The 144,179-nt window shown below is 34.4% G+C and overlaps 1 protein-coding gene across 1 annotated transcript; it reads right to left on the reverse strand.

Annotated features, from left to right (window-relative positions):
• Window positions 1-28,411: 28,411 nt before the first annotated feature.
• On the reverse strand, window positions 28,412-107,122 carry LOC150105746 (relaxin receptor 1-like). Its single transcript, XM_090395054.1, has 18 exons — window positions 107,010-107,122; window positions 106,749-106,835; window positions 101,720-101,828; window positions 101,483-101,554; window positions 100,418-100,489; window positions 97,386-97,457; window positions 92,941-93,012; window positions 90,325-90,393; window positions 89,072-89,143; window positions 85,774-85,845; window positions 81,938-82,009; window positions 81,410-81,481; window positions 69,051-69,122; window positions 63,203-63,432; window positions 62,597-63,015; window positions 47,663-47,864; window positions 39,311-39,475; window positions 28,412-28,822 (listed from the first exon to the last, which is right to left on the reverse strand). The coding sequence occupies exons 5-18, from the start codon at window positions 100,435-100,437 to the stop codon at window positions 28,635-28,637; spliced, it is 1,797 nt and encodes a 598-aa protein (XP_090251180.1). The 5' UTR covers window positions 100,438-100,489; window positions 101,483-101,554; window positions 101,720-101,828; window positions 106,749-106,835; window positions 107,010-107,122; the 3' UTR covers window positions 28,412-28,634.
• Between the last annotated feature and the right edge of the window lie 37,057 nt (window positions 107,123-144,179).

Below are 144,179 nucleotides of genomic sequence, written 5' to 3' on the forward strand. Positions count from 1 at the left end.
TATTGCTTCATATATTAAAAACACGTTTCACACATTTGTTTCTGTGATTAAAAAAAAAATTGTATATACCTTGAAGATCATGATTTGGATTATTTATCTTTTTACAAACATTCCCACTGAAGAAGTATGACACACTCAAAGCATTATATAAATTCAGGTGACTATGTATATAAGACAATCTACAAACAAAACTCTGGCAATAGGGAACACTATCTTGTGCTGTGAGCAGTTACCCATTATGAACAAGATTCTAGAAAAGTTTTTTGTTTTTTTTTTGTATGGAAATAATACTCACTATCTTATAATAATACACTGTCTTACAAGACTTCTTCAAAGACTTATGTCCCTCATGTGTAACTTATTCCTTAAATCTGTCCTTGTGGTCAACATTTTATAGCCTTTATTATTTTTGTTTTCTCTGTATCCCTGTGGAAATTTGCTTCTATAGTATTAGACTGCTCAAAGAAAGATTGTTATAGGTTCAATTCTGGTTGCCAACATAGGCCTTTCCTTGGTTGGCTCCTGAGTTAGTCTATATCTTTTGACGTAGTAGGGTTCCCCCTCCCCCCATCCGAAACTGATTTTTAAATCTCGCATCTCAAAAAATCAAGCAGAAAATTTGCACTATTACGAGTGTTAGTCTTTAGGGTGATGAGTGCTAAAATTTCTATTTTACTCTCTCTCTCTCTCTTCCTCCCTCCTTGAAAGCCTTGGTTCATTGATAGCTTGAGCTTGCTGTCAGTGAAGGCTGAAGAGCTCTGCCTCCTTCCTTTTTGGCAATAAAAGGGAGATGGATATTATTCTTGTTATGCCTTTAATCATAATTTTTCTTAATACACATAGATTCAATATCAGTAGAAATAGCCTGCCTCATTAGCTGAGTTGGTAAAAACCACTGCTTGTTTACTACAGGGGCTGTGGATTGGAATCTTACTACACAGATTTAGATGTTTGTAAAAGCCTGTGCAGATGAGCTTATATAACTCATTAAGGTTACAAGACTTTTTTAAATATCACTTTCTTATAAAGCCTTCATTTCTAAATTGCTGAATTGTAATTCAGACTTAAATTGAACTTATATTAATTTTAAAATAAACACTGTGCATGTCACAGTGCATACAGTGATGTAGAAGATATACAGGGCTTGTATATATTACATGGTATAATTTGTTTTTCAGAAAAACAATAGAAAAAAATTGTGGCAGTCAAATTTATATAACTTCTTAAAGCACTGATGTTATCCATTAAGGCCAGTGTTTCCCAAAAGTGTGATATGCATACCCTCAGGGGGGGTATCTGAAAGGTCTTTGGAAGGAGGGGAATACAGGACACTTTTTTTAAAATTGATTATCCCTAATATCCACGTTTTTAATATGATATTGCCATTGATCACGCCTCTAATCTTTCTCAGGACTCTCATATCTGCAGTCTCTAATCTTTGGTCAAGTGTTTTACTTCTGACCCAGCTCTCAGATCCATAAGTTAAAACTGGTTTGAACACTGTCTTGTATAGCTAATTTAGTGTTCTGATTAATTTCTCTCTTATTCCATATGAATTTATTCAATTGACCTCCTACAATACCAGCTTTGTTGATTCTGTTATCTATTTCCATATTTAATTTACCATCTTCATTAAAAATTGTGCCTAAGTAGCTGAAATGTTTTACATGTTCCACAGGTTCCCCATTCAAAACACAGTTGACATTTTCAACAATTCTACCTATTTTCATTGTCACTGTCTTTTTATTGCTGATTCATACCATATCTATTACAACAGTTATTCAATTTGGTCAGGGTGTCTTGCAAACTTGTAGCGGATTTATTTAGAAATATAGCATTGTCCGCATAAAGCAAAGAGGTGACATTAATATCTCCAATTCTGATATCATGTTTAATACCACTTTCCTTCATAATGTGATCCATATAGATAATGAATAACAGAGGGGATAATGTACATCCTTGTCTCACCAGATTTAACATTAAACCATCTTTCTGTACTTCCTTCAATTTTAACTGCTGACTTGCAACTCAAATAAAGATTAAGTATTGCTTGATATAATGCCCCACTGACACCATATAACTGTAGTGTATTGAATAGCTTCTCTCTTGGCGCCTTGTCGTATGCCTTTTCCAGATCGACAAAACTTAAATACTGATTTTTGTTATGTTCCCATGCTTTCTCAACTAATTGTCGTAAAGTGAAGATCTGATCCTGACAGCCTCTGTTTGACCTGAATCCAGCTTGTTCTTCACCAAGATTTTCTTCCACAATTCTTCTCAACCAGTTTCTCAAGTATACTGGTATAAATCTTGTCTGGAACACTCAGTAGGGAAATAACTCTGTAATTCTCAGATTCAGTTTTATTTCCCTTTTTATATATGGGCACTATTAGAGCTCTGTTTGTGTTACAAGTTGTGACACATTCGTATAACTTGAGTCTCAGCTCAGGAATGATACCACAGGAATGGAATCAATGTATGATAGTTCCATTGCACAAGGGTAGTGCAAAAACTGATGTGTCTAACTACCGACCTATTAGTATCTCTGGTGTGGTAGTGAAGATTTTAGAGAAGTTGGTAAGAACTCGCATACAGAAATGGGTAGACAAGCATTGTGTACTCTGCAGGGAACAGCATGGGTTTACTAAAGGAAGGTCATGTTTTAGCAATTTGCTCATATTTTATAACATTGTTATGGCCAAGTTGGATAAAGGGAATGGATACACTATGATAATGTTGGATTTTTCTAAGACATTTGATAGGATACCACATGATAGGCTGTTGTGTAAACTGGAGAACATGGGATCGGAATATAATCTCTTGACTTGGATCAGGGGATAGTTGAAACAGATATCAAAAAGTGGTATACAGTGGGTGTGAATCTGCCAGATTTAAGGTAACCATTAGTGTGCCTCAGGGTTCAGTCCTTGGGCCGTTATTGTTCAATTTATACATTATTAATGATATCAAGCAGGGTCTGTTATCAGATTTGCAATTGTTTGCTGATGATGCGAAGATAGGCAGAGCAATCAGGGATGCTACTGATATTCAGCAATTACAAAATGATTTGAATAGACTGGAAATCTGGGCAAACGAAAATGGCTGTCAGTTTAATGTTAGTAAGTGTAAATTTATGCACTTTAGTGTGATTAGAGTCCTAGCAGCATATTATATTAGCAGGGTTATGCTACAAGAAACTGAAGAGGCAAGAAATCTTGGTGTATTTGTGGATAAGAATTTAAAGTTCAAAAGGTCACATAGCAAAAGTTGCAAATACAACTCAGAGGATAATTGCTATGTTGAAGCAAACCTTGACATGTAAGGATGAGGAAGTAATTTTGCTTCTTTATAAGGCTTTGATAAGACCACACCTGGATTACTGTGCGCAGATCTGGTCTCCTGGGTTCCAAGGGGATAAAGAAGCTGTGGAAAGGGTGCAAAGAAGAGTTACAATATCCGGATTTAGATTATGAGGACAGATTGCGAGTATGTGGATTGCAGACTGGTTAACAGGAGAAAGAGGGGTCATATGATAGAGGTCTATAAACTTTTGAATGAGTGTTATAGCATTTCAAATGATAAAATTTTTCATTATATGGAAGGTGGGGAGAGAACATGGGAGGAGGTGGCATCCATGGAAGTTAAGGTTCTCAGTCAAGGGTTAAGAGCTAGGTTTTTCTCCCAGAGAGCAGTGAGTGAGTGGAATAATTTGCCCATGGGGGTAGTGAGTGCATCTAGTGTAAATGAATTTAAGGGAAGGTATGATAGCTGGGTTGGGTAATTTACAGCCTCCCTCGATGAGTCCTTGACTCCCTGGAGGTCTCGGATAATAATAATAATAAAAAGCATGTGAATAATACTATTACTTTTTTAATAGTTGTGTTGTTGGTTATTAACAAATCTTGGAAGTGCAGCCTAATAATAATTAATATTAAAATATTTAATATTTTTTATTTCTTAAATCCTTAAATAAATAATTATAAATATGAAACTATTTATTTAACATTTGCATTATAATAGGTCATAGGTTAAAAAAATTGTTTATAATTATGCATGTTTGAATGAAATATAACTTCTCCCATATTGGCTTTGTCTGAGAGGGGATATGCCAGTGTTACTAAAATTTTAAAAGGGGTAGTGGGTACTGAAAGTTTTAGGAACACTGTACTAGGCTAAACATTTCCTTTAATTAGATGAAACACTGGATGTGTAGTTTTAATCTTGTAAGGCAATAAACTGTATTTTATCTTTTTTATAAGTGTCAGGCCTCCCAAAGAAAGGCCTATGTTCAATTCTAGTTTCTGACTAGAGGAGCTTTTTATAAACCTTTCTTTGACTGGTTCCCAAGTTAGGCGATCTCTGGCATGGACAGGCTGTTTTTTTTTTTTTTTTCTTGGAAACTTGGAAAAATCGACATTAGAACCAGCACTATTTTCAGATAATAAATATATTGTGTTAGGGTTCAATTTCAATGGCACTGTCTGCCATTGAAATTGAACCCCCCCCCCTTCAGTCTCTAAAAGTCAAAAGGCCTTGCCTACTCTGTATAAAAGAATAAAAGGTGTTTATTTTTTTGATTGGCAATATCTTCAAAGTTTGAGTGAAGTCATTGTCTTATGAAGAATTTGTTTAACTGAGTTCTGTTATGTTCTGATCTGTTAAATGATCTTTGATTTAAAAATCTATTGAATCTATCAGAGTTAATCGTCAGTTCAACAAATAATTTATCAATCAGATACCATCCAAAAACAAACTTAATCTCAGTATTAAGGTGTTGACTTAAAGTTGTCAGCCATTTGCAGTTGTAAAATTTGCACATCATTTTCAACATATTGTTATATACTTGGAATTGACAATTCTAGGTTTTTCTGAGGTTGGGGATCTATAGAATTTGATTATCTTAAGCAAGAGAGGTCTGGGCTCTGATTTTCCTATGTAAGGGATAAGACCTTCTCTTTCTACTGTTTACCAATATGCTATAAATTAGTAATAAAAATTTTCTACAAGAAATCTGCAAAATGATTGATAAATGAGTGCATTGTCTGTTGTTTGTCCATGGAGGGATTCGGCATCTCTCCTAATGCATCAGAATCTTTACACCATAATTGGAACAAAAAAAAAAAAAAAATCATAAGTGAATTTCAGTTACCAATGGGACCTATTTTAATTTATTTTAACATAAAGGATCTAAATTATAGCTTTGTTGCTATTATAATGATATATAGATGGTGCTTTGACCTCTCCTTTTTTTAAAAAAAATGTTTGTTAAAATACACATCTGTAAATTACACTTTAATAAAATGAATTAATTAAAAAAATTTAAGAAATTTAACAACTTTAAATGAATAATGTTTTTGGGAAACCTGTTCAAACAAAATAACATTCAAACATAGCAACAGTTCATTGCATTTTAATAAAAATAAATAAATAAAAAATAATAATAATGTAAAAATGTTAAATCAGCATGCAGAACAGCCACACATCTTTGTCTTATTCACTCTAAGCAGATTTGTTTGAATGATAATACATCTGATATAAAAAATTAAAAAATGTATAAGATTTCAAACCAGATATTTATCATTTAAGCCACACATCTGTCTCAGCTTGTTCAGTGATATGAAGTTTTGTATTCAAAACCATAAATTACGTGCTAGTTTTTCTGTTGTTTTAAAATAAATTGCTACCAGCACCTTTCCATTTTGTGGACATAGCAAAACTAGGTAAATGATTCACCAATTCAGAAAATTAATAATGAATTGTTAGTCTACTAGATCCCTTTTATTAATAAAAGTATCAAGCTTTCCCAATATCATCTCTAATGCTCTTCTGTTTATCCTCTCCACTCTGCATAACCTGGAAATGGGAGACTAGATCTGTGCACAAGTCAGAGGTTATATCAAGGTCTTACAAAGAGATAAAATGACTTCCTTATCTTTACATGTTAGTTCATTTTAGCATTGCAATTATCCTTATTTGCAATCTATGCAAAATCACATATTTTCTATATATAAGTAATAGTAATATAATAGTAATAATAGTTATTAATAATAAAATAATAGAACAGATAAATACTTTCAGTTATCTTGGATGTGAAATATCATATGAAGGAGAAAAAGACATGAAATTCAAAACTTCAAAATTATTACAGATTATAGGCCTGATAAATAGAACACTCAACCCAAATATAGTACAAAAAGAAGCATGCTTGAAAATATACAATACTTTAGTAGTGCTCACATTATTATATGGCAGTGAAATTTGGGCAATAAACAAAGAATAAAAACAAGTGAAATGAGATTTATGAGAAGAACTGCAAAAAACACATTATTAGATCAAAAAAGGAAGGAAGACATTTTAAAAGAACTAAAAACAAAATCAATAGAAGAAAAACTAAACCATTATAAACAAAAATGGATTGAACATGTAATCCGAATGGCCAACACCCGACCAATTGGAAAGAGAAGGCAGGGTAGACCTCAAAAAAGGATATTGGATGGATAATGAGACCAGAACAGACCAATATGGTCTATACCCGTAATTAGTGTTATGATGATGAAGTAATACTCATAAATTGTCCTAACATCATGTTATTAACATACTTTGTAATCAGAGAAAATTGTAGAAAGTTTTTCCATTTGGTTTCAAAGTAAATTATAACAGACAAGAAAATATATTTTTGTTTTAATAACCAAAGCATAAGCAAAATTTCTATGTGAAGTATGTTCACAACCGATCTACTTATATACACTATCTACCAATAATTGTCTCGCCACTTTAGCAATTTACAATTGATACCAGCAGGCGAACCCTAATATCAGGTATGTCCACCTTTTGGCTTTGATCACCTCAACAACAGATCAAGGATGTGCTGCTCTGGACCTCAATCGTGGCTCCAATTCGTCCCAGTATTCGATTGGGTTGAAGTCAGGACTCTGTGCAGGTCAGGGCAGTTGTTTAATACCCATCTCTTCATACTATTCCATAACAGCTGCAGTTTTGTGGCATGGGGCATTGTTGTCTTGGTAGTAATATGGGTCTGTTCCATTAAAAACTCCATAGTGTAGGCAGCAACTGATTATCCAGAATATCAAGGTACTGAGCTGCCTTCATGGAACCATGGACAATGACCAGTGGTGTCCCACTCCAAACCAGCTGAATGCACCCCCACACCATTACTCCTCCACCACCAAATTTTACTGTGGGTACAACAAGCGTTCACCAGATCCACACCCTTCCATCAGACTGGAAACAAGTGAACCTTGATTTGTCACTCCAGAGTACCCATTTTCCACTGGTTAATTGTCCAGTTCGCATGCTCTTTGCATCAGGCCAGATGAGCCTCCTTGTTCATTGTTGTTATATAGATAATAGGAGACAGTATTTCATCTTACAGTATTAGTACTCCCCATGGTGTTACTTGCGCTCTGGAACTCATCACGGATGGTCTGTACCGATTGTAGCCAGTTTTTGCGTGCCACCCATTTTAACACCTTCCTCTCCCTGTGTCATTTTTGGTGGCCACCCTGTGTGTTTTCCTGCACTAGTACTGCCAGAACGTCTCCATTTGTTGATCACATTGCCAACCGTTGATTTTGGATGCTTCAGTTGAGCGGCAATGGCATGTATGGACATGCTACCAATGTGACAGCCCACAATGACCCCTCTTTCAAATTCATTGAGTTCACGTCTTGTTGCCATACCACCTGTATTCAACTGCTACGATGAAATACTGTCTCGCTATCTATACACTGGTTTTATATTATTAACAAACCTGGATTGTTCCATAACTTCAAATAACAGGGGTGTCCAGACAATTATTGGTAGATAGTGTATATAGAGGCTGTTAGCTTCAAATGATATCTGTTATAATTGACTTTATAACAAAATGGAAGACTTGCTACAAGTGTCTCTGATTTAGAGTATGTTAATATGATGCCACATCATTTTGCTATTTGTACATGGAAAACAATTTCTGAATTCATCTAACTTCAGTATCTTCCTCAGTGTAGCTCTCACTGATGGAGACATCAATGAAAGTTAAAACCAGTCTGGGTAGTGACTCTTCCATAATGCATATCAGTATATATGTCCAAAAAGGTGTGTTTTGCATTATAGGATACTAGGGTAATCTGATGTGAATTAGTCTGCCTCTGTATACAAGTAGATCACTTTCAATGACACTTCGCACGCTTTTTTTTTTTTTTTTGCTTCTGCTTGGGTAAAGGTTTAAAATAAGAAATTGTAAAACACACATGCACGCACAAAACTTCCAGTATCTCAAAGCATGTGCATCTGTATATACTCATGAATGCGACTTCTTAATGCATGACCACAGAATGTTTTCTTGCATCTCTTTTTTGTCTAGTGCAACCCACATGGTATCTATAGTTCAGTCAGTATCAATGGTGCCCTTGGGTTGGAAAGACCATAGATTTAATTCCTATCTAGGATATGAAGGACTTTTATCAGGGCTTCTCAACTGATGCTAGATTAGCTAATCTCATATAGAGATGGCAGGGTTTTTTCCCTAATGGAAACTCGGATTTTTTTCATTCTGCAAACTGGCCAGAAAAGCAGTTCAATTTATAGGCATAATATACTATTGGTTATTTCTGCCATAAAACAAACACTTCCTCCACAATATATTTTGCTATCTAATATGAGATGAGATGAAAAAAACTACATATATTGCAAATATATGTACTGTATCTTCCAAAGATGGATCAAAATTTGGTAGACTTGGGGGGGGGGGGGGAGCACATTCTGTTTAACATCCTCAATGGTGTGACATCTTGTGGATTCAATATTTATTTTCAAGTGTGTTCTTGTCTTAAAGAGGCTGTATTGTCAAATTTCACATGGTTGAACTGGGAAATAATTTTTCCCATGCCTCAGACAAATCATGGTTAAGATGATATGTCTGGGATATTTTTTTAAAGTATTCCAAAAGGAAAATCCCAGTATTGTAGACTATTATGCTAAGTAAACGAACTGATTTCTGTAGTATAATAATATTTTTAAAACTGGTCTTGTATCATGAATGCACTAATTGTGTCTTATTAAAGACTGCTGAAGTTTGCAAATGATGCATTCTAATTTTCATCTTTGGCTTTTTCCATTTTTTACTTTTTAACATTTTATAAACCTATTTTGTGAAAATTTAGGACATTCAGAGGTTGCTAAAGGATCAAAACTAGATAACTGGCAGGAGACCTTCATATAGCCTTTTAAGGAATGTGGAGAACAGATATAACTTCTGACTTAACATCTAATCTTTACCTTCTCGTGGTACGTTCCATTAGTAGGTGTCTAACTGGACACTGAATAAATGAGGATGGCCTGGCAGCTGGGGATTTAGTCAAACAAATTGTACTATAATTGACTGACTGAAAATAAAATAATGGTATAGTATGAAGGAATATCATGCTGGATGGGATGTCGCTTGGTAAGAATGCCCTTGCTGTTTTCATCAGGAAGCTCAATCAGGTATTGTAACAAACTCCAACCAAACATCAGCAGAATTCAAGAAAAGCACCATCAACATAAGTATCTGCAAAAATGAACTGGCAGAAGAATTAGAACTGGTTGACATTATTGACATGATCAAGCAATAATAATCAGAGAAAGGAAAGTAAGTACAGTATTCAAAACAAATAATATTCTTGAATGGTAGGTAATATCGAATGGTAATAATCTTGAATGGTAGGCAAGTGTCACAACATGGGGAATTGGATAATGAGCCTGTGATCCTACAGAAGCCTCGACTAAGAAGTGCTTAATAAACATCAGCTGTGCACCGTATTTAAGGCGGATGTTCACAGTTCTTCCTGTCTATCCATAGTAAGCTTGATCACACGAACAGGGCACTTTATAGACTCTGGGATGTGATAAAGAAGAGATTCTGTCCTTGGGTGAATGGATGAGAGTTGCCAATTTGACATACGGTTTAAATACGGTGCACAGCTGATGTTTATTAAGGCATTTCTTAGTAGAAGCTTCTGTAGGACCACAGGCTCATTATCTGCTAATGGAATGTACCACGAGAAGGTGAAGATCAGATGTTAAGTCAGAAGTTATATCTGTTCTCCACATTCCTTAAAAGGCTATATTAAGGTCTCCTGCCAGTTATCTAGTTCTGATCCTTTAGCAACCTCTGAATGTCCTAAATTTTCACAAAATAGGTTTATAAATCCTGCACCATCACTATGGCAAGTCAGGTCTAGCAGACCATGCCTTGGATACCCCTGCACACAGAATCAATTGGAAAAAAAACAAAAGTTCTGCATAGAAGTTGTTATAAGTCAGAGAAATTGTTCTTGGAATCAACAGAAGCCTTGAAACATACTCCAAACCTCAACAAGTATGGCTGTATAAATTTTCCAAAGATCTGGGAGACAGTCATATTAAGACCCAATTAATACCTGCTTTCTCTCTGTTTTTTCAATGTAGATGGCACCTAATTAGGACTTTAGTCTTTGTGTTATATGTTACAGTTGTTCAAACTAGTCCCCTTGTTATACCGGATTGTTGTTGTTTCGCATACTGTAACAAATTGTTTTTGTGTTAAGATGCTGGATAGAATACCAGCGAAATATCAGCAGTAAGTTAATAAATAGTTATTTTCTTATCAGTCTGTATTCTCATCTATACCATTAAAATTAATCGACATCTACTAAGACATGAAGGAATTTTTCAAATCATTAGAGAAGGCAGCCGACAAAGAAAAAGATGGTCCTTGTTGGAGTTATAAACAGCAGAGTAGGCAATGAGTATCAGACATATAGAAATATGGGAAATTGGGAGAAAAGAACAAAACTAATAATGGAATAAAGAAAGGGCAAATTTTAAATTAGCTGAGTTAATCCTAGATGTAAGAACATATTGAGGCTGATCATTATATTGGCAGAAATTCAATTTAAACCAAAATGGCATAAAATAAAGTGGAAAATAACTAGGTTACCTGCTGGATTTTTGCTTGGGAAGTTGACTAGTTATTACTGACACCATGTTTCAACAAGATGTGCACAAATTCAAATGGAGAGAAGACACAAAAAATAGGAAAAGTCTCATTGAGTATGTTATTGTTGTTATTGAGTATGTTAGTGAATTTTATGCTGGTTCTAGAAACAAAAGTATACTAGGGATTTGAAATAGGAAGTGATCACTTTGAATATTATATCAAAAAGAAAATTGTGTAAGAAAGTTTTTGAGAAAAAAAATCCATGTTGAGCACTTTGGAGATGAACTGTAAACTAAAAAGTATAAATATTATTCAAGAAAAAAAGTTTAAAAATGATAATGAAACTTTGAAAAGCTCATTGACAGACTGAAGAAAATATTGATTCAGCCAGAGAGTCAGGTAGTAAATTCTGCAAAGATAGCAAAATCAGAACTCCATGGTGGAATGGACACAAGGGGTTAAAGAAGTAGTCCTGGAAAAGAAGAAAGCATATTGAAAGTTCTTAGCAAGTAAGTCAGTATGTGCTCTGGAAGAGTAGAGGAGAAAATGTAGCACAGCAAAGCAATATGTAAAATAGCCAACAAAAACAATAAGAAGACTTTGCTTAGAATATGGAAGATAATTATCAGAAAGGTGGCAAAATGCTCTCGAGACTATTGAAAAAGCTTCAAAATGGAGAAAAGAATACCTGTAAAAAAGAATCGGATGATAAAGCGACATAAAAACTGAAGATATATTTTGGATATCTGGGGTAATTACTTTGAAGCTTTTTGTGGCTTCAAATTTTGGAAAAGAAATCTGGAGAGAGAACAGTCTGGATTCAGGTGAAGTTAGTTGTTGGGATCAGGTTTTCACTTTAAAACAAATGGTGAAGAAACCATGGGAATATGATGAGCATTTTGTTTTTTACATGTAGAAAAGCCATAACTGGAAGAAGGAACATATTATGAAAATTGCAACTTGGAATGTAAGGAACATCACACACACAAAAGAGGAATTTGATGAACAACTTAACCAGGGTAAAGATGTATAGTAACCAAACCAAAGAAAAAGCAAAAAGGTACCAAAGAAACAAATAACTATACAAATCTATAGCAGAGTAAAAAAAAAAAAAAGAGCAAAAGCAGGTATAACAATACACAAATTATGAAGAAAAATATTGTATGTTATAACTACTCGACTTATAGACTAATAGAAATTAGGCTCAGAACATTAAGCGATCACATAATAATAATCGGGGCATATGCATCAGAAGAGGAGAAAGGAGACAGTAAAACCTTTTACAAAGAACTGCAAAAAGTCATAGATAAAACAGACTAGTTACTACTAGCAGGGGATTTAAATGCCATAATAGGAAACAAGAAATACAATATTTTGTCATGTATAATAATACATGAATAATGAACTTGGCATTTAAACATAAAGAAATACATAAACATACATGATCAGCCAGAGGATACAAGTCAGTTATTGACTATGTTATTGCAAATTTTAAATTAGCCGAGTCATTCCTAGATGTAAAAATGTATCGAGGCTTTGAATTAAACTCTGATCATTGTATTGGCAAAAATTCGATTTTAAACCAAATGGCTAAAAATAAATAAAGTGGAAAATAACTTTCAACAAAGTTACAGAATTTTTTCATTAAAAAATCCTCATACTAGGCAACAATATCAGAAATGTACTGTTTTAAAAAAAGAAACCATATATGAATTAAATGACATAGAAGATAATGAAAAAATCTGAAACATCTTGACAAAAGCAGCAGCAACAGAGAGTTAGAAATAAAGGCTAAAAAGGATAGAAAATGAGGACTACAAAACAAATTAATAGAAAAAAAAATAATTACGAGTTGACAGAAATGGCTAAATACCAAGACAGTAGAAGCAAAAATAGAATACAAAAGAAACAGTGCAATTGCAAAATGAGAAGTAAGAAAAAATAGAGAGAGAGAGAGAGAGAGAGATGGAACAATTTTATAACAGAATGAGATGAGATATCTATGCAACAACCCAAAACCTATAAAATAATAAAATACACAGAGCAATAAAAGAAAAGGTAAAAATTCAAACAATAAATTTAGAAAATGGGCAACTTATTTTCGGAATCTGAGGACTAATGAAAAAGAATAGAGTATGTACTTTGCAGTTTTTCTCATCAACTTCATTTCGGCTGTTATTAACCACCTTACTGGTCATTATGGATCAAATACCCATCCTCATACACTTCGTATCCATCATATATTTCAATATAATATGAATGGCATTACAATTTTAATATGCACTTTGCATCCATAGTAACTTGGACATATATATACGTCTTGTCTGGTAGCATGGTTAATTTTTTTTTTGTTTTATTGTTCAGATTTCACTTCGATAAATACTATACATACAAAGGTGGTCTGAAAAGTTCTCGGCCTGAAAGAGTTTTTTTCCTAAAGTTGGTAAATCTGTCATAAGTATCCATGTGAAATTGCGAGTCATTCTATCAAGTAGTTTGTTTGATTGAGTATCGTGCGATTATAAAATTCTTTGTAAAAGAAGGTTTAACACCAAAAGAAATTCATTCAAAGTTCATAAAAGTTTATGGGCACCCGTCTCCTTCATTTTCGACAATTAAGAAATGGACTGCCTAGTTTAAACGTGGCCACACCAGCCTTGAAGATGATCCACGTGAAGGGCATCCAAAAAGTGTAACAACACCAGAAATCATTGAAGTGCACGATATGGTATTAGATGACCTGCGAGTCAAAGTGCATGAAATTGCTGAGACGATAGGCATTTCAAAAGAACTTGTAGGGTATGAATGAAAGACTAACCAACAATATGAAGTGTTGGTTAGTCTATCTTCATACAGGATAATGCACTTAGTTTTTATGCAGACTTATTAAAAAAAAAAAAGGGTAAATGGAAATGCTTGTGATGTTGGTATGTTTATGGTAAGTCATGGGTGACTCGATGTGTTTAATAGTGCTAATATGTATAACATTAAAGTGTCTGGGTGAATCTGTTTTTATCTAGTTTTAAAGTAACAAAGGATCATTTAACCCTCTGTCTACGGTGGTTCTCAAACTGGGTGCCGTGAAATTTTGAATCATTTATTTGAAAAAAGCAAAATATTCAATTGCCACAAATAACTAAATCAAAAACAAAAAAATTATATATTTTGATTTTAATGGATGAAGCGTATATAAAAATTATCATTTTTTTTGTATCACTCGTATATTATATCCTGGGATTTCATTAGATCACCGCGTGTCGTAGTAACTAGATATGTGACGGCACATAAATACTGGGGAAAATGAACTAATGAATGGTTAGTTGTCCTACTGTCTGTTTTAGTATTTCTCTGTTCAGTGTGACAAGTATTATACATGATCATTTCCCCTAAACAAAAATCATGAGTCTTTTGTCATCGGTGAGAATAAACGAAGTACGATATTAAAGTCGTTAAATTCAGCGAGTAGAGGTTTTTCTTATTGTTATATATTCCAACTATAACGAGAGACATCATAAACAAATGTTTTTGCTTTTTCCATCCGGAAAAAAAATTATTTACTTGAAATAAATTTTAAAATAAAATATTAAAGTTACATATGCCCTTCAAAATCATGAATAATTTTTTCCTTAAAAAAAGAAGTGAAGATTCTGACAATCAAGAAATGTCTACTTGTAGCAAAGCTAACGAACCAATTCACACTAATAAATTATCAAAAACTGATACTTGCATTAATGAAGATTTGACTATTTTTAACGTTCAACAACAAAAAAGCACTAATGAAACAACAGAAAGAATAAGTTCATGTAAAAAGGGAACAATGAAAAAGAATGTAAAAACTCGTTTATATCAAGAGAGCTATCTAAAAATGGGATTTACGTGGTGTGGTGATAAATTAATTCCCAGACCTAAGTGTATTTTGTGTGGTTTGGTTCTATCAAATGAGGCTATGGTTCCTAGCAAATTATTGCGACATTTCTCCACAAAACATGACAACTTGTCGAATAAAAATCCTGAATATTTCAAAGAGTTAATAAGATTACAAGAAAAACAAAGTAAAAATTTTGTAAGAAAGTTTACAATTTCCAACAGAGTTCAAGAAGCGAGTTATTTAGTCGCTGAAATAATTCTCGTAGACTGGCTTATACGTTGGTTATGCATTATTTCTACAAACAAATAGAGGGGACAGCCATGGGTTCACCACTCTCCCCACCCTTGGCCAATTTCTTTATGGAGACCTTTGAAGAAAAAGCCTTAGCCTCTGCCCCACAAAAACCAACCATATGGCTTCGCTACGTTGATGATGTGTTCGCTATTTGGCCACATGGCTCTGAAACACTTCTCTCCTTCTTAACACACTTAAACAACCAACACCCCAGAATCAAATTCACTCTGGAAAAAGAGGAAAACAACAACCTCCCTTTCCTAGACACACTAGTCACCCGCCAGCCTAATGGATCTTTGGTTTTCTCAGTTTACAGAAAACCCACCCATACAGGCAGATACGTTCACCAACAATTCCCCCCCCCCCTCTCACAACAATATGGAGTAGTGAAAACACTATACAACAGGGCTAAACTAATCTGTTCAAACGACTTGGCCCTAAACACTGAACTAAATCACATCCTCAACACTTTCTCAACCAATGGCTACCCCCCCCCCCCAAAAAAATCCAAAAAATATTAGAACCTACAAACCACAGATCCCCTCCCACCCCCCATTACTCTAAATCCATCACCATTCCCTACATCCGAGGCACCTCGGAAAAGATTACCAAAATCTTAAAAAAACATGACCTGACCTCCTGTTACAAACCTTACAGAAAATTGGCATCCCTTATCCGCTCCACTAAAGACCAACCACTTCCCCTAGACCTACCTGGTGTTTACCAGGTCTCTTGCAGTTGTAAACTGTCTTACTTTTGCCAAACAGGCAGGACAGCGAATATCAGAATTTCGGAACACAAGGACTACATCCGTTTTTACAAATACAGTCATTCTGGGCTTGCGGACCATGCTCTGGATACACGCCACAGAATATGGAAGAAAGCTACAGTGACACACCATAGCAAATACAAATTTGAAACTCTTTATGGAATCAGCCTCAGCCCTAAGAAATTCTCCAAACCTCAACAAATTTGGTTGTATGCGACTGCCCCAAATTTGGGAGGCCTACATCAGCAGACCTTCAGCCCAACGGCCAAGAACACCTACTTAGCCTGCTAGAGGGCACCATCAGGACTGTTAGGAGAACAATAGCTTCATCTCTTCATTCCCAGTTTCTGTGTTGTAGTGCCTACGTGCACGTAACTTTTTTGTAAGTTCCTTTAGAAGATGGCAACGTGACGTTGCCGAAATCCTTAACTACGTTGTTCTATTCCTTAACTGTTTTAATAATGCTGAAATAATTGCGAAGGAAATGAAGCCTCATGCTATTGGCGAAACCTTGATTCGTCCAACCTGTTCAGCAATTGTGAGAACAATTTTTGGTACACTGAGGCAGAAGAAGAAATAAAAAAAATATCAAAGAAATATGCAAACAACACCAGGCACATATTTCACATCAAGTTCATATTTTATTATCTGAACCTTTATAATAGCTTTTGTTTTGTATGTTTTTTGGGTTGTTTGAAAATAAACCAATTTAGTTTAAATAAAATATGTTTTCTTTTAAACACGCTTTCCTTCATATCTTTAGTATCTGTAATATCAATTTATTTATGGGTTATATATGCGAGTCTTTCAGAATCAATTAATCGGCACTTTACTCTCTATAAAAAGCAAATGATGCTAGGGGTGCCATGAAATTTATTTATTGATTTTAGTGTGCTGCCAGACAAAAAAGTTTGAGAACTGCTGGTCTAGATGAATGATACTATTGACTTTAAGGCTTAAGTCACTCCTTGTATATTGCACTAACAACTTCAGAGCTCTGAAAAGTGTTATAAAAGAATTTCTACAAATAATTGCTACTGCTAGTAATATTTGAAGCCTTTTTTTTTGCCAAAAAATGCACCTCAGCACACCCGGTTTACTTTTCCATCTAAATATTGAGGTATTCTTGCTTCTTAACACAATCACCTTGGTCCCAAAATTTGGAGAAGAGAGTTAAATAATCATTCAAGGCTTATAACATCTGTAAACGTTTTCACAGTCACTGAAATCAATAGATGAGACAAACATTACTCTTAAGGACTATTGAAAAGGTAGTGAAATTTATGTCACAATAGAGAGCATTGGAGAATAATGGAATGAACTAAAAAAGTACTAACATGAATAGTCTATATGGAAAACACCTTGCCTACTTTGAGAGCCATGTGAAAGTCAGTGAGAATATAGTTAAGCTTTGAGAGTTTAATTTTGATATTGATTCAGTAGACGTGAAGAAATTGTTGGTATGAAGGAACTGTGTATAGAGAACTTTGTCATTCTACTAAGAACTAATTAAAATAAATAGGATAGCTCTCTGATCAGTGATATAGTAATGATCCACCACCATTCTTAAATATATAAATCAGCAATAAAAAGACCAAAACTGAAAATAGGCAGAAACATTGAACACATCACTTGCATTTTGAATGGAGAGCCTATACAAGTAAGTAATTCTAGGTATTTGGGCATAGTTTTTAGTGAAGATGGCGAGTTAAATCTAGAAATAGACAACAGAATAAGCATAGCTGGTAGTATGATGGTAGCCAGTTGAATAAATTTATATGGAATAAGAGGGAAATTAGCCTAAGCACTAAACTAGCAATGTACAAGATGATGTTCAAACCAGTTTTAACTTATGGAGCTGAGAGTTGAGTTAGAAATAAGTGCTTGATCAAAGACTAGAGACCACAGATATGAGGGTTCTGAGAAAAATTAGGGGAGCGAACAAATGGTTTCAGTGGCAGAATTATATTAAAAATGAAGACATTACAAAGGAACTTGACATTGTTAGTATTCAGGAGTGTGTAAGCAGAGCTAATTTAAGACAGCATGGCCACTTAAATAGAATGGGAAAGGAAAGGTTAGCAAAACTTTTTTGATGCCAAGATGTCAGGAAAGAGACCTAGAAGATGACCAAGGGCTAGATGGATTGATTGCCAGAAATACTTACACCATTACTAACTTCCTATTTACAATTTTCCTCCAAATCAATCTGTTACCTGTCAAGACTTCAATATTATCAGATTTTATATTTCTATCTTCTAAGGCACTTTTTACTGTATCAGTCCGCCTATATCTTGGTCTTACTCTGGGTCTTTTTCCTGCCAACCTGGCAAAGGATGCTTGTTTTGCTAATCTTTCCTCTCCCATTCTCTTTAAGTGACCATACCACCCGAGATTCGCTCTGCTAACGCATTCCTGGATGCTAACAATATTAAGTTCTTTCCTAATATCCTCATTTTCAATATGACATTGCCACTGATGCCATCTGTTCACTCCTCTAATCTTTCTCAGGACTCTCATATCTGTGGTCTCTAGTCTTTGGTCAAGTGTTTTTTTTCTAACCCAATTCTCAGATCCATAGGTTAAAATTGGTTTGAACACTGTCTTGTATACAGCTAATTTAGTGTTTTAACTAATTTCTCTTATTCCATATAAATTTATTCAGTTGACTTCCTACCATACCAGCTTTGTTGATTATGTTGTCTATTTCCATATTTAATTTACCATCTTCACTAAAAATCGTGCCTAAGTAGCTGAAATGTTTTACTTGTTCTATAGGTTCTCCATTCAAAATGCAGTTGATATTTTCAATGATTCTGCCTATTTTCATTGTCTTTTGTTTTGTTATTGCTGACTTCATACCAAATCTATTACAAGAATTACTCAATGTAGTCAGGGAATCTTGCAGACTTGAGGCAGATTTATTTAGAAGTATAACATCATCTGCTTATAATAAAGAGCTGAGATTAACATCTCCAATTTTAATATCAGGTTAACACCCCAACCGGCCATGATGTCTATAGATTTCAAGCAAAATCTGGATGTGATTCTAAAACACCTATTGAATAATATGGATAAGAAGTGCAATTAGGTCTCACTGTTTCATCCACCACAGATGGTAGGGAGGTTAATACCACTTTCCTTCATAATGTGATCCATATAGATAATAAATAACAGAGGGGATAATATACAACCTTGTCTGACACTGGATTTAACATAAAACCATCTTCCTGTACTTCAATTCTAACTGCTGACTTACAACTTAAATAAAGACGAAGTATTGCTTGATATAATGCTCCATCGACACTATACAACTGTAGCACTTTGAACAGCTTCTCTCTTGGCACCCTGTCATATGCCTTTTTTCCAGATCTACAAAACTTAAATACAGATCTTTGTTATATTTGCACGATTTCTCAACTATTTGTCATAATGTGAAAATTTGATCCTGACAAGCCTCTATTTGGCCTGAATCCAGCTTGTTCTTAACCCTTCCACAATCCTTCTCAACCTTTCTCAAGTATACTTGAATAAATCTTTCCAGGAACACTCAGTAGAGAAATACCTCTAATTCTCATATTCAGTTTTATTTCCCTTTTTATATATGGGTACTATGAAACCTCTACTCCAATCATCTGGAATTCGTCCCTTTGTTCAGGCCTTCTGAACTATAGAGTGCAAACACTAAGACTTTTATACCTTCATACTTGAGCATTTCTGGCAATTTAGCAACTTTTCGAAGTAATTACTCCATACATCAAGGATATCTTTTTCTCCAGTTTTCATGTCACCTTTATCATTTCTAATTCCTTTTACAGCACTCTTTCCTCCATTTCTGAGCTTTTTCAACAGCCTCCAGAATATTTTGACACCTTCTTGATATTTATTTTGTATGTTCTTACCAAAGTCCTCCCATGATTTTTGTTTAGCTAGTTTTACACAGCGTTTAGCTTTCTTACATTTGTCTCTGTATTCTCGAAGAGCACAAGCTGACTTATTTGACAGGAACTTTTGATATGCTTTCTTCTTTTCCTGCTTCTTTAACTTCCTGTGTCCACCATGGGGTTCTGATTTTTCTATCCCTGCAGACAACCTCACTACATACCTCTCTGGCTGAATCACTCAATCAATGTTTTCTTCCGGACTTGCCACTGAATCTTCAAGGTTTGGTTTTTGTTTTCAATTTCTTTCATTTTTTCTTGAATGATGTTTGTGTATTTTAGTCTATAGTTTACATCTGAGAGGTGCTCAACTTTTATTTGCTTTAAAACTTACATGTTCTTCTTTTCAATATGAAATTCAGTTTTATCCTGCTCAAGACTAAATGGTGATCACTTCCAATTTCAAATCCTCTGTACACGCTCGTGTCCTGCACCAGAGAGAAAACATCACTATCAACAATAACATAGTCAATGAGACTTTTCTTATTCCTTGCGTCTTCTCTCCATGTGAATTTGTGCACATTTTTATGTTGGAACATGGTGTTAGTTATAACCAGTCCATGTCCTGAGCAGAAATCCAACAAGTATTTGTCATTGTTATTTGCTTTGCTCTTTTCTCTAAATTTTCCCAAAATATTTTTGTATGTCTGACCATCATTTCCTACTCTGCTATTTAGATCCTCAACAAGGACCAACTTTTCATTTTTCATTGTGTCAGTTGCTTTTTCTAAAAGCCTCAAAAAAATTCCTCTAACTCTACCTTAGCAGAACCTTTTGTGGGACCATAGGCACAAATAAGTCTCATTGTCTAGTTTCCCATTCTGATATTTGTCCACATCACTCTACTTGATAATGCTTACCATTCAAGATTAGCCTTATATTTTGTGTTCAGTACTATAGCTACACCTTCTTTCCCTGATTGTCATTGCCTGAATATAACATTTTGTATTTATTGCTCAGAAAAATCTCAGAGATTTTGTCTTTTTTGTTTCAGTCACCCCTATTATGTTAATCTGTTACTTATCCAATTCCTCAGCTAGCTCTATGTCTTTGCCATTCAGACTTCTTATGTTGATAGTACCAATCTTAAACTCTGGTGACGAGCTGCGGTATCTTTTAGGATCTGTCCAGTAGCTTGCTTTTTGTTGTTTGCTCTGGTTTCCTGGCAAAAACAAAGGGGGCCCTTGTTTAACTGGCGACGCACCAGCTGGTATGAAACTCTTTCATGTTGTACCATCATTTTTATATTTTGGTTTAAGCCAATAAGAATATAATTTGGTCAGCTAAATCCCAAATTGCCAGCCCATCCTCGTTCTTTCAGTATCCAGATAGATACCTAACAGGGTGTACCAAAAGAAGGTGAGGATTGGACATTAGGTCAAAAGCCCTTGTTGTGTCGATTCTACGCATTCCTTTAAAGGCGATGTGGAGGTCTCCTCTCAGTTATACAGCTTTTACCCTTTAGCACCCAAAATGTTAGATATGACAATATTGGATTGCTGACATGTAATAGACTGATTTGGAGGAAATTTACGGAAGTTAATGATACTGTAAACTTAATCATGTAGTGCTGTCATAGTAGCCTGAACATCCTTTAAGGGTACATATCAGAAAGTTAATGATGTTACACACACACGCACACACACGAGGGTACACCAAAATAACTGGAATCTTAACATGACAAGCTTGCATTTTCTAGTTACAGATGATGGCACTAGGCATTGTGAGTGAGTGCAGTTTTCTGCAGCAATCTAGCAAGTGGTGTCATCCTGTGTGAACTGCTTTGTTGTTTTGGCTGTTTTTTTTGTTAGTACTTGCCATCAAGTTTGATGGTTTATGATGGCTGACCATAAGGAACAGAGTGTGTGTGTGTGCGTGAAATTTTGTTTTCTTTTGGGTAAAACCACAGTTGAAACTATTGTTATTATTAGATCTCGAATGAGGACTTCCAAGAAAAGAATCGTTCATTCAAGATTTAACTAAAACACAATACTAAGTAAGAAAATACTTGCACTGTTGGCAAAGTAAGCATATTATATGAAAAAACATGTCACATTTTCTTTAGAAAATGAAAAATAGAAAAATTTCATATCTAAACATAAATGTATTGTTTAAAGCTTTAATGTTAAATTATGCTCTATACAAGAACGTGTAAGTGCTAACAAAAGTCCAAAGGTTGCTTGCTGACCTCCGCCGATGACGTAAACTCCGAGGCAAAGGTGTTCGTGGAAAGCGAATGGAATTCGCATTCCACGAAAAGCGCGCTCATCGATGAGCAGAAATGTGATGCCACTTCATAAGAGCAAATAGGGAGGCTCCGTGAATAAGATTTGAAGGCAGAAAGAGGGTGCTATGAAGGATGATAAAATCGAGTTCAGGTGTGTTTGAAGCTCTCTCTCTCTCTCTCTCTTTTTTTTTTTTTTTTTTTTTTTGCCTTGTTGTTGCCTGTCCTGTGTTCTCGTGTGGACTAGTGATGCCGATGATCGGAAGGAAGCTTGACAATGACAAGCTGCAACCTTTCCCCGTTGCTGACTGACGCGAGTCGGACAAGCCTACATGCGAGATGACGGCAGTTTTCCAGTTCGGGCCATCAGCAAAGGTTTTACCGATGTGAGATAGCAAAGGATTCCCCTTGATGGCGGTCGAGCTAACGACAACAAACCATGAGATGAGCATGTGTCCAGCAAAGCAAAATGCCCAATTTGCGATTAGCACATGACTGCCACGTGGAGGCAACCTACCATAGCAGAAAGATATCCCCCAAACAAAGGACGGACGAAAGAATCACGATATCATCACGTCAAGGTGGTAAAGTACTAAAACCTTTCTTTTACTTATGTAATAATTAGTTTTAGATGAAAGAAGGAACAAGAATTTTGACTAGGAGGAAAGAGAACTTTATAGTGACCATGTGCAGTGATTTATTGACTGTGTTGGACTGGTAGTCTGAGAACTTATGATTGTGCGGTTCCTAATCTAATGTGAAGGAGTAAAATGACAGAAAATTTAGTTTAGAAGTTGACTTATGTCTTGTGCTATGTGTGGATTTAATTTACCCATGGAATGTGAATAGCATACTTGTCAGTTTGAACATTTCTTATTTGCTTAACTAGTGATTTAGTAATGATAAAAATGTGATTAGCCTTTGACATGTTAACTTATATGTAATCTCTTTGTCGACTTAATAAACATGTTTTTTTATGTAAGCCTGAGTTTTATCTGAGTATGAGACCTGATTTTACCACTCATAAAACCACAGACTTATGCATAAGGGGAATACACAGGAAGCTAAGAGCATTTAGGCCATGACTGTATGTTAAGATAACTTTAAGCTACTTAATTCTTTTAATAAGGTTAGGTAACTTGACCTCCAGGAAGGTTTCTTTGGACAAGAATTTTCTGTCCTAAAGCTCTGACTGGCGCAGCTAAAAACAAACAAATATCGTCAGAGCTTGAAAAGGGAAACAGGTCCCAGAGAGATAGTTTAGAGATTTATTCTTAGTGCACCAGAAAGATAATAGTAGCGAATTTACAGAAAACCAATGACGTAACATTATGCTTTGGCAAACTTTTAAAGATGATGCTTTCAGTAAAATGCAGGTCTACAAGTGGTCTTCCCATTTCAAAAATGGGGACATGCCAGTCGAAGACCAACCACAAGCTGGCTTACCTTCGACAAACAGAAATGATGAAAAGATCAAAAAGGTTTGCCAGTAATCAATGAAGACTGTCAAAAGATCATTGAGCAAGTTTTCGAAGAGATGAATTTGTGTAGTTTGGGTCAGTGAATTATCACAGAAGATTTGCAAATGAAATGTGTCTGCTAAATTTGTGCCTCGTTTGCTGCGATTTGAAGGAGCAAGTTCTTAATGACCAGAAATGTTTTTCAAAATTTGACTGGGGATGAGTCTTGGTGCTACGGTTATGATCCAGAAATAAAAGCATCAAGCCAATAGAAACATGCAAATTCGCCAAGACCCAAGAAGGCACATCAAGTTTGATCAAATGGCAAGACAACGTTGATTTGTTTTTTGATGTGAATGGAATTGTACACAAAAAATTTGCTCCTCTTGGACAGAGTGAACCAACATTTTTATCTCAACGTTTTGAGAAGACTGTGTGATAGACAAAAACGGCCAGAAATGTGGAGTAGCAGAGATTGGCTGCTGCACCATGACAATGCCACAGCCTTCACAGTCTTGTCTAACAGTTCTTGACAAAAAACAACATGGCGATTGTTTCTTACCCTCTCTACTCGCCTGATCTCTCTCTCTCCATGTGACTTTTTTTTTATTCCCAGAGATAAAGAAAACCACGAAAGGGCAGCGATTTGTTGATGTGGACAAAGTGAAAGAAAAGTCACTGTTGGCCATAAACAGTATTCCAGTTGAACAGTTCCAGAACTGTTTCCAGCAGTGGAAAAAATGTTGGGACAAGTGCATTGACTCACATGGAGAGTACTTTGAAGGACTTAGAATATAGGATTATAAACCTGTTATTTTTGGGTGCCCCCTTGTATAGTTTATATGTAACTTTTCATAATTCATAAGTATTTCTTAGATTTATGTAGTTGAAAATTTGCTAGAGATGATGCAAACTTTTTTTTTTAATCAACGTTTCAGCTACATAAATCTAATTTTAAATCTACACAAATTTCCAACTCTACATCACCAGAGCTCAAAATTGGCACCATAAATATAAGAAGCATCAATGAAAAAGAAATGGAACTAGCAGAAGAATTGGATAAGTACCAGATCAACATACGAGGGTGGTCTGAAAAGTTCTCAGCCTCGACCATAGATGGCGACACTATCAGCAAGGCTTTTTTTCTTTCTAAGTTGGTACATCTGTCATAAGCATCCATGTGAAATTGCAAGTCATTCTATCAAGTAGTTTGTTTTATACAGCTGTATGAAGCAAAAGTGTTGTCTGTATCCCATGAAATGGATAAAATTGAGTATCATGCATTTATAAAATTCTTTGAAAAAGAAGGTTTAACCTCCAAAAGAAATTCATTCCAAGTTCATAAAAGTTTATGGGCACTCTTCTCCTTTTTTTTGACAATTAAGAAATGAGATGGTGAGTTTAAACATGGCCGTACCAGCCTTGAAGATGAACCATGTGAAGGACGTCCAAAAAGTGTAACAACACCAGAAATCATTGATCAAGTACACAATATGGTATTGGATGACCGGCGAGTCAAAGTGCATGAAATCTGATTAGATTTTGCATGAAGAATTGCATATGAAAAAGCTTTGCGCAAGATGGGTTTACCCGCGCTTGCTCACAGCAGATCAAAAATGCACTCGCATGAAAATTTCTGAACAGTACTTAGAGCGTTTTAACAAGAATAAAACTGATTTTGTGTGTTGATTTATTACTATGGATGAAACTTGGATTCACCATTACACACCAGAATCCAAACAGCAGTAAAAACAGTGCACAGAAGCTGGTTGTTCCACGCCAAAGAAGACAAAGTCAGTTCCATCAGCAGGAAAGGTCATGACATTGGTGTTTTGGGATGCTGAAGGCATTTGGTTTATTAATTATCTTGAAAAGGGTAAAACAATAACCGGGGAATATTATTCAGATCTTTTAATCAGACTAGATGAAAAAATTCGTGAGAAAAGACCCGGTTTGTAGAAGAAAAAAAATCATCTTTTATCAGGACAATGCACCTGCTGACAAAAGTGTTTTGGCAATGGGAAAATTAAGGGATCTGCACTATGAATTGTTGGAACATCCACCCTATTCCCCCAGATTTGGCTCCCTTTTGACTTCTATCTCTTCTCAAAACTAAAACTCTTCCTCAATGGTCAGCATTTTTCTTCAAATCAACAGGTGATTGCAGCTGTAGTGGGGGTATTTTGCAGATCTTACTGAGAACCATTACAGGGAGATGGGATAATGGTGCTGGAGTAAAGCTGGAATAAATGTATTAGTCTTAAGGGAGATTATGTTGAAAAATAAAAATAATTTTGAAATTATAAATTCGTTTTTTCATTGTTAGGCTGAGAACTTTTCAGACTACCCTGGTAATCAGTGTTCTGAAACAAAGAAGACAAAAGCAGGTAAGATTTTTTTTTCTGATCAACATATACAAGGTGTTATATTCAGGCAATAATAATCAGGAAAAAGGAGTAGCCATAGTATTCAAAGCAAAATATGAGGGTAATCTTCTTGAACAGTAGGCAATATCAAGTAGAGTGATGTGGGCAAATACCAGAATGAGGTATTTGCCCACATCACTCTACTAGAGCAGCATTTCCCAAACTGTGTTCCGTGAAAAATTATCAAAATTAATATGAGCCTGGAATGGTTTTAAATGCTGCAACAAGTTTAAACATGTTTGAAAATCAGATGCTCCTCACTTTGCATGTGGATTCTGCTATTAAGGCCAGTGCATGCTAACTTTGACTCAGCTGCCCGTGGTTGTCGACGCATCCGAGCACGAGTGAAGTATGGAGGTATCTATTCTAGGAAATGTACGGTCACAAGCAAGGTCGATGTGATGTCTGCAGCCTGGCACGCCTGTAGTGTGTGCTGTCGCATTTTTGTGATGCGATACAGCCTGCTGTGGCGATTGTGTGCGCTGAGCTTTACATTGAATATGAGACCAATGATACGCGACTCTAACCAAGGTGTTCAGTTAAAATTTCAGGATTTGTGAAGTGTTCCATCATAGGAAAAGTTTGGGAAAAACCATGAACTAGACAGCGAAACTTATTTGCATCTTTGGTCTCATAGAAGGTTCTCCTAAGTAAGAAGTGGAGGAATTTTTCTAGGTATTACAGACTGCAGCTGACACAAAGAAAAAGGAAAGTCAATCCTTGTTAGAGATCTAAATAGCAGAACAGAAAATGATTATCAGGCATAAAATTGTTAGGGAAAAATTTGTAGAAAAGAGCCAGGCTAATAGTAATTTTAAGTAACTGCTGGATTTCTGTTCAGGACATGGACAAATTATTACTAACACCATGTTCCAACATGAAAATGTGCACAAATTCACATGGGGAGAAGATGCAAGGAATATGAAAAGTCTTATCGACATGATGGTTCTGAGAAAACTTACAGAAGTGAAAAGAAGCTTGATATTGTTAGCATTTAGGAATGTGTGAGCAGACCTACTCTCAGGTGGTATGGTCACTTAAAATAAGAGAGGAAAGGTTACCAAAAAAACGTTTTTTTTTTTTTTTTGCTAGGATGGTGGGAAAAAGATCCAGAAGAAAGCCAAGATCTAGGAGGTAGATCGATACAGTAAAAAAATGGCTTAGAAGACAGAAATATAAGATCTTATGATGGCAGAGTCTAAACAGAAAACAGATTAATTTGGAGGAAAAATGTCGATAGGAAATTAGTAACAATGTAACTTTTTCATGCAGTACTGTCATAATATGCTGTATACCCACCAAGGATAGATATCAGGAATTTGATGATGATAAATCTACTAAATACAGATTTCAAGAGTTGTAAATGCTGTATGACAGTTCTCAGGGTTCAAATTTTTAACAGTTTATAATATCATAGAGCTTTTCCAATAAAATAAAAATGCCATCATTGCAAAACCATGCATAATAGATAGTGGTAATACTATGAGAATTTTTGTTTTTTGTTCTTTGCAAGTAGTTTGTTTTTATTCTTACTGTCATAGATGCCACATATATTTATATCAGTACTTGATTGAAAGATTTCCACTGTAATAGTTCCTTCCCTTTTTGTAATTCTGATAATCATGAAGTATAAACCTAGTAAACATGATCTTATGTATTGCTTTTGCGTATTCTCCTTACGCTTTTTATTAAAACACTATTGGAACTCTTCTACTTGTTCAGTGGTGGTTTGTAAAACCTATAGCACATCAGTGCTTTACGTAGGCAAGAATAATGTTAAGTGCCAGTAGGATACTTACCGAAGTAGAAAAATACATGGTTCACTGGATTCATGGATGGCAATTACACAATATTTATTTGTATGTAAGTAGGGGATCAATTAACAAAATAATGCCGACATAAAATAATGACATTTGTTATCAGTATTAAATAGCCTTTTCTGGTTATAAAATCCACAAGTTTTGCAGCTACTTATATGCCAGGAAGTGGTTTCTGTCACATTACCTGCCACAGCTTTTTTTAGCACAAAAATTTTCTCTACATTCTCAGCAATGCAATGTAAGCAACAGTACTTTAGTGACCATATGATTGAAATTGTATGTTTTTTATGTTTGATGTTTGAAAGTAGAAAGTTAAAAGGCTTTAGTCTGTTTCAAAATAAGAATAAAAGTTTATGAATTTTAACCTCTAATTGCAGCTGTAATTGTAATATCTATTACTCCAAAGGTTAAAAAAAAAAAAAAGTAAATTCAGTCTCATAATTAAATAAATCTGTGCCTGAGTGTTTCTTATATATTTTATTTCTTTTAAGAAAGAAATGTTATTGTGTGTGTGTGAGTGAGTGATAAGTTTTTCTGCAATTCATATTGAATTCATAGATCTAATTTGAGGGTTTAATTTAATTTTACTCTCATAAAACCCATATATGTACAAGACAGTTAATTATATACATCTAGAATTCTTTCTGTACATCATTGAATAATTAGAATGGAAACATATTTCTGGAAAATAATTCAAACATTCTTCATGATAAATTTATATGTGAAGCTTTATGTACATTAAATGATGAATATTTATGAGATTCTTTTGTCAGAAGCAATGTCTTACAGAAAATCTTTTTAGATGCCATTATACCCATTGAGCTGATCTGAGATTATCATATACCTTGGAATAACTAATTGAAAATGCTTATTTATATAGATGATTCAGAAACATCAGTGAGATGATAGAAATTTGTGGCCAAACAGCTGTCATTCTCAGCTCCTATGGAGGCAGAAGGTCGTTGTGTGCCATTTAACAATATGGAACTGCTACTAATTGATTGTGCTTCTGTAGTTGTCAAGCTTTGGGTGAGTGATGAGGAGCCAGCTGTTCTAGAATCTGATAAAAGAAAAGTATTTAAATATTATATAAAGCTTGATAATTCATATGTGATTTTTCTGTCATGAGATATGATACAGTTGATTTTCACTATTGCAAATTCATAAAGACCAGACCACAGGAGTAGTTTGTTATAGTTAATAGTTTACTATAATATTCTAATACTATATTATTGTTATTTTCTTTAGAACAGCATTATGGCTATAGGAATTGACAGATTTTTAGTAGATTGTTATAGGGTTATGATGCTGTTTGCTATAATCATGCGGTACGTGACTATGATGTGGCAATCTGTCAAAGGCCTTTTCAGAATCTAAATAGACTGTTATTTACTTCTCCTTTGTCCAGTTTGCCTTCTTATTGTAATACTAAGTAGATTGCTAAACAGTGCTTTTCTTTAACCTCATTTATCAGAATCCTATAGTTATCATTCCAATTCTGATCTTCATCTTCGCCACTCTGTCACCTTAACCACAACTCTAGATTATGTGGAATGACTGGTTTTTTATTTGAAATGTAGCATAGTTATGGTCAGCAAACTAAAAGGTTTAGTAATTGCACACATTTTGTATTATAACAAGTTCTATATGTAAATACTATACTTTTGGGGATTTTGTAATTGCCACTTTAGGGAGAAGGAAGTGATAATTTAATATCAGGTGCATAACTTTTCACTGTGTGATATTATGTTGAGAGCAGTTTTTCACATAACATGTGAATATAACTAATAGTTGTAAAACAAAAATCTAATTTGTCTTCATGATATCTACTTTTTTTTTGTAATGTAACTCCCATGAAAGGTTGTAAACCTATAGCAAATTTGTACTATAGTTCGCCCACCACTTCTAGGTCCCTTCTTGGCTTTGTGCCAAGAATAGTCGATTCATGCTGAAGGGGAGAAAGAAATGAAAGATGTGCGAAATCACGTGCTTTCTTGTCTGTCGCTGTACTAGTACTAGCTTGATTTTTGTTGTTCTCTTTTTGCATTTTTTTTTATTATTAATTTGTATGATGGATCCAGTACAGTCAACAAGTTCTGTTGTTAAACGTTTCAGTAGCTCTTGCAAAAGAATATTGAATAATGTGCTGACATTCTGCGAAAAAGAATCGTCAGAAGGCCTTCTTTTTGTTCCCCTTTCTCAAGTCATAAAATGTGCAAGTGCAATTGCGGGTATCGGGGTCGACTGTTAAAAGAATTCGTAGGGAATCAAAAGGTGAAGGTAAGCCAAAATTTAAATCTCCTAAAAAAAAAAGCGCCAGAGAAAGAAAACCATCGAAACCGTAGCTTTGAATGATTTTGATGTAGACGTTTTAAGAAGAGCTATTATCGAATTTTACGTATTCGAGAAAAGAGTGCCAACTGTTCCGAAATTGATTCCTGTGCTTAAAGAAAAAATTAATTTTCCTTGGAAAAGAGAAACTTTAAGGAAAATACTTCACGAAATCGGATTTTGTTTTAAATAGTCCCGGAATAAAAGGAAACTTATCATGGAGCGAAGTGACATTGTTTTATGTAGAACGCAGTATTTGCACGTATTAACACTCTACGTACATTTTTCCAACTGTTATACAAGCAAAATAGTTGCACTTTAAAAACAGCAATGTTCGTAAAAGAAAAGCTAAATTTTCCGACCTGTAATAATAAACAAACTCAGTTTGTTTATTATTACATCCCAGAAGACAGACTGATTACCCTATTATCGGAATGGATTCTCCTTTTTCTGACATGCGCAGTAGTTTCGAGGGACCTCAAATCGGTGGGCGAACTATACACAGGAGCTGAGAATCCCCCCCCCCTCCTATTTTCTTGAAAACTCTACTCTAGGGATCAAATTTGAACTCACTGCCTTGTTGGTTGGAGAGTGGATAGATATGCTAACCATTCAGCCAACCAGACCAGCAGTTAGATGTTTAGGAGAAACGTTGGTTATTATAAAGATGAATTTGCTTTCCCAAAAATATCAGTCATAATTAGGCTACATAGAAATAGAGAGAAATATAAGTTGAAAACTGATTACACTTATACCTCCACTTCCTTCAAAAAAAAAAATAAATAAATAAAAATAAGTAAATGAAATTCAAATCTTTCACACTTATTAAAAAAGTATCAATAATTAAGTTTATTTGGTGTACAAGCAATATAGTGAATGAATGTATTTTTCCTACAAAAGAGACAAATAGATTCATCATCATCATCAAATTCCTGCCATGTACCCTCAAGGGGTGTACAGGATATGACAGTACTACATGAAAAAATTACATCATTACTAACTTCCTATCTACAATTTTCCTCCAAATCAGTCTGTTACTTGTCAAGACTCCAACATTATCAGATCTTATATTTCTATCGTCTAAGGCACTTTGTACCGTATCAATCCACCTATATCTTGGTCTTCCTCTGGGTCGTTTTCCTGCCAACCTGGCAGAGAACACTTGTTTTGCTAATCTTTCCTCTCCCATTCTATTTAAGTGACCATACCATCTGAGATTAGCTCTGCTAACGCATTCCTGGATGCTGACAATGTCAAGTTCTTTCCTAATATCCTCATTTTTAATATGATATTGCCATTGATGCCATCTGTTCACGCCTCTAATCTTTCTCAGGACTCTCATATCTGCGGTCTCTAGTCTTTGGTCAAGTGTTTTACTTCTGACCCAGCTCTCAGATCCATAAGTTAAAATTGGTTTGAACACAGTCTTGTATACAGCTAATTTAGTGTTCCGACTAATTTCTTTCTTATTCCATATGAATTTATTCAATTGACTTCCCACGATACCAGCTTTGCTGATTCTGTTGTCTATTTCTATATTTAGTTTACCATCTTCAGTAAAAATTGTGCCTAAGTAGCTGAAATGTTTTACTTGTGCCACAGGTTCTCCATTCACAACACAGTTGACATTTTCAATGATTCTGCCTATTTTCATTGTCTTTGTCTCTTTATTGCTGACCTTCATACCATATCTATTACAACAGCTATTCAATTTAGTCAGAGAATCTTGCAGACTTGTAGCATATTTATTTAGAAGTATAACATCATCCGCATAAAGCAAAGAGCTGACATTAACATCTCCAATTTTGATATCAGGTTTAATACCACATTCCTTCATAATGTGATCCATATAGATAATGAATAACAGAGGGGATAATGTACATCGAATAGATACATTTGTCTATATATCTAGACAAACAGATACATTTATCTAGACTTAGATAAATGTCTAGTTATGGAATTTTAATATTGTAATGCTCTCAGCGAAAATGACTTAATGAAGCTGTTAATGTCAATAGACAACAGACTTTAGTTAGATTTTTAAAATGAGTTTCTGACAAATTAATTCCTCTCTCCCATGTACAATTAGAACACCCATCGATATTTCTGGTATTTAATAAACCACAAAATTATGAAACTGATTTTTTTTAGAACCCCCTCCTCCCAACTTCTAGTTCATCCATAATGATTTGATCTTCCCTCACTTTCCCACACAGAGCTTCATAATCATTTCACTATTCCTGAAGATCAGGAAAGTTTATTCTCCCCCCCCCCCCTCCCATTCCTCATTAAGAAGTGGCTTCTTCTATTTTTTTTTTTTCTTTTCATTCTTTCTTCCTTTTTATTTCCATTTCTTGTAAAGATGTTTTCCAATCATCTTATTTTGATTCAAGATATTTTTTTCAGTGGTATTAATCTTCCTTTCTCGTTGTTTATTTGTATTGTGAGAATGCTTAAGCACATAACTATAAACAGTTAACATACAGAATTCACTTATGATCGAAGTGCATTGTTTAATAAGAGCAGAATTTTTGGTCTTTTTTTTGTAGACCATTTTGTGTATAGTTGAAAAAGGGGGAGGATAAATATCAACCATAAATTCCAGCATTTGATAATTAAATTAAAGATGCCTAGAAATTACATTCCTGTTCCAAGCATAAGCAAACAAAGTTTGCATGTGAAGTATCTGTGCAGCTATGCTACTTGTACATAGAGACTAGTGACTTCACATTAATTGCCTTAGTATCCAATAATGCAAAGCACACATCCTTTTGGGAGTGTATCCAGAGGTCATATATTTCTCATCTACAAGTAGTGAAAAGATTTAACACCTTATTAAAATAAGGATTAGGGCTCTGGATTAGAGCTAGTTAGTGGAAGTTTTCAACATCAAGTGAAAACACTTTCAACAACTAGTATATGATTATACATGTTGTTAGATGCAAGAGGGAGCTCTGTTTGTAACTATTAAACTTCATGGAAATGACAACTGACATTATCAAATAATAAATTCTTAGCACAGATACAAGGATTTCTCAATTTTGGGAAGTTATCCTACTTGGTTCACTGTTTCCATATAAGGAACAGAGAAAATCACGATGACTCAAAGACTATATGATGAATTTTTATGCAATTTAGCGAAAAGCAGTATTTATATTGAGATGTGAAAGAAACTCCCACAAACATTGTAAATAAATGGTTCAATTCAGTAAGAAATGGGTACATGAAAAGAATGGTCAAAAACAAGAGGTCAAAATGAAATTATCAAAGTGCCTCAGTAAGGAATGTGGTCATCTCTCACAGCAATGGTTCATAATGTGTCCAGGAACTCAGTTGATAATAATAGTCATCGCTCTTGCAAAGCTCTTCTAAATTCCTCAAGGTTTGGAGGGGGGAGGGTGCAGAGCAGCATGTCTACCATGCCTGACCATCCTAGACATGCTGAATAGGATTTAGGTCAGGAGACCTGGCTGGTTAGTCCATACATATGATAATCTCTTCTTGAAAATATTTTTCCATAAGGTTTGCTCAATGAGAATGAGCATTATCATCTTGTAGGATAAACGTTTCCCCTATTGCACCAGCATATAGATGAACATAGGGTCCAGGACCATAAGCATTCCTTTCACAGATATTAGAAGGATTATAATGTGTCCCTGGTTCTCTTCAGATCAGAGCAATCCTGGTATTGCTTTGTAGAGAAAGTGTGACTCATCTGTAAACAGTACCAACCCCAATTGGTGTTGGGTCCAGTTGATGTGGAGCCTAGTCCAATTCAAATGTTCTTTCCCATGGTCTGGGGATAGGTGCATGCAGACTAGCATATACAGACTACCTTCATGAAGCCTTCTACACACACATTGGAAGTAGATACCAATGTTCCTGTAGTCAACATGAGATCAGGTCATAGCTGATTTGGGATAGCACTCCTATTTTGACAAGTGGATAATCGGAGTTATTAGTCACCTACTGCGGTTGTAGCCCTTGACCTTCCTTCATTGCATCTCGTGGATGCTGTTTGTGACTGTTCAAATTGGTTCCATAGTCCATGAATCACAGACTGATTCAAATACAATCATCTGGCCATCTTCTCTGGTCTTTGCCTCTAGTCTTGTGATGGATCTCCACCTGAATTCATCAGTTAAATGATGTCTTGCAGCCACAGCTGATTCAGGATAGCGCTCCTATTTTGACAAGTGGATAATCAGAGATATTGGTCGTCTGCTGCGGTTGTAGCCCTTGGCCTTCCTTCACTGCATCTCAGAGATGCTGTTCATGACTATTGGAATTGGTTCTACAGTCCATGATTCATGGAATGACTCATATACAACCATGTGGCTACCTTCTCCTGTCTTTGGCTGGCCTCTAGTCTTGTGATGGATCGCCACCTGAATTCATCAATTAAATGATGTCTTGCAGCGATATTAAAAAATTTTGCTATGGCAAAATGTCTTGTTCTCACCTCAGACATGAAATGGAAAACTACTCCAATTTATACCTACTTTTATGCTGTGGCTCATTTGCTACTGTTACAGTGCCACTCATTTGTATATGATAACCAGACAGCATCGCTTTTTACATAATGTATCTGACTCTCATATGAATTATTGTGATTTTTCTCTTTGTCACAAGATTTATGGAAACTAGTGTATTTCTCATGACTGCAAAATAATTTATTATTTGATAATTCAATTGTTTCCTTGAATTCCAAAAGTTAAAAATCAAGCTTTCCACCTGCATTTAACATTATATATGTTACAGCTATAATATCTATTTATCACATGTTGTACTTTTCAATTGTTCTGTTTTATTATTTACTCTTTAACTATTGTTGTTGTTATAGCCTTTCAGCTGTTTAGGAGCAGCTATATATGCCACTATCTAGGGAAATGATTATGAGCAAGGTGGTTTCCCGTTGCCTTCCTTGCTGTACTATATCCTGTGTGTGTTCACGGGGCCAGTTTGCCTGCTTATGAGCTCCTCATGTTATCGATGGAATTGAACCTAGGACACTCCTTCCCCAGGCATAGGTTGCGAAGCGCACAGCCACTAGGCTAACCGCGCACGGACCTTTAACTGTTGTGCAGTAAAAATGGTCTCAGAATAAGACTGAATATTCTTCTCTCTCTCTCTCCTTAAATAATTTATTTCCAATGCTTGAATTTCATATCTTATTGGTATGTTTACTGGTATTTCACAATATATACATATGATCCTATTTTTTTCATTTTTATCTGCCTGTACACAAGTTATGCTCTTGGATTCTGGCTGGATGGATTATATTTATTTGCTATTGGCATCCTTAGAAAAATCTGAACCATTTCAGTGTTTGTTAGTCACACCATTTAAGAAAAACACTTTGAAATTATATGGAGCAGAAACTCAAATCTGGCTGTATATAAATTAGTAACATTTCATATTTAGAATATGCCCATGCTTGTTTTGGTTTGATTGGATAATTTTTATTGTTAGATTGATAGTAAAAATGCTACACTGGGTATCTGGAATTTAATGAAATTTTTATTTAGGATCTTTATTAAAAATTGTGTGGTCATTTCAGTTTTAGTTTCAATGAGATGATTATTTTTAGTGGGCAAAATTAGTCCAAAAAATGTGCATGTGCTTTATAGTGCATAAACTCAGAACAGGTTGTTCATAAAACGATGAAACAACTTTTGACATACTCGTTTTTGATTTTTTTTTCAACAAAAGTAACAGTCTTTGAATATACCATAAATTTGTTGCAAACATGAAAATTCTTGTGAAAACAACACAGATAACAGCTGTTGAAAATTCATTCCTGAACAGTTTAAAACATCCCTACTGGTTTTGATGTATTTTTATGTCCACCTAAATGTAAATGCCAAGCATACCACAGAGTTGGAGAAACATGGATAAGAAGTGCTAGCCACCCAGTTATCACCATAAGAGGTGTGATAATATTTTACACAGGAGAATCCTTAACCAGATTAACTTACGTTCATGGCTGCATCTCTGAGCCAGTGTTACTAAGCACTGGCTCAGGAAGGAACTACAAAATGTATAGTTTATTACAGTATATGCAGTGCAGCTGTAATTTCAAATAGAGATATAGACTACACATGTATAATGTATTTTTATTTTTATATTTTTCTTCCTTTTATCCTTTAATTATAGTTTGTTGTTAATGCCAGGATAAAATGATTTAAACTTCCATTCTGAAATATTTTTTTTTTAATCTGAGGGGGGGGGGGAACCCCATCAATGTATATGAAAAATGGTTGCTATCAATTACTGAACATAAATCTTCTATCAGTCTAGTAAAATAAATGCATTTTTTTTTGTCTTTGTTCTCAAAAATATATTGAAGATAATTGCTTTCATGAAACAATTATTTCATAAAATAATTGCAAGGCTATTAAAAAGCTCACCGTTTCTTTTTATAATAATGTGTACAATTATCTACGGTACTTGTAACTAAGTTTTCTCCTCCCTATTTTCAAGATTTATGCATTATGAATTTAAAGAAAGTTATGAAACAAATTATGTATTAGATAAGCTCTCTGGATAACATGCAACTAAAGCAATATCAATTAATGTCATTCTTATAATTATTTTTGATGTTCAGTAGGCTGGCAAAAATAATGAGAGAATAATTTTCTTTTTTCAAACAAAAGAACATTGAGTAATCATTTCAGAACCAAATGTTATTTACAACGAAAAAGAAAATACCATATATTTTCTTATTATTATTAGGTATTTTCTTTAAGTACAAAGAAGAAATCACTGTGCATTTAAAAAGAAATACATTTACTGTTAGTTGAGATATGTGTCATTTTTGAAAGTGCTATACTTTACTGCTTAGGCTAGATATGTGTAAACTTATTTCACAAGCTAAAAAAAATTACAAAAGAGTTGTATATTATTTGTCAAAGAAAAAATTCTTATTTAATCCTTTGTCTGAAAGGAAAACTCTTGTAGAATAAACTAGGTTTAGGTTAAATGAGTTGCTAATACCAGATTTTTATTTAAGATAAATTAGTGAAAAATCATGGAAATATAATAGGGATCTCAATTTAAGCAATATTGATCTTCAAAAAGCGCATTAAAAAGACCAAGGGTGAAACTCTTCATTTCACTAAATCTCTATAGTAAATGAACTTTATACAGATCAATATACAACTTGTTTTTAAGTTGGTTGCACAGAGACAGAATTGAAGAATCCACAGAAAGAAGATAGTTTGATGTTGAAATCGAGTGTAACAGGGTTGTATACCATCTCCACTATTACTTATAACCTATAAATTATAATGAAAATGGATCATATTGGTAAGAAAATTGCTATTAATATTTAAATAGGTGATATTAAACCTAATTTTTTGCTCTGTACAGGTGATATTATATTCTTAAATACATTGCAATAAGAGGTCAAGATTCTTGAATCAAACTAAGTAATTGCTCTGATAAATTTGATATGAAAATCAGCAGGTGTGTGTGTGGGGGGGGAATCTTAATAATTCTGTCTCTATGCAATCAACTTGTTATACTACAATTTTATTGTAGTATAACAAGTTTACAATGAATGTATATACAGAACAAGTATGGCATTGGTGGGAATCTGGGTGAATAGTTCATACCAAATAGGAGAGAAAGCAGTTGGAATGTCAAGCCAACTGTATAAAAGTAGTGTTCAAACCAGTTGAACATATCTTGAGGCCACAGATATGAGAATTCTGAGTCAGATTAGGTAAGTGAACAGATGGTATATTAGTGGTAGGGTCATATTAATATCTAGTAATGTATGAGCAGAGCTAATCTAAGAGACTGTAGTCACTTAAACAAAATAGAAAATGAATGATTATCAAAATAAGTGTTTAAAGCAAAACTGACATGAAACAGACTCCCCTGTCCCCATAGGATGACCAAGATATAGATGGAATAAGGTGCAGTTAGGAGAGCTTAGAGGGTAAAAAAAAGTAAGAATATTGTTGATAAGAATGAGTAATAAAAAAAAGGTACCTGTGTTATATAGTCATATTAGAAAATAATGAACATTTAGACGAGTTCAGCCAAAGAGTGCAATAAAGTGCACTCTTTGGCTGAACTCGAATTAAATTTATTCCTTTAATGAACAAGTTATTCCTATGTCATTCCTTTGGTCATGTTTTGTTTAATGTATGGTATGGTATTTCAGTAAAATAGTAAAAACAGATGTCCTTGGTGAATTATTTTTCAATGAAATATTTTAGCTAATTCAGTCTAACAAAATAAATAATTGATTATTATTATCCTTTTACAAAAGTGGCATCATTGCAAACATATTATATAAATATATAGTAAACTCACTATAGCAAACTCATAGAGAACACAGGAATAGTTTATAATAGCAGATAGTTTGCTATAGTGGATTTTTTGTAGCATAGCACTGTAACTCTGGCACTTTGGCCAAAATTTTCAATTTTCAATTTTTTTTTTTTATTTTTTTTTTTATGGTGGTGTTTGCTGCTGTAGTGAAAATCCAACAAGTTAAATAAAAAAAACTCATTTGTGGGAAGTTAATGGATCTACGACATTTACTACTCGTATTAAATTCAAGAAAGTACAGAAAGTGCATGCTATACCCCCCCCCCATCCGGCTTCTGGTTCCTTTGACTAAAAGGCCTACTTTGCTTTTGTTCTTGTCATTTAGTTTAAAATCAGCATTGGTAAAAAAGTAGATTACTTGTTATTGTTTGTAAGTTACAGAAACGAGACAAAAAAATGTTTACTATGACTATTTCGTAATTTTTTTTTCATTATAAATCCCACTCACTTAATGTTTTAAACGTATAGTGCATTAGTACCATGGGTAGTTAAATAATCTAGGAGCCTTGCTCTAAAGACCAAAGATGGTTCTTTTTTTCAAGCCATTTCATGCCTCCAATAGCACAGTGGTAATCTCATGCAAGACAATGACAATCTATCACCTAAAAACATCCCTGCCACAGTGGGCTGAAAGCCACTGGGTAGTAGATTAATTTTATTGTTCAGAAAGAGACTCACACTCTACTTACTGAAAAAGATCCCCCATTAAATCTCTAGAGCAGGAGTTCCAGATTCTTAGTCTTCCCACAGTACTAATGTGTTTCTACCACATACTATAGGGTGGAAAGCAGAAACACTGTTTACTTAATCATCATAAAATTATAAATTGTTAAAATCAAGATAACTACATAGCATGAAATGGATTAAATCATACCTGATATTAGAAAACATTCTAGTCGATGAAGACATATCATCATTTCTTCTAGCCATTTCTCCATCTGATGACGAAATTCTGTGGGAGCAGCAATAGTATATATAACTGGATTAAGAGCGCTATTAATAGGAAGGATGAATACCACCACACAGGCATAGAGGTTCTCTGTACAAAATTAAGAAAAAAAAATTTTTTAAATAAAATATATATTAATGTATATATAATCCCTATAAAAATAAATATAAATAAAATTAAGCCAACCTGGTTGGCTGAGTGGTGATTACGCTCTCCAGCCAAAAGGCTGTGGGTTTGAATCCTGCTGTGAACATGGATGTTTGCGATTGTCTGTGAAATACTAGTGGTTATGGGCAGTAGATAGCATTCATTAAAAGATGATGATGGTAGTTGCAATTCGTTGTAGTTGGTGGATTGAGTGGTGGAGACAGAGTTGTAGAGTATGCGCCCTCCCTCGATGAATCTTTGGACTCCCTGGAGGTGTCATGTAATAATAATGTGCTGTATGTGTGTGTGTATATACAGGGCTTTTTTCAGCCAGAACACGTTCCGGTAAACTGTAATTATTATTTGGTCATCGGAAAAAAGAGAGTGTTTAAGTTTACTGTAGAAGAAAGCTTAATTCCTATATGTAAATTTTTATTCCATTTTATTATTATTTCATTTAAGTAAATATTTAAGAGTTGCTGAGAGAGGACATCCCTGTCGGACCCCTTGGTTTATCTCTCTCGTATATGATAGCTCGTGATTTAATCTTATTTGTATTTGATTATTTTCATGTATACTTGTGATAGCCTTTAGGATATTATTTGGTATTTGTCTTTCTTTTAATATGTTAAATAATATGTTTCTTTTAACTTTGTCAAATGCTTTTTCAAAGTCAATAAATGCAATATGTGTTTCTAAATTGTATTCTCTTCTTTTCTCTATTATTAATTTTAGGCAAAAGGCTGGGTCTATACATGATCGTCCTTTTCTAAATCCATTCTGTACTTCTAAAATAAAGTTTTCAGAATATTTCATTAGTTTGCTATCTAAGATTCTGCTATATAAAGCTAAAAGTCAATATTAATATATTTGTCATACCAGTTATTGTCTTGTATAGAAGTGCCCCGGTTTGGGAAAATCAAAATATGGTCAGGTTAATTTTGGACCTAAATATATTTTCTATTTATGTATGCACAGTATCTAAAATTTTCATGTTATACCATTCTGAAAAAGAAATAAAGTAATAGAAGCTAGCAGCCAATTCACAAATAACTTTAGTAATGTTTATTTCCATTTCACTTTTTTTTATGTGCATCCTACCTACAAAAGTTTGTTCATATAATTTACATTTTAGTACTTTGGATGATATAAGGTGAGAGATGAATTTCATTGCCTGGTGTGAGCCCGCTATCTTGCTTATTGGAGGTCTGAAGTTGCTTGAAAAAGTTGCATGTTTGGTCTCTAGAGTAGGGCTTCCATACTATGTAATAATAAATAAAAAAATATTTTTTTAAAAATCATAAAATTAATAAAAATAAAAATAAAAAATCCTTAGCCCATCTATGGTATGAATATACTATAGGGTTATAGAAGCCTTTCATGGGTGGGAACCACATTAAAAAAAAAAATTAAATCAAGAAACTTTGCTCTAGAGCCCAAAATGGTATGCTCAAGACACTTAACTCCTCCATTAATCTGAATGGCAAGCTCACACAGGACAGGCAGTGAATCTTTCTGTCACCAAAAGACTTTCACAAAAGTCCATACCACAATGGAATTCAAGTCTGTGACCTATTGTTGGTTAGAGTGCAGGTAGGCTATCTACATGGCCAACTATCACATCTACTTAGTCTTGCTATAAATACTGTTACCATTTCCATACATGCCCCTGTGCTGCCCACAGAATTGCATGAGCCTGGTTCTGTTAGTGCCACTGTGCGCAGCCAGTTCGCATTTTATCAGTAGAGAAAGTTGTCTAGCTGTACAGGTTATAACATGCAATGGGAAATTATGCGAACTGTAGCTGTAATAGCACTTCACCAGGTTGGAATGCAGCCACCTGTTATTTTCAACATACTAAAAATACTTGAGATCAGTAGGATGTTCGTATATCAGACTGTTAATGTTATAATGATACAGAAGATGTATCTGACTTCCAAAGAACAGGTTGACCATACTGCAACAGCTTGCAGCGGTTGTGAAGGCATGCCTCTGCCCTAATCCCATAGAATGCAGAAAGTGATGTCATGAGAGATGAACATTTCACAGAGATATTGGCCTTCTTTCTTCAAAACTACTAATTTGTAGTTTTAGAAACTATATCATCACTCATCTAATCTGGAGCATGTTTGAATTCCCAATAATGTAATCCACTACTACTGCTATAAATACTGAATTCTATTCAATGAGCAATAACTGCTGATCCATTTTTAGAGTCATGTTTAGTTTAACATCGGTTCTTTATTGTGCTGAATGAAATCTAATACACTGGTTTATCAGTCTGTTGATGTTGCAAGGTTCTGAGACTTCTGTACTGCATATTTTTTTTTTTTTTTTGAGTGGACTGTAGCCTAAAATAAGTATTTATTATTTTTTTTTCTTATTTGGCTGGAGGGGTTGTTCAATAGTAAATTATAGTAGTTCTTGTTTTCCTCATCTGTGAGAAAATTCATTCCTGTCTTTAGTTATTCTGAAAAAAGATTCTTTTCATTTCTCTCAACTCCTCTTTGACTCTGAAGAATGTGAATTAGCTTTTCACATAAAATCCAAGTTTGTCTTCCATTGGTTACACATTGTTTTAAACTTATCTGTTTTGGTGTATAATAACATAGACATAACAGTTTTCTAGACAGCATCCAGCTTTTAATTATATTTTCATTTTGACTTACTAGTGAGTGAGTGATAGCCCGTGATATTTAATTCTTTTAGTAAGTATTGTAAATTAACAAACTCCCTCAATAGTATGTATCTGAATAGGTTGTGGTCTAACTGATAAATTGTTGACATATCTTTAGATCTTTTTTTTTTTTTTTTCACTTTCTAGGCTTCACACATATATTTCATATATCAGAAATATAGTGCTGAACACAGAAATCCTATACTTAAGCAGAAGAATAACATACTTCACATAAACAAGAACTTTATATAAACCAAGTTTGCATTAATGCTATTTTACTGTACTAGTATTATTTTAGTATTATTTATTTAGTTACAGTTGCTATTCAAATTTTTTAAAATTAACATCTGTATTTCTTACTTAAAATGGAGTTATCTGAATTTGAAAAGTTTCACTCTCAGATGGTAATTTGGCAATTTTCGTATTTATATTCATTTAATTTAACAATTTAATTTAATTTTCTGTTATTAGCAAAACAAGCAAACTGTGAGATTTAAATCACTTTTTTTATTTATGCTTACCCGAAAAAGTTTGTAAACCCAATATTAATCACCCAGCCAACCTAGCAACAAAATAAACTGCAGCATTCTATAATTATCTTTTTTTTGTCTCTGTCAGATATTTTATAACAACATTTCTTTCCTTCACTGATCAATGTACTTTTAGAATAGCAGAGAGAAAAGAAGAGAATAGAAAGTAGCATATGATAAAACAAATTTAAAAAATGCCATTCTAGTAAATCCATTGATATGGATGCTGGCTGCCAACATGATTTAATTTACATGAATAAATAAGACTAATTTACAAGAATGGTAAATAAATGTCATTAAAGTAGCACCTGGTGATTAGTGATGGCATTGGCATAAATGCTGTACTGGTTGTCCTTTGGGAATTTGTTTTGAAGAATACAAGTTAGGTTGGATACCTGAGAATTCAGTGTACTAACACATTTGGGATGGTAGGGACAAATCATTTCTCATGTAGTATTGACCTTGAGGTGGGACAAGAGATTTGTCTTGTGCTTTCTGTTTGTGTATCCCACATGCATGCCATAAATTACTTTCATCGAAACCAATGCTGTGTAGAAAGTAGCATATGATAAATAAAACAAATTAAAAAAACACCATTGTAGTAAATCCATTGATATGGATGCTAGCTGCCAACATTACTTAATTTACATGAATAAATAAGATGTGCTTTACATAGGGTTACCATATGTCAGCATTTATGCAGACATGTTTGCATTTTGATAATGAAAATATCGCATTTCTGTCAGGGCATTTTAGATTTTTTCCCTAGGCGTTTCTCCTGTGTTGATAACATTGCTGAAACAAGAATGCAGGAGGTTGGTTGTATTATAGAACAATTGAATCAATAATGAAATCGAATTGCACTTTTAGATATCCGCACTCATTTTTTTTTTCAACTTTTCGCTCTTTCTCACTGCCGCTGGCCTCACGTTAATGGCGTTACTGCGTGCTTAATGCTATGATAGTGGTGGTGTTTGAAGTGGAAATCGAGATGCATCCTTAGTTTTGTTCATTCTTAATTAGTATTAATGACCTTACCAAGTAAATAAGATATTAAATTATCAAATTATATTAGAATTAAAATATATACCATGTTTTAGGTTATGACATAACCGTTATGTAGGCCTACCTAAATATTACGATATAATTTTATATCATCTTACTTATATTTATTTCAGATCATCTGGAGGATGTCTAAAGCTAAAAGAAAGTGCTCCTTCAATGATAATTATAGGGAAAAATTTCCATGTTTTTGCCCTGAACGTGAGCCATGGGAGGCTGAATATATTGTATGCAGTCCTGGTACATATGCATGGGATAAGAGACTTGGAACTACATGCAAAAACAGAAAAGCATTTAAAGTGTGTTAGGGGACAGAGTTCAACAGGAAAATTAAGTGATTATTTTATCAAGCCAAATTCAGAATTGGAAGACAGTGTAAGTGATGCTGAAGGGGCCCTTGCATATCATACTGTTGTTCATCACAACAGTTACAATTCCATGGATTGTGCTCCTGGATGTTGAAACAAATTTTCAGCTATTCAAAAATTGCAGCCAAAGTGTCGAGTGGTCACACAAAAACACAAGCCGTTGTAAATTCTGTTCTTGCTCCCCATTTGATAGAAGCTATAATCAAATCCATGGCAGATATTCCCTTTATAGGTGTTTCAATAGATGCTAGTAACTATGATAATGTGAAAGTATTTCCTATCCTTATTCAGTATTTTGACTACAAGAATGGAGGTTTACAGATTAAAGTAGTGAATGTTGAGAGCAAACCAAATGAAACTGCAGAAACTATTTCAACTTATGTCAGTGAAACACTAAACAATTTGGGACTTCAAAATAAATGTGTTGCTTTTGGGGGTGATAATTGCAATACCATGTTTGGGGGGTCTTGCAAGAGGTCAAGGCAATAATGTATTTTGCCAACTTGAAGAGGATGGTTAAACAATCATTGGTCGGAGTGGGATGCCCTGCACACATCCTTAATAATTGCATCCAACATGGTACAGACCTGCTTGACATTGACCTACAAACTTTAATAGTTAAAATATATAATTACTTTTCAATATACACTGTCCGTTTGGACAGTGTATATTGTTTGTTTCATTTAGTTTGAAGTCCCTTGAGTCTCTCAAGGAGTTCTGTGAGTTTGTGGATATAGAATACCAGCAACTTTTAAATCGCAGTAAAACATGATGGCTATCCTTGTACCTTGCTGTTCAAAGACTAATTCAAATGTATTAGTCTTTGAACAGCTCTTAAATCATTCTTTTTATCTCAAAATAGACCACCAGCTGTAATAAAGAACTTTTTTGAAGACCCTTTCAGTGAAATCTATATAGCATTTGCAGTCTCTAATTGGTGTGTTCCATTCACATATTAGCAGGCTAGAAAAAGAAGACAATTCCCTTATTGATGTAATGGAAATACTATCTTCATTACATGATCTTCTTCAGGAAAGGAAAAATGAACATTTCGTACCATTGTAAGCAAAGGACATGTTGAAGAAAATGGAAAGTGATGGCTTCAAATCTGGGGTAAAAAAAGTTTTGGTATAATGTGGAAACACTCTATGTAGGGTGTTTAGACTTTGAACATGTGGATGCAACAGTTTAATGAATTTTCCTGTTTTAAGTGGCTATGTCTTAAAGACCTCTCCTGGGAAATTGTAGAAGAATGTATACACTTCTTGATGGAGCGAGGTGTGCAAGTTGATGACAGCAAATGTTTTGACCAATTTTCCAACTTGAAGAGATTTGTTGCTTCATATGATGGAAAAGAAGTGTCAAGTCAGAAAAAATGGTGTGACTACATTGAATTCTGCAAGAGTGAAGAACAGCACAAAGAAATTGTAAAGATGGCTCAGTTTCTGTTTGCAATTCCAGGTCACAATGCCAGTGTTGAAAGGCTCTTTTCATTACTACAAGCTCAGTGGACCAAGGAAAGAAATAGACTTACCATAGAATCTGTGAAAGGACTTGCTATAGTTAAATTTAATTACAGACATTTTACATGTAAAAATATGTTCGACTATTTGTGTCGAAACAAAGAACTGCTAAAGAAAATTAGGTCTAGTGAAAAATATGCATGGACAGCCTGGGCTGCAAAGTAATATATGTAGTGTGATAAGTCTAATTCTTTTTCATGTAGGCCTACTCTTGTTTTATAAGACTTGTGATGACACTTAAAATCTCATATTTTTGTGTGTTCTAATAAGCATACTCATCACATCTAATTAATGAAAAGCTTACAAAGGTAAAGATTTAAAATATATGTATTTATTTTTGTGTTAGATGTTTGTGTTCGGAACGAATTGGTCGGGTGATGGGGTGTCAGCATTTTGGCATTTTAGAATATGGTAACCCTAGCTTTACATGATTTAAATCAGTGTACCAACACATTTATGATGGTGGGGGCAAATCATTTCTCGTGTTGTATTTGATCTTGAGGGTGGGACACAAGGTTTATCTTGTGCTTTCTGTTTGTGTACCTGGCAGGCATGCCACAAATTATTCCCATTGAAATCAATGCTATGTAAAGGGTGGTAAAAATAAATAAATTTTGTTTCAGAATATGTTAAAAACCATAGTAATTAAGCAAAATTCTTTATTTGGTTGGTATATTTGGGATGTTGCACATGTTCTGCTGATAAGTCTTATTTTAGTGGATATTAGTAATTTTTGGTTTATATATGTTACTTATTTTAGACTGTAAAGTTCAGTGGAGTGTGTGTGAAATTTAATTTTAGTAATGATATTATTTTAGAAATAGTGGCTGAGTTTAGCACGAGCAATCTTGTACAATGTAGTGTATGTTTTATGTATGCATTGCCAAGAGTGAATGGGTTGTGGTACAAAAGTGTGAATGGAAAGAGAATTTGTCGTAAATGTTTCATGTGCCAGTGCAGGAAAAAATGCGAGTTGTGTAGAAAGCAGGAATATGAATCGATGAATGTTAATAATTTAAGGAAAGATGGTGAATGTAGTCTTGTGAATGCAAAAATAGTGAATGATAGTGCTTGGAATGAGAGCATGAAAGAAATGGCTGATGAACTGATGGTAAGGAGTGAAATAGTGCATTTATATTGCATCCTTCACAGGACAGAACAGGAATTAGAGTGATTGAAGAAATGATGGTGTGGTACTGCAGGTGGAAGAATGAAAGAAAATATGAATTCGGAAAGCATGAAAGCATAAGAAACTACAAATAAGGATATGGCATTGTACAGAGATTCGATGACAAGAGTATTCCAAATGAGAAAGTGACAAAAGCATGTTTTTCAGGTGTGAAAATATGGATGTCACTGACTGCTACTTTGAAGAAGGGAGAAGTGAAAGAGATGATTATGGCAGGAACAAATGATTTGAAAGGGGAGAAATATCCATCAGGTTTCTAAGAAGTTAGATTACTTAGTGTGACAAGTTATTGAGTCTAACACAAAAGGGAAGCTGGGACTAAAATTTGTCATGATTTCTCAATTTTGGTTTTAATTGGACCATTTTTAGCGGTGCCAATACAGTTCAAAAATTATGCAAGATAGTAATATGCTCTGGCTGGACAGAATTTACTTACAGTTGGCATTTGGGATCTTTACTACAATTTGTTGAGTCGTCTCAATTTTGGTTTAAATTGGCCTTGGTAGGTCATGGTGGTGGTGATTGTGGTAGTAGTAGTAGTACAAGGGGACATATATTTATTAAATAGTTAATATAATTTATATAACGGCTATGCCCACCAAACTTATATATTTCAGAATGGCCACCAAGGATAGCTGAATTGGAAAATTGCTAATTATGAGTAGTTATAGACAAAATACATTTTATATACAGTGACCTTCTGAAATACTGCCAGTTAATGTATAGCTTTCTGATCAAGTCAAATGTTATAAAAGCAGGTATCTAACAAAACTATTTCTACCTGATATAGTAAAACCACTGAGAGCCACCAGTTTGATTATTACAATTGGTATCCAACAGAGGCAGTCAGTTAACACAATGAAGAAAAATCGCAATGCAAGTACTGCATCCTCATGCTTCTTCAGCATTACTGGACGGGCCATCCTTCTGTCATGTTTTATAATAAGAAACATCCGGACATACAAAATAATTATTAGCATAACCTATAATGGAAAGAAAGCAAATATTTTTGAATAAATACAAATAATAAATTAAATCAGAAACTTATACTGTTGTTGAAGAAATTGGAATTTGTATTATTTATGTCTATGCTATTAAATTATATTGTATAATCACTAATATTATTAGAGGATTTCACATTGTTATATACACATTTTGCCATAGATTTCAAGTGGAGATGTGCTTCTATAAGAATTGCAGAACTTATGGAAACATGTATTTTTCCCTCTGTTGGTACTTAGTAATAAAGGACAAGATTTAGTTCCATTTTATGGAATTCTGATCTTCAAAATTGCCATTCTGGAGTATAGTACTTGTAGAATATTTTTTTAAATAGTAATAAAAATGAAGTACATAATTTTGTCTGATTGGAGCAGGTAATGAAGGTCTAATGAGGTAGTTTTTCTATTCAGTGCTTTACAGCATATATAACAGTAAGTACACACACACACACACACACACACACAGAGAGAGAGAGAGAGAGAGAGAGAGAGAGAGAGAGAGAGAGAGAGAGTGGAAAGTGAAAATGGTATATTAGCTAGAAATGAATTAAGAAGCAGAAGGGCTACTATGATGGCAGATGATTTGATGCATAAGCTGTGTAGAAAGAATGGTTTTTGGATGGTGTAATGAGTTTTATAGAAGAATGGATTTGTATAAGATGGATGGCCTACACTTGAATGCATTTGGTATCATGAGTCTGAAGAAATTATTAATTGGCATGAGACCTAACACAAAGTCAGGGAAACTAGATTGTGATGAGAGGAATGGTGAGAATCTGTGCAAAAGGGCAACCATATTATGTAACTATATTAATGAAAGGAATGTATATTGTCATGGAAATGATTATGAGGGCAGAATGCAATTATGTGTTTATCCATTTCAGATTTATTAAGTGCAAGGATGTCAGCCTAAGCAAAACATTAGATAATAATAGAAATCTGCAAATTGTCCAATTGGGTCATGCAGACTACAGACATGAGTATACAAACAAGTATGCAGGTAACTTATGTCTGCACATGAATGCCAGGAGTATCACAAACAAAGGAGTGCAGTTTGTTAGCTTGGTGAATATGTTGGAACCTCAGATTATAGGCATTAATGACTATAATCTGAAGTAAAGAGTACAGTATTTTTAGGAATAATAGACATGATAGAGGAGGAGTGTGTGCTGTTGGATGATTTAAGTTCAGTTAGGGTAGAAAGTTGACTGCAATGCTAGTAAAAAACTTTCCATGCTGCACTGAGTTTGAAGCCATCTGATGTGAGGTGGAGTCTTAACAAGATCAGAGTGTGTGTGTGTCGGGGGGGGGGGGGGGGGGATTGTTACAGACCTAGTGGATTGGTTGCTAGTGACAACAAAATGCATTACCAAATGAACATGATGGCTGGAAAATGAGTAATCATCATGGTTGATTTTAATTATCTGAACATTGATTGGGTAGTGGTGAAATCTCATGAGAAGAATGAAACTGAATTTACTGAGTTGTTGTGAGACTATTTCCTCAAGCATTGTATGGCAAAAGGAACTCAAAGAATGTTAGATATTGACTATAGTGTCAGAGGAGGTTTAGTTAAAGATGTAGCTGTTCTGCCTCCAGTTGGTGACAGTGATCATGCTGTAGTGATATAGGAAGTGGCTAAGTTTATGGATGTTCCATTCAGAAAAAGTTTGGAATTATGACCAGCTGAAGAGTATGCTAGGTTCTGACCCACAGTATTATTTGTTAGATAAAAAATACTAAACATACATTTAAAACAATACTTAATGATGCAATTTCAGAATATGTCCCTGGAGTTCAAAGAATAAATAGGGTAGGAGTTGAAATGGATGTGTAATCTTATTAAGCAAGAGATTCATAGGAGAAAGATGATGTAGAAGAAATACCATATGCATAAGGTTGATGTCAGTTATGAAAATTATAAGTGACAGGCCAGAAAAGTTATGACTGTTGTTCAGAAAGCTAAGTCTGAGTAAGAAAAGAGACTGGTTCTATAAGCTAAAGAAAATCCAAAATAATTCTATCATTATGCTGCAAGTAAAAGAGAGAAATGACCATGAAAGAATAACTCTGCTGAATGTAGATGGTATGCATGTGACAGATGCAGAAGAAATTGTTCAACCTAATGAGTGCCCATTTTGCTAAAAGCTACCAACCTGATACAAGCAACATTGAGCTCACTGATACCTCTACATGGAGGAAGAAACTCAGGTGTATGAAGAGTAGTACTGGAACTCTTGCACATTCAACAATAGGGACTGATCAGATATAAGCATGGATGCAAAGGGTATTCAGCTGAACTGACTGTTCCTTTGATCAGGCTGTATAATTAGGCCTCAGAACAGAAGATTCCACAGGAGTGGACAGAATGTATAATCCCTTTGCACAAGGGTGGTGCATTTCTCATATACAGAAATGGGTTGACAGAGAATTTATATTTTGCAATGAGTCATGTTTCAGCAACTTTTAGACTTTATTAAGGCTTTTGACAGGATACATCATGGAAGACTGTTTGACTGCATAAACATGCTAGAAGAGTGTTCTCATAGCAGACCACATAAATTGGAGAATATAAGATTGGATTATAAAATATTAGCATGGATGAGAGGATGGTTGACCGACAGATATCAAAAAATGGTATATGGGGAGATGTGAGTCTGCAACATTTATGGTGACCAGGGGTGTACCACAGGGATCAATCTGTGGTCCATTGTAATCTCTATATTAACAACACTAGGAAGAATTTGTAAGGTGAAATACAGTTGTTTGCTGATAATGCAAAGATAGGCAGGATAATCAGGAATGTGGCTAATATGCAGTACTAGCAGAATGATTTGAATAGACTGAAATTGTGGGCATGGGAAAATGGCTATCAGTTCAATGTTAGAAAGTCATGCACTTTAGTGTAATGAGATATCCAATGTCATATTATATTGGTGGGATTATGTTAGATGAAACTGATTAGGCCAAGGATCTTGGAATTTTAGGAGATAGGAAGCTGAGGTTCAACAAGTTCAAATATTGAATATACAACTCAGAGGATAATTGCAATGCCAAAATCTTGACAGGAATGATAAGGAAGTAATTTTTGCCTCTTCACAAGGCATTGATATGACCTCATTTGGACTGTCATGTGCAGGTCTGGTCTCCTGGTTTCCATAGTGATACTGATACAATAGAAAGAGTGCAAAGGAGAGTATTAAAGATGATGTTGGTATTGTGGAATACAGATGAAGACCAGCTGAGAATTTGTAGACATCAGGCACTAGTAAATAGGAGAAAGTGGGGTGGTATGATTGTAACTTACAAATTTCTCAAAGAGTTATACAGGAGGGCATTCATTGAGAATGAATTGGGTGTGTGTGTGTGTGTGTGTGTGTGTGTGTGTAGAGGGGGGGGGGGTTTGAGAGCTACATTTTTCTCTCATAGATAGATTGGAATTGATTAGCCTTGGAGGTTGTGAGTGCAGTTAGCACTAATTCAAGAAAATGCATGGCAACTGGTGCAGGTGTGATACATGGCCTCCTTCAATGAGTCTCTGACTCCTTGGAGGTCTCTCTTAATAATAATAATAATAATACATAAGATCCTGCTCATTCACTGTATTAAATTTAATTCCTTTAGTAGTTTGAAAATGTTAAAATGTTTCGTTTAAGGTTACATGGTGATCAGCATTCATATTTATAAATTTAGGGACACAAAAACACGTGTTGAAAAGATTATTTTACTAATTATTAATAAAATAACACTTGACGTTTCGACCCCAGTATAGAGGTCATCATTAGAAAGGATACATGCATATATGGAACCAAGCTACATGCTCTAGCCCTGTATACCAGTAAACTAAATCTAGGTAGTTAATCTTTTTCCTAGCCTGATCTCTAGCGATAAAAAATAAAAAAAATAAAAATAAAAAATACAACTACAATAAACTGCTAAAGTCCTCATGTATTAATAATAATCTGGATTTGTACAGTTCTGATTGTTATATGATTTCCTTCAGTTGCTGTTGAATAGTACAAACAATTCACCAGGTTATCTTCTTGTAGTTGGATTTTTCTTCGGCTTGTTTAGGTTGTTATACAGATTGTAGATGGGTCCTCCACATTCTTGGAATGGTTAGGCCATCATTTTTGTTGAGATTTGGGTTATGTTTGAGCATTTCACATGACTTTAAATTTCCTCTCAAACCAGGTTTTGGTGCGGTGTAACTAACTAACACTGCACCAAAACCTGGTTTGAGCATGAATCTTCGCCATAATACTGCTTTCCAAGCTTCCACCATACACGCTTTGTGCGCCACTGAAAACAACACTGCATCTTGGTTCGGGTAATGCGGGATTTGCATATTGCGGTCCTACCATGGAAACTCATCTTGTGTGTCTCGATTCTGAGTGTTTTTGTAGAGATTCGTGTTCTCGTCGATGCCCGGAAACTCCGCATTCAAAGTGCCGGCCGACGAATGACGGTGTTTACGTATTATCCTTCGTAGCACTCTACGGTCACGTTCAGTGAGTGTGGCATGTCGTCCATCGCGGGTATCACTTGCTGTTTACTTCCTGCACTTCTATCCCAGTATGTTACAATTGCTCACCTGGGATGGCCCAATTTGCCAAAGAAATAGGCCTGCAGCATCGCATCCTATCACAACGCTTCTTTCAAACTCCAGTTCCTTTCTCGCAGCCATTTCACCCGGATGCAGTTCCTCCAATTTATACGGGCTACAAACACGCGACTCGTTACATGGCATGATGAACCTTGCCTAAGGGAGTGTCCATTGACTTATTTCCAATATAAACTTTAATGAATTGTGATAAGAACAAGACTCTCCCATATCTTAGATAGAGACAGTCATTCCAGTTTAAGTTCGGATTGCGAAGTAAGGCTTCAGCCGTTTCTTTAAATGAACGTTCATATTCATAGCTACATGAATGAAGTGTGTTTTAGACCATAGGATATTGTGGTTCGTATCTATTCCGTGCTGTTCCAAGCCAGATTTCCTGTTTGCTGTTGTAAGATTGTGTTCTTGCATTCTCTTTTCTACTGAGCCTCCAGTTTCTCTGAAGAACGATTACAATCACAGGAAATTGGTAAACACCAGGAAGAGCCAAAAGAGTGTTTATCTTTGGAAGATGGAAACCATGATAATAATTTGTTGATAGAAAGAAAAGTAGCCACTAAATTGTATGTATTTCTTAAGAATTCTGGAAATTGTTCTGAGATTCCAGAAATGTATGAGACTGACACTCGACATACTGCTTCCTTGTCATTTGAGCTAGGATTATAGGAATTAAAAAGCTGTTGTGTGGTCCTCTCTGAAAAGCCATTGAATTTCATATATCGTTTGATGTGTATGCGTTTTTGAGGTAATTGTTGAGGCATAGAACATATGGTGTGAGCACATCCTACTAAAGGTTTGATAATTCCAATCTGTGAGGGATGATGAGCAGGGTGATGAATGTAGCGTCCAGTGAAGGTAGGCTTTCGATAATCAGAAGTAACGAGTTCACCTGATGACGAACAGGTGAATAGGATATCTAAAAAGAAAAATTTGTTTTCTTTTTCTATTTCCATAGAATTTAATTCGTGAATATAGATTGTTTATATTAGATAAAAATGTAGGAAATGTTTTTTCATTATGGGACCAGATTTCAAAGTCTATATCTATATAACAGAAACCCAAATGAAGGCTGAGGAGGATGTGTGGATGAGAACAGGACATCTTCTAAATAGAAGTTTGGGAGAGAGTGGACTTTCCCTGGTAGTTCTTTCAATTTGACTCTGAAACTTATTTTGACAAAGAAAATATCCACAGTAAATAACGGAGTCGAATAATTTCACTATATCCTATGGAAATGTTTCTGAAAGTAGATGTAGTGTATACGCAAGAGGTACATTAGTGAATAGATTCTATGTTGAAGCTAACCATTAAATCAGTGGGTTATAGGGAAACATTTTTCACTTTATCTAGAAAATCGAATGAACTTTTTATGAAGGAGCAGATTATCAATCTGAGCTTTTAGTAAATGTGCTAAAAATTATGCGATAAGTAGGCGAATGTATATAGTCGACAATTGGATGAAGAGGAATGCCTTTCTTATGTATTTATGTCTCTTCGGTAGACCATGGAACCGACCGGTTATAGCGAAATAAGTATCAAGTTTTTCTTTGGTGTCTCCATGTAGGCTTATAATTTCATCAAGTAGTGGATTTAATTTTTGAGTGTTGTCTGTTCGTGGAGTTGTGATGAACAATGAAGGAAAAAGACTCAGGTGGTTGATGCATTAAGAAGCTGAAATAGTTGTGATAACAGATTAAGCTGGAGGAAAATTGTTGATTGTAATAATGTAAAATATTTTCATATATAATACTATCATACTATTTTGTACGTCCTTTGAGGATAGATACTAGGCATATGATGATGATGATGATATAAAATTACTTTTCATCTACATGGTTGATATAAAATAATACCTTTATTGTAAATGCTTATATTTTAAAAGAGCCTGTGTAGCTCAGTAAAAGTGGCATACAAATTCTAAATAGCTGTATATATATATATATTTATTTTTAAATGTACACAGCTGCAGTTGTTGATACAAATAAACTCAGTAAAAGTGGCGTTTGCACTCTACAGCGCTTGACCGCACGACGAAAGGCGTTCGAGTCTGGTCGCCGACTAGAGGAACTTTGTCTAAGCCTCTTCTCGACCTGTTCCAGAATTAGTCGATCTCTGGCACAGGCTAGCGTTTTTTTTTTCTCCCGGAAACTCGGGTTTTTCGTCCTGTAAACTCAAGAAAATCGGCCGTCGAACCCACACTATTTTCAGACATTAAAAATATTGTGTTAGGGACCACCAGATGGCGACACTTACTTACCGCCTTCACTTCGTGCCGATTAATTAGTGATAGCCTTGGGCCAGCTATCTCTGATTGGCTAACATGGAGATTGAACTACCCACTCAGTCTCCAAAGGTTAGATAGGGCTAAAAAAAACGACCTCGCCTACTCCCTATACAGGAACAAAAAGGCGTTAGCTGTTTTTTTTTTGTTTTTTTTTAATATTTTAAAAATGTAAAATAAAATGAAGAGCCTCTAGAGCTCAGTTGGTATAGACGAAGACCTTTGGTCGGAAAGAGGTTCGATTCCCGTTCTTGACGTAAAGAACCTTTATCTGGGCTCTTTCGACTAAAGGTGAATGAGCTGGTCTCAAATGATACTCGGGTTTTTCGTCCCTTAGAACAGGCAACCAACCCCGAGAACATACGCATCTACAGACACAGGACACACCGGGAGGTATAGGGCCTACCATCTTATCCTCGAGACGGTTGTGGGTGCGAAGTCCACAGCTAAGAACCTTAAAGGTTCGTGAAAGCTTAAGAAGAAGAAATAAAATGAAATGAAAACATGCACAAAATAAAGAGAAAAAATAATTGCTATATTGTGATGCAGGGAAATAGCATTTTCTATAAATATCTGCAGCTGTTTAGGAGTTTAAGAAAAGTTTTTCAACGGTTTTTTTTTTTTTTTTTTTTTTTTTTTTTTTTGTAAATTTCTGCTGTAGGAGGAGAGACGGGATGAGGTAAATGCTTGTAATATATGTTTGTAATGAGATACAGTTACGCATAAACATGTTTTCATAACAGCACTCACAGTGACATTACTGGAATAGGGAAGAGCGACTCGACTTGGTTTGCCAACTCCAAGGAAATACAATATATCTCTTATCTGTGTGAGATAAGAGAATATATGCTACTATTTGGCAGGCTTGCCAACTCTTGGGGTAAACAGTTCTAGGAGATTAAGAGACTGTATATCACTATTTGGTATATATATTACTTGGTGAAATAAAATTCTAAGAGAATATATTTATCATTTAGCAGGCCTTTTAACTTTTGAACATACAGTTCATAAAGGTAACAAACATATTTATCAGAATACTTTATATATGTAAAGCAGTGGCGTAGCTAGAGCTCTTGCCGCCTGGGACGGTCCCTGAGTTTGTCTCCCCTCTCAATACACACCAGAAATACTACAAAAAGTCAAAACGACGTATAGGGAAATAAATTAAAACACTATATTTATTTTTGAAGTAAAACTTTAATTTCAACATTCTAAAATGTTACTTTTCTTGCTTTTTTGTTAGCAAAATCGTCGATGACATTGACGAAGTCTATTTCATAGTAATGTAGGTAATTCTTAATCAAATTTTATTTAGAAAAATTCCTCTCACAAGTAGCAATACTTACAGCATTTGTGAGGAAAATTTGCAGTAATTACAATATTTGGAACTGAGTTCTCGAGACTGTATTTTAGAATTAACTGCAAAAGTTCAAAAAAGGTTCAAATTGCCGCGGACTGCCTCCTCCGCACTCCCCCCCCCCCCTAGCTACGCCACTGATGTAAAGATGTATTTAAAAACATTTCGAGTAACAAATTTAAGATATTATAATTGTAAAAAATAAAACTTTTAAACTAGTATGTATTTCAATTATCCTCTATAAGATTCTGTAGTGCAATTCAGTGTTACAAAGTCACATAAAGTAATCCCTCACTCTAAATGTTATATAACAAATTGTTAAAATCTCTAATTACTGTTTAACAAAAATACTAATAAGATTTTAGTAATTCATAATACAACATTTCTTTATCTTTAGTTTGCTATACCTTATTGAACTGCCCATAGAAAGTTCAGTCATCCAGTAAATGTAGTGTATGGAGAGCATCAGATTCATCATAATTCATGTTCATAATTCATCAAAGATTCGAATTCAATGTAGTGACTTCACTTTTGCACTTTCATTCTTTTCATCTATGGTAATTAATGATGGCAATGCCATCATAACTTTACCTCTTGCAGCAATACAGGCTTGATTTTTTTTTAATGCTGATTTTAGAAAAATGACAGTGGAATTTTAAGCTCATCCACGAAAGTTTGCAAGCCTATACGAGTACACTGTCGCGCCGGCAATATGTGCAATGTGTGCGACGCACACAGGCGCCAGGATAGTAAAAGGCGCCAAAGATTTCAGGCGAGGAGGAAATACTTAAAAAAAAATATTATTCATTAATTATATCAAAATAAATTACATTTTTGTTTAAATTTTAATTATATTTTATAGATTTGTCTTAAACAAATTATTTATAATCACTTATTTGTTATTATTCCTTAAGATCATATTTTATTCTGATCCTAGTTCAAGTAGTTGAGCATACACAAGTAAAAACTTGAACTTGCGTGAGTTTAATGTTTACAGGATGGCGCGCGTTTGAATTTGTTTAATCTTGTTCACACTCGCATTTGCTCTAAACATATATAAGAAAATCTGCTGCAGTTTTTAACTTTATTCTATATTCTGCTATTATCAGCAGAATATAGGCAACATCTTGCAATATACTTGAATCGTAATGAGAAAAAATTGAATCATTTGAACAATTACAAAAAATGGACAGAATTAATTACATCCTTAAAAAATAAAACATGTATTGATCAGCAAACAGTTTTAGATAATGAAAGGAAACGCTGGTATGAAGTTATAAAAAGAATAATACAGTTTTTAGGCAAACAGAATCTAGCTCTTCGTGGTAAAAGTAATGAACTTTACGATCGCAACAATGGCAAGTTTTTAAAAATGCATTGAGATGTTTGAAAAGTTTGATCCTTTTATATCGGAACACACGCGACGTGTAGCTAATGATCCTGATTTTAAAAATATGCCCTCCTATTTTAGGAGATAAAATTCAAAATAAAATACTCACTTGATTGACATCAAATATTAAAAATAACGTTTTTATAAAGTGTTTTTTTTTTTATTGGGGGGAGGGATATAGGGTAGGCTGACCATATTTCTGAGACAAAAACGGGACATTGGGATGGCAAAAACGGGACGGCGTTGTGTAATATTCTGTATTCATGATAAAGTAAGACAATAAAAAAGTTTTATTACGTAAACACATTGAGCTTATCATTATTCTTCAGTGACGGAACCCATACAAAAGTTTAAGTTGACGTAGAGGGGGGTGGGAGACTGCATTTCGCCATGATCTCGAAATGAATATTTCTCCGATGAAGTGATCTTACGCAGCAAATTTCGTTCTTTCAACACTTTATCATAAAACTTCTCACACTCCATGACACAATTTTGTCTTACAACTAACATAGCCCTCATTGTCTCAACACTTAATCTAGATTTCTCCTCTGACCACATACTGTTCATAACAGAAAATATTCTCTCAACAGGTGCTGTACTTCCTGAAAGATAAAGAATAAACTCTAGAATATTACAAAAGTCTAGGCGTTTTTCGCTCATTTCAGAAAAAATCTGTACCTATCAGATACAAGAATGTTTTCTTTATTTCATGTATCCAACTGCCTCACAATTATAGATATTATTGAGGTTCCACTGATCGAATACACGAGATGTTCAATGTTCATGACTACTTCTGTAGCTGAAATATTCTGATTTGGTACGTGCTGAAGAAAATTTTGGTTTATAAATTTTATTTATCAATGTCGACAAGCAGTCATTTGCGCGACAACTTCGACCGTGACAGACAGTATGATAAGCAACAGGAGCGTCACTTGCTGCAATTTTATCGCTTTCACTATCACCATCCTATCAGCATCCTTATGTTTCTGGCTTCGTAGATGTTGGTTGATATGGCACTTTTGCCTCCATGAGCAACGGAAAAATGGACATTACGGCGTTGGCATGCCACTTTTGTTCCATCACTACACAGCTTGTCCAGTTTAATAAATTTGAATTCTTTCTGGAGATTGTCATTAAAACTGCAGTTTCACTTCTTTGACATTTCAAGGATAGACTTAAAGTTTTAAAAAATAAGACTTAAAACTTTTAAAAATATGAAATTTAAACCACTGGTATTGAATAACAAAGCCATCGGTTAGTATACGGGCAAAACAAAAACTAACGCTACAGCAAAACAGACGCCGTGCTTGAGACGCGCAACTGTTGCCATGTATTTTTTATTTTCTCTCAATAACTGCAGATATCGATATTTAATATCGAACAATGCAACTCCATGGTTATACAAATTACTGGTATCCATGATATTGATATGCGATTATAGGTTATGAATAATAATTTATGATTGATCAATATTAAAGTATATTTATAGTTTTTATTATAAACGGCACAAAATTGACATTTTTATTAAAACGACGGAACGGCCGGGAAATATGAAAAAACGGTACTGTCCCGTTCCAAACGGTACGTATGGTCAGCCTAGTATAGGTGCACTAACTAAAGTTTTGCGCACAGGCACCGGACACTACTGGCGTGCCCCTGTAGGAGTAGGATATTAGTAATGCAGGTGGGCCAAGCATAGAACTTTTCATGCTACCTCAGGCCTCCAGCAAGTTGAGATGGTGGTCTCACATCAGATGATGAAATTCATCTCCCGCCTTAAGTCACATATCCATGCTCACAGTGGGGTATGAACCTACTTAATTGAGGAGCAGGTATGCCAACCAAGTTAGCAAAACACTTGCAGATTATTCGAACTTTGTTAAAAGTTCAAAACTCTCTCGAAAATTGATGTAATAAATATGCAATCTCTGCTGGACCAAAAGGTTCGTAAAATCAAATTGATTTGCTAATAAATTATCAATTATTAAATATTTTAAGTTTTAAAATTTTAATTTATATTTCTTACAAGACCTTGATATGACTATATTTGGGCTACTTGTGTATAGATTTGGCCTGCTTGGTTCTGAAGGATAAAGAAGAGTTACAAAGATGATATTGGGATTATGGAATGTATATTATGAGAACGATTTGAAGTGCGTGGATTGTGGACACTGGTAAACAGAAGAAACAGGAATGATATTAGAAGCACATAAAATTCGGAAAGGGGCCATTATAGAATATCAGCTGAGTTGTTGAAAATTTTCATTATAGAGAAGGTGGAGAGAGAGAAAGATGTGGAAGATGAGTTTGTGTGTGGTTAAGAAAGAGGTAAAAATAAGATTTTTTTTTCTCTCTCTCTCACACAATAGTGAGAGAGTGGAACAGTTGTTGAATGTGAGTTTAAGTAGCTGACGTTTCATACTTTTCCGTATTTCCTAATGAAAACACTGGGGATCTTGTTTAATTGGACACCTTAGCTGACATTATGCCACACTGTGATGTAAAACATACTGTAAGTATGGTTTAAACCAATACAAAATATAATTTAATTGGAATGTCATAAAATGCCCAGTTGTCCAATCTTCGCAGCTAGGTAAGTATTGGCTATGAGTTTGAAGTCCCAACTGCTCTTTGCATTCCTTACAAGCTGCATGGAGGGACTCCTCCATAAGGATCAAAATGAGATAAATTCTCAATTACCTAGCTTGTATATCTAAACTGATATTTTAATTTTTATTTGATGACCGAGTGCACCTTTTAAGCTAAGAGTATTAGTTTGCTTAAAACTGGCAATTAGATACTTGCACGTTTAGGCTGAAACGTGAAAATTCACAATAAATTGAGGTCCCAGTCAGTGCAGTCAAGACTCACATTAAAGTGTAATGAACAATAAATCATTCATCTATTAATGGAAAAGTAATAAAAAAAAACTAACAATCCCTTCATTGCACTGAGTGATGATTATTACTGCTTGAAAACAATTTCTTGTGCACAGGCTGTCCGACTAGAACTTTTTTCCTAAGCATTCTATCGAATGATTCCCGAGTTAGTTAATCTTTGGCAAGGGGAAAGAGGGTTTTTCCCCCTCCCGGAAACTCAAGAAAATCGACCGTATAACCCACACTACTTCAGACAATAAATATGTTGTATTAGGATTATGGACCACGAGATGGCAGCACTTGTTTGTCGCTTCTTCAATACTATTTAATCTTCACTAAATAAAATTAGTGACAGTCAACTATCTCTGATTGGCTATGGTGGAGATTGAACTGCCACACTGCTCTCCAAAAGTTAGATAGGGATAAAACGGCCTCACCTACTTCAATGATGGAAAAAAAGGCGTCAGCGGATAGGATAACATAACTTAAACTGCATTTAAACTTTTCCCATATTTGGGAGAAATTGCCGCTGCAGGGAAGGCATTTCTTGTCCTTATTATATGGGAATGTTTCAAAGGTTAAAGCAGCAAATACTCATGTGAATGACTTTATTCTGACATAAGCATGATGCATAATTGACTTTGGTACGCATCAGTTTTTGACATCAAAGCCAAATATGTTTATGCCATTAATTCCATTTATAGCACGAAGGTATCTATTTCAACAAAGAAGAAATTGATGTCAAGTGACTTTAATTCAGAAAACGACATTGGTGTCAGTTGCGAACCGCTTATTAACTAGGCATTTGACGTAGCTTGGAATGATATTATCATATCAAATAAAAAAAAATCATCTACTGCTTTTTATTCTAAAGCTAGTAAGGGATATCGTTTTTTTAGTCCTATATAACCTTTTTGAGGCAATTGGTTTTTTACACGTAACCAATCAGTGGTATCTGGCCCAAACTGCCAATGATATTAAAACTGTGAAGAGAGGACGGCAGAAAACTGCCGCCATTCCATGGTTCCTAACATAATATACTATCGTATGAAATAGCGTGGATTCTACAGCCGATTTCTTGAGTTTCACCGGACAAGAAACCCAAGTTTCCGGGGGAGAAAAAAAAACAAAAAAAACCTGCTTACTTCTGCAAAGATCGACTAACTCGGGAACCATGTCTTAAAAAGACTTAGAAAAAGTTCCTCTAGTCGGCGACAAGAATGAAATTTAGAACGATCTTTTCTTCGGGATGTGGACGGATGCAAACACCATTTCTACAGGGCTACATAGGCTTTTTGGCTTTTTTGTATCAAATAATAAAAAATAATAAAACCAAATGCATGAGAGAGAGAGAGAGAGAGAGAGTGAATCCTATTCAAGGAATTCTGTGAATGCTAGTGTATTGCTTTGGTACAAAGTGCACACAAACCTTTTTGGTCAAGATGAGCATGAACGATGCTGTGCACACTGTCTAGTGACTTGTCACTCAGTTTAATTCACTTGTTTTCTTTTTTTAAGATATTTACTGTACTAGGAACATATCCGCGCGGTTAGCCTAGTGGCTATGCGCTTCGCAACCCTATGTCTGGGGAAGGATCGATTCCCGTCGAAGACGTGAGGAACTTGAGGATCTTCCTCGGGCATAGCCAAGTTAGCCGGTCTTCGGCGCGGGCAGTAGGGTTTTTCCCGCCAATTTATCTGGCGGTTTTCATTCCGCAAACCGACCCCGTGAACATACGCTTCTACAGCCAAAAATATACCCCCCCCCCCCAGTGGCAGACTAGGCGACAGGTCGGTTGGGAGTGGTACTAACAAGTAGTCGCATCTAAGTAAGTAACACGGGGACCCTGCATAGGAAGCGGGAATAACGCGTAGTGAAAAGAAGACTGTACTAGGAACATATTCATTCTCAGTGGATGCATCTGCGTACCCTGTGTTGGTTACTCCTTTTTTATGGACATTTGTCCTGCTCTGTATCGATCCATACGACAAAATTTCCGGATTTCAGGTATCTTGCAACTTATGATCAACCATGTAATTGTTCATGTTATGCCATTTCTTGATCATACGATCTCCCCTAGAAGTAACGTTTTCTCATGCAATGTGCTGCTACTAACTTATTTTTTGACATCCTGAATATCTATTATTAAAATCATTACTTTCATATTTACAAGAGACTAACTTACCACTGTGAAATTGATTCCCAGGAAGACAAAGGCTGAATATTGCCATCCTAACAAATAAGGATCGTCAATGTGAAGTGGGAAACAGAGTCCGTTACTGGAGTAAAATCCATAATCATGTGACCATTGAATTACAGGAAATAGGGCTAATATTAATCCGACTGACCATACTGCTAAGAGACTGTATCGTGCAGATGTTATGGTCACCACTCGAATGTTCGTACGAATGCAGCGATACCTTTCAAGGGTTATGAGGCATAGGATAAAGACAGACACTTCACTCGATACCATCGCGATTATGCCACACACTGTACATTGCCAACTGGACATCCACGCATGGGCATACTTGTTGTATTTGTCTCTGAAAACGACGTCTTGAGCACCAATTGCAAGCAAGTAGATTCCCATTAACAGATCAGCAACTAGATTAAGAGCAACAGGACGATCATTATTCCATGCATATCTATATGTAATATGGTAAAACGTTTTGTTTTCATTCATGTTTTCACTATTATGGTAATTTTAATTTTTTTTTTTTTTTTGTAATATAATTTCTTGCAGTCGCATTTGTATTTTAATATTTGCTTTTTGACTTTTAGCTGTACTTACCAGACAAATTTTTGATAAAAAGGGATAATACCCTGTCTTCTTTCCTGGACAGCATACGCCACGTGAGTACTATGGAATTTCCTAAACATGTCATCAGTGCCACGATCCAGACAGACATGCGTAGAAGAGGCCTCATTAACAGATGCTCTGTCGATGACAAACCATCCGTTTTTGGACCGCATATCCTGACATACGGAGCATAACTACAATAGTGGAACTTCTTGAAATAGCTGAAAAAAAAAAAAAAAAAAAAGAGTTTATACTGAATAATTTATTTAAATTATGATGTGATTTCTTTTGCGCTTATCCAGTAAGGGCAGGGAAAATATTAACAACTTTTTTTTTCTGTCTAAAAGTTTATATATATACATACACTCGTATAATGGTATAGGAAGTCGATCTATACTGGTCGTTTCTATGGTCCTACTAAACCTTACCATTACTCTAAATCAGTATTTCCCAACGTTTTTTGGATCATGCCCCACATCAACGCTTCAGAGATTTTGATGCCCCCCCCCACCGACAATGGTGAGTGTTTTGAGTATATCAGCGATGAGGTGACGAATCCAACATCGTTTTCTAATTGCCCCCCCAAAATATTCAGATTGACCCCCTGTGGGGCGTACGCCCCACAGGGGGTCAATCTGAATATTTTGGAAAACAGACTTTGGAAAACAGACCATTATGCATTGCACAAGAACTTCTCCTTCTTTTTGATTACATACGAGTACGTCACCTCATTCCACAGTGCACCTTTATTACAGAAACTAAGCATCCTATTATCTTGCAAACCGTTCAAAAATGTAAAAAGCTTCTTAAGATCTTCATAAGACAACAATTCCCTCCACGCCAAAAAAATAAAATACATTTGTTTACATAACCCTTGTATCAAGCCTTGCAAAAGCTAGGAACAAGCCTGCTTGACTCAGTGTGTAACGACGATACTATTCGTTCGGAAAGACGTGGGCTTGAATCCCGTCGAGGACGTGAAAACTAATTTATTTCGCATTCAGCTAACTCGCCTTCAATCGAAATGTCTTTTATAAAGGCATGATAAGATAGCTGGTCTCGTACGAAGAGAAGAAAGGGTTTATCTCTCTCTCTCTCTCTCTCTCGAAAAACTCTGGTTTTTATCCCTCAAAGTAGATAATTATCATATTATACTGACCCCAAAGTCTTAACTGCTTCAGCCGTCATATGCGATTCAAGCAGCAAAGGCCAGACTGCCCAAGCTACAAAATCAGAGAAAAAGAACATAAAAGTTCATAAGAAAATAAAGCTCATAAAATACAAGAAAAATCAGATCTGACTGGACTACTTCACTTCTGGTAACAGCACCTCTCTTGTTCACTCGCAACATAAGCCTTCGTTTGGGAAGATAGATCTAGATTCCAATCCAGTCTATGGTGCGAGGAATCTTAAGGGTTTTTTTTAACCAAAGGTGAATTAGCCGATCACAGTTGGCTACAGGTTTTTTCATTCCGCAAAACAAGCAAATCGACTGGGGAAAACACAGTTAACATAATGTACTGGCCTCGTCTCAGTTACCGTAATCGAAACTTTTCACAACCATTCTTGTTGCCTGAAGTGGTATGGCAAAGTATCATTTTTAATGTTTAGAACAGTGGGTATTCACAGTTCCATTCTAGTGATCCTCATCTCCCCACAAAATCATCCACGGCCACAGCGTCCGTGGATGATTTTGTGGATTATCTTGAATGGATACAAATACAGAATCTTTCGTAGAATTTTTCAGACAGTCGTGTAAAGTACACATCCACGTGTCTTGTGCACTGCAGTAATTAACGCTGTTATCGCGACCTCTGCCAGGTCGAACTCCCAACAATCCCGTTTCTTCAAAACGGCTAATCATCAGTCGCAGACCGCGCGGTTTAGCCTAGTGGCTATGCGCTTCTCAACCATATGCCTGGGGAAGGAGTGTCCTGGGTTCCATTCCCGTCGCCGACGTGAGGAGCTTAAGGATCTTCCTCAGCCATAGCCAAGTTAGCCGGTCTTGGGCATGGACAGCAGGATTTTTCCCGCGCCAGTTTATCTGGGGGAGTTTCATCCCGCAAGCAGGCAAACCTGCCCCCTGAAACACACGGATCTACAGCCATAAATACTTAATCCCCCATGAGGGGGCTCAACTCGCCCCAATAGGGATGGGGAGAAAAGGGAGGAGACTCCATATGAATAAATAAATAAAAATTAGTCGCAGAGCACATGGAGATAGTGGACTTCGTCGAAATTTGTTCAGGCGACGAAATTCGCGAGTGCAGCAACAGCAGCACAATTGTTTAGGTAACACAGCTTCATGAGCAAAGCACACTGGGCAAGGTTAGTGACATCACTGTGAACGGTACTAACAACCAGAATGAAGGGAAAAATCCCATGTCCATCTTTTAAAAACCTCCTGGTACCTGCAACTCAGCAGGTACAGAGTTTACAAAGTCCCCTGGTGGCGAATTTTGTAACCAAATTTTTTTTTACTCAGATATCGCTTCCGCATGACGCACAATGTATTCCTGCAAAGTTTCGCAGCATTTGGATCACTGGGCGTCGCTCCACAAGGCTTCAATAGGAATACTTTAATTTTGATCACCCCTATATATTATACTCTAGCACATTAAGCATGTCTTTCTTCATTATTCTGGAAGCCAACTGTGAATTTAGAGTAAATTGTGCGAATAATATTCAGACTTTTGGAGTAGCATAAATGCTATTTGGGTTAAAACTAACTAATCATATTATCTAGCTATGCATGATAAATCATTCACTTTGGGTGTAATATAATACAATTAATTCTTCACTTAGTGTGATTTTATCTATGTGAGTTGCATTTCTATCGAGGAAAATGGTCGAAATGATTTAATATTCATTCTATGTGAAGGTTATATTTTGTGTTGCTTGTCTCATATAGAGTAAGCCATACAATTTATTTTCCCCCCCGTATGCAAATTTACTTGTATTTAAAATAAATAAAATTTAGAAAAATTTTCAATAAACACGTATTGGTAGAACTTGCCACTTATCACATATGCTTTTCGTCGAACAAATAGCTGCGGTCCAGTCACTCGGCAACGTTGAAACTTTGCCGAGTGACTGGACCGCAGCTATTTGTTCGACAATGAAAGTGCAGACCACATTTTTTATGTGTGCGCTCAATCATAGCACAAGGAACTCCTCAGTGAATAAATTTTCTTTATATATATCTATATATATATATATATATATATATATACATACATACATACATACATATATACACAATATAGTGGAGTTACTGAGCACGCACTTTGCAAAAGTATATCATCCAGGTGGAGACATTGAAAAAATGAAGGAGCCATTAGTTTATACGGAAATTGTGGTGAATGAAGTGGAGGTGAATAGTCTATTACAGAACTTTAATGTGAATACATCTGTGGGATTGGATGGTATACCGGCACGGGTCTTGCGTGAACCGGCTAAGCAATTATCAGTGCCCTTGACCATGTTGTTTAATCTGAGTCTTGGGTCTGGTTTAGTCCCGAAGGCGTGGAAAGAGGGGAAAATAGTTTCACTGCATAAAGGAGGATCCAAGACTACGGTTGCAAATTACCGACCGATCAGCATATCAGGAGTTGTCAATGTCTTGGAGAAAGTAGTCATGAGAAAAATACAGGAATGGATTGATGAAAATGAGATACTGTACGGGGGACAGCACTTTGTAAAGGGTAGATCATGCCTGAGTAATTTGCTCAAGTTTTATAACAAGGTGACGGCTGAACTGGATAAGGGAAATGGGTTTACAGTGATACTGCTGGACCTGGCAAAGGCGTTTGACAGGATACCACATGGAATTCTAATCCGTAAACTACAACATATGGGAATGGATATAGGGTTGGTGAGGTGGATAGGTGGGTGGTTGATGGAGAGATATCAAAGAGTAGTTTATTCAGGAGTGGAGTCCAAAACACGGCCTGTGACTAGTGGGGTTCTGTTCTTGGACCACTGCTGTTTGATCTGTTCATTAACGATATAGGGAAGGATCTAAGTGGAACAATTCATTTGTTCGCTGATGATGCAAAGTTGGGTAGGGCAATAGTGAATGCAGAAGATGTCAAAGTCTTGCAGAATGACTTAGGTAGATTGGAGTTCTGGGCTAAGGAGAATGGATGTCAATTTAATGTGGCAAAGTGTAAGGTTATGCATTTTGGGGTGAAAAGATTAGCAGCAGTATACCACAGGGGTGGAACTGTACTCCAAGAGATTGATGAGGCCAGGGACTTGGGAGTGTTGGTGGATAGGGAGATGAAGTTTAGGGGGCACATTGCGAAAGTAGCTAAATCAGCTCATCAACTCACTTAGTTGTTGAAAAATACCTTAACGAGCAGAGACAAGCAAGTTATTGTACCTCTGTACCGAGCAGAGGTACAATAACCTTGATAAGACCTCATCTTGACTACTGTGCCCAGATTTGGTCACCTCGGTTCCTTCTTGATGGGGAGGAGGTGGAGAGGATCCAGAGGCGAGTGACTAAGATGATAGCAGGTCTATGGAATGAACCATATGAGAACAGGTTGAAAATTTGTGGGTTGCAGAAACTGGTTGATAGGCAGAAAAGGGGAGATATGATTGAGCCATTCAAATTGCTAAAAGGATTCTATAAGATTAATTCAGAGGATATTTTTGAGATCAGGACTGGTGGTGGGAGAACTAGCAGACACCTATGGAAGCTGGACAAGAGTGTGGTTAGCAGTGGTGTTAGAGCTGGGTTCTTTACTTTTAGAGTCGTAAATGAGTGGAATAAGCTGCCAGAGTCTGTTGTGGGTGCTATGACAGTGAGCGAGTTCAAGGCAAGGTATGATAGATACTGTGAGAATGTCGTATAGTTGTGTGGACATGAAGTTTAGGGCCTCCCTCGATGAGTCTGACTCCCTGGAGTAGCCCGAAAATAATAATAATAATAATAATAATAATAATAATAATACATACATACATACATACAGTATATATTAATTTTCATGATGGCGCACGTGGACACCTTCAAAACATGAGCCTTCTCAGGAATTTTCAAATTTCTGATGACAACCAATCAGGTTGAAACAGTGTAATCAATTTTGCCCTCTTCCCCCCCCCCCCTAGATCTTACACGCTCTCGTGTATTGAAGTGATATTGAAACTTTTAAACCTTAGTCAAGTACACTAATACATAACATAGAAAAGTGCATATACTGAAAGAAAAAACGTTCTCAGATCTTCATCTTCTCTGCACATAAGATATCTTTTATTTTGTGTTATTTAAAATTTTCGTATCTAAAAAAACATAACTTAGCGAAAGATATTTGGCAACATTCAACTAATCTCGTTGATAGCCGCAAAATTAAATTAAATTAATTAATATAACTAGTTCATTTAATGTGATTAAACTTCTTTTAAGTTTAAATGGCAACGAGTTCATTTTGAGTGAATTTTAAAATAAACTATGATTGGACGTGTTTTATCATATAGCGTATTTACCTGCGAAAGTCCATCTATCATAATAACTTCTAAGCATTAATCGAAGACAGAGCAATATAATTAGCGATGCTAAAACTGCTTCTACTTCTTGTTAAGTTAAATTTTCATATTTTAAGCCATCTGAAAACTTTAGCCACACTCCCAGGATAAACTTTGAATGATGCGCGCTTCCATCAATCAAAGCCTATTGAGGGCATTTTAAAAAATACATCTGGTTTAATGCATATATATATACAAGAGGATGGAAAATTATTCTAAGTCATATACCAATCCAAACACGCTTATAGATCACGTGTAGCTAAGCTACTAATTGGCAAAAATACGAGAAGCATAATGAAGATGTACTCACATGAATTCGAGACTTGATAACGGTTGGAAATGGTTCAGATCGATGTTGGATATTTCCATGCCATCCAAATGTCTAATAAAACAAATAAGAACTTGTTGGATCCTTAAATTATATACATCTTAATAACACTATGTAAATATAAAAATACTACTACAGAAAGAGAAAGAGACCAGCAAAGGATTATTTAATTGATCAATAATTTGCCAGCCTCTTCATCGGTGGCTGCTATAATTAGTGATAGACATGGGCCAGCTATCTCTGATTGGCTACCGGTGGAGATTTAACTGCCCACTCAGTCTTCAAAAGCTAGATAGGGTTAAAAGGCCTCGCCTACTCCCTATAAGGGAATAGAAGGCGTTAGCTGATTTATTTATTTATAATTTTGTACTCCAATTTTGAGAGAGAGTAGCCCTGTCTTAAGATCAGTAAGAATATAGTTAATACTGAACCAAGTGCTAACGACAAAGCTACATTAACTTAATGTTAACTTATTGACATAATATATTTAGTTGTGCTTTTTACAACTAAATATAATACGATTAAATTCTGGTTTAATCAGTTTCGCTGAAAATGGTAATATTGATTACTTTTTGGGTATCACTTGAAAATTCGGCATCATTAGACGATTATCAACGGGTATATAGTACAGTATCGCAGTATAAAACCGCTAAGCTTCTTTTTGGTGAATTGAAAAAATGACATATTTGGTCTTTATAGCGAGGTTTCCCGTCTCATCTAACCGTGCTTACGGTACTAAAATATTTTAAGTTTTCAGTTTTTCATGAATAGGATTTACATAAAAACACTTTACTGGATAAAAGTTCTTTCAAACACTTTAATTCGTAACTGAGTTCAGGTTTCTCAGGAATTTCAGCTGAGTTTTGGAACCTCCATAGCTCAGTCGGTATTGACGATACCTATTGTTTGGAAATCTGGGTTCGGATCTCGTCTAGGATACGTAGACCTTTATAAGCGCTTTTCAACTGAAAGTGAGTCGGATGGTCTCATACAGCAGTGTTAAGGTTCTGCCATTCAGAAATCGGGTTTTTCATATCCTAGAAAACAGGCTAGAAAAAATCACACGCGATTTATAGACAAAACATATTCAGTAGGCAAAAGACAACTACACTAAAGCCCAGTCATTATCACAGTACTCGTAAGTACCATGATGATGATTTAGTATTTTCTTTGCTATAAAGTTTATCAATAATTTATTGCTACTCTCGTTTCTTGACTAATCAAGAAAATAAATAAATAATTAATTAAAGGAAGAAGGAGAATATTTAGAACACATATTAATCTAACCTAATGTGTTTGAGCACGTCTTGAAAAAAATATGTAGCTGAAAATCACGACTAAGGAATATTTGAGGGTTTATTTTATTTTTTTGTGTGTAATACCTATCTTTCTTTTTTCTTTTGCTTTAATTTCTGCTACAGAAAATCGGGCGTTACAAATTGTACAGAAAATTACATCTGCTTTAGTTATAAACGTATATAATCGTATTACGTAGAAAAATATCTGCATTATAACAAAAAAATTCTTATATATATATATATATATATTTTTTTTTTCTAGAAATAACTGGAACTTGACGTTAATTGGAATTTAATGATGGAAGAGACTTGCAGACTGCATTTATTAGCAACAAGACATTTTTACGGAATGTAGCCGTCAAGTTTTGAATAAACCGAACGCAAGTGGAGATGGAACGGGTTGTTTTTCTGCAAGTTTATAAAGACAGGCACAAGTTTATAAGCCATGGTTTCAAAATTAAGTGACGGAAGAACAAGTGGGGCATCAAAATAGCTGGAATAAACTGCCTCGGGATAGACAGTCCTGATAAATCAAGGAAAGCAAGATAAATATTTACTGCTGGATGGGATGTAGAATTAAGAATAACAAAAAAAAAAATAGATACCACTGTTTGATACATATAGAGGAAACTTACCAGTCCTGGTATAGATTTTCAGCTCGAATTATTACTCGCTACTTACTAACAAATATTAATACCAGTATCAGAGAACACTGAATATCTTGCTTGTTTCTAGGAGAACTTTTCCTAGAAACTCTGAGGCATAATTTTCGTTTAGACCGGCCGAACTGCTGTACTTCAAAACAGTAATGCAGGGGGGGGGAAGACTCCCACGGATCCGATACTCAACTGGCTGATGAGATTTAGTACCCAGAATTATTACTAAATTTTTATCAGTATTGCTGTTCTTTAAGCATATAATTGAACTTCCCTGCTGGATAGCTTTAATGAAATTAGGTATTTGGATTATTCGCTAAAATTTGTTCACACATTTTAATGTTGGTTTAAATCTGCTTTTATTCGATTTTGGTTTAAATCGGATAATTTAAATTACCATCGAGTACAAAATGCACCTTTTTTTTCATATAATCCTCTTGGTTCATTTCGTCACAGATATCATCAATCGCCAACTGATGTATAACACAATTGCTTTCTTCTTTCAACCTGGAGTTGAATAATATAAAATTACAAGATTATATAAATTAAGTGGATATTAAATCAAACATCATTTCAAAGCCGGATACAGAAACTATAAAAGTTTCGTGCGAAAATTGACCAGAGAGCTTGCAGGAATACACTCGCCCATACTACGAGTTGCCCTAGCCGAACCTTATAGGAGCGACGAACGTCAGAGGCTAGGCAGAAACCTAATGAATTAGAAGATTTCAAATTTGAAAAGGGAACCACTGTTTTTTTTATTTTTCGTAAAGAAAATCTGTTTATTATACGACGTTCTGATTAATACGCATAGAACAGAGCATATAACAGAATTTTTTTATGAATAAGAAAAACAGTTGTTACACAAAATCGCCTTTCCGGCTAAGGTTGCACATTGAGAGCTGTACCCGGCCCACAGGTCGCTTTTATCATTTGAGATTTCCCCGAAAGTTTATCAACAACAACAGAGGCACCCCCCCCCCCCTGTAGCTCAGTCGGTTTCGACTGTGTTCTTTGGTTGGAAAGACCTGGATTCGTATTCCGTCTAGGAAGCGAAGATCCAGTCGTCTGCGTTTTTTTGAATTGTTAACACTAGAGGGCTATATGGTATGTCGCGTTTGTGGATAGCTCCTGAACAGATAAGTGATATTTTGAGTAAAAATTGATGAATTTGCATAGTATTTACATAGTATTGTTTACTTTTAGTAATTTAGCGAGTCTGGGTGATTTTTGTGTGTTTTTTGAGTATTTTAATAGTAAATTGATAGATACGATTATCTGTGCACATGGCTCCCATAAAGAGGAATACAAAGATGGCGTCCAGGTCGCCATATTTGTCTAAAAATCTTAACTTAAAGGATTTGATTCAGTGTACCGTTTGCGAAATGTATGCATTGAGGAGAGCGGTTGGAGTCTGGTTAAACAACGATAGTAGAGTGCATGTGTGCATAAAGTGTAAAGAATGTGAGGATTTAAGGAATGCTTCAGGTCGTGCGAGTGATATCGTTGATGAAAGTGAGAATCTAGATAACAGTGATATTCAATGTATGAATGGTGATATTTGCGAGGTAGTACAGGTAGCGAGGTAGTATAGCTGTGAGAGTGGCGTTGAAAGTGAGATTGAAGGTAAACATACAGAACGATTGAATGAATCATCGGAGAATAAAAATGATGACACTGATGCAATGAGTGAGATCGCTTTATTACGCGGAGCGATACATAGGGCAAATCGGTAGCTGGAGCGTTGGCAAAAATGTTTACCAAGCGTACCGACTAATAATCGGCAAAAGTATGATAGAAAAAATAAGGGTATGATAGTGAGTGTAAACAAAATGAAAGAGCGTGTGTTGTATGGAGATTCCTTAGTAAGAGGTGTGTTGTTGAAAGTTTAACAAAATCGTACCAACCCGGTGCGAACGTTAAGAATGTAAGCGAGTCAATTAGAATGCAAAAGCAGAGGGTGAAAGAATTGATAGTGGTGGCAGGTACAAATGATTTGAAAGGAAACAAAAAGGCTATGAGTGAGGATGTGAAGGAATTGCTTGAGGTAGCAAAAGAGAAGAGTGATAGAGTTAGGTTGGTGAGTCTGTTTCCTCAGTATGACAGTGAAGAGTATAGAAGGAGGGCCATAATTGTTAATGACTTTATGCGTGAATTATGTTTGATGAGTGCTGTGGAATTTGTGGATGTGTGGAATGAGCTCGATGGGCGAAAGGATTTATATAAAATGGATGGTTTACATTTGAATGGATTTGGTGTACGGAGACTTGAAAAGGTTTTGTCGAATGTAGTGGAAGTGAATGTGCAGAATCAGGGAAACTAGAGTTATTAAGGGGGGGGAGTAGATATGCAGATTTTAGGGAGACAGTTGAGTATGTGAATGTGTGTAATATGCCCAAGCGAGTAGGAAAGACCACGAATGGGATAGTTAGTATAAGGCATCAAAATAGGAATGGAAGAAATCGGCTTCTGCAATTCATGTATACAAATGCCAGAAGTACTAGGAACAAGAAGGAAGATTTTTGGACTTGGCTGGCACTTCCAGACCACAGGTTATTGACATTAGTGAAACATGGCTGACAGAAGATGACACAGCTGGTGGGATTGAATGTGAGGGGTATGGTGTGTTCAGGAGTGGCAGGGAGAATAAAATGGGGGGAGGAGTGCTATTGATGATAGCTGATGAGCTGCAGCCAAGAAGAATAGAAGTGGAACTGCAGGATAGAGAAAAGAGCACATTTGAGGCTATTTGGTGTGAGATTGAAACTAGCAGAACTAAATATACAGCTGGGTGCTGCTATAGACCAGGTGATGGAATAGATAGTGGAGATAGTATGCATAAGCAAATAGAAGAAATGAGTGGAAGAAGGGTAATTATTATGGGAGATTTCAACTATGGTAACATTGATTGGAAGGAGGAGAGGACACATGGGGGGAAGGAATTGGATTTTATGCGGTTATTAAGGGATAACTATCTGCGACAGCATGTAATGGAAAATACTAGAGGTCAGAGAGTGCTTGACCTGGTAATTGCATCTGAGAATTTGGGCTGTAACGAATATGACCACGTTGCCACCAATTGGTGAGAGTGATCATGGGGTCTTGACTTGGGAGGTGGCTAAAGGTGTGGAATTTACAATTAAGACAGGGTACATGTGGAATTATCGGTCTTGTAAGTATGACAAGCTTAGGAGATTGATTGATTGATTCAGTGCTATGGCATGTACAACTGCAAGGACTAGAAGTTGATAGTGCATGGGAGGCGGTTAAGAAGTGTTTGCATGAAGCAATGGCTTACTGTATACCTAGAGTTTGAATAATAAATAAAAGTAGGGGTTAAATGGATGAATAACACCATTAAGCTTGAGCTGCCAAAAAAGAAACAACTATGGAGGGAATTTAAGGAGAAAGGTGACCTGCAGGCACATGAACAGTATAAAGCGCAGGCCAGAAGGGTAACGAGTGTGGTAAGAAAAGCAAAAACAGATTATGAAAGAACATTGGCCATGCAGAGAATCCTAAACAGTTTTTTCGATATGTTGCAAGTAAAAGAAAAAATGTATATGGCATAATGATTTTAAAGAATGCCGATGGTAGGAGGTAACCGAATCAGTTGATATAGTTGAATTACTGAGCGAGCACTTTGCAAGAATATATCTTCCAGGTGGTGACATTGCAGAAATGAATGAACCAATAGATTATACAGGAATTGTGGTGAATGAAGTGGAGGTGAGTAGTCTATTGCAAAACCTCAATGTCAATACATCTGTGGGATTGGATGGTATACCAGCTCGTGTCGTACGTAAAGCGGCTAAAGAATTGCTAGTACCCTTGATCATTTTGTTTAATTTGAGCCTCGGGTCTGGGTTAGTCCCGAGGGGTTGGAAAGAGGAGAAAATAGTTCCACTGCATAAAGGAGGTTCCAAGACTGCTGTTGTAAATTACCGACCGATTAGCATATCAGGAATCGTCGTCAAGGTCTTGGAAAAATTAGTCAAGAGAAGAATATAGGATTGGATAGATGAAAATAGGATACTGTATAGGGGACAACATGGTTTTGTGAAGGGTAGATCATGCCTCAGTAACTTGCTCACGTTTTATAACACAGTGGCGGCTGAACTGGATAAGGGTAATAGGTTTACAGTGATTATACTGGACCTTGCCAAGGCCTTTGACAGGATACCACATGGAACTCTAATCAGTAAACTGGAGCAGATGGGGATGGATATAGGGTTGGTGAGATGGATAGGAGGGTGGTTGATGGAGAGATACCAGAGTGATTTATTTAGGAGAGGAGTCCAAAAGACGGCTTGTGATGACTAGTGGTGTGCCGCAGGGTTCTCTTCTTGAACCACTACTTTTCAATTTGTTCATTAACGATATAGGAAAGGATCTGAGAGGAAAGGAAGTGTTCACTTGTTTGCTGATGATGCAAAGTTGGGTAGAGCAATTGTGAGTACACAGGATGTCAAAATTTTGCAGGATGATTTGGATAGTTTGGAGGACTGGGCTAGGGAAAATGGATGTCAATTTAATGTGGCAAAGTGTAAGGTTATGCATTTTGGAGTGAAAAGATTAGCAGCAGTATATCACATTAGTGGAACCGTACTCCAGGAGATTGATGAGGCCAGGGATTTGGGAGTGTTGGTGGATAGGGAGTTGAAGTTTAGGGGGCACATTGCAAAAGTGGCTAAATCAGTTCATCAAATCACTTGGTTGCTGAAAAATACTTTAACAAGCAGAGACAAACAAGTTATTGTTCCTGGGTATCGAGCCTTGATAAGACCCCATCTCGACTACTGTGCCCAGATATGGGCCAGGGTTTCTTCTTGATGGGGAGGAGGTGGAGAGGATATCCAGAGACGAGTGACCAAGATGATAGCAGGTCTGTGAAATGAACCTTATGAGAACAGGTTGAAGATTTGTGGGTTGCAAAAATTGGTCGATAGGCGGAAAAGGGAGTGATATGATTGAGACATTCAAATTACTGAAGGGTTTCTGTAGGATTAATCCAGAAGATATTTTTGAGAATAGGACTGGTGGTGGGAGGACTAAGGGGCCATACATGGAAGCTGGGCAAGAATGTGGTTAGCAGGGGGGTGTTAGCGCTAGGTTTTTACTTCGAGAGTGGTGAATGAGTGGAATAAGCTGCCAGAGTCTGTTGTGGATGCTATGACCATGAATGAGTTCAAGGCGAGGTATGATAGATACTTTGTGAATGTCGAATAGTTGTTCTTGACATGATGTTAGGGCCTCCCTCGATGAGTCTGTCGACTCCTTGGAGTTGCCCGAAATAATAATAATAATAATAATAATAATAATAATAATAATAATAATAATAATAATAATAATAACTTTTATCGGCATTTTAACTGAAGGTGAGTTAGCCGATCTCATACGGAAGTGGAAAGGTTTTCCGTCCCGGTAACTCGGGTTTTTCATACCACATAACAGGCAAATCACAAGCAGTTTACAGACATAGGATACTGCTGGAAAAAGGATTAACCGCTCTATTCTATCGGATGTAGTTTCGAAAGCCTGCATGGGCTACGCATAAGCGTAAAACAGGAAGGGAGTTTCAACAAGAAAGAGAAATGATAAAAAAAAGGGTTAATAGTCGTTCGTATTATACACAATTAGATTATGCTTACTAATTTCTCTAAGGACCAGTGGGTTCTTCACAACGGTGGTAAATAATAGAGGATAAACTTCAAATAGTAAAATTTCTCCATAATCAGGAGGAGTAAATATCAATACAGTATCGAGAAATATTTATACAACACACACACACACACACACACACACACACACACACACACACACACACACACACACACACACACACACACACACACACACACACACTATATATATATATATATATTAGGGTTACCAAGTCATTTTATAAACTTGGTTATTTTACTCCTAATCCCAAGTAAGCAAACAGTTAAGTTTGCGCCTGAAACAAAGTTCAAGTCTAAAGATGGTACAACACCAGGGCAACTCATTGTAAAGGTGGGTAAAGCTCTGATCACTATTCTTAGTATTTTCCATAATGTAAAGCACATCTCGCTAAAAGATGTATACTGCAATACATTATGGGTGGGGTCACTACCCAGACTGGTTTCAACCTTTTTTGAGGTCTCCTCAGTGAGTAGCTAGACCCTAAATACCAAGGTTTTAGTAATACAGAGCCTTATCAACTTTACCTATACAAGTTGCAACAAGGTGTAAAAAAAAAATAATAATAATTTCATCTATATCTCCTCCAGAGATTCTTATTAAAAATAAAAACACCTTATAGCAACTTGTATAGGTAAAGTTGATAAGGCTCTGTATTACTAAAACCTTGGTATTTAGGGTCTAGCTACTCATTGAGGAGACCTCAAAAAAGGTTGGAACCGGTCTGGGTAGTGACCCCACCCATAATGTATTGCAGTATACATCTTTTAGATGTATACTGTAGTGAAGTGAGATGTGCTTTACATTATAGAAAATACTAAGAATAGTGATCTATTCTTATATATATATAGGATGCTTTCATTTATTTAATTGATCTTTACAGAACTGTTTTAATGCTCGTAGAGGTTTTTAGTTTTTTTGTCCCCTCTTGTTCTTTTCAGCAGTATCCTTTCACCAGTGGTGTAGCTAGAGCTTTTGCCGCCCTCTTATTACACATCAAAAATACTATAAAAAGTCAAAATGACGTGTAGGGAAATAAATTAAAAGACTATGTTTAGTTTTGAAGTAAATCTTTAATTCCATCACTCTAAAATGTTATTTTTCTTGCTTTTCTGTTAGCAAAATTGTCAGACATTGGCGAAGTCTATTTCATAGTAATGTAGGTAATTCTTAATGAATTTTAATTTAGAAAAACTCCTCTCACAACTAGCAAACTTAAAGCAATTGTGAGGAAAATTCGCAGTAGTATTACAATATTTGGAAATGAGTTCTCGAGACTGTATTTTAGAATTAATACAAAAGTTCAAAAAAGTTCAAAGTGCCGCTCGGGGCGGACCTCCCCATCCGCTCTCCTCTAGCTACGCCTCTGCCTCTCACTCTGTTGACTGACAAACAATCGTTACTCTTTCGTATTGTTTGATAATGTTATACTTTGGAAAAGTGAAAAGTGTGCTGTTACTTTCAATATCTGTAAATACTCCACATGAAAGTGAACTGTGAGTGTTGGCGCCGAAATGTCGAGTATTTATGTAATATCCTAGTTGATAATAAAACGCGACAGGCATCCATTCATGTCCAGACTGTTGACTTAGTTCTTTTGTAATCTGCACACATTTTTCATTTTTGATGTTACCCACTCAGCTCCATTTCATCCAATGCAATTCATTTTTTTGATCTCCAGAAACGTTCCATAGTCACTCCTCAAGGGCAGATCATTTTCTGTTTTGGTTCTTTCTGCCACGTTTCCATATTCTGTTGATACTACGAGTACCTTTTTTTCAGTAACTTTCTAGAATATTAACATTATTTGCCATCAAACGCGTTTAGATCTGTGTACACTCTCTGACGTATGACCATCAGAGGAGGTCTGGTGTGTCTTGAAAAACACTATGTTTCGGGTTTTAAAGAGAAGTTTCCGGATTATGTAGCCTGTATGTTGTTGTCGTGTGGGATTCTCCCAATTTTCCCCATCCGTCCCTTAGGACTGTTTGAGCCCTCCAAATGAGATTTTAATTATGTATTTTTTCCCCTTCTTTTTTTCCTTTTACCTTGCTGTGTCAAGGATTTTTCTATTCATTTAACCGTAACCGTACACAAAGATAAGGTGGTTAGCCCTATATCTCCAGGTGTATTCTATGTCTGTAAGAGGCGTTGAGTTCTCAAGTCCGATTTGCCTGCTTGCGGGATGAAAAACCCCAGATAAACTGGGAGAAAAACCCTGCAGTCCACGCCCAAGACCGGCTAACTTGGCTATGGCTGAGGAAAATCCTTAAGTTCCTCACGTCAGGGACGGAAATCGAACCCAGGACACTCCTTTCCCAGGCATTAGGGTTGCGAAGCGCATAGCCACTCGGCTAACCGCGCGAACTAGTATTATTTTTTATAGTATTATAGTATGTATTTTTTGACTGTAAATCCGTGTGTTCACAGGCCGGTTTGCCTGTTCTAGGGAGGAAATACCCGAGTTTCCGGGTGAAAAAGCCCTCTACCTCCGTATGAGACCGGCTAACTTACCTTTAGTGGAAAGAGGTGAGTTAGCTGCCCATGACATGACATGAGGACCCTGATAAAGGGTCCTCATGTCATGGACGGGAATCGAACCCAGGTCTTTCCGACTAAAGGACTTCGTCTGTACCAACTGAGCTACGGAGGCTCATGTAACCTTTATCTCACTAATGATAGCAGAGACGTCGTGAGGAACTTTGGCGCCTATGGCCAGGAAAGAAAATTGCGCCGTTCTAAAAAAAAAAAAAACACTTTAAAAATCTCAATTTTTGCTCCTATGTAAAATTAGCGCCTATGGCCGGGGCCACATTGGCCATAGCCTCACTACCCCTCTGAATGATAGATTATATTAAATCACATAATTTGGCTATTACCATGTTACGTTTTCCAAAACGTTGCTCTATATATAAATCTGAGGATAATGTTTAGATATTCGAAAATTTAAAAAAAAAAAAACCTCACATACATAGAAATAATGTCGTGACGACTCTTTTCTGTCGTGTTCTAAATCTATCTAGTTTCAAGTCACTTTTATGAATAATACAACTAATTACGAAATGATCACCGATCCAAAAGTAGGGAAATTTATATTTATACTGCGCCACCCTATTCTTAGATTAGTCTATATAAATAGTAGGATCAGTTCTAAATTAAGTTAGCAGTCATCTCATTAGGCCAAATCATCTATTATCATTTTTACTTGGGGTTCCCGCAAGATTCGAATATTTATGAACGGTGCAATAATAAGGAATTCAGGCAAACACAATATTTAGATCAACAAAATAAAACATTTAATATATGATATGGTTAACAAATACAAGAACTCTATTTTAAAATGGAACTATACAATTAACTTAACACATCTTCTTAGGTCACTGATGCTAATTCAATGTTCTAATTTTCATATACTATTCACAGTCTCAAATACACAAATCTTCTTATCTCAAGTTAATATAACAATTTCACATTTATTCAGTCTTCACAAATTTATCAGCTCAATGTTTATATTCACAGCAGGCAATAAACTACGTAAGCTATATTCCAAGCAAATATATTCCCGGACCTTGAGCATCGGAGATATATTACAGTTAATGCTAGAATAGAGAAACTTATACAACTACTCTTACCAGACAATTTCTTCAACACATCAAATTATTGAGAGAGCACTTATGAATTAACTTAATTAACATTAGCGGAACACACATAATAAAATTTCTCCACAGTTCAAACTATACTACTGTTAGTCGCACTTCACTATTCCAAACAACAGTAATTAGGTACTGATATCTGTTCTTATTCACTTTTCTCCAAGTAATCAATATAACCTTTTCCTAGGGCAACACAGAATTAAAATCGTAATCCAGATTAACTGGAACTAATCAGAATTTTCGCATTGACTGTCCAGTTTCCTTTTATCTGATTACGGTATCAACCTTTCTTCATAACAACAGCAGTTTTCGCTTATAACATTAAACTTTATGTTTCACTACTTATAGGTTCACTTCCGAACACTATACTCATAAATCTCTGCCCTGAGGATTATATAATCTGGGTTCCGCAAAACTCTCTCCTCCTTCGCTTAATAATAATTCCTCTCTCTTCCCTGTCTTATCTATGACCTCCCTTCTCTTTCTGCTTTCTCTCTCTATCTCTTTATCTGACCTTCACTCCCACCTTACGTTCGAACGCCACGCTCTACTCCACTCGTGGTTGTTTACGCGTGCGTCTCCATGACAACAGACTGCACGTAAACATTTCGCTAATGTAATGTATGGTCTAATATTATTCATGAGTGATTACATAACATTAAATATTTCACAAATAAAAACAACAGAATATTTAAGCTACTTCTTTAACTTTTTGATTACGTATACAGTTAAATATAAATTAGCACTTTACGTTACACCACATATATTTAGTTACACAAAATTCTAAACATATTATTATTTTATAAACTAATAATAGGTCAAGTTTTGAATAAATATTTAATTAGTAATTCTTAATTAAGGGAAAATAAACAATTTTATATAAACCCTGATTAATATTTAATAAGCCATGTTAAATGTGAATGAAAAATAATAAATTACATAACATAGCTTCATTCACAATTTAACAATAAATAAAAATACAATATCAGATTGAGAAATCACTAATTCATAATTTCCAAAGTCATTAGTATATGAAATTGAGTTATACTCACAGAGATCTCAAGCTGATAAGATTAATGAAAAGGTCCAAAGGCAACGATGTTAAAGGATTGTGTTCCAGGTTTCTAAAATAAAGAAAAATAATCAAGTATAGAACTAGAAATATTTTTTAGAAAATATATTTTAACACTGACTTTTAAGCAAGTAAAAAAAATTCTGCTGTTTAAATACGAATATAACATTACTGCTAAAAATGGTGATGCCAGATTAAAATTAACATGGCTAATGTTCATTTCAAGAAATGCTTTGAGACCGTTACTGTTAGAGTCATAAATTTATGAATACCTGTTGATTAAATCCATTTAATTAGTTTATGTGCTGTATTTAAGTTGCTCAATGTACAGAAAAAAAAGGATTAGTTTACCTCTCAGGTAACTATGGAATATACATATAAAACCACTTTCCTAAATTTGTTTTCATGCGAACATCGTTTTCTGTAAACAAAACCGTATCATTTTATCAAATGCATAAAAAAGGTCAATATTATGGCTTTTGTTAAAAGAAAAAAAAAAAATACTTACAACTTCGAAAGATTTCTTAATTGGTCAAAAAGACGTGGACCTACGAAGGTGAGTTTATTATGAGATATATCCCTGAAAGAAGTAGGGTGAAAAATACACTAAAAATAATATACTTTAGGAATGATAATTAAAATAAAATGCATCAATAATAGCCAAACAATCAAAATTAAATAGCCTTATAAAACCTAGAGTGCACGAAATCTCGCCTAAGAAATTAGAACGAAAGGTACTTCCCACGAACTCGTTACCAAAAGTGCTGCTATTACAGTTTATTTCTAGATCTACTTAGTTTCCGACTGACGAGACCGTGTAGGGGGTTGTTAATTTCTCTGCTGTAATCAGCTATAGCGGAAGTCTGGCTGATTAAAGAATTAGACGGTTAATGGAAGGCTATAAGATTCCGAAAAAAAGATTCAAGATACTAATCTTCTGTAGTAATGGAAGGTAGACAAGAAGTTTTAACATTTATCTTTGCTGGAGATTCTAACTGACGGGTTAACGAGAAGATATTAGGGGGTGAATGTCCGGATTTGATTTACAAGATTTGAAACGTGTTGCGTACGCCATATTCTGGATTTAATAAATAAAAAAAAAATACAACCATAAACAGCATACATTATTACAAAAAAAAATCAGAAAATTAATATTTATTCAAAACGTTTTATGCATGAACTTCCAATTTCAAGCTAATTATCATAACAATAGAAGCTGTTGGGTCATAGATGGACTTAGTGTTGAGGCTTAGCCTTTCAATTGACCAACAATTTTCTTTCTTTTTTTTTTTTTTTTAGGTTTAGGACACTTCTTCACTCTACCAAAAAAAAAAAAAAAACGGTAAAACATATACGACCTTAATCTACTGTAAGAAGAGTTGGGTTGTTCAGAATTACAGCAACAGCAGTTATGATGAGGTTGGATATTACGCCTGCTAATTGCATGCATTCTTCTGGCTGGTTTGCCGAGGAGATCTCTAAGTAAGTTTTCCCACGAGCTCCTTGGAGGGAAAACTTTGCCACCCGCATAGGACACCAGCTAATTCACCTTCGGTTGAAAAGCCTTTATAAAGGCTCTTCATATCCTTTTATGAAGACAGGGTAAGCACTAAAGATGATCCAGGAAGTTCAAGCCATCGACAACTATGAATGGCACATCGGTAGATACTGTCAACAGACTGTTGGAAGACGAGTGGTGTAAAACATATAATGAAATTGCCAATGAAGAAAACATCTCAACTACATTTTAAAAAAATTATAATAATTTTCTGACTGAAACTTTGAAGAAAAAATGAAAGAGGAGTACAGAAGAAAATAAAAAACGTGAAGTTTTTGAATGAACTGTTTTCACAGATGAATATGAGATTTTGAACTAAAACTGAAAAGTTAACCGCGCAATGAATATTCAACTTTTCCTTATACCCAATAAAAAAAAAAGTTGACTTCAGCAGTTGAAGTTTTCAGTTAAAAATAACTGTTTAAGACAAGAATGAAGTGAATAGTGACAGAGGACATGCATGGTCGACTACGACAGTATGGGAAATTTCTACAAGACGTTTATGTCCAAATATTTACAGCAAAAGGCCTGACATGCTTGTAGCCGGAACCTTCATTTATTTATTTTATTTATTTTTTTATATTATTATTATTTTTTTATTATTATTTTTTTTTGGCATGATAATTCGTTGCGGGAAGTATCTGAGTAAGTGGTTTTTCCCCTTTCCTATACAGTGTTCAAGTAAACTCTCCAGACTTCTAAGTTGAAAGAACTACAGAAGCCAAAGGTGGAGTTTTTTCAAGCTACTTCATGCCTCCAATAAGCGGGCGGTGGTCTCACATTGAGCGATGAAATTGATGTTCCCTAAAGTCAATCACAAACATCCATGCCCATGGGATTCGAACTCGCAGCCCGTTGGATGGAGAGCGGATACGACACTCAGCCAACCAGGTCGGCAAATGGAAAATATCAATCAAATTGATGTTTCATGAGGTTTGCAGTTTAAATCTGTTTTACCTATTATAAACGCTTGCTCATTCTGTCCCTTTTCGAGCAAGACGAAGATAGCTAGTTTCAGAAGTGCCTTTCTCTGCAGATTATCTCATCTTTCTTCAATGTGTTAGGTTTAATTGCCTGTCACGATCAAGTGATTTGACTTATATGGAAAAACTAATCAATCTGCACACTTTGTATGTCTGTGAATTGCATATTCTCTGGCTGTATTCTCTGTCATGCTGGATGATAAATTTGAGTTCTGGGAAAAATAACCCTGTCAACTCCGTATAAAATCGTGCAACTCATCTTCATCTTAAAAGCTTTTATAAAGATTATTTTGCAACCTGGACGGGATTCGAACTCGCGTCTTTCCAACCAAATGGCACTGTTTGGCATTTCATTTCATGTCTGGCATGTCATGGCATTTCCAACCAAGTGGTTGGAAATGCCATGACATGCCAGACATGAAATGAAATTTATACAGAGCCTTATCAACTTTACTTATAGAAGTTGCTACAAGGTGTTTTTATTTTTAATAAAAACACCTTGTAGCAACCCAACTTTATAATGAGTTTCCCTGGTGTTGTACCATCTTTAGACTTGAACTATGTTTCAGGCGCAAACTTAAATGTTTGCATACTTGGGATTAGGAGTTAAATAACCAAGCTTATAAAATTACTTGGTAACCCTAATATACAGTATCCCCAAGTTAAAAAAATAATTACATCTATATCTCCTCCAGAGATTCTTATTAAAAATAAAAACACCTTGTAGCAACTTCTATAGGTAAAGTTGATAAGGCTCTGTATTACTAAACCTTGTATTTAGGGTCTAGCTATTCACTGAGGAGACCTCAAAAAAGGTTGATGCCGGTCTGGGTAGTGACCCCACCCATAATATATTTTGGGATTTGGGAAAATACTAAGAATAGTGATCAGAGCTTTACCCACCTTTACAATGAGTTGCCCTGGTGTTGTACCATCTTTAGACTTGAACTATGTTTCAGGCGCAAACTTAATTGTTTACATACTTGGGATTAGGAGTTAAATAACCAAGCTTATAAAATTACTTGGTAACCCTAATATACAGTATTCCCAAGTTAAAAAATAAATTACATAAAAAGATCAATATTAATGCTGATTAACTTCGTGTGTTTTCTGGCTAATTTGTTTGTTTGGTGGAAGAATAATCTGTCTCTATGGCCTTTGTAATTCAGTTGTTGCCCTGGTGTTGCACCATCTTTAGACTTGAACTTTGTTTCAGGCGCAAACTTAATTGTTTGCATACTTGGAATTAGGAGGTAAATAACCAAGCTTATAAAATTACTTGGTAACCCTAATATACATTGATCTTTATTTCACCAGCCTCAATAAAGAAATAAAACTTTATTTCTCTATATGCATCACGCTGCATTCCTTTATAAAGAAATCCAACCTAAATGAGTTTATTTCTTTACCATAATCGATAATGATAAAGGTAAATACTTCAGTATATATCGTGTGTGTACAAAGTGATCAGAGTGAAATCTTTCATTTCAAATCACATAGAAAGGTGTAGTTCGAGAATAAAACAAATTATGATAATAAATTATTAATTTAATATCGTTTGGAAATATATCGATATTTTAAATTTCTAACGTAACACAAAAAAAATTGATCGTTCGGGTTACAGTAACATATTTTTTTCTCTAAATTAATTAAAATCTTGGCTCGTTTTATGAATTTTTACTTAGTGAACAAACTACATATCACGAATGATCAACTGCGCTGAACAGGTAACGTCTGTAATATCAAATAAAAACAGTATAATTTAATTCTAATTTGTTTTTCGATTTATTAGAAGATACTTACAGTTCTGCTAATTTATGAAGACTGTAGAATGCTCTTTGGTCAATATCATAGATCTTATTACTCTTTAGAATCCTGAAAGAGAATTATATAGTAAATAATTGTTTAAAAATATTTAAATACAAAAAATATTTAAGTGATTTTAAAAATATGTTGAATTACATCGAAATTCTTATTATTAAGTTATTGTTATATTTTAATATATAACATTCTGATTTTGTTTTTTATTTGACGCCCACCCACGAAGGATTGGAAACCTTTAGTGTATTAGTACTGTGGGTAGGTAAAATATTTCTTTCTTTCTTTTTATTTCGTTCTTTTTTTTTTTTTTTTTTTGGCTCACCTGTATCTGTTTCAAATGTTCTGAAATTCGTTTATTGACGAAACTGCACACGTCCATTTACCTACCAAACAACATTTTCCCCGTGAAGGATAAGAATTTGTTGTTTCAAGGATACTTGCGACATAAGACTGAATGATATAATCACGTAATCACAAGAAAGATATTTATTTAACCAAATATTCAAAATATTCCGTTTCATACTTAGTGATATAACATCACGCGGCGTGTTCTAATTTTAACGATCTATTGTTAGTATTCTAGCTTGTATTTTTTAAACTGTTCTTGTAATACCACTGACGATGGTCTGCTATTTCCAGACGGAAATATTTGGTTAAATAAATATCTTTCTTGTGATTACGTGATTATATCATTTACCAAACAACATGCCTTCACTTTCCAGAGTAGTAAACAGATGATGAGTCAGGGGCTGATTGTTATGTGTCATTAGTAGCTTTTCTTTGAAGATATGTGCATTTTTATATTCACATAACAAGCTGAAGTGGATATAAGTATAAAATACAGGGTTGCCCATTGTAACAGCGCATTTGTTAGGACAACAGTCACTATAATTTCGTTATTATTTTATAATTTATTATTCTTATTATTTTGATTATTAAACGACTTTTGTTTGATGTTATTAATTGATAATTAAACAATTTAAAGTTAAAGGTCAATATTAATATATTTGTTAATATTGAAAACCTTATATACAAGATAATACCACTTATTATCTTGTATAGAAGCGTCCCGGTTTGGGAAAATCAGTATATGGTCAGCTTAATATTATAGGATATATTATGATTTATTAATGTAAACTATGATATATTATTTAACAGTAGGTTGAACTAATTAAAGTTTTTATTTGCCTAGAGCAAGGGTCTCAAATTCAAACACAGCAAAGGGCCAGTCAATTAGATGTATATCAGACACGGGGCGTATTCAATATTATTCTGTGAACCAAAACATAAACTAAAAAAAGAAAGGCTCTGACAAAGGCCCTTTTGTTGCCGGGCCTTTACGACTTACATAAACAATTGAATTTTAAATTTATAACCATTTTTTAATTTAAAAAATATAGCAAGTTTAGAAAATATAAGTTCAATTACATTTTATTCATACTTTAAGAAAATTATTTAAATACATAATTTTGACTTACAAAAATAAAGATTTTTATCTACGAGTCCTTTTTTTAATTTGATTTTGATCCTGAAACCTGACATCTTTTCCTATGTACTAACATGTCAATATCTGCTTTTCCGTTTCGTGTTGCAATATGAAGTATTGCATTTAATCTAGAATCTTTTATCCGTGAGCGGAAACTTTGACTTATTAAGTTTCATAATTGAAAATAATTGCTCACATACATAGGTGCTTCCAAACATTGACAACATTTTTGCACAATAAATTTTATATTTGGAATATTTACTGCCGAGGTATTTATAAAAATTTGGTATGCCAACTTCGTTATATTTATTTTTTTGATGATAGAAACATGGTACAAAGAATTATAGTAATAAGTTTTACTTTTGTTTAAAGCTGTCATAAAACATTTAAGTAAAACATAAAAGATTAAGTTTGAATTTTTTTTCTGTTTTAATCCCCGCAGGATGTTAGAAACATTGAATTTTAAAAAAGAAAGCATTAAGTTCGCGGGCCGGATACGAAACCTTCGTGGACCGTATCCGATCCGCAGACCGCCAGTTTGCGACCCCTGGCCTAGAGCATTGAGGTAAATATTTCACTCATTAGCTAAACGAATAAATACAGAGTAACCAAATATTTATATAACAGGCCATCTCATGTGTGTGTGTATGTATGTATGTGTGTATGTATACATGTATATCATAATATGAGACAATATGCCGGTCAAGTTGAAATCGGTCTTTTTGATATTATAATTAATATATAATAATTTTAAAAAATAAATAAAAAAAATTTAAAAAAATAAAAGGGAGTAAGTGATTTAGGCCCTAACTTTTTTTGTAAACTGGAGAGCAATCAGTCTTCACTCATAGCCAATCACAGATAACTAGCCCAAGACTATAAGTTATTTTAACATATTGACATCCAAGGAAGAGAATACGGGAGACAACTGCTGCCATGTCGTGTTCCATAACCTTAACACTAAATATTGTCTAAAAATAGTGTGAATTCTACTATCAATTTTCTTGAGTTCTCGGAAAACTCCGAGTTTTAGGAGAAAAATAACCCTACTTGCCTATGCCGGAGACCGACTAACTCGGGAACAGGTACAGTTCTTTTAGTCGATTATTAGAATCGAACTTAGAACGGTCTTTCTTCGGACAGTCTAGCTCTATGGATACAAAAGCCATTGTCACAGAGTTACAAGGCCTTTTATAATAATTTTTTTATTTATAATAATTATAAAATTGTAATGGATGGTTTATGAATAATTAATTTATAATCCACTAGGTTTCCCGAGTGGATGCGTACTCGTACTTGCTCTCCAACCAACAGAGTGTGGGTTCAAATCTCACTTGGGCATTAGTGTTTATAAATGTCTTTAGGTGGTAGATGAATGTCTTTCCCCATTGTGAGACCACAAACTTTTTTACATACTGAAGTCCTGAAGCGGCTTGACAGAATTCCATGTTTGGCCTCTAAGAATATTTTCGCCCCACCCATGGCACTAATTACTAATGTACTAAACGTTTACACTTTTTGTGGGTGAGATTCACATAAAAAATTTGTACTAAAAACAAATATGGGCAATTTTATGGAACGTGTAATTTTATTAACTATTTGAACACACTTTATATGGTTAAATTATTTGAATTGGATGAGCTTAATTAATTAAAGTTGCTTCCCCTTTTCTATCGCACCCTATTAAATGAGGGATAGTGAATATTAAAAAAAAAAGCAAAGCTTTTCACTTAAGAGTGATGATGGATAGCAGACGATAGATAGAAACATAGACACAGAGAGAAAGAGACTTACAAAACTTCTAGTGCCCTTAGGTTGGAAAATGTGTCTCTTTCAATGACTTCTATCTCATTGTTTTTCAGTCCCCTGAAATTAAAAGAGGCAAAACTGTTAGAAGTAATGTAAGAAATATAACTTATTTTACAAGTTTTCATTAATTTCAATGAATTTTCATACCGTTTCATCCTTAAATCCTTAAATAAAACATGAAACGGATAGGTTTGGAGTTTGCAAGAGTATTGAAAAAGAAAAAAAAAAACTAAACTTGTAAGGCAACACAAATTAAATTAATAAAATGAACACATATTAATTTTTATTTCTATTTGTGATTAGAATGAATATAAACCTGAGTGGAGTTGATAAGATAAAGTTAAAAATATCTGTTAGCTGCTGTTTAAATATCGACGCTATTAGTTTTAATTATTTTCAGTCCTTTAACTATAAGATTCGAATTAGAGTTCATCTGAGTTGTGAAAAATTTCTTTATCTCTTTTGTAAGCGCAAATTTTCCTGGGGCTCGAGATAGAGCGAGATGAGATGAACATTATTATGTCAATGACAGCACAACACAATGAATCCATACTACCAAATCACTCGCATCTGCGCTTTTAGACCTATATTTGAAAGGAGATGGTATTAGCAGCTGATTGAAGTGGCACAGTTAAACTTTAGTGAATAAAAGTATAGTAATACAATACTGAGTCGAATACAATACAATAGAACCCAGAATGCGTAATATTCAGTATTTATCCGAACGTACATTATTGAAAGACAGTATTTCTGACGTAATACTTATCAACCAAAGAGGTGAGTGCTGAGATACGAGAGGTGTTTCAAGCTATCTATTAGTCCAGATAGCTTGAAAATAAGTCCATATATTGGATTACCTAATATAAGAAAGATGTACATTCTAAAAGCTTATCAAAGCCAATGATAGTAGTATTCAGAATATCACCCAGGGTTTTATTGGAGTTCTCTGCACATAAGAACTGCATTCTAGGGTTTGGAGAATTAGATCATTTCTTTGTGTTGAAGTTCCTCACATGTAGAAAATGCACTTCGAAACCTATCGTGTGCTCTCTCTCTCTTTCTCTCTCTCTCTCTCTCTCTCACACACACACACACACACACACACACACACACACACACACACACACACACACACACACACACACACACACACACACACACACACACACACACACACACACTTGCTTTTTCTTATATAAAAATATGAATATATGAATTATTTTAATATAAATACTTACAGATAAACGAGATGATCCAGACGTGGAAATTTTCGGCCTCTCAATGTCAAAGAATTTGATCTGAAATCTCTAAAGAAAAATTATCCAAAATGTTAATGTCGTGGAAAAGTCTACAGACATTATTCTATTTTGTGTGAGTAAATAAAAAAAGCGAAAAAACATGGAGATAAAATAGCGTTGTCTGCTTGAGTATTTTTCAATCATTTGCCTTACTTCAAATGGAAGTATAATCAACTAATTATTCACTTCTGTATTATTCAAGATAATATAACCACCATAATGAACCGTATTAATAAATGTACAGCTATCTGCTTATACCTAACTTCACGAGAAAAAAGCAATAAATGTTGTCAGTATTGATACACTCAATTTAGACAACACGAAAATGAAAATGATTTCCAACTCAAACCTATATGGAATAGCCATGGCTTTTATTTTCACTTCTCAAAGGAGTAAAGTAAACCATTGTTCGAGTCCAATTATCCGCTTCTTGTTACTTACACAAGGACGAGCATAAAACCTGCAACTTCGCCATTTGCCATTTTGTAAAGCATATGATTTGCTTTACTGATGTTTTCTTTGTTTTAATCCAGTTCCAATTGAAGGCTGCCCTCATCGTTTGAACGCAGATATACAGCTATGAGTAAAAATAATGAAAAAAAAAAACTTGATGACCGACTCAGCTAATCATGTATCATGCTATCATGATTAGCTGAGTCGGTATTATGAATCATGATTGTATCATGATTACAAAGATTTATGATGTTGAAATTCTTTGGATGATAATTCAGCTTTTGTAAGCTTCCGTGGTAATTTTCCATATTATATGAGATTATAGAGGATCTACACAGTACAATATGGTTTGGCAATGGATTCCACCAAACACACTTGTCAATATTTATGTGAACTCCATTGAATGGTAGACATTTCTAAAACAACAAGAAATTTAAAAAAAAATGGATTAGATATGTTAATGGGATTTTTCTCATACGGTCTGCATCCAAGAAGCACCTCGTCCTTTTTGTCTTTTTTTGAATTATTAATCTCCATCTTCTTACAAACTGGCATATACAGTATACAGAAATGAAACGAACACTGAAAGATACCTACACACACCTCATGACATCATTATCAAGCACAAGAACATCGCATCATCGCTCTCCCAGAGCAACAGGGCACATGGCATATTTTTGGCATCAAGCCCAAATCTCACATAATAATTACGAGTTGTACATCCGTAAAAAGTGTCGCAAATGATTCCCTCAAGCTACAGTATAATAAGAAATCAGTTTTAATACTCAGCCGCACATAATCTACTCTTATAAAAATTTGACCAGGGACGGGATATGAAAAGAAATAAGTCGCTCTATCAACAGTGATGCTCACATATGACATCTTATGTATGAAGTCGAATTGTTGTGTTTTCAGGAAGCTATCTGTAGAGATTATACAAGATTCCAAATTATTTGTAGTTAATTTGACATCTTTGTATATTTAACATCTTTAGAGGATATTTGATGTAATCGTAATCCCTAGGAAGCAGACCACAGAGCCTGCAAAACCAGTCCATACAAATAACTTAACATTGTGCTGTGGATATATCATGTGATATCATATAAATCAGCTCTTCTGCTTCCAAGTAGGATTGCCAAATCTTATCGTCATTACTGCGTTGTATACTAGCTACATAAGTACGTCCAAGAATATCAATTTTAATCTTGAGGAAGTACTTCCGCAGGCTGCTCAAGCAATATATTTGGTAACATTTATTTGTAATAGGGATGATATGAGACATAAATTCCTGAGGTCGCATGTGCATGCGTGTGTGTGTGTGTGTGTGTGTGTGTGTGTGTGTGTGTGTGTGTGTGTGTGTGTGTGTGTGTGTGTGTGTGTGTTCTACCGCTATTTGAGACTCACTAAATCATCCTCAGTCTACAAATCGTCCTTTACGTCTTTGACGGGATTAGAACCCTGGTTATTTCATAAATAGAGTACATATGTTCTTCCAACTATCCTATGGAGATATCATCATTATCAGCCAGTTCATGTAAGTATTCTGCTAGATAAAGAACACCAGCCTATAAGTAAAAGCTGTGCATCTTTATCAATGGGAAAGAAGCATAGCTTTTACTTTTAATGAGAAATTTCGTTAATGCATCTTCCTTGATGGGACTGAGTATTCAGAGCAGTTTGCCCGTTCGCAGACAGATTAAAATTAATTTAAAAAAATAGATGCATCATAATTCTTAATGGTATTTTTTATCTATTGCAGAATTTTGCTGTAAGTGGCAAGATTAATCTTAGAGATTACCTTTCTTTCACAAATGACAGATACTATTGATTTATAAATATGACAATGATTTCTCATTCCATAAACACAACTCTTTTTTAAATACTCGTGTTCCTATTTGAGATATTTCGTACATAGTGCAGACATAATTCCATTTCAATTCAACTAGGACGATAAAGTTAATGAACAAGATTAATGGACATTATTAATTTAATTTTGTTGTTGTTGTTATGAAATAAGTTGTAAAACTCATATCATTTGAACCAACCCTAATCGTTGTAGATTGGATTTGTAAATATTCACAAGGAAAATACCAAAATACTTACAGAAGGTGCACTGATGGAGTATCGCTGAATACTTGCAGATTGAAATCACTTAAATTGTTGCATTGAAGATCCCTGTGAAGGAAGATTCATCAATAAAATTTTGTCATGAATAACTTGTGGACGAATAACTTAGATTTATATTTAATGGAAGAAACATTTCAAAATACAGGTATATCCCGCTATCCACCCCTTTCCTCCGTTAATTCGAAGTTTTGTTGGGTTAGTTTATACTTCTGTTTATTTATTTATTTATTTTTTGTTACAATTTGCCATACTTAACTTCTGTAGGATACCCAACAATAGTGACTATTTGAATTATATCGTAAGCGAAAATTGAGTACAAAAGGAAGAGTACAATTGCAGTAAGTAAGGAAATGCATAGAGAGAGAGAGAGAGAGAGAGATGGAAGATTGTAACTGAACTAGAGAAAAGGATATAACTAAGCCACAACCAAAAACCATAATATATAAACCATAATATATATAAAAAACCATAAAGAGAAGATACAAATCCAAACAATAGATTTAGAAAAATGGGTAACTTATTTTCAAAATCTCTAGATAATAAAGAAATAAAGTTTTATAGAACAAAAAATGATCTAACAGAAAATATTAATGTCAGAACTAAAAAAAAACAATAAATAAGATGAGAAATGGGAAAACAACACCAGGAGAAGACAATATAAACATGAAACTGTACAAAAATGCAGGTGAAAAATTTAATGAAAGACTTCTGAAATTCTTTAACATGGTCTGGATTTCTGGAAAAACTCCAAACTCTTGGGAAAAAGCACTGGTTATCCCAATTTATAAAAAATGGAAATAAAAATGACTGTAGTAATTATGGGGTAATTAGTCTGCTAAATGGAGGGTACAAGTATATGCACAAATATTAAAATAGAAACTAAACAGTATTGAGGAAGACAAACTACGAGAAGAACAGAATAGATTTCGAAAAGACCGATCCTGCAGAGACTTAATTTTCACTCTAAAAATATTAATTGAAAAGTGAAGAGAATTTCGAAACGAAACACGCGAGACCTTCATTGACTATGGAAAGACTTTGATAAAATTAATAGGCAAAAATTATTTGAAATATTAACCAATCTAAATATACCAAACCAGCTCTTACAGTCTATTCAAGAAATATACACAAGCAATAAAACAGCAGTCAAATTAGAACAAATATCAGAATTGAAAGACATATCAAGAGGAGAACAGCAAGCAGAAGCGGTAGGGTAATATCTTATCCCCTTTGCTTTTTTAATATACAGTATATACAAATTGTAACAATCTGGAAAGAGCATAAACCATTTGGTGTACAAATAAACCCGCTAATAAAAATAGATACACTATTTCTCTGCAGATGATCAAATTATAAAATTATATTAGCTATTTCAGAAGGTGATCTACACAGATCAATCAGTAAACTCATTAAATGAAATTTCAGAATAATATATGAGAATATCAAATGTAAAGACAAAAAAATGGCTTTCTAAAGAGAAAACCAATAAGTAAGAAGTAAAATAGTGATAGATAATAAAATATTATAACAAGTAAATACTTTCAAATACCTGCGATGTGACTTATCATATGAAGATGAAAAAGATAGACATTAAAACATCAAATTTTGCTACAGTAAATGGCATAATAAATAATATATTTAAGCCATTCCTACACACTAGATCTGACTATATAACCTACTGTCTAAACCAGCTTTATTATGTGGAAGTGAAACATGGACATAATTGAGAAGAATGAAAAGCGGATTCAAACAGCAGGGATGAAAATAGCTGGTATATCAAGTGGGACCATAAAACAAATGAAGAAACTTTACAATCCCTGAATATACCATTACATATAAACAAAAATGGTTAGAACATCTAATCGAATAGACAATAGCAGACTGCCAAAAATAGTATACGGATATAAAATAAATGGAAAAAAGATGAATTAGAAGACCAAGAAAGTGATGGCATGAGACCCTAACATGAGAGCCGACCACTCCCAGATTTTAGGCCACCTGGCCTAAAATCTGGGAGTGGTCGGCTTTCAGATCCACTGCATTAACTCCTCTCCCCCTTCTTAGTTTACTGCGTCACCATTCGATTCATGGTACCACTTGTGTGTGTCACTCCTCGATCCTCTGTTATAGTTTATATATATATATATATATATATATATATATATATGTATGTATACTGTATATATATATACACCCAAAGCGAATTCCTGTGGTGACTTCAGACTTATTAGTCTAATGAGCCAAACATTAAAAATATTTTTTGAAAGTAATTCAGAATCGCATTTATAGAAAAAGTGAAGAAACTCTAAGTGAAACACAATTCGGCTTTCGGAATGGTTTTGGTACTAGAGAGGCCCTTTTCTGTACCCAAATATTGATACAAAAATGCATAGAAAAACAGAAATCTGTCTTTATGTGTTTCATAGATTTTGAAAAAGCATTCGACAAAGTCAGACATACTAACTTAATAGAAATCCTTCAACAAATAAGGCTAGACGAACAAGACATAAGACTAATAACAAATCTGTATTGGAATCAGTCAGCTACCGTTCAATTAGACAACATTACCACCAGTGATATTAACATCAAAAGAGGAGTGAGACAAGGATGTGTGCTCTCACCACTCCTGTTCAACATATATGCAGAGGTAATCTTTAAAAAAGCATTGGAAGAATGTCCAGAGGGAATCACAATAAATGGAAAGATTGTTAACAACCTACGATATGCAGATGACACCGTGCTAATTGCAGATAACATTATGGATCTCCAAAAACTCGTTGACAGAGTATACATAGAAAGCCAACGAATGGGAATAAATATAAACATCAACAAGACAAAATACATGATCATCAGCAAACATCCAGCCTCATCAATGAAACTGACACTCAATGGGAAAAATATTGATCAAGTGTCAAGATATAAATATCTTGGTTGCTGGCTTAATGAACGGTGGGATCCAAAAATAGATATAAAGACAAGGATTGAAGTTGCACGGCAGTCCTTCATGAAAATGAGAACACTATTCTGCAATAAAGACCTAAACATGGAAGTCAGATGCCGAATGCTGAAATGCTACGTGTGGTCTATTCTGCTCTATGGAGTTGAAACATGGTCATTGAAGGCGACAACCATCAAGAAAATCGAAGCCTTTGAGATGTGGCTATACAGAAGAATGCTAAAGATATCATGGACAGAAAAAATAACCAATGAAGATGTCTTAAAATCCATTGGCAAAGCTAAACATCTTGTACAAATAATCAAGAAACGAAAAACATCATATCTTGGCCACATCATGAGAAACAGCAAATACCAACTTCTACAAACTATTTTGGTAGGAAGAATTGATGGCAAAGGAACTAGAGGAAGAAAAAGAATATCATGGTTTGACAACATCAAGACGTGGACAGGAAAGAGCATATATATATATATATATATATATAGAGAGAGAGAGAGAGAGAGAGAGAGAGATTCATAATATTTAAAGAGCGGACTTATACTAGATTAATACTGGCTTTAGCAGAGATATTGTTTACTTAGCCAGAGAGGCCTGCAGTTTTGACTTCTCTCTCGCCTACGGTGTGAATCCACATAGATGTTTGTAAATATCTTCCAGTGGTAGACGATTTTTTCATTATTGTGAGATTACTTGCTTATTGGAGACTTGAAGCGGCTTAAAAAGTATGTTAGTCTCTCGAGTAGAATTTCTGGAATTTGCATCTTTATTTTAGTAAATACTTTTACGCGCCGACCGAGAATTCGCTTACGAAAAATACACCTCTCCGATGTTTCAAGTTCCTTAGTACTGGGAGTTTGCTCTCTTAAGGTTTCCACCTTGTCTCTGACGAAAAACCAACCAGTTTGAAACAGCTGTCAGGCCAGTGAAACCTTTTTAAAATGGACCAAGAGGAGGAGAATGTATGGACGCTTGGGCACAGCGATCATCTCTCCTGTAAGGTCCGGCTAGGGCAACTCGTAAATATCGGCGAATGTATTCCCGTAAGCTCTCTGGTCAAATTTCATACGAAACTTTCATAGTTTCTATATTCGGCTTTCAAATAATGTTGGATTTAATATCCACTTAATTTTTATAAATTTGCATCGCCGAAGTGAAGCCTTTTGGCTCTTTATTTTAGTAGAAAGAATTTCTGGAATATTTAATCTTAGCCCAATCACGGTACGCATATACCACAGATTTTCATCTTTTCGTAGGTAGGATTCGCATAAAATTGTGCACTGGATACAGAACACTTTACTTGTTATATTTTTTTATATATTGTTGTATATTTTTTATATAAAACAATTTCTAAATGCCTATGCAGAAAATATTTCGCTATCCATTGCACTTTATGGAAAGCCTTTTCGATGAACAGCGGGGTATAGCTGTTTTTAATTTCCAAGTACGTTATAATAGTCTTACTTACAACCATTTCAAATGGATCAGATCTCGAAAGACACCTGGTTCGAAAGTAGTGAGATCATTTCTTGTCAAAATCCTATGCAATATAAACATTAAACAAGGAAAAGTGTAATTATGACAACGTATAAGTATTAATAACAAAACAAATTTTAATGATCAATGCCTTAAGAAAAGTAACATACAAAGAATTGTATAATGCTGATCACAGTGATGATACGCTTATAACTACAAAACGTTATCTGTATTAAATAAGTAAATTTTTTACACTGAAATGGCTATAATAAGCCTTAAGTCTTATTATGCCAATGAAAAAGAGGATAATATAAGTGATTATCAAAAAAAAAAAAAAACAAGAATTAAACAATATAAATTTGTTATTTTCGTCAACAGCACAATTATCTGCGGCTTTCAAGGTGTGAGCAGACATCTTGAAAAAAACATTTTTCGGAAGCCATTTACTTTATCGCCGACCTGGTTGGACGAGTGGTTAGCGTATCCGCTCTCCAGCCAAGAGGCTGCGGGTTCGAATCCTGAAAGGGGCAGGGGCTGTGATTGTCCTACTAACTCTTTGTGAAAAGGGTATCTACAATCCTACCATTTCTAGCAGAAAGCTTCACTCTCAAAACCCAATGAGGTACTGGAGTGACCATACGGGGGTCAAAATAATGTCACATGTGAATAACAGACTGTTAATTTTATCTTCATTTCTTTAAAGGATAACTGTTGATTCACATAAAGGTTAAATTTTCCGAAAAACTGACCTCGAATACATTTGATAGCAATTACCTGTACTATAAATTTATAAAGTAGGAATTTATGTGAATAGCCAGCAAAGGTTAGTCGATTGGTAGAGCCTCTGCTACTAATGGCTCGCGCAAAAAGTTAAGCAAGTTTGAGTGTGGTTAGTAGTTGGAAGGAGATAAATCGTTCAATGCTGTTGGCACATTCTCCCTCGGTGAGTCTTTGGACTCCCTGGAGGTGTCATAATAATAATAATAATAAATAATAATATTGAAAAGTTATATACGGAAATAATAATAATAATAATAATATTTCGTTGGGTTTATGCAGTTGCTACGCTAGATAAACAAGTTTCTGATGGAAGACAGATGATAATGATGATAATTATTCTTTAAAGATAATCTATCCTTCGATTATCTATAAGAAAAAACAGGATTGTTCTTAAAGTTTAAATGCAAACAGCAGTTATTTTTAATAATTATATCCCAGAGTTTTAAGTAGTCATCATTAAAATTTATTCTTTAAGGATAATCTCTAACTATCCTAAAAACTATATTCCTGTCCACCTAAATCAGCCTATTCCCAAAATGGAAATAAATGATTACTGTCCGTTTGTCGTTCAGTCCTGTCTAAAAATAGTATGAAAATCTATTAAACATTATTGTTAATGATTTATTAATTACCACAATAATAAACAATGGAGGACTTATGTGAGAGATTCGTGTAAGTCTCCTGTTATTTATTATTGTGTTAATTATGTCTACTTACGTTCCTATTCTTCGCAACATTAATGATTTATCAATCTAAATCACTGTCGTCACTACGGCATATGCAAATAATATTGAGAGACGTAGTGACCAGAGGGATTATGTTCTGGTCATCATTATAAATATCACACTGTTCCTATATGTCTTCAGTCCGCTTAGGTAACATCTCGAGCCTAAAGTTAATTTTTTTCTTCTCATAAGAGTTATAAATCCAATTGGCGTGGAATTCTTATACTCGTTGCGTTTTTTTTTTTTTTTTTTTTACTTTTTTTTTAAAGTAGAGCGCTGCCATATAGAGTTCCAATGTAAACCACGTTGAATGCCAACTACTTGTTTTTCACTTGGACTATTTTCATTTCCTCAATTCAATCTCTTTAAAAATCTCACGGAGTAAAATATTTTAACACAACTTTAAAAATGAATTATAAAAACTTCCACAAAAAATTAAAACAAGGACTCCAATAAGAACGGGAGCCAAACTAAACCTTAAATTGACTCGTTACTACTCTTAAGAGCAGTCACACATCTCTTTCAAGATAGCTTATTAACGTCTAGTTTCGTATTACATGCACGATATTATTTTTGGAGCGTGTAATGCGAATGTATAAATAGAGATAGATAAATAGAGAAGCTAATAAATATTTTACGACAGTATTTTTCCTATATTTGTTTTGGACATCAAAATAAAAATTTAGGAGAAGGAAACTCAAAAAAATTAAATATCCGTCATACACAATAAGTTTGGCAAAACTGAAGCATATTTTTAAAAACGTGACACTACAAGTTTACATCAAAACAGTTATTACATGATAGCGTGTTAGACACGCTCAGAGGAATGGTTGTTTTTAGACAAGAATAATTTCTGTTTCGAGTTGAATAAATTTATTAAATTCATTTAGTTTCGTAAATAATTTATATTATTAATAATTAACATATTAAACTCAATTTGCTATATTTAATTTTAATAAATTAAATTTATTGAAAACTAAATTATTTAAATTTACTTTATTAAATCACTCCATCACTCTAAATTCATATAAATTTTCCCCCTCTTAAATGGATTCAGCTTAAATGTGGGCGGCCATGCATTTATAGATCAACAGATATCTTTATAGACAGACTCTTAGATCTCTAGGCGTATTCAGTTCGAAAGGCCTCTAGGCCAGTGCACGAATAAGATGAAGAAAAAGATACCTTCTTCGTGTAGACATGATTCTGGATCCCAAAGCTTACGGAACTCGCAGATCATGAGAGAAAAATATCAAGAAGCTGGAATAGGATCTCCTGTCATTATGTTCCATTTCAGAAAAAATAAAAATAAAAAATCAGTAACGCCTTTTATTCCCTTATAGTAGGGGAGGCCCCACTTCCTATAAGGGATTAATAAATACTTTCTACGATCGTTAATCACTCGTTTGGCGTTTCTGATATACTGGCAAACATTGATACGTAATGTACGCTTCTTATACGTAATATAAAGCTATATGATTAAACTACATGGAAAACTTGCTAACTACATAGTACTCACAAGAAATTGACGTTTTGCATTCCTAAGAATGTATCAGGAGGAAGATATTGGATGCCGTTTCCTTCAAGGTGTCTAGTAATAAACGAATGAAACAAGAAATAAATAACGATAAAAATAATTATTTACTAGTTCATTTAAGAAATAATATTTTCTATTCGAAAATTTTATTTTAAATGAATAAAAATTATAATTCCTAAAATGCATTTACCGTAGCGCAAAGTAAGCTTCCTCCTCTTTTCTATTCATTTTCATCATTATGAATTTGAAGTGAAAAATAGAGAAAAATTAAAAATTCTGAATTGTAAAGAATACATTATTAGATTCTTTCGTAGAATGAATCGATTGTAATATAGGAAACATTAGCTGCTGACAGCAGAAAAAAGTACTGACTGCTCTTCCATCTGGCAAACAAACAAACAAACAAACAAAAAAAAAACAGAACCTGTTTTTTGCCGTGAAAACATGGAAAGCTTAACATCACATCTTATCAGAAACATACACTAATCACTCTCTACTTTAGCTTTAGCCTGTTCAAAGCCTGTTCAACTCTTTACAAGAGTTGAACAGGCTAAAGTAATATCCTGGATATCAAGTCAAAGAAGTAGCATAATTTTCATAGAAAATATTGGAATTTTTCGGATTAGAAAGCGCATCATATTTAGCATATTCTAAAAATCGGAAAATATCTTTAAACTTTGTAAACACTGCGTTAATTATGAACATAATTGAATTATTGATTACCTCGTTATTTGAGAATATGATACGGTGAGTATTTTTATCCGTTATTACTGAAGTCAAAATAATAGAAAATAAATTCGGAACAGGCATTTTAAATGCTGAACTTCGTAATTCTCTCTCAGCAAAGATTGTGGATTGGAATTCCACAGGGTATGGACTTGTAAATGGCTTTAGCCGGAATTGAATATCGCTGTGGTGTGTGAGACCACCGCGCTGCTATTGGAGGCCTGAAGTGGCTCGAACAGTATTTATATAAATAATAATAATAACACATTTTTTTGAGCGGGAGTTACGTCAGATAACAATGAATTATAAAATAAAACTTACATCACTCTGAGATCTGTATAGAAACGAAAGGTGCCTTTTGGAAGTCTTGATATGCTATTGTTTGTAAGGATCCTTTATAGAAAAAATTATAGAGAAATATAAATTGATGCTATATAATGATCAATATATTAATTTTCCTTATGAATTGCAGTATGATTCCTATAATTAAAAATAGCCTGTATTTCATAATTAAAAAAGGAGAAAGAAAACGAAGCGAAATGTAAAATATCTACTTACAATTTTGTCACAAATGGTGATAGTTGAGGTACAGAAGTCAGGTTTAAGTGAATACAGTAAAGCCATGTAAAATGTCGACAAATGCATCCAACTGGCACATGCTGAAGAGCTAGAAGTAGATCAGTTTTAAAAATGGCGTAATATTTTTAAAATTTATTAATAATATTAAGATGAAACTATCGCCATTTCAGATACTATTCTTATACTAATGTTATACTAATGCATGCATCCTTCATAAAATTAAAATTATACACTAATAACCAGGCGATAGCATATTTTACACGCTTTTTTTTTTTTTTTTGGCATCTGGTGTCATTCATTAGACCATCTGCGCGACATTTGTCAACTCAATACGCTGACAATCAATTAATCTGTTTATAAATTGTTTCGGTTAACGTAAATATCCATCACGATCTTGTGAAATTATGCTTTTCTGACTGGAAGCACTGGGAAAAAAAAACATTGATAACATTACAATTAATTTCGCAGTGTTCATCTTTGGATATACCATACATGGAGTGGCTAAAGAAGTTTAGCGAAGTAATATCACCGAATACTGAAATGATAAAATTATCAATTACATTTAAGTTAACGAGAAGTTAAGCCATATCGTATGCACTTCTTCTTCTTCTTCCTAACATGGAATATAGGCCATGTGGCCTGTTCCGGTCTCATGCCATCTCTTTCTTGGTCTTCCGATTCTTCTTTTTCCACTTATTTTGTATCTGTATAATATTTTTGGTAGTCTGCTGTTGTCCATTCGATTTAAATGTTCTAGCCATTTTTGTTTATACTGTCTTATGTAGTAATTAATTGGTTTGATTTTTAGGGACTGTAAGATTTCTTCATTTGTTTTGTGGTCTTCATTTTTTGTCTTATAAAATTTTAATTCGTTGTTCTCATCTGTCCAGAGATTTTGGAAATAGGTCACCCATTTTTTTAAATCTATTGTTTGGATTTTTATCTTTTCTTTTATTTCTTCATTTCTGAGGAACTTCATTTCTGCTGTTTGAATTCGTTTTTCATCTTTCCTTTTCATGGTCCATGTTTCGCTTTCGTATAGTAGAGTTGGTTTTGGCAAGACATTATATAGTCTGATTCTAGTGTGTTTTTGTACCAGGGATGGCTTAAATATACTGTTTATTATGCCATTTACTTTGACAAAGTTTGATATTTTAGTGTCTATGTCTTTTTCTTCTTCGTATGATAGATCACATCCGAAGTATCTGAAAGTGTTTACTTGTTCTAGTATTTTATTATCTATCACTATTTTACTTCTTATTGGGTTTTCTCCTTTGAATGCCATTATTTTTGTTTTTTCTTTGGATATTGTCATATTATATTGCTTTGAGATATCATTTAATGATTTTAATGATCTTTGTAAGTCATCTTCTGATGTAGCTAATACTATTTGATCATCTGCAAATAGTAGTGTATCTATCTTCATTTGCGGGGTCATTTGTATACCAAATGGGTTATGCTATTTCCAGATTGTTAATATTTCATTTATATATATATTGAAAAGCAGAGGCGAGAGGGTACATCCTTGTCGTACTCCTCTTGATATATCTTTCCATTCTGAGGTGTGTTCTAATTTAACTGCTATTTCATTTCCTGTATATATTTCTTGAATAGATTGTAAAAGTTGGTTTGGTATGTTTAAATTGGTTAATATTTTAAACAATTTTTGTCGACTAATTTTGTCAAAAGCTTTTTCATAATCAATAAACGCCACATGTGTTTCTTTTTGAAATTCTCTTCTCTTCTCTATTAATAATTTTAAAGTGAAAATTGGATCTATGCAGGATCGGCCTTTTCGGAAGCCATTTTGTTCTTTAGTAATTTGTCTTCTACAATGCTGCTTAGTTTCTCTTTTAATATTCCTGCATATATTTTATATCCTGTATTCAGCAGGCTAATTCCCCTATAATTATTGCAATTGTCTTTATTTCCTTTTTTATAGATTGGGATGACCAGTGCTTTTTTCCAAGAGTTAGGGGTTTTTCCGGACATCCAAACCTTATTAAAAAATTTCAAAAGTCTTTCATTAAATTTTTCACCTGCATTTTTGTATAGTTCTATATTTATATTGTCTTCTCCTGGCGTTTTCCTATTTTTCATCTTCTTTATTATATTTTTCAGTTCTAACATTGTGATATTTTCTATTATGTCATTCTTTGTCTTATAAAATTTTAATTCATTGTTCTCATCTGTCCAGAGATTTTGGAAATAGGTCACCCATTTTTCTAAATCTATTGTTTGGATTTTTATCTTTTCTTTTATTTCTTTATTCATGTATTTTATTACTTTATAGGTTTTGGGTTGTGGCTTAAATAAATCCTTTTCTAGTTCTGTTACGAAATTGTTCCATCTTTCTCTATGTTTTTTCCTTACTTCTCATTTTGCAATTGCACTATTTCTTTTATACTCTATTTCTGCTTCTATTGTTTTGGAGTTTAGCCATTTCTGGTAACTGTCCTTTTTGGTTTTTATTATATTTTCTATTTCTTTGTTCCAGTCTCGTAGTCCTCTTTTTCTAATCTATTTGTTTAGTCTGCTGTTATATGCAAAAAATCGTATGCACACAACACCAAAATGCTACAATAATACTTGATTGAACTATCCATCAAGAATAATAATCCACCGATTGTTGATATGTCTCCTTACGAAGACACTATTTCGTTACGAAAGAGAGTGAGGCGGATGACAAGGAAAAAACGAAAAAATGAAATTTTGTTTGTGTTTATAAATAATAACAATGCTTACAACATTATATAAATGCCGTACAACATGTTAAAGGTTACAGCTTATGTTTCGACATTGATTGAATAGTTAATAATTGGAATTGTTCGATTAACGCTTTAGATTACGAAACAAATACACTGAGATCTAACGCAGTATCGGAATTACGCTTTCGGTCAGTTTCGGCTAGACTCGCCGATATTCGTTTGCACTTGTCACTGCATGTAACAAGTGAATCCGACATTGCTCGTTGAGCAGTGTCGCTACAGACAAATTGTATGATTGCGAGCGTTATTTCTGTGAGATACGAAACTTTGGTTATTGGTGTGTGTTCGTGATGAGAGTGAAATATTTTTGGTAAATCTTATTTTATTCCGTTAAAATAACATATAATTATTTATTTATTATGGATACAGGACTGAATTATGACGAGTGTCACTGTTGAAAATATGATCAAAATTACATTTTCTCAATCGTTACACGAAATCACACTGCGATCTCAACGAGCAATGTCGGAATGTCGAAACCGACACTGCTCGTTGAGCAGTGTCGCTACAGATAAATTGTATGCTTGCGGCTTGCGGGCGTTATTTCAGTGTACGAAACTTTTATTATTGGTGTGTGTTCGTGGTGAGGGTGAAATATTTAAATAAATCAATTTTTTAATATGTAACTTTACTTATTAATAAATTGGTTAATGATTAGAAAAAAATGAATTCTTTTTCTTATTTTGTATATGCAGCACTCCCACTTAAAATTTTCACCGGCCGCCACTGTTCTCAACCATCTCAAGAAATATGTTCGTATTTTTATGATGCTACTTCTTACATTGCAAGAAACACATCTATAAATGCAGCGTATGAAGATCCTCACCAGAACAGATAAACATTAAGAATTTCACAAATGAATATTATGTCATGAGTTGATAAGACGTGGGTTCAAATCCCGTGTCTGTTATGAAAAAGATTTATATGAGCTTCTTATTGGAAGACAGTGTCACTCCTTTCTCGGTTGTTTCCTCTAGTAAACTAGAGTTTTTATCCCGAAGAAACAGATAAATCATCCCAGGTACGCAGGTAATTAACAGACGTAATACACGTGGATCACGTCTCATTTTGCTCGTCATAAACAAACAGCCAATGAACAATTGAAACTGCAAGCCATCGCTTCCGGGTCAATCAACACAAAGAACTCTCCTGAGTGCGAATCATTCTTCAGATAAGTGAGTATTAAATCTGTTTTAGCAATAATGAAACTTCGGTATTACCTGCGATGTAAATTACTTATGTTTCTAAGAAACTGAATTTTATTGTAACCTCGATTAAATGCATATCTCATTTGTTATTCATTGGTTTACAACCGAAGTTTCTCATCGGTTTGCAACATAATTTTTTATGTAGTCGTTGTACAACATAATTTCTCTTACATATTACAACATTACAACATTTAATACAGTTGGTTTGAAACATCATTTCTCTTATGCAAGAACGGATTCTTGAGTAAGAGAAAATTACCGAATTTTAATTCAACCTAATGTAAGTATTAAACCTATATTAGTAATAATGCACCCTCAGTATTACCTGCGATGTTAATTACTTATGTTCATTTATTCATAGCTGAAACCTTTACAAAAGTACCTAAATTTTATATCAGACAATGAAATCCAACTTACATAAAAACAGCATCAATTTATCACATATTCAAGAAATTACTAGCGTTAACCGCTGTGCGCTCAGTCACACAGCAACTTATTTAGCGCATGACTGAAATGCGAGAAATCATCGGATAAAATTGTACTCCACTCTATGTAATCAAATTTCCGCAACGTTCAAATGCGCTTGATTAAAAGTAGTATTTTTTTTAAATTTACGGATTACGATATACTTACTGGATCGTCATCTATTGCTCACTGATTCCCTGCTATGATTCAGGCGACAATACTGAATTATTATCGTTCTTATGATTATAACTACCATCTGGGTTTAAATTTTTTTTAAAAGTTAAGGTCCTTGTTAAGATATTTAACTTTCATTTGATTTTTACGAGAACGGGTCATAATTTTATTCTTTTGATACTGTCAAAAATGTATTTTTTTTTTGGTTAATGAAAAAAAAGTTAGGTTAGACAACCAGAGGGTTAAATGTTTTATTTACATTTGTTTAGAGAACTATATATCAATGAGTGAGAGTCCTAGAAGTATCTGAATCCTCTATTTTTTATTTGGCTATTATTTTGATTGAACTATTCAGATGAACAGAATACAATATCAGTCAGGATATTTACTTACTGCAGTTGTTGTAAAATGGAGAAGATGAGATATCCTTCAGGGAGGGACCAGTATCTTTAATCACAGTTTCCAGACTACCATGCTTATCTGCTACAATAAAGAGAGACCAACACAAATTAGATAATATCAAAAGTCATATGAAGAGGGGGTGATGATTGGTCTGGCGCAAGAGAAGATTAATTCTTTGTGATAATTTGAAAGTTTCATTTATGTTACATTAAAAGCCAGCCAAATTAATACTTATAGAAGAAATGACCTTACCGCAACCGTTCTCATCCTCTCCATTCTCGCAATGGATAATTCCATCGCAATGAAATCTTCGCTCCAGACATATAGATGTGTTACCGCAAGGGAACTCTTCAGCTGCACATATTGCCCAACCTTTAGCAAGAAAACATGCCATTAATCAAACACATGCATTAATGGATTCAACAGATGGTAAACAAAGAATTCCCACAGTTATGAAAGTCGGAAAGATTATAATATCCATTAAATTGAATAAAAGTTTAGTTTTGTTTAAAATATTATCAAATGAAGACCTTTAAGAACTGATCCATTTGTAGTCTGTCAGTTAAAAATATATAATAAAACAATCCAGTTAAAGGCTTAAATTGTTTGTGTTTTTAAAGAAGACCTAGACGTCTAGCATTAGATTATCAAACATCTTTAGTTTCAAGTAATAATCTGAGATAAAGTGATCGTTTTAGTTTTTCCTCATCTTTTAAGAACACTGTCAAGGCCGATCTCAAATAGAGTATAAAAAAAAATAGATTTTGCTTTCTTTGCAAAACTGAGCTTTCGAAAAAGAGAAATTTAATAAAGAATATCAAAGAATAGGATTTTGAACACTATGCCTGAAAATAAACAAATAAAAATATATCAGAACCGTAGATTTCTATTCACAAAAGATTTAACGTAAATCGGCTGGAATTTCTTTCTTCACCAATCGAATAATAATTGCTTTCGGTTCCATAAAGGAGGTTTAATCTTAATGAGCCGTCTAGTAAAAAGTACTGTTTCTTTGAACCACACACACACAGTCGTAAATACATTAGAGGAAAGACCATCCGGCCCAAAAAAAAGGTAACACACAAACCGAATCTCAAATAAATAAGGAATAGTTGACTTATTCAGTACTGAATGCCGACAGGAAAGGATAAAGTAACGATATCCACATGAACAAAGGGAAAAAACAGAAAGAAATCAAAAACTACATTGGATTTTACATCTACATAAATGTCATTAGGGTGTTTCCGTTCTATTAAGTGGGGAAAACCCAGGCAGGCAGCTATAAAAATTAAGATATAACGTTAGCATGTTAAAGTAATTGTTCGTGCTGCTAAGAATGGATTAAATAAAGCAAACGTAAAAACATCTGTTCATCTTCATGCTCCACAAAATACGAAACCAAAAACTAGTAATGCTAAAAGTGTTTACATTACTATACGTTAGGTTTCTGGACTTTTTAACCTTTGCCATACAAAGTGATTGATTATACTCCACTTGTAACTGATAACTTAAGAAAACTCTCGCGAAAGCTGCCCATTTCGTTCCCGTATATATCCCCCGATTTCTCTAAAATTATTTACACTAACAGATCGTTATTTTTGTTCATGGCGGAAGATTCAGAGAGAGCGGGAAATGCACTATCACTCATTTCCGAAAGATTTAAGATATTTTTGTGTGAGGATACGAATAATTTCTCTTGGCAAAGAGATGCTGTATTCAATGTTCTTCCTTGCCAGATTTATATTTAGAAGTCACATCTAGTGCAGTGGTGAATGACGATCACTTATGCAATAGTAACTTTACTACATATTTTTGCCACGAATCGTTCCCTGTGGCACTTGCTTGCGTGTCACAAGCAATTAAAGTGTCAAGAAAGTTTTCATTCATAAGTTTAATGTATTCATTCTCAATTAAATTAACGTTTAATGATGGACCCCCCCCCCCCTAGTGTGGGTTGTAATTCTGATAAATATCAGATAGATGGAGTAGAAAGTTGACTGGATATTACTTAAACTGCAATAATAGCTCCGTATGTATTTTAAATACGAGAAATCTCTCTACATTATAGTTTTTTTTTTAATTAATACATATTCATTTCATTCGACAGTCGTCCAATGTGAGACCAACACCCTGCTTATTGGAGGTCTGAAGTTGCTTGGCAAAAAATATGTTTGGTCTCTACAAAAAAAAAAAAACTGAATTATTTAGTTTTAGCCCATCCATCATATCAAGTGTACATTAGGTTTAAAACCTTTCTTAGATCGGATTCACATAAATAAAGCTGGATTTGATATATATGCTTTATTTAGAAATTAATAGAAAAAATAACTCGTAAAATAACATAGAATAACAAACTAGATGAATGAATAGAGCGAATCACTTTCAAACTAAAGAATGAATAGAGAATAAAGCATATCTTAGAGAATAGAATTATTTCATGAATATTTTTCTCAGTGCAAAATTACGTGGATATCAGTGAATGGAGAAAGTAAACCTTTATAGTTGTCCCCGTAGTGACAACCATGCTAGGAATCCGACTGCGTAATCTAAGCATGCATGATCTTGTGATGCGTATTGTCAGGTGACACCCGAGTGTTGTGCACTCATTGTTTGGAATGCAAGCTGCTCATCTCCAGGAGTACGTTTGCATGTGAATTTTACATGAATCGTTATGATGTTAAACTTTCATTTATTTAACGAATGCATTATTAGTCTTGAAGAAAATGGAAAGGACCATTTTTAGAACTCAAGTTTTCTTCAATACGAATAGCGATCAGTTAGGTTTCGAATAAACCCAAACGTGATACTAATGTACCATTAATTTGTCGAAAATTATATTCTTTTATATTCATATCTAACACCAGTTCGAGGTTAAGGTTGAGAAAGAAAGTTTTTTCACTCTATTCCCCTAGTCATAAATAACGCATAGTTTTTTTTTTAAACATATTTCTTATAGGTTTAAACCACTTATAGGTTATATATATAAAGTGTTACTCCAACTAATCTTCAGATTGACACTGAGAAGTAGAAGGAGATAGATTAAGATCAGAATTTATTTCAACTATTATATTTTCATGTCGAGCTAGAATATAATTTATTCTTATTTATTCTGAAGGTTTATACCCTTTGGATTAATGTTTCATATAGATATTCTGAGGAATTACGATTTTAGTTTTAGAGATGATTGATTATCTGTGGATATTAATATTGCAAAATTATGTTTAAAGTTCACTGTTTTCCTTTGCGAAACTTTTACTTTTTTTATTAGAAATTAATATAATAGGAAATTCGTTATCAAAAGTTTATTTTCATTTATTCTGCAATACTCAGTTCTGTAAAAAGCAGAAACACTTGGTAAACTTTCATTATTGCAATTAGAAAATTCTGCTGTCATTTGTTGTAATTTTTTATGCTGCTGTTTACCTTAATGGAAAGAAAAGGTTTGACTTGGTATATTTGAATTACGGCCATAGCAGCTCAAGCCATGCGGTCAGTGTATTTTGTCTACAAAATTAAAAATTGGTGCGTTCTTCTGGCCGGTTTACCTGTCTTACGGGATAACACACACACACACACACACACACACACACACACACACACACACACACACACACACACACACACACACACACACACACACACACACACACACACACACACACACACACACACACACAGAGAGAGAGAGAGAGAGAGAGACACGCGTCAATTACAAAGCCGCTGTAAGTAAGGTGTCAGACGCCAGCATCTAATCTAAACACATGATGTTTATTTTGAAAGCTGTTCCGTAAGCGGAAGCAATGACAGCAGTCACCGGAAAATTAAGTGGAAATTCGGTTTATATATATTTACTCTCTGGTTTTGGAGACTTGCACCGAAAGTTACTTAGCCCGTTATAGATCAACGACTCATCTAGAATATTAAGAGAGAGAGAGAGAGAGAGAAGAAACAGATAATGGTGCAGAACTTCTTAAAGAAAAAAAATAAAGGAACAGAGGATAAGCAACGAAAAGAATTAGATAGACAAATTAGCAGATGAAGAGATAGAATAAATAAATTACAGAAGAAACAAATAGCTAGACTGAAACAGGAATGTCAAGGGTTGAGTGAGCTAGAAACAAGAGAGAGAGAGAGAGAGAGAGAGAGAGAGAGAAAGAGAGGAGACAAAAAGAAATTGAGACTATGAAGGGGGAGAGAGAGAGAGAGAGAGAGAGAGAGAAAGGACAGAGGAATGAAAGAAGGAGAAAAGAAAGCAGAATAGAAGAGCTTTTATGTTAATATGAATATCGATTTCTCCGATTTCCACTTCTTTTACAGTGGATATGGGTTTATTCATAATGATATCTGTTAAGAGACAAACACAATTCAAACTACATATTATGGGCTTTCAAAATATTCATAGTTTATCGAATACCAGAAGAAGGTGTAAAGATTGGAATGAGGTACCAAGTGATATACCAAGATTGGAAAGAAAATAAAGATTAGATTTCCCGTAGCCCTACAGCTAATTACAGTAGAGTGAAACGGAGTCTATTAACTACTCAGAAGAGTGAGTGTATCTCGAGATGTCGTTATCCAACGAACGGTCGTTGACACCCAGTCTACGTGGGAGAAACATAGGGCTTGAAAACTTTCTCTTTTATTTTTATTTTTATAGTGAGGGTAGAGAAAATGAATTCGTTTATCAAACTGGATTCGACATGTATACGCTGAACTTGGTCGCTCTTGTTCTCAGCGCCGCCTATACTGCTGACATACAAGATAAAATATTATTTCATATTATTTTTTTAATTAACGTTTTACGAATCTTTTAATTTAGCGTAGGAGACAAAAATGTGTCAAATTTTTCCAATAAAATAGGATATAAAATGTCAAAATATTCTCAAAACTTTAAGAATTAAAAAGAAATTTTATTTTTATTTTTATCCAAAAAGTCATTTTTAGTTTTTTATTGTTTTTCCTTCTATTTTTAAAATTTCATATTTTCGTTTATTTAATAATTATTTTATAAAAATAATAAATATAAATGAACTCAATATAAGGCAATACTTCGGCATTTCGAGGGTTTCATCTCTCCGCACTTGAGGGAAGAGAGAGACGAACAGCCATCGTTGTACTTTTAATTTCGATTTTTTATGAAACATTTTTTTCCTATAAGAATGAATGCAATAGAGGTGGATTAAATGAAATTACTATTATACTCCGACGGAACCAATACACTATAAGAAAAGTCCCCCCTATCGTATACACTAGATTTTGCATAGTTATACTTGTGATTTAACTTTTTTTTATCCTTTTAATTCCATCTTTTATTTGTTTTCCTTATTTTTTATATATATTAAACGCATATTAACATGCTTTGTAATGTTCTATTACGTGTAATAATTTGTACATCAGTCTGATATTAATCAATCTGTCCTCCAAATCATTAGTTTATTTCTGAAAATTGTCTAAATTATTTGTTTCTATGATCCGTCGCTGAAGGATGTTCCATCTCTTAATTCAACTGAGATTAAAACAGATATGTTGATTTTATTAGTCTTAATGCGTCTAGTAATTGTCTATGGCCACGTTGAAAACTGAGCATTCACAGTGAGATGAACTATCTACATAAAACGAGAAAATGAAATATAGAAGAAAAATGTGTAACGACAATTCTTAACATAAGAACTTATGTTGTGAAATGTAGGTATAAAATCGAAGCACTACACTGAGGAGACATTTTCATAAGGAATGCGCTTGCAGTTCTTGTAGTTAGTTCGCCAGCTGACATTTCAGAGAACCTGGTTGCACCCTTACGGATAAATTTAGAAAAAAAAAATATAAATATCAGGAAAAGGATGACATCAGCTGAAGAAAAAAAGAATGTAATACGAGTTCATTGATCTAGTGACAGACACGGCCAAGTTGTTCGCCGTTTTTTTGCCGCTCATGTTGCATGAAAGAAATAAAGAAAAGTTCTGTTTTTAAACTCAGCTGCTTTATGAGTTGAGTGGGTACAACTGGTGTTAAAATTCACCCTCTTTTCTTGGAAGAGAGTGTCTTTTGCCGATTTCCTTCCTTTTCGTTAAGGCAATAGCCTGAATGAATACCTCTTAGTAGCCCGATCAAAGTTCTACAAGCAATATTATCCTCGTGTTATCTGTGATATTTGACAGCTACCATACAGTGTGTCGTTTATTGCTTTCTTTCTCAGCAGCTTTCAGTTAAGAAGCTGTCATTTCTTCCTAGTATGGCAAGTACCGTCTGTTACAGAAATAGCAGGAAGTCAATATATTTCTTCTTTTCAGGTCCGTGCACTTTCTTGAGGATTTCTATATTTATTCATGCATTTTAGCCTTCAGTATAATATAATACTTACAATTCCAATATTATAATTTACAAAATCGAAAAACTAAGAAAAAGATTCCTAAAAACTGTACTCCCAGAGTCATAATAAGCCGACCTGGTTGGCTGAGTGGTTAACTTACCCGCTTTCCAACCAATAAGCTCTAGGTTCAAATCCAACTATGGGCGTAGTAGTGAACTATGGAAATTTTAACAAAGGGCTCACATCGTCGAGCAAAAAAAAAAAAAAAAAGACTTAACTTAGCCCTTATAATACTTATATTGCGACTTTGTGGAGCTTCTGACAGATATGATAATTCCTGTAGGATATCAATCATTAATGCTAAATCTTTTAAAAATTCCAAATTGAGAAGTCGGTTTAAAAAGCCCTTACATTTATCGCTCGATGCATAAAGCTGGGTACTTTCTCCATAAAGCAAGAGCCGTTCGTAAACTGCAAGCTGCCCATCGTGGTCCAAACACAAGGCCGATCTTTAAAATTTCAATACCAAGGTCTTTTGCAATCATATTTAATTCTCGTTGATTTTTTTGGTGATCGAAGATAAAAAGAATGTAATTTATCCATAAACATTTCAAAATGATTTATTTCTTTAACGTTTTTTATAGAATCGTCTAATGCTAAGTGTAAACGATGAGCGCAATGCCAAATCAGAACGTTCGGAAATTTTTGTAGAAGTTTGATTGCAACATCTGATTTGTTTTCTAACATTACACTAGCTCCATCAGAACCAAATGCAATGAAATGAATTTTTTATACAGTTATCAGAAAATCCATATCAATTTAAAGTAGCAATTATAGTAGCATATATACATTCCACGGTGGTATTTTCTAATTCTACAAGATTATTAAACAAGAAGAACAAGGGGTTCGTAAATTTGAGAAAAATTTAACAAATGGCTCGCGCGAGTCCCCGCGAGCCCCTTATAGCTCACCACTGGGCATGTGTATATGTGGTTGTCCTTAAGCGGGAGATGAATTTCATCACCCGGTGTGAATCATGTGATGTTTATTGGAGGCCTGAAATGGCTAGACAAAAAAAAAGTTCCACGTTCGGTTTCTAGATCGAGATTTGTGCACTATGCACAAAATAAATAAAAATATTTTAAAAATTAATAAAAAAATAGAAAAAATTCCTCAGTCAACCCCCGATACTAACGTAGTATACGTTTACAATCTTTTGTGGGTGAGAGTGACGTAAAAAAAAAATAAAAATAAACTGGATGGACGATGGGCTACCCTGCTTAGCCAGCCCACGGCATCACGTATGCTTAAATTTTTTTTTATATTTCATTTTCTCGTACAACCTTTTGAGTTTGATTACCCCCCCCCTCTCAAAAAAAAAAAAAACTATTTTGGCTAGCGCGCGATAACACTAGTTTAATATTATCGCGCGCTAAGGATATATAATTAATATTGATTAAAATTACAAAATATAAAATCCATCATAGACTGTTGTTAATGTACTATATAGCTTTGCAGTGTTTGTAGTGCTGTTAATGCACTACAAACGCTGCAAAAGTATATAAAGTGATGACAGTCTCCCTAGAGAGAAAAACAAAAGCCATGAGACGCATTGAATAAGAAGAATGTGCAGAATTATTACGAGCAAAATTATTGAACAAGTCAATGTATTCAGATGTTTAGGAGAAAAAAAATGTAATTAATAAAACATAAAATGAAATTGTAACATATCAAATATTGAAACTTTGTATGGTTATGGAGTGCCTCCATAACGCAACTGGAAGAACGATGGAATATTGATTGGAAACGACCTCAGTTCGATTCTCGTCATGAAGAGAAGAATCTGTATATGGGATTTTTCAGTTAAACGTGAGTTAACCGATCTCATACGAAGGTACCAGGTTTTTTTTTTTTTTTCCTTCCTGGAAACTAAGTTTTTTTTTTTTTTTTTTCATTCCACATAGAGGCAAACTGACCAGAAACACACACAATTTATTTACAGACGAAAAAATACTATTAGTGGGGTGGATGGCGTAGTGTGCAGCTGGTAATAGCGGCGTTGTGTTTAGATAGAGGATGTAGTCAAAGGATAAAGTAGTGTAGACGGTGGGTTGTGTGGATCAGAATGCCGTCTGGCGATGTGTCTTTAGACATAGGTGTCAATAATACAAAAATAAATACAGTTAAGTCGTATGGTATCATCAAACTCAACATATTATTATTGTATAGCAGCAAGCCTTGGATAAGAGAAGAGAAAATAAATAATAGCTACTAAAATGAGATTTAGAAAACAATATAAGATTAAGGGGGGGGGGATATGACATATTAAGAGAAGTAAATAAGAATATTAAATCAATTTTATAATAGAGAAATAAATGGATTAAAGATACAGAAATGATCAAGAAAGAGTATGAAGAAAATTTATGACATAACACCAATAATAAAAATATATATTCGGCTAAGAAACAATATGGGATGTAATATCCCGTAACTTAAATAAGTTATGTCGCCGAATTGAAGCCTTTGGCTCTTCATATAATTAGTAATTTATTAGGACACCTTCTTGGCAATTCTCATAGAAGGGATGTAAGTTCTGTTCGCTACAAACTTGGTATTAACTAGGTCTACCTACTCACTGATGAGACCCCAATGAGGGTGGAAACCGGTGCGGGGAGGATCTGGCTTTGAGAGGCTCCGCTTGGAGGTAGGTTTTTGCCTATCTCTGAGTGGGGGCCACCGCTGAGATTATGGCTCTGCTTGGTGGTGGGGATGAGTCTACCACTGGGTAGAGCCAATGCTTAGAAGTTCTTCTCGGTGATAGGGTGAGCCTGTCACTGAGTGGAACAACGCTGAGTTGGGCGATCTTTCGGGATCGTCTTATTTTTAGAGCCCGCTTCACCTATACATAAAGGTTAAAACAGGTCTGGGTAGTGAGTGACCTTCTCTCATAATGTAGAACAGTAATACAGCTCCTAGGAGCTAAGTTCACATTATGGGTAAATACTAAGAATAGTGATCGGAGCTTGCTCCACCCTCACTATGAGTTGACTCAGTTTGCACTACCAAATGGGTGTTGCACTATCCAGGTATTTGCTTACGCTTGGAATCGCCGAACTTTATATAGTTTCTATATTCGGCTAAGAAACAATATGGGATGTAATATCCCTTAACTTAATATATATATATATATATATATATATATATATATATATATATATATATATATATATATATATATATATATATATATATATATATATATATATATATATGACCAGAAATGAGCTGGCATTAGAATGAAAGAACTATTCGACAAAATTTCGTATTTTGATGCTGAAGATAATACCAGAGGAAGACGTGAGGATCTAGAATATAACTGAAGATGGCCATAAGGCCGTTTCATGCAAGAATAACGACAAATAATACAGGAAATGCTAAAGAAGAAGGCTTGAGATGGAAAAAATATACTGGCCTAAAAGTATCCAGCCTAAGGAGGCTAAATGATCAAAAATCTTGCAAACAATTTCTTCTATATTCACTTCAATTATGTAAACTAACACCTGCAGACATCCAAACTTGATCTTCTGTTTTTGACTGAACCCAAATCTCATGCTACAACAATCATAATCCATCGATGCTTTGACAACTAGACCCTTTAAGGATCTTCAGCCACAAGAATCTTCGATTTTAGTGCTTTTGTAAGAAATGATATTCCTTGTCCTCGGATGCCTAACCTCGAATCACCCCCTTTTGACCTTCTATGGCTTAAGATTCTCTTGTCTTGTCTTGTCTTGTCTTGTCTACCGTCTCTATCGTTCCCTGAAATTCCGAAAACCATATTGATCGCTTTTACTTCTTATCTTTAAGTTAGATTTCCTGCAATCCAAATTCCCTAACTGTGAAGTCATTTCTTTGGTGACTTTAATGTCCCCAACTCTAAATGGATCTATTTTTTCAATCCACTGCCCAGACTAGAAGAGAAGCGGAGGTGATAGCAGCAAAGCGTTCATCTTCCAACCAGAATTCCCGATAATCCTCTCCATTCGCCCAACAACATTCTTTTTCTTAATCAGTTTTACTTATCCAGGTACACCATTGAGGGGAACGGTTGTTCTAGATAACTTATATCATAATCTCATCCAAGTTTCATCTCTAGCGGAACGTTCTCCTCTCGGCCATCCACAACCTCTTGTACTTTGACATTACAACAATTCCAAGTGGGAAGTTTTCGAGATTTTTACTCGTACTTCCAATGGTCAGACTACTATTTCTATCTCCAGATTCAGATACTTGTAACTTGTTACAGAAGATATCCATGTTAGAATGAATGCCATAAATGCTTTCATTTCTCAATTGGTTAAAACTTCTCATCCTTCTTGCAAGGACTGTGGTTCGAGAAAAAAATTCGTCTTCATCCACAGTCCTTGCAAGTATTGTGAGTGAAGCTTACAACATTATTAACAAGTCTGTCTGACTCTCAAAGAGTTAAATGCAGAAAACTGGCCGCCTATTCCAATGTGAGTGGGGCCTTCCGGTCCCTCCAAATATTAATAATAATAATAATAATAATAAAGGTGATAACCGTCTACCTTCAAATTATCGACTTAAAGCTCTCAGCTCAGTATTATCTAAAGTAATGGAGTAAGTCATCAATAATCAATTTCTTCAATATCTAAAAATCTGCCAACTAATCAGTAACTAATAATATGAATTTTACCAAACAAGATCTACAGTAGACATCATTTACATCAGCCTGTGCTGGTGGTCTTGACATTTCCAAAGCACGTGATAGGATTTGGCATACTCTCCGTAAATTATTATCTTATGGCTTTCCTTCTTCTCTTTGTAATCGGACTGGCAGTTTTCTCTCAGGTTGTTCACTACGTGTAATGGTGGAAGGTGATTTATCTTCAGATTTTCCTATTAGTGCAAGTGTTCCTAAGTGTTCTTCATTTCACCGATCATCTTCCTCATACATAAACGACCTGTTTTCGCTGACCTTAAACCTTTCACAGTTTTTCTGATAATAGTCCTCTCTTCTGTCGTAATAGCACTATGTCGTAATAAACACACGACACACTTTGTAGTGCTCGATCATCTCACACTGATCTCCACATCATCCTGTAATGGATCAATAACAATCTACACACCTTCAGTAGTCCCAAAACGCAGGTTTCTATCTTTTTCTCGCAAAAAAGATCCTACTTATTCTCCCCTTACCTTTGACAATGACCAACTTAAGAGTCAAGATCAATCTCTCTTCCCGGGCTGACTCGCCCCTATCCTTTCCTGACATAATCACATTACCTCTATAGCATCCTCAGTTTTCAGAAAACTGGGCATCATCTTTCGCTTAATACGTTGCTTTTTGTCATTACTGAGTACAAATCCCACATTCGCCCAACCATGGAATTCTGTTCTCACGTTTGGGGTGAGGCACCTAAAACTTCACTAAAATTCTTGAAGCTGTTTAGAAGAGAACAGCTCAGTTGATTAACGGCTCCTGTTTCACAGACTCTCTTAAGAAACTGTCTCGCAGACAATCAGTTTCTACAGCGTGTCTCTTCAGATATTTCCATTGACACTGTTCAGCAGAGCTAGCTAGCATCCTGCTTCCCCATTTCTGCTAAACTTAACACGAGCAGTAGCAACTCAATATCCTTTTAACTTCTGTCTCACCAAATCAACTACTCAGCAATCATCTCTCATTCCATTTACCATTCTATTTGTGATTCTGTGGAACATTCCTCCCCTCAACATTATAACCTCCAGTTCTTTAAGAGGAATAACAACAGATTAATTTGCTCTTGATCCTCCCAAACATAACATTTATTTGCTATAGGCCTTGCAGTACATGCAATCTCTCGTGTATGGGAGTGATAAATAAAATAGCAATACAGGGTGTTTCAAAAAGAATGTCCCGATTTGAAATTTTTTTTTTATCTCTGCAACCACGTGCAGCAGGCGGAGGGCACATTGAGCATTTGTAATTGTAGTGAGTGAAACTTTAGGCCTTACTTCATACTTGGTAATTTATTTTGTAACTGTACCACATTTTCATTATTAAATATAATTATTTGAAATTGGGTCATTCTCTTTGAAACACTCTGTATGTGTTGTTATTTATATAAAGGATGTTATATATCGATTTTCATTTAAAGCTAGACTCAAAATTTGAATCTGGCTAAAATAAAACAGATATATAATATCCTTTATATAAATAACTTACTTTCGCCAGAATTAAGCCTTTTAGGCTCTTTATTTAAGTAATAGCAATGTGTATTTCTGACATCATCTACGTCAAGGCTTTTCTCCAATAGTAAAATTCCACAAATACTCACTGCAACTATTCATCACACGTGCAAACTAGCATTCAAGTTATCCGATGTTAGCTTCTCTTGTAACCTTCCCAGAAACTATCCTAGTAAAGAATGGCTCATTTGCACGTCGTTATATTTTCTATTACTAGTTTCTAACATTCCTTGTCGTAATAAACACGCAGGTCAAATGCCGACCCTGACCGTGATTCTGACTACAGAAGTATATTCCACTTTCGATACATTATGCTTAGCTACATACCACAGCTCGAGTATCTGTCTGTTTCCCTGTTTCAGATAGATTATGTTACTAAGTATGTGGAATACGTGCTGGCCAACCAGGATTTAGAAGCTACGTGAGATATTAGCTATGAAGGATGCGAACACAGATCATTGTCACTAACCAAGTTTCATTCATGAGATTATCAAAAAGATATTTCCGTTACTTACCTAAAAAAAGAAATAAATGAAATAAAGAGTTAAAATCATGCCCGGAATAGTTCACGTAATAGTAGAGTCATTAGAAGTCACGGTGTGAAATGAGAACTGGGTCTCCAGGTTACGAGCAGGGAAAAACCCAAAATTGCATTGGATGCCCGCATCTATCGAAGTTAACAGCGTTCCTTTAGTACTGGCACTTTTAACACCTAGCCAGGTCATTAGGTTAATGACAAATGCTAGAAAGTTTTCAGACGGAGAGAGAGAGAGAGAGAGAGAGAGAGAGAGAGAGAGAGAGAGAGAGAGAAAGGGGTATATCAAAAAGTGGCACATCCATGAAGTGTGCATACATGATACAGTTAACTCTCACAGTTAAACACAGAAATAAAACTTGCATTACATAGAACTCAGCTGCATAGGTATCGAGATATGACCATATAATCAGCTGGAAACGTTATCTATACCGCATGAATAATATGTGTGCACCCATAACTGTGTATGGGTTTCAATCTTAAATATTTTAGCTAATTGCTAAAATTACCAGTTAGAATCCATATTTCATTACATGAATATAAAAGCATCCTCTCTTATAATCATCCGAACTATAAAAGTTTAATGAAATATTTAAAAAAAATTGAAATAAGTTCTCAGTTTAAAAAAAAAAAAAAACTTTTATTACTGCGATCTGTTCCAATATTATATTATCATTGTTTAACATGGTGCTGTTTTATCACAATGCGTTTTAGATTCTCTGTTATAATTCAAAAATGTTACCTTGATTTTCCTTATTTCTCGCCATAAATTCAAATCTTTTCCCATTCTTTGTTGTCAAGACTACTACTACATATCACTGTCCTGGTGCATCAAACCTGGACGGATGAAAAACACAAGAACAAAATTTGCTCTTGCGTTTCATAAGGGAGCTAGACAGAGCGCATACTTGAACTAAATTTTAATTAAAATATTCAGAAATAGCCGAGTAAAGAATAGAAGGCAGGGTAAGGAGGATAACTGTATTATGTAATTTCTTAGTATGCAAAACAAAAGTAACATACTAAGTAGTTTTATTAGTTCTCATTTTCAGTTGAGAATTCTATGAGCTTCGAAAGTTGCTCATATGAAGATAGAAGCGTATTACTTCTTACAAAGAAACGAACCAGCCGGAGAACACAAGTCATTTACATATATAATACATCATCTGACAGCTTTAACTGCTTTGGCATACATTTCTAAACACCCATGATAAATGTTTCTGAATTAACTAGAAATAAGAGTGGCCTAGATATTTCGTGTTTCTCAAAATGTTAAACGTCATGCCTTATTTTATCGTAAAAACATATGATTTATCCTGCGAATGATCATATTTTGTAATGAGTCATATATTTGTTCATCTCTAGGATAGGAGAATAGGAAGAGATCGGCAATGCATTTTCTAAAAAAATTAATGTTGGACATAATTTGCTAATAATCTGTATGCTTTTTTTCCTGATGATTTTGAAATGTTTTGAAAAATAATATTTCCCTTATTTTAATCAAATAAAAATTGAAAATATCTTATGCTTATGCTGTGTTTGACAGCTGTTCTGTATTATCAACACTTTTATAAAACAGATACTGCGTCGAGTTTATATTTGAAAATAAAGTATTTTTTTTTTGCCATTATTTCTCTATTTTTTTGTTTATTTCAGTTATCAGCGAGAAAAAAAACCAGGTATTGAAATACTATTTACTCAAGGATTAAATGGAATTCATTCCTTAGATTCAAATTTGAATCTGAAACCGAAGAAGTCCTCTTATTTTAAGTTCATTTCTCTTTGGGAAGCATTTCATATTTCCCATTTGAACAAGAAATGTTCGACTAGATTTTTATTTAGTTTTTAAGTTGTGAAAAACTTTCGGATTAAAAATTCAGTTTAATAACACCATCAGACATAACTCAAAACAAAAACTTTACTTTTTTTTGTAAACAAATATTTCCTATTGCGTTAGTGGGACACTGTCTTGATTATCAAGAGCTGACTGAGAAAGAAGTTGGATCCTGATATATTAAAGAACGCTCTCTCTCTCTCTCTCTCTCTCTTTCTAGCTCATTCAGTCATCTGAATGAAATGTCAGATTGCTTTGGAATGTGCCAAGTTTCAACTCTAGGGAATTTATACTTCTCAAAGAGTCTGCTATTTATGATACGGGAGTTGAATTACCAATGAGATTGATTCTATGCGCCCTCACCATTTGACTTTAATCCCCGATTCCCACATCCTATTTTAAAACTCAAACAGAAAACTTATATAAAGTATTTCCCGAGAGAAAATATTGCTAGCTACACAGTCTCGAGAATCCACCTAGAACTCTTAATATAGGCTGAATAATTAAAGAAACATTACGAGAGGATCAGTAATAGAGTGCAATTTAGAGAATTCCTCTAAATTGCACTCTTAATTAATTGATTAAAAATTAAAGCAGAACGAAAACAACAGACTACAAAGATTAGAAAAAGTCTCCGCAATGCAACCATATAGTAAGAAAAACATGTTGGTCTGGCGTCAGGTAAAAGTGGTGCCGCCAATTTACGAAACAAAAATAATAATAATAATAAAAAATCCTTCGGAGCTCAGGGTTCGATAATTTAAGGTAGAAAGCAGACACAACAACCACTTTGACGGAATCCATTATAGTTTTCTTAACATCCTTTGTCATTCTAAGAATAGTTCTACTAAGAAATGTAGCAGTAGTAACATACGCGAACGAGTGATTGGCAGCGTGCTAAAATATAACGACAACCCCATTAAATTTTATAGTGTTATCCATCTCATTTCCACAAAGTATACGTGCGCAAAATGTACACGGTGACTGTCAGATGAATGGAAAAATGTCTGCTGAATAAGTAATTTATTTCATTGTTTTTCAAGGTTATGAAAATGGATTGTGTAATTTTGTTCTATTCATATTATCCCGTGAGTAAACATGTAAATCTACTACATTATCAGATAGTACTTCATTTTTCTCTTTGTCTCAATTTGTGACGTGAGTTGAGGCATTCTCTCTCTCTCTCTCTCTCTCTCTCTCCAAGAAGTTAAAAGGAGTCAAAAATTCTAATAGTTTTTGTAATCAGAATAAAGTCTAAAATAATTTATTATTAATTATCAATTATTTTAGACTTATCCTTTTGATCTGCAATTTTAATGAAAGGTTTTCAATTTTTATGTAAAATTGTAGATCGTTATCATGTTATCAAAACAGTTCGGAGACTAAAAAGACTAATTTTTTTCGTTAAAGATAAGGTGAATTGCACTTATTCCAGTCAGTGGTTGAATGCTTATGAACGAGCTGAGGCAACGAAGTATTAATACTTCGTCTGCCAATTAAGCACGCGTTTTTCCTGCCAGTGTGTCTGTTTTTCAGTAGGTTGCTGTTATTTGGAATTACATTAGAATCAGTTAAGGCTAAGGCCAATGTATTATTATGTCTACAAATTGCGTGTGTGTTGCTTCTGCCGGTTTGTCTATTTTCAGGAGGAAAAATTGTTTTCTGGGATAACTACTCGAAACTTACCCCAAAAGATATATGAGATCGCACATATTTCAGATGTCAAAATGATATTTAGAAATTCATTGCAATGTGTGAAAACCTTGTGGTTTATTAATCCATATAGTGTCAAGAAACGAGGTCAAATGAAATATGTCATAGAATTTTTAAAATATATATTATATGGTGGCTATTATACTACTATAAGGATTCCCAATGGAAGCTGATGCCTGTTCGGGACCTCATGGACTAATGTTCTGAGGGTTCTCTTCTGTTCTGTTTTATTCTTACTCGTAGAATGCACGTACCCTGAAGACTTTCGAAACCAGATATGACAGAATAGGATGGATAATCTTTTTTTTCGCAGTCTCCTGTATCTGTTGCGTGTGTGTTCTTCTATGAAAAATCCCAATTCCCAAAAACTTTGCGGTCGCCACCATATGAGACTGGCTAACTTACCTTTAGATGAAAAGTCCTGATCAAGATTCTTCGCATCTAAGACGGGATTCGAAATGACGTCTTTCCAATGAAAGGGTATCGTTATAACTACATGAATTGCTGAGGATCCTGAGGTTGACTTGCATAAATTAATTATTACATTATTCAGATCGATTTCTTTTCAAAGCTACATTAGCGTTCCGTATGTATCCATTCACACAGTGACATTTTTTAATAATTCAGCTAAAAATTTATTTTTCAAGACTCCATTTCTCAAAAGATAATTGATTCCATTTACAGTTATCAATTTTTTAAAATTTGTTAGTAAAGCATCCAAATTATGCACTTGTTGAACTGACGAAATTCATAATATCGTCGTACACTACCTTATTTGAAGAACTAAAATTTATATTAAGCGATCAAAAATTAGTAATTAACAAATAGAATTGCCTTTCAAGAAATGCGATATGAAAAAGTTAAATTTATTGATTAAACCTGTAATTACAAAACGAGCAGTATGCAAATGCCACTATATGTATGATATTCCTCATTGACTCTGTTCAATTCATACAAAGAATCTAGACCCGTTAAGTGAACATCCAAGTTCAATCTTGAATGTAAGCTTATCCTGAATTTCTATAAAAACAGTGTGACGATTAAACAACTGTTATAAACGAGTCAATTAAAATATTATAGTAGATATTAAATTATTCGATCAAATCATGACATAATGTTGCACACTGGTGTGCAACATTATGTCATGATTTGATCGAAAGACTATCACTGATCTAGCAACTGTTCCACAAGTTATCCTTCTACCACCAGGTTTTGTAACTTGTGTAGATATTCAAGAGCGTTACGATCAGGCAGAGTCTATTTTTTATATCTATGAACGTTGTTGTTCTGGATTTATTAATATATTTTACACTACAGAATAGTCACTGTCTCTTCATCTAAAATGCAGCACTCGTAATATTAAAAAAAAGTAGCTGTTGCTATATCACACCATTGCACTTCACATGAATGATCTTAGGTTGCCTGCAGTGATGATTTAAGATTATAAATATTTTTTTCCTTCCCTGATATTTATTTTCAGTTATAATTCGTTAAAACTGCTATGTTTTAGTTCTTCGTTTTTATTTTTGATTTTTTACTTCTTCCTCTTCTATAGATATTTTAACTTAGTATCTTTCTCAGAAGGTATCGCGAGGAGAAATCCTTACTCATAGAGTCTTCTGAGCACTTAATTAGATGGAAGGGACTCCCTCCAAATCATTTCGATGCACAGATGATAAGATATCATGTAGGAATTTACTCCTAAGAACGTAATGCTCATTTTTTGATGTTAGACAGGTCACAATAGAGTAGTTGGAAACTAATAGCACGAAAAACTAATTCATACGATATAAGTCCTGTCACAAACATCTAATAAATATTAAGGTGATGAATCAGAATTAATTATACCTTACCTGTAAATGAAATACATATTATGATGGGAAAAGATGTACAAAATATCTATACTCTGCAATTCTAGGAATTGTTTCAAAAAATAAAAATAAAAAATCTAATCGAAAGCAACTGTAAATAGATGTAGTTCACCTGGTCGGTAGCGACAACGCCCGAGATTAACTTTTACTTTTCTCAGCGTCTTAATAGAAGATGGAGGACAGTCTATCATTGAAGGCTTAAAATCAAATTTAATGGAGTTTTTTTTAACGCTGCTTGATTTCATGCGGAAATATTAGAACTAGAATTTCAGAAATCCATTTCCGAAAACTACTGTAGCGTCACCTGATATACCCTTCTTACATTCTGTGTCGGCAACAAAAACTTGTTTATTTACTTCTCAATTTTCGTTCAAGAAATAAATTTTTAAAATTACGTTTGGGTGTCTTTCATACAGCGCGTATATTCCACATAAAAGTCCTACAAAGGCTGTCTTGAATATAGTGTCTAGCTTGAGTATTGATTTACAAAGATGTATTAAAACATATTCAGTAATTGTTTTAATATTTGACGTTTTAATATTTTAATTTTAATAATTGTTTTAATTTGACGATTTTGCACTTTCTACAAGTAAGTGCAAAATCGTCAAATTTTATTACAATCGTCTAATTATAATAAAATTTGACGACTTTGCACTTTCTTGTAGAATATTATCTTATCATCTTTTATTCTATTCATAAAAGTGAAAAGTTGCTGTGAATATTTTCCCTATCATTTTCTAAAGCGAACCGAAGAAAGCCATTACAGAAGAATGAAGGAAATCATTCGTCTTCTTTTTCTTCAGCCAAGATCAGTTCATGCTGGACGAAGGTCTTCCACAGATTTCTTCATTCCATTATATTTTCGGCTTTTCTCACCCATTGTGCAATTTCATATTGCCATCTCTTCCTTGGTCTTCTTTGTCTATTGCCATCCACAGATCTCCAATGTATCAATAATTTAAGCCATTTTACTAATATCATTAGAAGGAAGCAATGTTTGCATTGCAGTGTAATATTCAAAACAGTGATAGAATAATTGCTTCTTCTTCTTCTTTTTTTCAGTATTTTCATCCCAGAGACATCTCCGAGTTTAATCAAATATTCTCGAATATATCGAAGAAAACTGAGAACAGTTTCATATCGAATGCTTCTAGTTATTCTCTTATTTAAAAATGGAGAGATTTATTTATAAACAAACGTCCAGAAAAAAATTAAGCTGTTATAGATTGATATCCTCTACCTCAGCACTAAGCATAGAAATTGATTTCGTAAATTCTCTTAAAACATAGTGGATTGCCGTACTCGACCTATAGACGTTGTTGACAGGAAAGTGGAGCATGATCGTTTTAATGAGCCGGACGCATTTTTTGTTATTCATTTCTCAGTCTTAGGAAGAAGAAAATTCAAAATATAGGCAAATAACTCTGAGCACAGGATTTCAGAGATTGGAAATGACTTTGTCTAAACAATTGGAAATAAACAATGTCTAAATAAAAAAAAATAATCAGATTAATATACTGAGAGAGAGAGAGAGAGAGAGAGAGAGAGAGAGAGAGAGAGAGAGAGAGAGAGAGAGAGCATAATATATCTGATTCCAATGACAGTTCTTACTACTAGCAATAAATGCCGGCATTGATTGGAATTGAAATGTTATTTTGTATTTACACTGATTCGTTTCTACAAACTAAAATAATTAATTAAATAAATAAAACTCTTCTAATCCTGATAAATAAAGCAGGATAGCAATTTTTATATCAAACCATACATGATAAATCGCAAAGCCTATTGAGAAAAACAGAGCCAGTGTTAAAGCAATTTCCTCTGTCTTTTACAGTGCTTTTAGTGCGCCTTTTCTCATAAATTTGCTATTTTACGAGTACCTATGGCAGAGATTGATTCTAGCAAGAAATGTATAAAAATATTGGATATGCATACAACACACATACAACGTCCTCTATATACTTTTCGAGTTATGAAATGCGATGGAATTTGAGAAAGATATTCGAACAAAGTTTATGAAGATCGTTTCACAGGCTCAAAGCGGGAGCATAAAGATACACAGAGACCACCGAGACAGCATGAGATATCAGTCAATTTTTCATGCTAAAAAGATAACAATAGTTTAAGAAGAGCGATTTACATGACAATTTCAACAATACTTTTCTTGATAACTGTTACCGCATTTCGCTAAATGCTTGTGTCAGTGTCTTCTCTGCACTATTCGCATGACTTACTGAAAAAGCAAAACTACAGGTGCAGCTTTACACAACAATTTTAAAAAAGGATGCTTGTGATCAATGAGGTACATGCTAATTTCATATTGCTTTCCTTTATGGTGTGTGAACTGACTATTGAGAGTAACATAAGGTAATATTTATTTAATTATATTTATATTTAGCAACTAAAACAGTGATGGCACTCATTGGTTGGAAAGACATGGGTTCTATTCCCGAGAGATTACGAGAAAAATTTAAAAGAACTTTTTCAATTAAAAATAATTTATCCAGTCGCATATGGCGATGTGAAATCTGATTTCTTCTGGCTTTTAATGTAATCTTAAAACATCCTATTGCATTATATTTAAGATACAACACATAAGCAATGAGAACGAAATTAATAATATTTTATTTACTTTAATCCACAGTTTACATATCGTAATCCTCACAAAAATAAGGAATATTGCCATCCATTAAATGTCATTAATATTTAATTACTTTGTGATTGAACCTCAAAAATAACAAAGCTTGAACAAAGTTCTTGATCTCGTCTAATAAATATCTTATTTGTTGTTTTGTATCTCTTCATCAGTTTATTACAAGCTAATAAACTCTATAAGCGTTTTTTTTTTTTTTTTTTTAAAGGACAAGCATGGATACAATTTAGTCGCATGTTAATCTACTTCGTGGAGATTAATGTGAAACTAAAGTAGTTATAAATGCATATTCATAACTAGAGAATATCCCATTGCTTGACAAGTCAGCTAAGTACATAAATAACAAGGCTTTGTTTCTCCTAAAGAAATATCTTTTCCTGTCCAATAAATGGAGATAAAAGTCAGTAAAGGATGTCAAGGAAGATTTAAAGTTATCTACTTAACGTTTTCGTCTTATAGTTGAAAGAGTTTTATTTACCGGAGAATTTGAATTTCCGGCAAGCACTTGGTACATGTTGATTAATTATATAATTAGTCCTACTCACGGGGATGACAGTACCTTGTAATTAATCAGCTCTTTGCCACATTAACTTCGCCAGGCACGTGTCACTACCATGTACTTAATTGCAAATCTTGCCCAAAAAATCTCCATTTCTTATGGTGAGTGTAAAGGAACATGCAATTACAAGTGAAATATCAAGCTTTTTACATCTTTTCTTTTTTATCTTTCCGATTTTCGTGTTTTTTTTTTACTGAAATCTTTTCTTTCTGTTTGCGCAATTATCATCAGTTATGTGCCTTAAAGTATCGTGCTAAATTCGGCATTTTAGTGTTTTTCCTTTATTTTCTTTTCTTTTATTTTACATTAGAGGATTTTTTATTAAGTTAAAGTTTTATTTTTTTTTCTTTCTATAAATAATACAAATGCGTCTTCAACCGTAATTAATATACAAATGAAATAGCGAAAATGAATTCATTTAGAGAAGATTTCAAATTCACTTTGATAGTTTTCAAGAGTATAATACCATAATTGTTTCCAACTTCTCTTGGAAAGGGTATTTAAACTTCAATGGTAATTGCTTTGATTCGATTTATACTAATTAAGATATAAATTGGTTGTTTTATTATAAAAATACAATATTTTTAATAATAAAACAACGATAAAAACAGATTAAAATCCAACAAAAGTCTTATCCTCTTAAATTTTTCTTTGGATGTGCAAAAACAACACGTGATCAAAAAATATCGAGGACGGAAGCCTAGAAAACAAAACTTTTGCAATTAACGAGTCTGGAGGTTAATCCACCTTTCTGCATATTGCGTGAAGCTCTCATATCACTTAAAACCCTGTCGCATTTTGTTTATTTGCGTCAGCATCATCAGATCTCTTGCATTGAAAGTTTCGCGAAAGTTGGGAAACAAGACATTACGTTTCTTGGAACTGCGTTACAAAGCGCGGAGTATGTCACAAGAGTGAAAAACTTTATCGCGAAAATTTGCAACAGCGATGTCATTTTATATTGAGTATTATCTATTAGATTCTTTTCATCCGTTCTTATGCATTTAATAACCACTCTTTACCTGGACAGATTTTATTTGAAATTTTAAAGTATACAAGCCATAAAAGGCTCTAGGTTCTATTGCGGTAATAACCGATGATGTCGCTATACAAGAATGCTATTGCAAAACTTATCTGTTTTGAGATATTCTGGAATCACTTCCATATTTGTTTACTTCCAAGTAAACTGAAATCTCAGTTTTCATATTTTTCCGGTAATTACCATCATCTGTCATACATGAGTTGCTGTTTTATCAATTTTAACATAAAGTTAATGAACACGTGTTATAGTAAAATGAGAAGTTATCCTATCTACGAAAGATGTAAACTACCCAGATGCCATTGCATGCACTTTTTCACATCACCACCGGTCAGTGCGATTTAAGCAACCATCTCGATAGTTTATCAAGATAAACCAAATAGTCCATCTAGTTGTATTGAAGTTACTTCTCTACTCTGAATGAAACTGCATAAATTCCCTCATAAGGAGTTTATAAGTCTCAGATTCAACCAAACTTGAAATATTATCCCCACATATTCCAGTATTGTGCAACAGAAGTCTCCCTAAGAATTCTTGATGATAGACAGCAGAGGACAGTCCGCTGAACAGGTGACTCCTCTCTCACAGACTCCCTTTCAGTCAAATATACATCCGCCGGCCTCGTTGCCGAGTGGATGTATATTATAGATGAACATTCCATCTTTAAAAAGGAGTTTCCGGACTATGCTAAAAGTTTTTTTTAGCCGTATCCAATTATTTCTTGCTTGTTTAATCAGAACTTCCTACAAAAAAAAAAAAAAAAAAACATATGAAATTATACTTAGCTCTCGTCCCTCATTTCCCGTTCTCCGACTCAGTTTACCTTGGTGGCCTGTCCAAAGGTCCTCGCGGCGGCCATACTTTGAAGAGCTTACAGTGCATATCCCTCTATAAGAAGTTATTCTTAAATCATGTCACCCTTATATGAGGAAAGAGAAGAAAAATGATTTCATTGAAAAAAAAGAAGAATTTCTCTAAAAGTTTGAAAATCAAGAATCACGTATTTATATAAATCTTCCTTTACAAAATTTGCCTCTGTAAAAAAAGGCGTGATATCAAGTGAGAGTGATCCTTGTAGGAAACTAGACAAGAAACAATTATTTTTAAAGTGAAATAATAAATTGCAATGCTTTCGTATTCAATTAGAATTAATTACGTGACCATACGCATTTCTCAAAGTTTTTACAGAGAAAAGGAGAGAGAAAGAGAGAGAGAGAGAGAGAGAGAGAGAGAATAAATCATTGCATGAAAGAGTGATATTCAGTGACTACAGGAAAAAAGTGCGGAAAATTCAAAATATCCATATTGATTACGTAGATGCTCGCTTAAACTTTGAAAATAATATATTATAAAAATCCAAGGAAGGTTTAAATTAACAAGTTTTCATATCAGTTATGAGTATCAATATAAAGTTATTGAGTATGCTAACTTACCTGGTTCAGTAACTGTCGGCGAAGGTTTGCCGTCGGAACTTTGTGAAAATACCGACAGGACAGTTGCCAGGACAACAGCAAGCCAAAGATTTTCTTTCATTTCTATCTCTCATTAATTCAGTTCTGAAACTTGCTTTTGCGCGTAAAGAATCATCAACAGCTTTCGCTTGTCATTCATTCACACTTTTTTTTCAGAGCGATCGTGCGTGATTTCGAGTGCTCTAATCGCTCACGTGCCACGTACTGGCAGGTTAAAGTTCACTTCGTGCATGACCGCAAAGCAAATTCTGCTCGGGTTACAGCAACGTAATAGGATGACCGAGGGATCGTAAAATGGCATTCCTCGTGTACTATAAAAACAGAGAAGCAGAGCCCCATGAACCGATAGTAATATGTAAACTCGACGCAGCAACAGTGGGGGCGTTCGTCGGAGAGCTTCAACTGATAGCGTCACGCGCGTGCCCGAGACGACATAACACGAGCAGTTGGCACATGTTAACGGGAACTAAGGGGAAGGGGGGGGGGGGGTATGATTTTACTCTTTTGCACTAGAAAACGCGATTGGTCGTTGGCGATGAAGTTGTCATGGCAACTCGTCCTTTGAAGTGTTATGTATGTGTGTGTGCAAGTTGTTTTGGCCTATGATTTTAGTAGATAAACCTGCCGAAGCATGCGCGATTAAAAAACACAATAATTCCTACACATGGCCATAGTTGTTTGGGAGACAATTACAAACAACAACAGCTGTTCAGTTCAGTCCTCATTATCAACATAGTGTTTTTTAAATTGTTAAACAATTTTAAAAGTTTTGTTGATTACAATACATTGAAATAAAAAAATGACCCTTTGAGTTCATAGCTGTCAAATATAAATGTAATCAGCTTCTAGCAAGTATTTAAACAATGCATGCGAACCAATTTTCATACATCGATAAAAAAAATAGGACTAGTGTCTTATTCTGTAAGTTTTTCCACGAATGCACATTGTACAAGAAATTGTCTTTCTTTAAGATAAAGAAAAATTTTGTTACATGCGGTTATCCAAGACAATAACTATCACACTAGTGATTTTTCTTATAAATAAAACGTTATCAATAAATTGCCGGCCAAGTTATTCGTGTGGTTAATAAATTTACTCTCTACCCAATAAGCTGAGGGTTCACAGTCCCCGAATGTTTGTGATTGTCCTTAGATGGGAGATGAAATTCATCGACCGGTGTGAGCCAACAACAACCCTCTTATTAGAGGCGCTGAAGGGGCTTGAAAATATTATGTAAAATATAAATAAACATACAAAAATATATATTTGATAGAAAAGAAAATCGCTAGCCTACCTACAGTACTAATGTACTATAGGTTTACAATCTTTCATGGGTTAGAGTCACATAAAAATGTAAAAAAATGAATAATAATTATGATTTTGTAAAAATGCTGAATTATTGTACAACTACAACTACATGCGAAAGTGTTTATATTTTGTAATTTTCATATATAGAAAAGTTGTTTAGTACACTATTTCAAGTGTAGCCGACTTGTTACTATCAGAATTGAACTAATCAGAAACGTGAATAAATTGGGTGTGTTAGAGAGAGAGAGAGAGAGAGAGAGAGAGAGAGAGAGAGAGAGAGAGAGAGAGAGAGAGAGAATGATAAGCAAATGGAAAATACAGTCCAGTCCAACTCTCAATTCCTTTCTATTGTAATGTCAAACACATCACATTTAATTAATTTATTTATAATAGAGAGAAGATTCTTCTTAAAAAATTCTCATCCTCCTGTTCTACATCTAGCATGGTCGTAATATGATATCGACCCAAAGGTTAAGAAAAATGAAATCAATTCTTGAAATATGTAAACAAATAATCGCGCATGCTTAAATTAAAAGTCCTTAATAAGATGAAAGTCAATGATCATTATGATTTTAAAAAAATGTTGAAATAATTTTCTTGCTGTGATAGAAGCAGGAAAGAGCGTAACATAAACAATCGAGGATTATCTGAATTTGTTAAAAATATATTAATCATGAAATCTCAAAGAGATTTTTATAGAAATCTAAAGAAATAGAATACGAACAGTCCAACACAGAAAGTAAGAATTTTGCATCTGAAAAAATAGAGTGGATCGGCTATCACTTCCCTTTGAAATCCAAAATTATGCAATTTCGAAATTCCCGTAAAAGGCAGACGGACTGCTCTTCTACATATCAAAGCGATAAATCTTTTGTGAAAATAAATCATCGTTGAAGTTAATCTGTTATACTGAAATCCTTCCATTCAAATATATGTATATATATTTTTTTTCAGTTACGTTCTTAGAATAAATAACTCGCACAATCTGTGAATTCTAGCTTAAATGTATATTTTAAAGCATTTTACAGTCATCAACGTCTTTTTAACCATTTTGAAATCCAAGACAAAATGCAGTTGCATGATTTTCAATTTTGAGCGTCTATTAAGTATAACATCTTTGCAATACTCTACGACCTTACAGCGAAACACGAATTTATAACAAGACAAATATTACACTTCTCTATAATAAAAGTCTTATAACGGTACATATAAAAAGCGGTTATTTTAAGGTAAAAGAAAACAGAGATAAGTAGAAATAAATACTTCGATGTAAAATAATTCTTGTATATAGAAAAATATTAGTTTAGAAATATTAGGAAACATTTCAATGAATACTGAAAAAAATAATTCTGTTATTAAATTCAACATTAACCAATAATGCTTACAAATATTAATATTATATTTTAATCCTATGCACATAGATCTTTTGTAGAAAGATTGAAGCAATTCTTCATTCTTAATTAAATTTTTACATTCAGTGGAACATACCAGAATTAGGAATTTTTGATAATATTTCACTTACCTGAATGTCATTTTCTACATGAATAGTTGAGATTAAATTAACTTTTAGCGATATCAGTAGTTATGCAGCACGGTGTAGAGCTACGTCTTTATCGACATACAAAATCATATGATAATTAACAGTGCCATGTAAAACGATTAATTATTTAAGGTTTACGCTGTCTATTTTGTGTCCGTATTCCTAGCATTAAGAAATGATGAAATCAGATTTTTTAAAATGGATTTATGAATGATTACTGCATAAATTACACACGTATTTGAAATTTGAACAACCTATATAATAAACAAGCAGACGAACCAATTGACAAAATCAAGTGAATACCATTTTTCGCTACATTACATTCATGGCGCTTCGAACACATACTAATATATTTATATTATACAGTATCTAACATTATTCTGTTTGTAAAAAAACAAACTAACTAACTAAACTTGGCAACTATATTATTCCATTTCTATTTTGTAAAAATAACAAAGTACAACATGACTGTTAATTTGGCTTTTAGTCGAACTAAAAGCCAAATTATTTAAATTCAAATTTAATCCCGTACAAAATATCATGAAACTTTTATTATCAGAAAAGATGTTTCCGTACAGTATTCGCTCTTATTATAAATGAAAAGATTTCGAAATGCTATCATAATCATTAAAAGTATCGGCTCTGTTCTTGACTGTAAGAACTGAAAATTTTTACTTTATCTGTCAACGGTGAAGAACTTGCATTTTATGGAAACAGCGACTGGAGAAAGAAGGCTTTGCATTCCATAAATATTTTAAGCACATAGATCGCGCTATCTCTTGAAAAGGAAAGCGAGGAATACACGCGGAAGTGGTATAAGAGGCAGTGATAGGTATTTAATAGCTTTGGTTGTTGTGCATTCCAAAGGGTCATAGTACGCTTTGAGTTCAACCAAGTAGCGCCCCCTGATAGCACTACTATGAAACAAGAAATGAAATATCTAATATTTTAAATATCCTATTATATATTAAAAGTTGGGATTTACTAATAACAGAATAATAGCCGCTTCGTTATCGGAAATATGAAAAGTGTTTTAGTAAGGCAGTTGTTTAAATTCACCCAAGTAGCGCCCTCTGGTAGCATTACCATGAAACAAGAAATTAAATACAGTATCTAAAATTTTAATTATCCTATTATATATTAAAAGTTGGTATTTTAATTAGTAAATAATTAATAGCCGCTTTGTTATCGGAAATATGAAAAGTGTTTTAGTAAGGCAGTTGTTTAAAATTAAACCGAAAACTAAGGGTTATTTGTTTCTAGTTGTCGATTTTGTATAGAACGACGTCAATAAAACTAATATTGTCAGATTTCCAAGTAAGTTCGTTGACGTTAATTGAGTTACGGGAAACTATTTCATATTAGAGTTAACTGCAATAACCAATTGTTCCTAATTAGTGATGTATTTTCGACCGTCACGATGTTGTTCAACTCTATTCTTATATTAATTCATCACTAATCACAAAATCTATAAGGGTTAAAGAATCAAAAACAGGATGCTAACCGATTGCTATCTCTGCAGAATATCATGACGCACATTTATTTAAAAATGTGAGTGAAACTCATCTCGTCTATCATCGTCTATCTTTCTATCTATACAGTCACTCTCTCTCTCTATATATATATATATATATATATGTGTGTGTGTGTGTGTGTGTGTGTGTGTGTGTGTGTGTGTGTGTGTGTGTGTGTGTGTGTGTGTGTGTGTGTGTGTGTGTGTGTGTGTGTGTGTGTGTATTAAGAGAACCAATTACTGTATATATAGTATATATAGTAATTGGTTCGCACAGTGAATGAGTAGAACTTAAAGGCAATAAAACCGAAAAAAAAACCCATAAATAACATCATTCCAGGAAAGTATGTTCATAAAGGCGTTATAGAAATTTCATTAAAGTGAAGACCTAAAAATGTAGGTCTTGCAGAAGAGGCACACACACATATCTTCGCTTGTATGGTGAAGCCCATCATGAGAACCATTTTCTGTTTGAGACTCCTTAATATTGCAAGCGATGAATTATTTCTCCACTGTTCAACTAATTGTATTAGTTTCTACGCAGGGAATTCACGACATAGAAGTTCACAAAATACGTCTCTTTAACAACATAGCACGCGCCAGTCGTGTGCTATGGAAACATCTAGTCAATTCGATTCTCGAGGAAAGTGCATTGTCAAAGAATGAAAAGGCTGGTTATCTTACTAATAAAAAGTCCGCTAGAATCTCCGGGTTCCATTTGCAACATCTATTCCAGTCTGCTGGGTCATTGTTTACGAGAAACAGACCCACCAACGAACCAGTTTGTATTCTGAGGCAATAGTTTGAACAGTTCTGAGGTGTGTGTGTGTGTGTGTGTGTGTGTGTGTGTGTGTGTGTGTGTGTGTGTGTGTGTGTGTGTGTGTGTGTGTGTGTGTGTGTGTGTGTGTGTGTGTGTGTGTGTGCGTGCGTGCGTGCGTGCGTGCGTGCGTGCGTGCGTGCGTATGTGCATGCGTGTGTGTCAGTATGAATTCATCCATTAGTGGAATTTCTATTTTCAAAAATTAAACTGGGTAAAATTATTGAGTAAAAGTCTGTGATTCGAAAACAACGAAAAGATTCCACTATTCATTTTCATTTATAAAAAAGTAATAAAATAGATTTTGATAGAATTGCTACATAACTTTAACTTCAACCCTTTATGTTTCTGAGTATGTTTCGATCCGTAATTCTTAGTTTATCTAACAAAACAGGTATAAATATCCTAACACCAGCGAGTCAATAGTTTTCATCTGATATTCTATTAGAGAAATTAATTAACCGCTAATTATTTAATTTTTATAATAATCTTCTTATGAAATAACCTTCTTAGGAAAAAATCTTTAAATTAGTGACACCATCGTTGTTTAGAATCTTTCGAAAAATTTTCATGCGAACATTTTCCATAGACATTCGCTTTTTTTCCCTTATATATTACATTTACACATAACTTTATTTCCATTTTGTGACATTAATGATTAGAGATATCTACAGTACCATATTTTTTGAAGTCAGCGATTTCCAGTATATTCACAAATCAATTGTATATGATTTTTGACTTTTTTCACTTCAACGGTTCACTTATGAGTAGTTCTCCATATAAGTGGAGGTAGATATAATCTGACTATATGATTCGTCCATACCATCATGTTTTTATTTATATATTTCAAAAGACTATTTTTACCTATTTGTGTTATAGATACACGATTACTGAATTCTGAATGAATTGAACATTTCTGTAAAATGAAAACTATTTTTTAAAGTTTTTAATTCACGATAAGGTAATAGCAGCAAATAGTGACCTGCTGCATTACGGACAGACTGACATTTTAGCTTTTAGTACAGTCATCACTGCAACATTACCAATCGATTGAACTTTATTAATAGAAACCTCATCATAATCAAACTCATGATATCTACCTTCGGGGGCAGGAGACTCTCACTCTTAGTCCGCCTAGATATTGGAACACTTACTACTTCTACGTCTTTTCCTGTGACCCTGACAAAAACACTTTTTTGCTAACCTTTCCTCTCTTATTCTGTGTAAGTGACCATACCACCTGAGATTTACTCCGCTCACACATTCCTGAATGCCAACAGTGTCAAATTCTTTCCTAAAATCTTGATTCAGCCATTGATGACATCTGTTCACTTCCCGAATCTTTCTCAGAAACTCTTATAGCTGTGGTCTCCATTCTTTGATGAAGTGTTTTATTTCTAACCAAGCTATCAGATTCATAGTATTCTTAAGTTCAGCCAGCTAGTTTTGATCAATTTCTCTCTCTTATTTCACGTAAATTTATTCAGTTGACTTCCTATTACCATTCACGCTCTGCTTATTCTGTTGTCTATTTCCATATTTAATTGCCATCTTCACTAAAATTATGCCCAAATTCATGAAAAAACGTTTTTCGTTTATCTGTTGTGTAGGTTTTCAATTCAGGATGCAGTTGATGTTTTCAATGTTTCTGCTTATTTTCAGAGATTTTGTCTTTTTATTGCTGGTTTTCATACACAAGTTATTACAGCAATTATTCAATTTAGTTCAGGGATTTTATAGACATCTACTGAATTTATTTAGAAGTATAAAGTATTGAGCTAACATTAACATCCAAAATTTTGATATTAGGTTAATGCCATTTTCTTTCATAATGCAATCCAGATAAAGTAACAATAATAATAGAAATAATGTGAACGCTTGTCAAACACGGGATTTAACATCAACCCAACCATCTTTCAGTACCTCTTTCAATTTTAACTACTATCTTTCAATTCTAATTCTAACTCTGACTTACAACTCAAATGTAGACTACATATTGCTCGATATAATGTCCTATTCACATCATACAATTGTAATGTTTTAAACTGCTCTTCTCTTAGCAACACATTGTCAGATACCTTTTTCAGATCTGCAAAACTTAAATATAGATCATTGTTAAATGCACATGATTTCTCCACTATTTTTCTTAAAATGAAAATGTGATCCTGACAAACTATTTGACCTGAACTCAGCTTGTTCTTCCCTCAGTTTTGTTCTATAACTTTTTTTCAACATCTGTTCATGTATACTTGCATAAATCTTAACAGAAGCACTCAAGTATGGAAATTCCTTTGTAATTCTCACATTCAGTTTTATTTCAGTTTTTATAGATGGTTACCGCGAGAGCTGTTCTTCAATCATCTGGAATAACAGAAATTTACAGATTTAATTTTGCTTTTACGCCTAAGTGAATTATTTTAACATAAATGTGGCACCAGGATTATGTTATCGTGCACATGTAGGTATGCTGTCCCCGTATACATCACTGTGCATCTTAGTTCATATGCAAAGCGAGCAGGCGAATTCTAAATCACACTCACGTGATTTGGCATTTCATTCTCTTAACATGGCGTGTTGTGCATTTAAAGTGATTTTCAATAGTGCACTTTGGTGTAGTTGCTCATTGACTTTTACATAGATGATTTCAATTGCTACCTATCTTCATTTGCACTGAAACGGTTTCGTAAGGGTATGTAGACTACTATGCACGTCACTGAATCATTAAATTTTGTAAAACAAACATTAACTCCTGTGATGAAGACAGTTATGAGTCTGTGTACAGAACCAAATTTGGCCTCTTCATATATACTGCAGGACGACCTGTGTAGCTCAGTGGAAGTGGCGCTTGCGTCCTCTGCGCTTGGCTGCTTGAAGTTAGACCTAGGTTCTAGTCTAGTCGCAGACTATAGGAACTTTTTCTAAGCCTATCTTCGACCGGTTCCCGAGTTAGTCGATCTCTGGCACAGGCAAGCGGGTTTTTCCTCCCGTAAACTCAAGAAAATCGACCGTAGTATTCACATTATTTCAGACAGTGACATATCTTGTTAGGGTTAGGTACCAAGAAATGGCAGCACTTGTTTGCCAGCCTCTTCATCGGTGGCTGCTATAATTAGTGATAGACATGGGCCAGCTCTCTCTGATTGGCTACCGGTGGAGATTGAACTACCCACTCTGTCTCCAAAAGCTAGATAGGGTATAAAGGCCTCGCCTACTCCCTATTAGGGAATAAAAGGCGTTTAGTTGATTTTTTTTATATACTGCAGCAAGTGTGTACGATATTTAATTAAGCGGTTAAAAAGTACCCAACAATGCCTTTTATTATCTCTGTGGCATGCTAGATCCTAGCAACTATACGAGTGATTCCTGAATTCGTTTCTAAACTCACTCATGTTCCATATTTCATATTTCTAAGAAATATGAAATATGGAAGACGATTCAACCAGTGGATTCAAGAGTGCAGCATCACGTTTTCTTGTAAGATCCAGCTTTTTCACCAAACCTGGCAAGAAAATTTCATCAAAAGAACAAGAAAATTTGATCGTCTTGTTTTCCAAAATGTCAATAGAATCTAGTTTTATTTTTCTATAAGAAGTAAACGTGTTCTGCAAAGATGTTAATAGCTTAATGAAAACACGAGTGACATAATGTGATTCGCTAACTGTTGCATGTGGATGCATCAAAGCTTAGTTTGCACTGGAAATAAATCCTCTGACCCCTAAGACATTTAAGGGACACGTTTCCAAGCAAAAGTGATATAAAAGAGCAGTTTTTAAAGATCCACTTTCTGCATTCCTATTTGGTTTTCTTTTCTGCTAAGTTAGCCTGCAAATCTCTACCCTTATGGAGCGAAGTGCTTTGATGACATCTTCATTATTATTGAAACAAACAACTGCATGGAAGGATTTCAAATCTGTTACCCAATTTGTTTAGGATATGTAAAATGTAACACAAAAATCTTGTATACGATATGCTACAAGCATGTAAAAATGGAATGCAACGTGTCATCAATCACTTGCATTTTTTTTTTTACATTCATATTCAGAATTATGTCTTCACTAACTTGGAGCTTTTCAATTAAAGGTATATTAACCACTCTCATCAAGAGGTATCAGGAGATTTTTCTCCGGAAATGTGGGTTTGTTTTCTAAACACCGTACATCAAACTGGTAGAGAACACATGCAAATAACAGATATAAACTCATAACTAATCTGACCCTCCTAACTTAGGCGTCAGTAACGAATGAACGTGGAGAGTGATGATATATGGAACAACCGTACTCAGGAGCAGAACACAAGGTCTTCCGATTTTTGTCGGTTGTTGATAAACGAAATCACCACTATAACATCTATAGCAAAAGACCTGAAGTAGGATTTTACTAAATTGCAAGTTAATTTGCATATAATATGTACTGTATCGATCCATAATGAAATGAAATTAATATTTCAACAGAAAATTCTGATTATTGAAAAATCGTGGATGATAGGGAAATTATAATCTGATATTTGAATTTTGAATTTCCAATGAATCAGACTCACTTGTTTTGCTTCAAGACAAAATAAAAATTTTGTCTTCAAGCGAAATTTTGTCTGGAAAAATTTTCAGTTTATTGTTCAGTGTTATGAAACTCACTAATCCATAAGGACGTGCAACTATTTGGTGACAAGGAATACATGGACAACTTAGTGAGTATATGATGTTTTAATCTTGCTTTTTTTACACGTTAGCCTTCGTATGATGTAACTATTTCTTTAGGTTTCACGATTCTATCAACTTCTTGGTTTACTGACTCGTTTTTCAATTGTCGTAATATCACGATTGGTTCTTTTATGTTTCATAATAACAGCTATTAATGGCTTTAGGACGTCTCAAATGATAAATGCTGATTTCTGGTAACATATAAAATAAATTTATTTATTTTCACAATATTTATTTAATTTTTATTATATGAATTTATTCATTTCACAAGTCTAAGTAAAGAAGCAAATATAAGAATCTACGAACGATTTGTTAGACTAGTGTTAATATATGTAGCAGAAATACATATGGAAATTACAAAAAATTAGATAAAAGAATTAAACTATTGAGATGGAAACATGAAAGAATGAAGATGGAACAATATTAAATGAAATTAAAATCAAAGGTACTTGCAAGCCCTTGAAGCCGACGACCTGTTCTGAATAGCTTTCTTAACCATAATTTTAGGATAAGGAGGTTTGTCTTACGCCTAAATATATATTTTTATGTGTAAATTGTGCGTGCATGTGTGTGTGTGTGTGTGTGTGTGTGTGTGTGTGTGTGTGTGTGTGTGTGTGTGTGTGTGTGTGTGTGTGTGTGTGTGTGTGTGTGTGTGTGTGTGTGGATGGGTGGGTGTGCGTGCGTGTTTGTGTTAGTGTTCTGGCCAGATTGCCAAATGAAAAATCTGACTTCCTGGAAGGAAAAATCCTGCCATCTCCGAAGAGAAACTTAACTCATCTTCTGTTCAAAAAGCTTTGATAAAGATTATTCTTTGCATCCTAGATGGGATTCGAACCCAGATCTACACAATTAAAAAGCTTCGACCTACTTAGCAAAGGAGGCTCTATTAAAAAAAAAAAAAAATTAAGAACACACCAATCCAAAAAATAAAATAAAATAAATAAATAAATAAATGAAAAATAATAATAATTGAAAAATCCACTTAATAAATGAATGGATCTAAAAACGAAAAATCAGATAGAAAGAATGCATAATAGCCAATGGTAAAAAAAAAGAAGTTAAAAAGTGGATACTAAAGGGGAAAGAGAAGCATAGGGAAACTGAGACAAAGATGTCGATTGGTCTTGAAAATTGCTGCACTGTAATGAAAGAAGCAGACAAAATTTTGTCAACAGTACAATACCGAAAATAATTTTTTATTCACACTATGAGCGCCCGAAAAAAAAAAAAATATATATATATACTTATTATTATTGAAGAACCGCCTTCTGTTCCTAATACAGCTGAGTAAACTCCTCGAATAGTGTTAAGAACAGAGTTATTTGCATTCTCAGCTTGAAAAAAGTATTAAGGCTATTATAGAAAGCTGAGCAATCTCTTAACGTTCTATCAACACTGTGGCGCGCATGTAGCATTTTAACCCCCTTTCGAATATTCTTTTCGATGTCTCAGCGGGGAGTTGAGGTGATTGGCCTGCAATCGATGAAAGGCATAAAATGCCACAACATACCAAACAGAATATGAAGTCCAGCTGTGCACTCAAATCCACATAAAGTTTCGTCGACTGTCTCAGCACGACATCGCAAAATGGCAGACATCGAAGTGCAGTCTTTCTTTATTTAGAACTTCAATGATGCATACACGTAACCTGTTCGCCCAACTCCTAACCTACATAATACAACCAAAATATTTACATCCGGTAATCATTCAGATAGGACGCCGTAACTATGCGTTTGTGATTTTCGTAGGAAGTTACGGCATCGCGCGTCCGAGGGAAGAATGCGAAAATTGAAACATAAAAGGGAAACGAAAAATGTGAAGGAGAAATTAAAACAGTTTTAATCTTTGAATTGAAATATTTGATAAGCGATAACTACTCATTTTGAGGTGCAAAATCAGTAAATAAGAGCATATTATTATTATTTATTATTTATTTAAAATCTCAATTTTGTTTGTTTACATTTCTTCTCCGCATCGACTATGAAACTTTTATTTTAGTGCGCGAAGCCATAAACCTGACGTCATCTAAAGAAAAAGAAAAAAATAAATAAAAATTTATTTGTTTCTCGTCTGGTATTGTAATAACATATTTCAGTTGTTTTTATTGCCTATGCTTATCAGATAACTGTTAATAGTGGATTTAAAATTTATTTAAATTTTATTTTATTTAAATGTGAATATTAATTTCTTCTGTGGTTTATATGAGCACAGAAGAATGTTTAATAAAATTATAAATGCGATTAAGTATTAATTAGATCGCAGGGACTTCCACCACCGTAGCTGTCAGACGACATCTTTTGTTTTTTCACTTGTTTTATAAGTACATCGCTGAATAACAGTCTCAAGAAGGAGTTCTGATAATAGAAAGAGGAATTAACATACGTTTCCAAGCAACATTTATTTGTAACAATTTGCGATTAAACTTTGATAGAGCATTTCAGCTTTAGTTATTTTCCAGTGAATTTCCTGTTTATCATTTTGCAAAGTGTCTGTTAATGGCGACTCTTCTTTGAAACGGCAATTACATTTTGACAGAAGTCCAAAAATTTTCTCATATTTACAGAGTAATAAATAATTCATATTGGCCAGATTACTTGTCTGCAAAGGACGTTCAACCTAGCAAGAAATATACGAAATATTTTAAATAATGAAAATGTGCTATACGTCAATCAGCCTCTCTCCTGTGAGTTTTACTTTACATGTTATTTTCCTATTCAAAGTGAAATGTTAAAATTCGCTTTTTTACTGATGCATTTTGTGAATAATTTATATCTGAATTGTTACGTGTCATTCACAGTATAATTTCATAAATTGGAACGTGTCAAAATTTTGTCCAAGTATTGTAATATTGATGAAGAGGACGATCTCATGGAAATGAACTAAATGTCATCGTAATTATTTTCAGAGTTAGTATTATAATGGCATATTGAAAAGTTCATATGGTAATTTATTTTGAGGGAGACGTTAATTGAAGACAAAAAAATCAGAGAAAATACTTTGTAAAACTATTTGTTACTGTTGCAGAGAATATTACATAGGCAGATGCTTCTAAATTTTCAAATACAAACAAAAGCATGTTTTTATGCGAAATCTCCCCCCCCCCCCCCCCGTCCCAACAAGTTTTTTAGCAAGCGAGTTTCTCTAGTTTCATAATTATCGCAAAAGCAGAAAAAAAAAACAACAACTGAAAGTTGAGTAATCGTATTCGATATACAACCAAAATTAATTATGAAAGGAGTATCTGGTGTCGCCATCTGTCGTTTTTTTCTGAAGTTATGCTTGAATGTCCATCCCGTCTCATTGGTGGCTC

The sequence above is a fragment of the Typopeltis vanoorti genome, chromosome 6 (genome assembly GCF_054136105.1).
Source record: "Typopeltis vanoorti isolate ZY-2024b chromosome 6, IOZ_Tvanoo_1.0, whole genome shotgun sequence".
NCBI lineage: Eukaryota > Metazoa > Arthropoda > Arachnida > Uropygi > Thelyphonidae > Typopeltis > Typopeltis vanoorti.

Coding starts and splice junctions, on each gene's coding strand:
- LOC150105746 (XM_090395054.1), bottom strand. CDS start 100,437: ATGCAAAACGTCAATTTCTT. Junction 69,123..81,409: donor CTTATCAGCTTGAGATCTCT/GTGAGTATAACT, acceptor TTGTTTTATTAG/ACATTTGGATGGCATGGAAA. Junction 63,016..63,202: donor TTTTATCAAAAATTTGTCTG/GTAAGTACAGCT, acceptor CTCTTAATCTAG/TTGCTGATCTGTTAATGGGA.